Raw genomic sequence first — 123,161 nt, forward strand, 5'->3', positions numbered from 1 at the left:
ATTCAGAGTATTTTCGAAATGGTTGGAATGTAGGCACGGCAGTGGAGGGGTTGCAGTGCAGGGTCACCAGTTTAGCGGGTCAAATGAGGACAGGTTGCATAAACTTGGCTTGTAGTCCCTTGAATATAGGAGATTGAGGGGGTGATCTGATGGATGTGATAAAACTGTTAGAATGATTTGATAGGGTAGATATGAAGAAACCTCAGTTTTCCACCTTGTATTTACCTCGGACTGTTAGAAGCTGTATAAATTTGCTCAAAATCCCCCCACTGTGTCTTTGGAGAAGAGAGCGATATAAACCAAGACCAGGCGTTGCACCACAGACACGCTTCATTTTTCACCAATCTCGGTAGAAAACCCGCATCACGTGAATGATTTTTTGAAGCAGACGCAATAAATAAGTCACGTGTGTAGAACCCAGACCCTTTCACAGAGATTCGGTATTATTTCCACTTGTCTAGCATTAGAGTAAGTCTGACTCTCAGAAAGGACTAAGGCAAACACGTCGCTGCTTAAATATACCAGACTATCGCAACACTATACCTTACTGGTTGCAGTTTATTGACTGCTAATGTTAATAACATAACGCTGGCTTGTGTGGGATTGGCTGGAACTGCTGTGAATTACAGCACCGTTCTCTTATAAACGTCGCCTCTGCTTTATTTTGGCAGCAACATTACAGCAACTGCCAGGCCATCATTATAGTACTGCAGCTTTTTCTGAAAATATAAGGGATACATCTCCTAGCAGCTGGAGTTTTGGTGCATTAATATCAAATAGGACGTTATTTTACGGAAGAAATAATGCGAATTGAGTAAATGTTTCCCACACCGACCGTATTCAGCAGGTGGAAAGAGACAGAGTTCTGTAACTGGTGTGCAATCCGTGTTCAGTATGGCCAGTAGGTACGGTTTAAACTTCTAACCGGTTGCTTAAACTAGTTATTTAACTAAATGATTTATAATAGAATATTTCAAAAGATCCCTCTGTCTAGGTATTTGGTTTTGTGCATAGACAGCCATGTTCAATTTTAGATGGTACTGAAACATAGTTCCTGTTAATAAATGGCACGCGACAATAATATGTTCTCTGTACACTATAGTTCTTAACCATAAATGCTTACAATATAATTGATACAGGTAGTGGAGAGACACCAAATGCATTCTTCATTATAAATGCAAGCACCTGACAACCAATAAAAACAGTTTGACAATGGATATAGGAGGTATACATTACAGACTATATATAGAAACATTGAACCATTTAATGGTTAAATGTTAATCATGTATTGTCTAGATGAATATGTATCTATCAGTTTGTTGATCGTGCCTGTTACTCCCTGGATTTGGGTACAGGATATATTGATCTAATTTTTTACTAACAAGTTTTTTTTTAAAGACCGAAGGATTTATTTGAGTGAAATGTTACAGATATTAAGCAAACAATGAAGAATAAGAAGTATTACTGTTATGTCTAAAGTTTGGAAACACATGACGTAGGGTCCAAGTACGGGAATACTTTTGTATGTGTGCAGCAGAGGGTGAATTCGTTCCATTTGAATTGTGGTGTTAAAATAAGACAGATGAAAAATGACATTATAATGCAAATCCTCACTTCATGGAGATGATGTGGCCAGCTAATGTGTGGGCCAACTTATCCATCCATACATTGCATTACCGATGAGAGTCCTGCCAAAAAGAATTGGTATGAGAATAAGCAGAGATAAAGAAAGACTTGCAGTTCTATAGCACCTTTCACGACCTCACGTCGTCCCAAAGCACTTTACAACCAATTAAGTACTTTTTGAAGTGTAGAAACTGTTGTTCTGTAGGGAATGCAGCAACCAATTTGCGCACAGCAAGCTCCCACAAACAGCAATGTGATAATGACCAGATAATCCGTTTTTTAGTGATGTTCATTGAGAGATAAATGTTGGCCAGGGCACTGGGAATAACTTCCCTGCTCTTCTACAAAATAGTGCCATGGGATTTTTACACCTACCTGAGAGAGCACACGGGGCCTCAGTTTAACATCTAATCTGAAAGACGCCACCTCCGACAGTGCAGAGCAGTATCCATTTATGATTGTACACCCAGAACATACATGCTGACCCCCATCCTTTGATTAATTTCATGCCCGTGCACCAACCATCTTTTACCCTTACTCCTGGGAGTTAACAAAATAAAAACCTATAGCCAACTCAGGAGTCCTCAATTAAAAATTCATGTTCAACATCACATGATTGCTAAGGCAAGACCCAGGAATTCCCAGATCCATGTTTTATTTGTTTATATGCCATTATTGCTTTATTTTCCAGAAATCAAGTAACATCTCCTTTGAAGGACTCCAAGGAATCAGTCTCCACTACCTCCTTAAGAATTCAGTTTACCATTTAGTTTCTGGATAGACAGCCTCATCCCCTGCTTCCTCGGTTTGTATGGGTGCCCCCCTACTTCTGCCTGACCCCATTATCTCAAACACACTTACTATTTTCATAATCATTTTAAATAACAGGATCAGGACATTTCTAAGTCTTCATCTTCCTTTTGTTTTCTTCCTTTCAATATCCCTAGTGAATATAAATGCAAAGAATTAAGTCTATCTGCATAGCTTAATTATCTCAGGCCAGAATCGCCCTTGTTGCCCTTCTCTGTACCCTTTTCAGAGTCACAAAGTCCTTCGTGAGGTGGGGGAAGCAAAACTATACATAATTCTTTAAATAAGTTCTTACCAAAGCCTTATAGAACTCTATTACAGTGGCCCTAGATTTGTAATAATTACTGTTTGCTTTGGCCGTGACCTCCTGACAATGAACATGAAGGGAGTGATAGTGTGGAGATGCCGGTGTTGGACTGGGGTGGACAAATGTAAGAAATCACACAACAGCAGGTTATAGTCCAACAGCTTTATTTGAAATCACTCCGAAAGCTTGTGATTTCAAATAAAGCTGTTGGACTATAACCTGCTGTTGTGTGATTTCTTACATGAAGGGAGTGGTCAGTGATCATGTGAAGGAATAAGCAATATAACCTATTCAGAAAAACACACCATTCTATGAAAGAATTCTGGCCTTTTTAAAACATGACAAACTGGGTCTGGAAATCTAGAAACCTAATGATGAAAAAGCTGTGATAGCATTCTGACTATTAAGAGAAGATAGGTTGTTGACACTGAATCAATAACCTTATTGAAACAGAAGGTTAAAGGCTCCTGAAGTCTGAACCTTTGGGAACAAGGCAATAGTTACCTGGTACAAGGTGCTCTAACTTACACCTCGTAAAGGAGCACATAAAAGTAACAAACATCTGCCTTCATAAAAATGACATCAAGTAAAACATATCTACAGTTACATCATTTTTTATGGTAAACTTAGAACACCTAAAGAGACATGGATCTGTAGTGCTACCAGCTGAGGTGACTAGGAACTGCAGGGGTCAGCAGAAAAATGAAATAGATAATTAGCTTACATCAGCAGGAAACCTTAAAGGAAATACTACTGGGAAAGGGTATAAATATTGAACTCTCAAACAGGATAATAGACTCGCTTAAAGGGGCAAAGCGATTCTTGGTTTCAGAGCTAGCACTGTAAGCCTACAACTCTTTGTGCCTCAGGGATCAAGGTACTGTATTTGATTTTGGTGGATATCCTGAATAAACTTTAAGAACTGTAAAACTGTAGCGAAGGTAAGATTTGAGAGTAAGGATCTCTGATAAGATTGTAAAGCTTTCTCTTTTTGGAACTGTTAATGTTGCGATTGACTCACCAGCTATAAATTATATATCGGTTCTTTAATAAATCTATATATTTTTAGAATTGTCTCACATAATACTTCTGTATCAAACTCGCGAACTCAATATCTGTACACTCTTTGGCGAGGAGTTGCAGAATTCTGGGGGAGTTTTCCGGACCCTCATAATATCCAGAATGTTACAGTCTAGCTAAACTTATTAACAGTGCTATCTGGAGGACAGTAACATTTTCAGGTTGTTCCTTTCCTTTAGGGAGAGATAGTCCGGACCTTTAGACCCAATTAAGCATCTTTAGGATTTGGCTACCTCAAACTTCAGTTAAAAGTGAACGTCTGGGGAATACACCTGATCCAGGGTAGCCTTAAAGGGGCTAGGACTAGTAATTATCTTTTCAGTTGGCACCCAACGTGTGTGTTAACGAGTTGATACAGAACCCTATACTTATATTTATATCTATACCCAAAATGTAGATTGTTAATTATAGAAGGAGTGTTTTACTGACAGTGGTACTAAGACCCAGATTTAAGTCTCTAGAGATGACAAGTCCCTGATCAGGCCTTGCAGAACTTAAATCAGAACGCCCTCAATATACCATTGAGGTCTAAAAATTTCTTATGAAGTTCATATTAAACCCTAACCGAGGTTAGGTCCTGATGAAATGGCAAACCCTCTCAGAATTGGCCAAGTCTTTTTATTAGGAAATTCAAATGATTGCTTTATTAGGGGAAATAATCATATCCCTGTACCTCCACAAGGCCAAGTAATAATTTTTGATGGATCGTCAATGATGATTAAAAAAGGGACATCCCAACAATCCTCAACTGGGATGGGGATAGTAGTAGGGACTTTTCGAGATTCCTATTTCTTTATCCAGAAGAATTACTGTCCACACCCCTTGGCCATAAGACTGCGCAATATGCTGAGGCCGCAGCACTACATTATGCTTTAGAAAAGAGAGACCTTATTAAACCCACACTAATCAGTACAGATAGTGACTATTGTAAAAGAGGATATAACCAAGATCTAGTTTTCTGGGAAGAAACAAACTTTACCAATCATAAGGATAAACCCATAAAACATAAGTCATTGTGGGAAGACATTCTCAGTTCGAGCATGAAGAAACAGAATTGTCAGGTGATTCATGTAAACGGGCATACCACTGGGACAGTACACCCAGCATCGAAGCTCTGACCACGCTCAATCAGCTTCGATGGACGGGTCACATTGTCCACATGCCCAATACGAGACTCCCAAAACAAGCGCTCTACTTGGAGCTCCAGCACGGCAAGAGAGCCCCAGGTGGGCAGAGGAAATGCTTCAAGGACACCCTCAAAGCCTCCATCGACACCTGGGAATCCCTGGCCCAAGACCGCACAAAGTGGAGGAGAAGCATCTGGGAAGTCTCTTCGCCGGGAGCAAGTGGAAGCCAAGCGCAGGCAGTGCAAGGAGTGCACGTCAACTCAAGCACCCCACCTACCCGCCCCTTCAACTACCATCTGCCCCACCTGTGACAGAGACTGTAGGTCCCGCATTGGACTCATCAGTCACCCGAGAACTCATTTATAATGTGGAAGCAAGTCATCCTTGGTTCCGAGGGACTACCTAAGAAGGGAGAAGACACTCAAAAGGAAACAGTCTTGCAGACGAACAAGCGAAATGTTCGGTTGGCATGACACCCCCTCAAGAGGGGCCTGCTAATATTAGTGTAATCACTAGGGCAGAACAGGCAGCTAATCAGGATGAGGAACTGATTCAGCTATTAGACCCAACAAAAGAGAATCCACCAGGATATTCACCAAAGTACTTTTACTCGGAAACCCCTACAGGTATTGTGCTAGTTAAGTTGCCCAAGGGAAACTGAGAAATACCCCCGAGACACAAACGAGAACAGCTTGTAAAAGAAGCTCATGAGGGCATAGGTCAAACACATTGTGGTGCCAGAACAACATTCTGCAAATTGACTCCCTTATATTGGTGGCCAGGCATGGTTAAGGTCTGTAAAACATATGTGGCAAATTGTGAGCCATGCTATTTAACCAATAAGTCATCACTAATTAAGCCATCACCATAGCTCCTGTGAAAGCTGATGAGCCAATGGGAAAATTCTTTATTGACTTTATTGGACCACTTCCCCCATCTTTGGGATACAGACATGTTCTCGTTTGTGTAGATGGATGCACTTCCTTCTGCTGGCTGGTCCCCACAAAAACTGTTACGGAAAACGCACTCGCCAATACTATTACTGACATAATTATTGTAGCTGGTGCACCCAAAATCTTACACTCTGATCAAGGCGGAGCCTCTGTCTCCAAGGTCTTCAAAGACTACTGCGAACAAAGGGGGATTGGGTTAGAGCACAGCACGCCATGTCATCCGCAATCAGCGGGGCTGGTGGAACGTAAAAACCAGGAAGTAAAAAAGCTATTGGTCAAACTGTTGAGAATCAGGGGAAATAAGTGGACCACCATCATTCTGGAGGTGCAGCTATCACTTAATAATGTGCCCGCATCTGCATCAGGGACAGTGTCCCCTCGAACTCCATATTATCTGATGTATGGGGTTGCGATGCATACACCGCTTACCCATGGTTCTTTTATTGCCTCTACACTCTCTGATTCCTTGATCCGACAGCGACAGTTAGATTTTTAAAAAGAAGTAACAAAGGAGATTCATCAAATTGATCAGAGGATAAGGGAGGCAAATAGGCAGAAATAATTGCAAACAAAGCATGGCAACCCCTAGCAGGAGAATGGGTACAGGGAAAGAAGTTCGAGCAAAAACCTGGTTTAAGACAGAAGTGGAAAAAACCTGTTCAAATATATTCTGTTATTAATGAAAGAATAGTTAAAATACATATATTAACCAGCCGAATGGCAAGCATATTCTTAAAGCTGTCTCTATAGACAATCTCAACAGATGTCCTGTGGGATACCAAAATGGAGGAACAATACAAAGTGCAGTCGTACACTGTCTTTCAAGACCCAGCTTGGAGCATGACACAGGAAATGGATGCGATCGAACTACTGATGACGGTCAGCCAGACGGTGTCACCGACTCCGCCACACGATGCTTGGCAACGCCTCAGGAATTCGATTTGCAAAAAGCCACAATCAAAACAAGTACAGATCAACGAGTTATTTCAACAAAGGAGGAAAACATTGTGGATGGAGAAGGAATCAACTGAGCTCCTGGCAAGGCCTTTACGAAAACAAGAATCTGTCCTCACGCTGGATCAATGGAACAGCGTGTCAAGCTTCAGCTAGTTCCAAATGATGTCTCCTTGACACATATGAATAACTCACCTCTACGGAACGTACATAATCCAATTGGACATTCTAAGTACATGTTGTTTCACTAATTGCATGACAATGTACCTATCATCCTTTTAATTTGTGTTCAATTTAAAATAAGGCAAAACATTGTCCTGGGATTATTTTCAAGGAATTTTCATGTAGCACATGATTAGGCTCTTGCGAATCTCATGAAATTAATGTGCTATTGTAACCTTATTAGTAACATTGACCAAACTCTGTCTTGATGCTCCAGTTCATTTTCTGGTCAAGGGGTGTGTGTGAAGGAATAAGCAATATAACCGATTCAGAAAAATACATCATTCTATGAAAGAATTCTGGCCTTATTAAAACAGGACAAACTGGGTCTGGAAATCTAGAAACCCAACGATGAAAAAGCTGTGACAGCATTCTGGCTATAGAGATAAGATAAGTTGTTGACACTGAATCAATAATCTTATTGAAACAGAAGGTTAAAGGCTCCTGAAATCTGAACCTTTGGGAACAAGACAATAGTTACCCGGTACAAGGTGTTCTAATTTACATTCGTAAAGGAGCACATAAAAGTAACAAACATCTGCCTTCATAAAAATGACATCAAGTAAAGCGCACCTGCAGTTACATCATTTTTTATGGTAAACTTAGAACACCTAAAGAGACATGGTTCTGTAGTGCTACCAGCTGAGGTGACTAAGAACTGCAGGGTTCAGCAGAAAAATGACTAGAGATAATTAGCTTACATCAGCAGAAAACCTTAAAGGAAATACTACTGGGAAAGGGTATAAATATTGAACTCTCAAATGGGATAATAGACTCGCTTAAAGGGGCAAAGTGATTCTCAGCTTCAGAGCTAGCTCTGTAAGTCTACAACTCTTTGTGCCTCGGGGATCAAGGTACTGTATTTGATTTTGGTGGATATCCTGAATAAACTTTAAGAACTGTAAAACTGTAGTGAAGTTAAGATTTGAGAGTAAGGATCTCTGATAAGGTTGTAAAGCTTCCTCTTTTTGGCGCTGTTAATTTTGCAATTGACTCACCAACTGTAAAGTATATGTTGGTTCTTTAATAAATCTATATAAAGTTTTAGAATTGTCTCACATAATACTTCTGTATCAAACTCACAAACTCAATCTCTGTACACTCTTTGGTGAGGAGTTGCAGAATTCTGGGGGAGTTTTCCGGACCCTCATAATATCCAGAACATTAGCAGATAGGAGCAGGAGTAGGCCATTTGGCCCCTCGAGCCTGTTCCGCCATTTAATGAGATCATGGCTGATCATCCAAATTCAGTACTCTGTCCCTGCTTTCTCCCCATATCCCTTGATCACTTTAGCCTTAAGAAATATATCTAACTCCTTCTTGAATATATTTAATGAATTGGCCTCAACTGCCTTGTGTGGTAGAGAATTCCACAGGTTCACCACTCTCTGGGTAAAGAAATTCCTCCTCATCTCAGTCCTAAATGGCTTACCCCTTATCCTTAGACTGTGACCCCTAGTTCTGGACTCCTCCACCATTGGGAACATCCTTCCTGCATCTAGTCTGTCTAGTCCTGTTAGAATTTTATAAGTTTCAATGAGATCCCCTCTCATTCTTCTAAACTCTAGTGAATATAAGCCTAATCGACCCAATTTCTCCTCATACGTCATTCCTGCCATCCCAGGTATCAGTCTGGTGAATCTTCGCTGCACTCTCTCCATGGCAAGAACATCCTTCCTCAGATAAAACTGCACACAATACTCAAGGTGTGGTCTCACCAAGGCCCTGTACAACTGCAGCAATACATTACAATCTAGCTAAACTTATTAAAAGTGCTATCTGGAGGATGGTAACATTTTCAGGTTGTTCCTTTCCTTTAGGGAGAGATTAGTCCAGACCTTTAGACCCAATTAAGCGCCTTTAGGATTCGGCTACCTTAAACTTTAGTTGAAAGTGAACGTCTGGGGAATACGCCTGATCCGGGGTAGCCCTAAAGGGGCTAGGACTAGTAATTATCCTTTTAATCACTCCTAGGTCTTTTCCTCTCTTATTTCCCTTTAACTGACACCCACTCGTGTTCAATGCCATTATTAAGTGCAGCTAAGTGCATAACCGCACACATGTCTACATTGAAGGACATTTGCCACTTTCCCAATTTATCCACTTTCATTTTCCATCTATTTGCACACAATTTGGTGTCATCCACAAATGTAGTTACTGTGCTGCTTACGTTGTCCTCCAGATCATTAATTAATTTAAAGAACTGAAGAGGACCCAGCACTAAACCCTGAGATACCCCACTCATCACTGGATCCTAATGGGAACCAACAACATTTAAAACCACCTTTTTACATTGTCCCATTGCCAATTTTTATCCATCTTCACATTTCACCTACCATACTATAAGATACAATTTTCTCACACAATCCCTCATGCTGCACTTTATTGAAAGCATTTTGAAAATCCAATGATATCAATTGGGTCTCCAGTCTAGTTAACTTTTCAAAAACTGGATCAGGTTTGTCAAATATATCCTCTGCTTTCCAAAACTATATACCCTGAGCATTCTAAATGCTCATTTATAGCATCTTTTATGACACTTGCCATTAACTTCCCCACCACAGAGCATAGAACTCATTATATAGTTCCCAGGATTTGACTTTAATTCCATTTTGAATAAGGGTAACACATGTGCTTCCCTCAAATTCTAGATCTATTGGAGGTATCTACCTGATCATCACACAAGACAATCACCATTTCTTTCACCCTCCCTCTCCATGTACATACTCACATCCTCATCTGGCTAACCACCCCTCACACTCACCCTCATTCTAACGCAATCATACCAACTGACAACACACAAGGAGGCCACTTAGCATTGGCACATTTGCATTGGCACCACACGCCCTCATAGCCATCCTCTAAAGATGTACCCACACATTCCTTACACTCATGCCATCACTCTCACTCAAACATCTCTTCTTTCCCTCCTTGCAGGAGAAGAGAGCCAACAATAACAAGGAGAGGGAGAAAACCGGAGGTGGCCCTCCATTCTTCGGCATGTTGACAGCAGCAGAGGAGGTTGCCCTGGTGGTCTCAGGAGTTGCGGAGCGGCTGGTGGAGGGAGATGGAGAGAGGGGGACCTCTCAGCAACCACATGGCATACAGCAGTCACTCATATGGGGACTGATGTCAGCAGCCAGTGAATGTTCATCATGTGCATAATTATATTGTTACTCATTCTTGATATAACATTTCTGAATCATCTCTTTACTCTTCAAGAGCACCCCCCACTGTCCAGGTGGAAGATGATGATGACTCCAAAGAGGAGCCTCCAACCTCTGATGGTGTACCGTCACCAGACCTAAGTGCACCAAGCACCTGCACAGATACGCACACCTCAGTGGGTCCTACCCGAGAGAGAGTAGTGTTGTCACCTGGTGTCACACAAGTCACAAATGAGCAAGAGGAGATGGTGGAGACAGGGACAGCAGTGGAGACTCCTTGCCAGAGGGTGCAGGATGCTCCCAGCTATGCTCAGCTGCATGCAGATGCTTAGCCTTGGGGGTCATCGAGAAAGAGGACAATCCTGGAGGTGCAGGAAGAAGTGCAGGAGGCTCTGACAGGTTTTGCGACCATGATGTCTGTAAATGTGCAGAGAATGGAGGAGTCCATCTCCAACATGAGCACCACTGTGTTGCAGGCAATGGTGACTGTAGGCTCTTCCATGGAAAGGATGGCCACCTGCATGGAGCAGCTAATGCACCACTCACATGAGCACATGCTATCCAATACTATCTATGGACAACAGATGGCTGAGGTTCATAGACCTCCTCTCTAGGAGGGATTTCAACATAGACTTGAGTCCTTATGGCCCCACTGCTGTGCAGCTAGGTGCTCTCCAGCTCCTTGCTAGCAGGAAAGTGCAGGTGGCCCATGAGAGGGATGATGTTGAGAGGGGACATGGAAGTGAGGGCTCCTCTCAAAGCACTCACATTTCTCCCCCGTTGCCTCCCCCTCAGTCAGAGTCACAGATACCTCCTGAGATCGCGATGGCTGAGTCTGCCCTGTACAGTCACAGGAGGAGCAGACTTTGGCAGGGCCATCAGAAGCTCCAAGACCCAAAGGACGTCCGCCAAAAGTGTCTACACAGTCGCAGCAGGGAAGTGAGCAGACTGCCTCTGTAAATTATTGCGAATTCTTACCTCTACCTCTGCTGAAGCCACAGGGGTTGCACCTCACAAAAGGAAGCATAAACGAAAAATCACTCAGAAGTAGATGCACAAGGGTGTTTAAAGAAGTGTTTCTGTTAAGGTTCTTATGTCACATATAAAACGATTTATTTTCACCACTTTCCGATCATACTCATTTTTGTCTGGTACTTTGGAAGTGGCTTTGTGAGTTGGAGTGAATGGTGAGACATAACGTTACCTCCAGCAATGGGGGTCAGTGTGAAAGGAATGGCTCGGTCATTGTAGGGCTGCTTTATGGTGTTGTTGGCAGGGTGGGTGGGTGGAACCTTGCACAGCATGTGGCAGCCATATGGGTGTAATGCAGGAAGTTAAGTAAATCAGGCCATGATGAGACCATCCATAGCCTCTCGGGCAGCAATGTGCTCAGGTGCTGCTGGCATCTGGACCTCAGGTTCCTCCTGCTCCTCCTCCTCCTCTGAAAAGGATGTGTGCCCTGCGCCTTGCTCCTCATGCAGCGCTAATCCTCGTTGCTGCTCTCTGTTGTGCAGTGTGCAGTCGACGACCACGATTCTGGAGACCCTGGCTGGTGTGTACTGAAGGGCTCCTCCAGATCTGTCAAGGCATCTGAAACGCATTTTCAGCATGCCAATTGTTTGCTCTATGACACATCTGATGGTCATGTGGCTTTCATTATATCTCTCCTGGGCTTCAGTACTTGGCCTCCTCAAGGGTGTCATGAGCCACGGCTTCAGTGTATGGCCCTCATCTCCAAGCAGTCAGCTGGTAAGTCTGTTTAGCGGCGCGAAGAGCTAAGGGAGGGTGGACTGGCATAGGATGAAAGAGTCATGACAGCTGGCAGGGAATTTGGTGCACACATGTCTTATGTTTATTAATAAATAGACATTCTTATTATGAACACAGCTAGCTTTTGCTAGACACTTTTATTGAGCACATGTGGACTAGATACAGTATCTGTAGAGGCTTCCATCTTGAATGCTGCCTTGTGGGTAGCCTAGTGCCTCATGGGTAATGTAGTCTTAATATACATACAGCTGGGTAGTGTAGTCTTATACATACAGCTCTACACAGCTCTACGGCTCCACCTAGTGTCCACTATAGAATGACATGTTATTGATCATTACAACATGCATAATCATCTTTTTATGGTTGCAGATGAGCTGCACATTGAGGGAGTGGGAGCTCTTGCAGTTCACAAACACTCTTGGGTGATGATGCAGTATGCTAATGTGACACATGTGTGCAGTCGATGATGCCCTGCACCCATGGGAAGGCAGCCAGAGTGGCAAACTCCAGTGCCCGCTCAGCAGAACTGGCTTCATCAGTGGCAAAGTTGAAATAATTGGCTGACTTGTCAAACATGGCATCTGTGACCTGTGTGATGCATCTGTGAGCGGCCGACTGCAAGATCCCGCAAATGTCTGCTGCAGGTCCCTGGAAGGAGCCTGAGGTGAAGAAGTTGAGGGTGCTGGTGACTTTGACAGCCACTGGTAGGGCATGTCCACCAGGGCCTCTGGGCTGCAGGTCTTGTTCCAGTAAGCTACAAATGTCTGTGACGACCTGGCGCAATAACCTGAGCCTCCTTTGGCATTGCTGCGCTGTGATGTTGAGGAAGCTCATCCTCTGCCTGTATACCCTGTGTTGGGGGTATCACTTACGGCGTGGTGCAGCCCTGCGCTGATGCCCTCTATCCTGTGGAGCACCACATCATTGAGGAGAAGGTTGTTGGTGCTGCTGCTGGTGTTAGGGCTCATCATGGTCTGATTCTAAAGACGAGGGTGAGACAGTATAAATGGCACCCATACTGATGTATTAGATGGCAGGTCAAGTAGAGATCAGAGAAGCAATCAGTCAATGGTGTGATAGCTAGTAGCAATGCAGTGAGAGTGACTTCCGAAGTTACAGAAAAGACTTGCAAACTGTAGACACCTAAATCTGTGCTCAAAATGCACTCAGCAAGAGCCTTTCCCTTAGAAAAATAAGCAGGTGGCAGTAATTACTTTGCTTTCCATGCTCTGCAGTAATGACCTCGATCAATGGCCACTAAACTTCTGCCTCAGTTTGACAGACGTGGTTTCCAAGCTGCGTGATTCCCAAGATCATGCAGTGAAATTCAAATGTCTGGTTAACAACACTGTTAAGGGTCTGACAACAAGGTATTAATGAGGTAAATCAGGTTGCCAGCCTCTGCCGTTCAGGTCCGTTTCTCGCTGGCAAACATGCCCGAGTTAAAGGTGCGAGGAGGCGGGATGATGGCGTGTTCCCGACCCGCTCCCATTTATTGCGAATTTTACTCCTGACCCGCCTCAAATCCTGCACACGCGGCAGCATGAAAAATTTGGCCAATGTTTCACACAAAATATCTGCTATGCCTTTGTCATCATTTATAATCATTCCCATGTCTTCCTGTAATGGTCCTACCTGTTCCCTAACTGACCATTGACTTCCAACATAAGCAAAAAATGCTTTGCCATTGTCCTGACTATTTTCTATTATTCTTCTCTCTAGACTAGCTACTCAAATACTTTCCTTTGATGATGATAACTTTATTTTGTACTTTTCTCTATCCAAATCACTGCTACTCTGTTTATAACTCCTGAAATGCCTCTTCTTGAGTGAAATTTGCCAGCTAACCCTCCCATTTAATGATTGTTGCTTCCTCTCATCATATAGGGCTGGATTTTCCCAGGTCCCAACTGTACGGTGCAGGGGGACCCGGGAGATGGCGGGAAACCCAGAAGTTTGGGTTTCCTAGCACGCTGTGGAGTTTTAACAGCGTGCGTGCAACAGAAAGGGTGGGTTCCACGCCTGGAGGTCAGCCTGATTGACAGGCTGGCTTCCAATCATGCAGGGATCGCAGACCAGGAGTCACAGGGCCAGGTAAGTGCTGGGCCCAGGATAGTTGGGGGGCTCCAAACCCCGGGGAGTCCAATCCCTGACCCCGGAGCGGTGGGGTGTGTACAATCCCTGACCCTCAGGTGGGTGTTGAAATCAATCCTAAAGGGGGTTCTGAAGGGGATGGACAGGGTAGATGCTGAGAGGTTGTTTTCCCTGGCTGGAGTGTCTAGAACTAGGAGGCATAGTCTCAGGATAAGGGGTCGGCCATTTAAGACCGAGATGAGGAGGAATTTCTTCACTCAGAGGGTTGTAAATCTTTGGAATTCTCTGCACCAGAGGGCTGTGAATGCTGAGTCTTTGAGTATATTCAAGGCTGAGAGAGATAGATTTTGTGGACTCTAGGGGAATCAAGGGATATGGAGATCGGATGGGAAAGTGGAGTTAAGGTCGATGATCAGCCATGATCTTACTGAATGGCAGAGCAGGCTCAAGGGGCCGTATGGCCTACTCGTGCTCTTATTTCTTATGTCCTTATGATCCTGGGGAGGAGTCCGATCCCTGACCCCGGGGCCGAGTCGCGATCCCGGGGGCTTGGAGGAGGCGGGGTGTTCCAGGCCCGGGGGGGGTGGTGGGGGGTTGGTCCGATCCTGGAGGGTTCAAACCCTGGCCCCGGGTGTGCGGGCTGATGGAGGGAGGGGGCTTGGGGAGCACGCCTGCTCCTCCCGGCCCAAGAGGATTGTTCCCCAAGGCTGAGGCCACCTCATTGCAGCCATCGGGAATCCCGAGCCCCTTGGACGGGTTGAAGGCAGGTTGGAGTTGGGTTTTACATTTGCGCAACTTTCACTTCCCCCCCACGCTTTAAACCCACCCGTTCTTACCCCTGAAAATTCTGGCCATATTCTTTTCCATTTCATAAGCTCACTAACCAGCTTAACCACTGCTAAGACTCATCATTTCTGAAAATTGAGCCATTTTGAAAAAAAAACAGCAAAAACCTGCTACAAAACCATGCCCTAGAAATTGGGCAGCTTATTGCCACTCATTACTACCAGATTTGGGTGGAAAAATGGCGGCCGCCACTCTTCCATCAGCTGCCTGCAGCATGGCCAGAAGCGCTACCGATATCAGCGATCGATAAAATTATGGAGATGATGCAGAGCGTGTTGTCAGTGAGTGTACAACACTCACTTGACACCCAATCTGCAAGTTTGGAGTTCGCAGTTCAACTTACTGGCATGCCTTAACTGTGACCAGCTGAGCAAGCATTGAAACGTGGAAGGAGGCTCCAGCAGTGATATTTAACGGGATCATCAGCAAGTACTTGCACCTGACATGTTTCTGCAGTGTGACTGTCTCTGTGCAACTTTCTGCAACTCCAGCAGCTTTATAAACTCCTTTCAAGGCTCTAAGGTAACAGGAAGTGTTGGTGCAAGTGGAGAACGCCTTCATTATTATTTCTGCTCACAATACTTGCTCACGGTGCTGGGTTCTCTACTGGCAGTCGACCTTGTGCTCGAGTATTTTTGGGAGAGGAAGGAGAGGCAGTGAAGAAGGGGAGAAGAGGCACGCAGAGGGAGGAGGAGGAGGGTCAGGAGGGCTCTCAATTGGGGGCATTACCCACCTAGGGTCTTCCGACAGCACTTCTCTTATACCCATTTAAGCGAGGAGTAGTGTATTAGGAGGCTATGCTTCACCAAGGAGGTGGTCACAGAACTCTGCTACCTCCAGCAACCAGACCAGCAGCCTGAGAGCAGGGCGACCACGGCTCTCCCGGTGGCAGTCAAGGTCACCGTGGCCCTCAATTTCTTCACCAGCAGATCCTCCCAGTCTGCAGGAGGAGATATAGCGAACATCTCACAGTTCGCTGTCCATCGCTGCATCCAGGAGGTCACTGAGGCTCTCTACACCAGAAGAAGGGACTATGTTGTCTTCTCTCTGAGCAGAGAGAAGCAGGACGAGCATGCATGTGGCTTTGTCAGGATAGTGAGTTTCCCCATGGTGCAGAGTGCCATCGACTGTACCCACGTGGCTTTATGGGCGCCGTATAATAATCCTGAGATCTTCTGTAACCGCAAAGGCTATCACTCACTTAATGTGCAGTTGGTGTGCGATCACACCCAGCGTTTCCTGATGGTCAATGCCCGTTATCCTGGCAGCAGCCATGATGCCTTCATCCTGCATCAGTCCGGTATGCCAGCAATATTCCAGCCATCACAGCAAATTCGAGGGTGGCTGGTTGGAGACAAGGGCTATCCGCTCTCCACCTGGCTAATGACTCCCCTCCTTCTGAAGGCCACCCCATCAAGGTCCTCATCTGAGTCCTGTGCAGCAGAACTCGCCCGCGAATTCACCTTCCGGGGAGCTGGCCCCCGAGCTACCCTTTCCCCCTGGCCTTGCTGCAGCCCAGTCGTGCCTGGTGCCTCACCCTGTGCTGATCTCATTTCTACACTAGCCTCTAAAGTACGCGCAGTGCCAGTTTCTGAGCTGGGGTCTGCGAGTGACAGATGCAATGACACTATGTCTTCTTCTTCTTCTCCCCCCTTGCTCTCATGCATCACCTCGGGGATAGGCTGGTCTGGTGCTTGTTGTTGGTTATCTGAAAGCAGAAAGGCACAAGAGTTGGGTTATGGTGAGGGGAGTGGGGGGGTGGGGGGAAGCAAGATATGCATGCACACAGCATCAGCAGCTTGAAAGTGAGAAGAGATTGTGGATGAGGGGGAAGTGGGATGTGAGAAGAAGGATTAGGAATGAGTATACAGTTGTTGTCCCCAAGGGGTTCAACCTTGCCAGTTGCCACGGCCTCTATGATCTGCCGCCCAATAATGTCCAGCACTCTCTCCTCCAGCTGGCTGGGGTCGTGGATGGCAGTCTGCCTCCCGCCTGTCTGCCGCTGCTCCCTTCGGTTATGTGCAACCTTGGCCTGCAAGAGAAAGAGAAGTGTGTGAGTGAATGTGGTGCAATATGTTTGGGTGATGTGCCTGCCACAGTTGAATAGCTGTCAGTGTGTGTAAGGAGTGAGATGTGGGTGTGAGTGTTGCAGCAATGGTAAGGTTGTGAAGGTGAAGTGAAGCTGATTGTGAGGTGTGAGTGGTGATAGGTAGAGATTGTTGGTAGGTGAGAGCTGGGAGTGTGGTGCATTGAGCAGTGTGTGAGGCTAGTGGTGCAGATGGTGGGATATGGCATTTGCTGAAGCCTTCACTTACCTTGACCTGCCGTGTGAGGTCATTAAACTTCTTTCGGCACTGGATGGCCGTGACATGGGCAGCTATCTCCTGCCAGAGCCTTCACGAGGTGTGTGGCGAAGGCTTCCTATCAGTCTGTGGGAAGAGGACAGCCGCCATTTCTCCACATGCCTCAAGAGTCGCATTGGAAAATCTGCAGGCTCTCTCCCTTTGATGATGCTTTGCCATGGCTTTGCACTACCTTCTTGTTGCAGCTACAGTTCTGAGTGGCTTGACAATGAGGTGCTGTAGCATCAATGAACCTCCCTTTTAAGTACTGAGTAAAACCTGTGGCAAACATGACTGGAAATTAGACTGGATCCAATATTGGCCCACCTGCTGAACAGTTTTAGTGCTGAAATTAAGACTACAATCATGTTAATGAGGATTGAGCATGAATTTTGTGTGCTACCTAGACCATTTTGAGGTGGCGCAGTTTAACATCGTTGGGCCTTAACACTGCCTGTTTTGTGACCATATCCAATTTCTTGGCCCATATTTTTTAATCTTGTAATGAAGTGGTCTACATTTGCTATGTATTTCCCCACCGCCAGGTCACCTAGCAGCTGTCTCATTACTAAATGTTAAATCAAATATATTGTCTTCTATATAGATTTTCTGTATCAACAAGGAAGAACATGCTCAAACAATTTATTGATCTTGCTTGTTATTCTTTTGACTTAAGTGTAGGATACATAATGTGACATGATCAGAAAATTAGGAAAGAACCAAACACGAGAGTGGAAAATTATTGACAGAGAGGATAGAGTGTGCTTTTTGGAAATATATATTAACTTCTTTAAACAGAATTACTTACCAGAATGGAGGTTGTGCTCATCATTGGAAGAATGAATTGTTTTCTGGAGTGCAGTATTACATTCTAACTGCAGAGGATAATTTAATGTTAGAGCTCTGGGAAAGTGAAAGTAATGCGGTCAATGAGAAAGAGAAACAGAAACAGATCCTTGGGGGTACCAGGTGTCACTGGACTAAGAGAGTTCACAGGATTATTGTTCACTTTCTGGCGTTGAGATAGAAACAGAACCAAGTCAGTCGGTGACCATTTAATTTTGTATCAGCAAGTATAGGTAAGAAATAGGCATGAGAAACATTGTAAACATTGCTGAGATTGGTAGCTCACTGTTGGGCGAATCAATGGTGTTATTTGATGTCCCTTACTCCCTGGTGCAGCGTGTTGTGTCTTCAATGTGCTGCTGTGTAAGTATAGAAAAAACATATATATTCAAACACAAAAGAAGTTTCACTGCTGTCTTACTCTATTGAGACACGTTAACAATAATTAGTGGGTTTGAGACTCCTGGGGCTTGCCTAATCACCTGTGAAGGGTTGGAGAAGTATTTTTGACAGAGGACGCCTGAATTGGCTATCCTACCAGCCTTTTTTTTGCCTCTCCTAGGAGATGGGGGCGGTTTGGGGGGTGGGGGGGGGGCCGCTGGGCGGCGAAGAGAGGAAGGACGTGTTGGTATATGGGGATGGAATCAGTCATAGGATGGGGTGAGCACATAGAATCATAGAATGATACAGCACAGAAAGATGCCATGCATATTTGTAGCAGTAAAGAAATTCAAAGACCTTGAAGATTCTGAGACCAAGATATGAGCGACTTCAAGGTCTTTGAATTTCTTTACTGCTATAAATATGCATAGGATTGAACAAAGTCTCTATAGGAAGGCATAAGCATAATACTGGATTGTAAGGGCCTATTTGTGCTCTATAACCATCACGTATTAACCTTTACCAAAGGGCTCTATTTTACAACTGTAAAAACTACAAGCTTCTCTTCATCTTTTATCCCTTTTCACTTACATTGGCTTCACCTTCAAAATGCTCCTGTTTATAATGTGAAAAGTAAAACTGCACTACTGCAACTTGATTCTCTGTTAGGATGATCGTTAAAATTCTCTTCTTGTGCACCGAACACAGAATATTAAAGAAAAGTGAATTCAATATCGCGAGTGTTATGCACAAGTGTGATGCTATTAGATGATTTCAACTGAATTTACAACATGGACATGTAGGCTGTAAAAATACCTAGTATCTTACAGTAATCCTTTCGACTTGAGCTTCATGAAAAGATATATTGGCCAGATTTTTCAATTATTCATGGTCAATAGCCAGAAGATAAGAACAGGAGTAGGTCATTCAGCCTATTCCGCCACTCAATGAGATCATGGCTGATCTGTATCCTAAAAATTCTATACACCCGCCTTGGTTCCATATCCTTTAATACTCTTGGTTAGCAAAAATTTATCTATCACATATTTAAAATTATTAATTGTGCTAGCATCCATTGCTTTTTGTGGAAGAGAGTGCCACACTTTAGCCCATTGCTTCTTAAATGTGAGTCAACTTCTTAAAATGGAGTGGAATCTTAAAATTATTTTTATAGTATAAGATAATGCGAATAAGTTTACTTTAAAAAAAAGAAACCTTTCAGACTAAATTATCCAACTATAAAACTTCTTTCAACTTTACTGTTGTATAAAAAGACAATTGCGATTAACTCATTCCTAATAAAAAAAGGTGTTTAATTTCTACATTTTGGTCAATACAGAGCCTAACAGTTGGAACACTTTCTTAGTAAAGATAGTCAGACGTCATTCCTTTGAGAAGACAGTAAAGAAGAAAAAGCCTTTTCCTTTGTGACCCATGATATCTCACAGACTTTACTGGAGCATGATAAATACTGGGTGAAACTGGCTATTCAGCACTGAAGCAGTACAGTCTGTCCCTTGGTACACAGGAGATGGAAACGCTTTGTTCTGAAACACCATTAGTCCAGCCAGGAGAGGCTCTTCCTCTGTATGAGTAATTGCCAAGTCAGTATAGTAGTAAGAAGTATTTATTGCTTGTAAGTAAATAAAGCTTTTTTTCACCACAGCAGAATTACTGTGGTTTTAGCTTTTCCTAATGGGTTTCATTGGAAATAAATTAATGATCAGACCGTTGATATTTTATAAAATAACTAGTTGTTATAAATTATAATAGAACAGATGTCTTGTCAAAACATTACAACTTTTATTTATATCAAGCACTGATTGTTTCGAATTTCAGAAACCCGTTTGGCTTAAAGTACATTCTTGGACTCTCACATCTCAGAAAAATGCCTTGTTTAATTTGCAAATACTATATTTATGAAAAATTCCAAGATTTGGTTTCAAAATGTCGCAGTTCAGGCAGAGCCAAATTAAGAATTTGTGAAGCCCTGGGCACTGAGACTATTTGGGGCCCCTTCGCATCTCTTGCACAACTCCCACCCTGCCCCATCCCACCCCCCGATCCATTAAAATGCAAACATGTAGCAAAATACACGAAGAAATAATCTCATAGAATGTTTACACACGGCATTAATAATAAAGTAAATCAATATACTACACTTAAATGGAACTGATCTTGTGGTTGTCTGCAGTTTTACTGCCTATGGCGAGTTTTACCGGGGGCCTCGTATTTTGCTGGCACCCCTGAGCATAGGCCTATGCTTTAATCCGCACCTGAGTTCAGGACTGAGGGACCAGGGGAAAAAAACTTAGCCATGGATCCACCAGGAACAATTCGATTCAAGATGGCGACCGAGGCGGTCCGGAGCTAAGCGCTCTCCTGCTTCGGACGGCCCGCACCCCACGCCGCCTGCTCCCGATGCCGGAGCGATGTGTTCGGCAAGTCGGGTGGCAGCAGCAGCAGCCACGAAGACCTGCCTCGGCACGTCACCCGGCAGCTCCTCGTTATGAATTTCTGTTTCAGAAGGAGGGGGGGGGGGGGGGGGGGGGAGCCGGGCATGGCGGTTGGAGGCCGGACGTGAGTGTGAGAGGCAGGCCCCGGGCCATTGCAAATTTGAACCGGCGACAGTGCGGGAAGCTCGCAGTTCGAGGGGAAGAAGGGAGAACCGGGCATGGAGACCTGAGGCCAGATGGTGAGCGTGAGAAAAAGGACACCATATTGTGGAGCCGGCAACAGGGAGGAGGAGTCCGCGGAGACGGAGCGGCTGATGGACATCGCGTTCCCACTGCCATTGGACGCAATTGAATTGACTTCTACTGAACATGGCGCTGTAGAATAGCGACGTGTCTCTGTGAGCTCCCACAGCCTATTGTGGAAGTGATCGGGGAGTAAAAACATTCCATTGTAGTAATACATATGGCAAATAAAATTGATTTGATTTGATTTGATTCATCGTGCTTTGTTTATTGTTTCTTTTATTGAATTTAGCCCTAAACACCCCCAAAATAATGCCTAAAAGAGAGGATTCTAGAGACAGATGTTTATTTAATTAGGTATCTTTTTGATTACCAGAGGTTTCTACAAGGTACCAATCTTCTTGTAATTATCCTATATTTGCAATCCTACTAAAACATTGGTTAGTTTGAGGTTACTAATGGCTACAAATGTGATTCTGTGTCTCTGTCATATTGGGAATTTATTCCTGCCTCCCACTGGCAAAAATCACTGGAAACATTAGAGTGACTCACCCTTTGCCCAGAGGAAAAGGGGAAGGGCACAGTCACATGATCATCTGGTTGGTACTAATATTTTCTTATATCACAAACAGCACAGCTTGATATCTGTTTCTCTAATGAATTAACTGATAAAAGATTTCTCAGTAATAATTACCCAGAAAAGTGAATTTTTCTTATTCAATTATCATTTGCTTACATTCAATAATATTTACTGTTGTGTTATTTAGATCATTAAAATTGTTTACTGGTACTCTTGCTTGATCATAAATGACTATTGTTCCCAGCTGGATACTTAAACTGGATGTCATTTCTCAAACTGAATAGACACCCCATATGTGCTGTGCATAGGGATATTTTATATAACTTTTTAAATGTTAAAATGAAGTACTGTGAAGGATCGTGTACCATTGCAATCAGTTTGTTTGTGTCAGGCTATGAAATGTTAGTCTGCACAGAAATTAAAAGCAGAACACTTTTTTTTGTTTACCATTTTTTCTGCTTCCTTTCTCACTGACAGCACTGCCTCCTTACCAGAATATGGTTCCTCAGGTACTCGGCTCCCTTTGATATCTCACCCAAGTGGCTATTATTCATGTGCGAGCCTTGACAGTGAATGTTGGCAGCCTATCTACTGTTGAGCCTTCACTTGGTATCCACATAAATCCACTTCAAGTAGCGGTTAATAAATAGTGATCAGGAGTGAGGCCCTGGCCAATTATTCCCTCCCTAACCAAAGGGTTCAGGGGCTAATTATTGCACCCTAATTACTGCCCCAGCTGAGATTAGCTAACTCAGCACAAATTCAGAGTTGAATTTGGAATCTTTCTGGTCAATTTGCCTCAGCTCAAGTCATATTATCATTGGGGGAATATAGATCATTTTTTAAAAAGAATTTGTGCTTCTTCTTTAGACATCGTACTTAATTCCAACAATATGTATACAATCAGCAATTGCTGTCAACAACTATCATACCGAACACCCTTGTGGCAGCACCAACACAACAAGGACTGCAGCAGTTTGAGGCCCATCACCACGTTCTCAGGCCAACTAGGAATGGGCAAAAAATATAGACTAGTCAGCATCATCCGCATCCCACAAACAAATAAATGCTAGTTGGAAAAAGCAGATCAATCAAGAAACAAATAATTTTGGTAACATAGAAATTAAGAAGAATACTTCATAACTACATCAACTGTGGGGCCAATTATGCTGTTAAACTTGTGATTCATTCTTAGCTAGGCACCCAAGGACAGTCATGGAGGATGCCCGTTCTTTAATTTTATTCTATGTTTAGTATGAAGCTGTATTTAAGCACAGAGAGATAGTGGCAAAATTGTGAGGACATCTGCATTGAGTTGACTTGTACTGCAGGTAATAGCAGCAAAGCTCGAGAGGAAAAAAGATTAAATTAGAGTAACAGTTCTGATGTTCTGATATAACTATCTACCAGAAAATGTGCAATGGGCAAGATGAGATTGGATGACTTGTCCTCTTTTGTTTCATTTCCAAGGAAGCATCTATACTGAGCTTCCCAGGTACCATAGGAAGTGTTGCTTAAAATCTGCTCAGCGATAAATCCTCCAGTTCAGCTCAGGCTCCAGAATGGTGTGCTTTTCCAATAAATTATCCTCCTAGTACTTGGAGGAATAGCACCAGAACTGCACTGTATCCATGCTTTTTTAGGTTAAGTTTTTGACAGTACCCGAGGAGAGAACACAAAAGATGCTTAAAACCTCACAGAAGCATTTTAGCAAATGACTAATCAAAACTCAATGCTGGGCGCTTTGACATCACCTCCATTCAGCATCTCCATCTAACAGCTTGTCTTACACATGGAACTTACTGTGTAGGTAGCTGATGACTCATCACTCTAATATGGCCATTTAACTGGTCAGAAATTGTTTCATAATGCCTATTAACACAGTGTGTAAAAACATGCTGTTTTCTGCAGCATTTAGTAAGGTAAATATGTTAGGAGTGTTGCAGCATGTAGTGGTTAGTTATCTGAAATTGCAAGATATTTAATTTGAGCATAAGTTAACCACATTAGCTCTACAGTCCCTTGTCTATACCTTATCGATGTTATGTGAAAAGATAATGTTTTTTCCTGCCCTGCTAGTGACTAGGGTTATACTGGAGGGAATATAAAGAGGCTCGGTAATTGTCTGATTATATTCACAAGAGAGACTGATGTATTTCCTCTTTCTGAAATATTGAGATTCAAATCACTGTGCAAAACCCACAGAATAACAAACCACACCCAAGCCACTTAGTTTCATCTGATCTTTAAAAGAGTAAATCCTCTGAAATTTAATTTAATGAATCCTAGATGCAATGTATTGGACCACTAGCGTGGTGCACCATGAACTGGTACACCATGGGTTCATATCCATGATTCTCCAAATGGTAAATTCCTGCTCTCAGCTGAGTTATCTGGAGGGAGGCACAGAAAGGTATAATGTTAAAAACTGAAGGGTCAATCTGTCACAGTTGTGTATACCTGCTGGGCACCTACTGAAATCCATTGACTGAGGCCTGGGAGAAGTCAAAAAATGTTGTGTGGAGAGGAGGGAGGAGAGATAAAGAATTTAACATTGGAGAGAAAAAAACTAGAGATCCCCTTTGGGCTTGGTTTAGTAGCTTTTTTGATAGTAAATTTACTCCATAGTTTACTCCATAATTCTATATTGTGGTCTTTTTGTCAACATTTTTGTTTCTATACATTTAGATAACTTTTTCTGCCTGATAGTTTTATAGCTCATGAGTTACATGAATTACATTTTTAAAAGCACTGAAAAGACCAATAGGGAGACTTCACATCAAATTTGAACACTTTGTTCAACCATTCAAAAATCTCCTGATCAAAGCATTCCTCATCAGACATTATTTATTGAAATGCACTTTTTTAGAAAATCGAAAAGTTAAGCTCTTCTGAGTGTAGAAGTGTGCTCAGTAAGTCAAGGAAGCCATTGGATGCTAATGGGGTAAAATGGTTGAGAAGATATGTACCAGTTTGAGGCTACTTTGACAGAACACCAGATGAAGAGGAAGGTTGATTTATTTCAAATCATGCAGAGCATACACACTTAAAAACAAGTTTACTTGGAAGAATGTGAGGTAAAAAAAATGAAAGGAGAGTATAATATTAAATAATGTAATTTGTTGATCGAATTTCTGATTGTTTAAACAATGTAAAGAAGGATGCATGCAATCAGACATACTCGCTAAAATGAAATCAGCTGTAGTTACATGTCTAGAGTATGTTCTCCCAACAAACATTTAACGGTTCCTTTGACTTGGTTGCTATAAAGCAGCTACTGGGCAATAATCATCAAGAGAAATAGCTTCATTTTTTTTTAATTGCATAAGCACATTTTATAGTGTGCATTCTAAAAACATTATTGACCTGTATTTAATTAAGGACATTAAAGCCTTTGTTGCATCACTGGAGGCAACTGCACTCAATTTTCCTGTGTGGCTTTGGTTGTACATTTTTATACAGACTATTGGTCCAGTTAACCCAAAATATGTTTCACTAAATTGTATTGTGCTTTGCATATACCTCTTGTTTTGTATAGCAGAAGTGATTTTCAGAAGCTAAAAGCTTTCTGTAAGTTTGATAATTTCTGATTTTTTTTTTCACATTGCAAAAAAATCCACATAATTTTGCAAGGAACACCAGTGATTTGTAAGTGGAGCAGAATATGGAATTGATTTATGTTGCAGATTTTATGACTCTGGGACTACAGTGGTTATTAATATTGAAGTGTCATTAAGGGGCGTAGTCCTGCCTTTTACAACTGCATTAATGTTTAGCTACAGAAGCACCCCTTTGATTTTCAAGTTCAAGGAAAATGCACTAAGAACACCAAGACCATTAAAAAGCAATACAGCTGTGAGGCTGTGATAATAGCTCATTTCCTGGCCATTAATCTAGACATCATTTAATCACTCACAGAAATCCATTTTTCTTCACTTCTATTTTGAGCTCGGTGCCCCATTGTCACAGGTGCAGGCGATCTGTGACTCAGTGGTATGAGCCGTTCTTTAAATTAGGACAGTGCTGACATCCCCTTGGACACAACCGGTTTTTCCTCTGAGAATCTGTCATGCAGTTCCAGTACACAAGTATCAGATGAGTTCAGACTCTAAACAAAGAATCTTTCATATAAAGACAGCTGTTACAGAAAGGCAGTGCAAGGAAACAGAGGCGTATGGACCATAGGCAAATGGCTAAGTTCCTGTCTATGCAGCTCCTCATAGACTGGCACCATTCAGTTCATTCCCTTGTTTCCTGTCATTCTTTTGTTTCCTAACTCAGTACAATGAACATCTGACATATTCACACAACAAACTGAATGATAACAGTTGCATGTTTTGGAGGCTCATCTAACTAAAGCTATGTACAATTTTAGTTTTCAAATTTGTGGTGGTCTTTACATTTGTGGGTTTGAAATTATTAATACTGTTCAGAAAGACTTGCGTTTGTGTATTAGTCAAATAATTCGCTCCTCTGTAAATCCACAAAAATTCTGATTCTCTTTCAAAAATCCGATTTCAAAAGGCTGCTTTATACTGTATCATTGTTTTGAATCCTAAAAATAGAAAACTCTGGGAAAGGTGTGGATGTCGAAGCAAAGGTTGCCAAATTTATTTTCTGACACCCCCCTCCCCCCACCAACTTCAGAGATTCAAGTCATATGCGTACCCCTCTCTTCTAAGAAACAGTATTTTTGTATAATTAATGTTACCGTAGATGTAACTGGTAACCCAGGATGCTTCAGCAGTTTTGGCACGTAAGTTGTTCTAGTTCTGCTACCTTACAATTTTGGGTTTTGATATGAAGTCCAATCCGATCATTCGAATTCCCTGGATGGAAAATTCCTCTGATCTGCTCCCGCTTCACGAGTATTACTTCGCTGGAAGAACGGCAGAAACTCTGCTTACACGCATAAACAGGGAATCCGTTGCAAATCCGGCTAAGTAACACTACCAAAATAGGAGCAGATCTGAGGAATTTCCTGGCCGCTATGTTTTGCTTTTTGTTTGTAATGCTTTACTTTCTATTGGATCTCTATCCTGCTCTTCTGGACATGGAATAGCGATGGACACAAAATCCATAATAGCTTTTAAATGGGAAGTGGCTGAATATTTGAAATAGAAAAATGTAAAAGGGTATGTGGAAAGGCCAGGGGAATAGGAGTAATTGGATGGCTGTTTCAAAGTACTGGCACAAGCACGGTGAGCCAAATTGCCTCCTTCTGTGCTATAGAATTCTATGGCCTGGATTTTGCAGTGGGTAATGATGGGAAACTGTCAATGTTTGCCGCCATTACCCCTCTGAAACTGACCACAACTTCAGGATGTAGCACATGCACATCTTAACATGGAAATCCTGAAGTTGCGGTCAGTCATTCACCGCTCTGACACTGGCTGCGTTGTGGAACCTCGCCCATAGCCGGCAATCAGTGTAATCAATGGAACTGATGAAAACCTGGGCATTTTCGCATTAATATCACTGTTAAATACCCCTTCAAATGTTAAGTCTTGTTGGAATAGGTGTAACTGGGGTTTTAACAGCATATTGGCTGCTAAACAACCATTCTGGCCCGCCAAAACTAATTTTTATATTTGTGGAGTGCTAAATTTCTCCAGTATGATAAAAATTACAATTCTTTTGAAAACTTGAAAAAAAAGTAAGTTTCTTCATGATAGTTCAGCTTCTATCTTATCCCCATGTGAAAGTCCCAATCTTTATTTCGCTCTTTGTAAAATTTTTAAAAAGCTGATTTTCATTTCCTGGTTTGCTGTCTGTGAGAATTCTTCAATGTGATTGGCTGCTGAGACAGCTCGTTGCCGTCATTGCACCTCTTCGCTGCAATGACAATATCAAAGACTCATAAGCCCATAATTTGAGGTCAGCGGCGAAGCAAAGGCACTTGCCGCTGGCCTTGAAGAAAGCTGCCCACAGAGATCACGAGATCTCTGTGGGCAGCTTTCTTCAAGGCCAGCGGCAAGCGCCTTTGCGTCGCCGCTGACCTCAAATTATGGGTCTATGAGTCTTTGAGATCTGCAAAATCCTTTTTGTGTGGGTGAAGTCTTAAATCCACTGAACTGTTTTGGTTGCAAATGCTACTTCTTTCACAAGTGAGTCGACAATAATAACTTGCATTTTCTAGCCCCTTTAATGCTGGAAAACATCCCAGGTGGAGCAAAAGGAGGGGGAAGCATAAGAGGCCACAGTTGGAAGAACAGATATTTCTGGTGGGGGGTTGTCATGCTGGAGGAGATAGGGAGGGGCAAGGACAAGGACTTGAAGGATTTAAATACAAGGATGAGAATATTAAATTGGAGGCGTTGGGGGGACCAGGAGCCAATGTAGGTCAGCAAGGACAAGAGTGATGGTTGAGTTGGACTTGGTGCAGGTAGAATACAGGCAGGACTTGGTGCAGGTAGAATACAGGCAGGACTTGGTGCAGGTAGAATACAGGCAGCAGAGATTTGAATGAGCTGATGTTTACAGAGGGTGGAATATGGATGAATGACCAGGAGAGCATTGGTATAGTCAAATCTGGAGGTGACAAAGGCATGGATGAGGGTTTCAGCAGATGGACTGAGGTAGGAATGGCGGTGTCAATGTTAGAGATAGAAGTAGGCTGTGTTTATGATGGAGACAATATCGGATTGGAAACTCAGCTTGGGGGTCAAAAAGAACACCAAGGTTGTGAACAGTCTGGCTCAACCTGAAACAGAGGCTGGAAAGGGGATGAAATTGGTGAGGAGGGTATGGAGTTTATGGTGGGGGCCAAGGACGATGGCTTCAGTTTTCCTAATATTTAACAATGAAATTGTGACTCATCCAAGACTGGATGTTGGATAAGCAATGGAGGGATTGAGTCTGGTGATGCAAACGTCAAGCTGGGTGTTATCAGCGTACATGTGGAAACTGATCCCATGTCTTTGATGGTGTCACCAAGAGTCAGCAGGTAGATGAGGAAGAGGAAGGGGCCAAGATCCTTGCAAGAATCCAGAGGTAACAATGAGCAGACAGGGAAAGAAGCCATTGCTGAGATGCTTTGGCTATGATTGGGTAGGTTAAGAGTGGAACCAAGCAAGGACAGTCTCACTGCATTAATAGGCTATTGAGATTACTTCCAGAACTTGTATTAAAAACAAATTGTAATATGCTGCCAAATTTGTTGCCGGATGCCACACAGGAAATTATTGTTCAAACTGAATATAACAGGCCAGAAGTGTGACCACTGTAATATAGTAGATTTATGGCAGCAGTCAAGATGGAATAGTTCTAATTGCAATATTATCAAAGTGGGATAAATCTTGTATCACACTAAAGTACGATAACATTTATTTTGTTATTTTCTCCCCGACACTCATTTGATCTCCCTGCATCCCACACCATTCATGGCTGAGAGACTTGATAAGAAATTTGCTCACATTCCCTGCCAAGGCTGCTTTGGAACCTATCAAAAGGAGGTGATTAAGGAGTTCCCTGGAATAACTTTCTCTAGGATTGCCCTTCTGGATGCCTGGTTGCTACTCAGGTCTTCCCGGGCAACACAGCTGAGATTGGGAATTCAGTGTTTTGGGGATCACAAACATAAACCTCCATTTTATGGGTCTGTGTAACTGCAATGCTGCCCTGGGATGGCACCAATGTTCCCTCTAAGTTGCGTGGCTGCACAGTAATGGGAAAGGTCCTGCATAGGACGCTCCCCAGCTTTTACATTGTAAATATCATGCAAAATTTAAAGGAACCACGCATTAAAACAGGCCCTGCAGAACAAAGCGCAGCTTACAGGGAACATTGGGTAGCACTATCACATCCAACAAGATTGTTTAAAATACCTTCCATATAATAAAACCATATTAATTTAAATAGAAAAGTATTAAAGTCTTGGATTTGTCCAACGAACTTTGCATAGCTTTCAACTCTTCTAATAGCCTTTAGGTACATTCTAAGATGCCAGCTCGAGATCAAAGAAGATATAAAGACATTCAAGATAGAAAAGGGGGAGGTAATTGATAAACTAATCAAAATTAGAGAGGATAAAACCCCTGGTCCGGATGGATTGCATCCGCACATATTAAAAGTTAAGGAAGGGATAACAGTGGCACTATTACATATATATAACAACTCATTAGAAAAGGTAATAGTGCCAGAGGACTGGCGAACAGCTAATGTGATTCCTATGTTTAAAAAGGGAGATAGAACAAATCCAGGGAACTATAGATCAATTAGCTTAGCATCGATTGTAGGAACTATAAAGGAATCCTTTCTCAAAGATGTAACAGAAAAATATCTAGAAACTGAAAATATGATAAACCATAGTCAGCATGAAGTTTAAAAGGGAAGATCATGCTTGATCAACCTTATTGAATTCTTTGAAGTAGTAACAGAAAGGGTAGACAAGGATAATGCAATAAACATAATATATTTGGATTTTCCAAAGGCCTTCAATAAGGTACCGCTTAGTAGACTCATGACTAAGGTCAGACCATGTTGAGACAGAGGAGTAGTAGAATAGATAGCAAGCTGGCTACAAAACAGAAAAGAGAGAGTACTTAGACTGGTAAAAGGTGGGAAGTGGTGTTCCCCAAGATTGGTGCTGAGAACACTTGCTCAACATTTACATAAACGATTTGGACTCAGGAATCGGAAGTACAATTTCAAAATTTGCAGACAACACCAAATTGTGGGGTATAGTTAATACACAGGAGGACTGTGATGAAATACAGGAAAACATAAATAAACTTGCAGAATGGGTGTATAATTGGCAAATGAAGCTCAATATAGATAAGTGTGAGGTGGTACATTTTGGTAGGAAGAACAAGGAGGCCACATACTCCTTGGAAAATAAGAGTCTAAATGGGGTAGAGGAGTGGTACAGATACACAAATCACTAAAAGCAGTAACGTAGGTTAATAAGACTATAAAGTAAAAAGCAATGCACTGGGGTTCATTGGGTACTGTGAATAGTTCTGGTCTCCATATTATAAAAAGGATATAGAGGCACTGGAGAAGGTGCAAAAAAGATTTACCAGAATGATACCAGAACTAAGAGGTTATACCGATCAGGGAAGATTGAACAGGCTGGGGCTCTTTTCTCTAGAAGAGAAGACTGAGGAGTAATCTGATAGAGATCTTTAAGGTTATGAAAGGGTAGACATAGATAAGATGTTTCCATTTGTGGGGGAGACCAGAACTAGGGGCCATAAATATAAGATAGTCACTAATAAATTCAATACGGAATTCAGGAGAAACCTCTTTACCCAGAGAGGATTGGGAGCAGTTTAGGAGTCAACAAAGGAGGACAAAGGGATTAATTAAGAAAGGGAAAACAGAATATGAGAGTAAGCTAGCAGGGAACATAAAAACTGACTGTAAAAGCTTTTATAGATATGTGAATAGAAAAAGATTAGTGAAGTCAAGCGTAGGTCCCTTACAGTCAGAATCAGGGGAATTTATAATGGGAAACAAGGAAATGGCAGACCAACTAAATACATACTTTGGTTCTGTCTTCACAAAGGAGGATACAAATAACCTCCCAGAGATGCCGGGGAACATAGGGTCTGATGAAAGAGAGGAACTGAAAGAAATCAGTATTTGTAGGAAAATGGTGTTAGGAAAATTGATGGGACTGAAGGCCGATAAATCCCCAGGGCCTGATGGTCTACATCCCAGGGTACTTAAGGAAGTGGCCCTAGAGATAGTAGATGCATTACTGGTCATCTTCCAGAACTCGATAGACTCTGGAACGGTACCCATGGATTGGAGGGTAGCTAATGTTACCCCACTATTCAAAAAAGGTGGTAGAGAAAAAGCGGGGAATTATAGACTGGTAAGCCTGACATCGGTAGTGGGGAAAATGCTAGAGTCTATTATAAAAGATGTAATTCTATTATAAAAGATGTAATAGCAGAGCACTTGGAAAGCAGTGACAGGATCGGACAAAGTCAACATGGATTTACAAAAGGTAAATCATGCTTGACTAATCTACTGGAATTTTTTGAGGATGTAACTGGTAAAATAGATAAGGGAGAACCAGTGGATGTGGTGTATTTGGGCTTTCAGAAGGCTTTCGATAAGGTCCCACACAAGAGATTAGCGTGCAAAATTAAGGCACATGGGATTGGGGGCAAGGTATTGACTTGGATAGAGAACTGGTTGGCAGACAGAAAGCAAAGAGTTGGAATAAATGGGTCGTTTTCCAAGTGGCAGGCAGTGACTAGTGGGGTACCGCAAGGATCGGTCCTAGGACCCCAGCTGTTCACAATATATATTAATGATCTGGACAAGGGAATTGGATGTAATATCTCCAAATTTGCAGACGACACAAAGCTGGGCGGGAGGGTAAGCTGCAAGGAGGATGTTGGGAAACTCCAGTACGATTTGGACAGGTTGGGTGATTGGGCAGAAACATGGCAAATGCACTATAATGTGGATAAATGTGAGGTTATCCACTTTGGTGGCAAAAACAGGAAGGCAAATTATTTGAATGGCAATAGATTGGGAGAAGGGGAAGTGCAAAGAGACCTGGGTGTCCTTGTGCACCAGTCGCTGAAGGTAAGCAGGTGCAGCAGGCGGTTAAGAAGGCAAATGGTATGTTGGCCTTCGTAGCAAGAGGGTTCGAGTACAGGAACAAGGATGTCTTGCTACAGTTGTACAGGGCCTTGGTGAGACTGCACCTTGAGTATTGTGTGCAGTTTTGGTCACCTTACCTGAGGAAGGACGTTCTTGCCATGGAGGGAGTGCAGCGAAGATTCACCAGGCTGATACCTGGGATGGCAGGAATGATGTATGAGGAGAGATTGTGTCGATTGGGCTTATACTCACTGGAGTTTAGAAGATTGAGAGGGGATCTCATCGAAACCTATAAAATTCTGTCAGGTCTGGACAGACTAGATGCAGGATGTTTCTGATGGCCGGGGAGTCCAGAACCAGGGGTCATAGTCTAAGGATAAGGGGTAAGCCATTTAGGACTGAAATGAGGAGGAATTTCTTCACCCAGAGAGTGGTGAACCTGTGGAATTCTCTGCCACAGAGGGCGGTGGATGCTAGTTCATTAAATATATTCAAGAAAGAGTTGGATATATTTCTTGAGGCTAAAGGGATCAAGGGATATGGGGAAAAGGCAGGGACAGGGTACTGAATTTGGATGGTCAGCCATGATCACATTGAATGGCAGAGCAGGCTCGAAGGGCCGAATGGCCTACTCCTGCTCCTATCTTCTATATTTCTATGTAGAATGTGGAACACGCTACCACAGGGAGTCGTTGAGGCGACTAGCATTGATGCATTTAAGGGGAAGCTAGATAAACACATGAGAGAGAAAAGAAGAGAAGGATATGTTGATGGGGTTAGATGAAGAAGGGTGGGAGGAGGCTCGTGTGGAGCATAAACACTGGCAGGACCTGTTGGGCCAAATGGTCTGTTTCTGTGATGTAAATACTATGTAATACTATGTAATATACTTTTCAGAGTGTAGTAGTGGAATTATACAAATCATGAAAGTCCCAGGTTCAATTCCTGGTATGGTGCTGGGTTAGGTAATCTAAACTTCAACAGAAATAGGGGTGCTACAATTTGCCTCAGTGCCTGGGTTAAGGAGGAGAAAAACAAACAAACAGTCAGAGTTCCCTGTGTGTCCAGACAGGAGCAAGCTAGGCTGTGAAATCCCCAGCAGTATAGTAGCCTGTTGACATTCAGACTTAGATTTTCCTCCTAAATACTTCTCAGATTCAGTAGAAAATCACGGCAGGGAGGCCTCCTGACAAATCCCCACCTCACAATGTCTTGCACAATTTTCCTCCATTTCCCTCCCCCCTAAATAAGAAATTTGGACTTCATGGGCATGGAAATGCACGAAATGTGTTATACAAAACCTCAATCTAGATCTAAGATACAATCTCACCATCCATTTTAATTATGACAGGTTTCACATACATAAACGGTACATTCCAAACACCCAAAAGACTGGTTTCATCTACACTTCACCAATTAAAAGAAATCCTTAAACATTACCTATTTTCAAATTATTAATTTAAACTTTTGCAATATTTGTATTACACAGGGAAGAGAGTTAACATAATTGATTTTTTTTAACTTTCTAATGGCACTAAATAGAATTCCTAAACAACTTCAGAAGCCTAAAATTGGAATGTGTTCCAAATTAGTTTATGCAGCTTGGAGATCAGAGAGTAGGGTAGAAAATGGCTGCTGTGATCTCAGTAAAAGCTCGACATTATGCATCAACCACAACAGCAGTGAGGTGTGGTTCAGATTTTGTAGTAAAATGGAAGTAATTAGTAGGGTTGCTAGCTAAACACACCAAAGAATGACCTTGTATCACTCCGGCCAGAATGCAGGAATTAAAATGTACATTGAAACGGATACAGATGCTTTTATAAATTAAGAAAGCTTTTTATGATATGCAATTAAAAGTGCATAAATTATTCTTATCGGTAATTGTTTCCTACATGAGTACACCATATGGATTTTGCTGATAATTTGGGTTTTTATATATTCAAATGCTTTTACTGGTTGTGCAGAAAGCTTTTTACTGCCCTTCCTCTACCTGTGTCACTGGTAATCAGCTACTGCAATTAGAGAGCCTCATCCAAGCTGATTTGTAATGCACCTTCCTAACATCGATACATGACATGAGAATCCAATAGTTTTCTGGGGGGGGGGGGGGGGGGGCGGGGGGAATATTTGCCAATTAATATTGGCGTCAGCCATTTTACTAAAAGAAGTTTTGTGTAGATTGAAACACTCAGTATAAAGTACTTACCCCATTCTGTTCAAAAAGATTACTTTATCTTCCTTAACTTATTTTATAAATGTGAACCTTTTAGAGAAAGGCTGCATTTCACACATTGACTAAATTCTAGAAGAGCAGATGTGCTTAGTTGGTATCAGCTATATAGACATCTGCTACACAGTATAGAGAAAAGTCTAATTTTAGTTCATGGATGTAAATTGGGAGCCAGGATTGCTTTCCTAAACCAGTAAACCTAAGTTTTGTTGCTGGCTAGCTGCAAATACATCAACGTTGTGTGTGTACCTCTTTAGGAAACAAAGACCTAGAAATGCAATTATGCAGTTGTGGCGACACACCACCATTGGACATAATCCGCTCACGGCGGCACGGACAGTTTACGCAGGCGCACTGCCAGCAGCAGCCGCCCCCAGCCGGGGGCCCTTTCCTCCGGCAACTTGTTTCCCACAGGGACAGGCTGCCGGGAGCACTTCCTGTCTGGGGAGTATTTAAGTGGTTGTGGCTCTCTCTTTGCCATGATGTAGATTAAAGCAGTTGTGTTTCACCAACTCTGGTCTCGACTCCCACGTTTGCCGCGGTATCTCAACACTGGTGACCCCGACGCTCAGGACGAATCCTAAGCTAGCATGGCGGATACAAATGCAGTCACGGTTAAACTACTGGACTTTTGGGAGAACCTGGCCGAGGCCTAGTTCGTTCAAGCCGAGTCCAGATTCCAGCTGAGAAGCATTACAGTCGACGCCACGAAGTACGACTACCTCGTCGCCTCTCTCACCTACGCCACAGTCCCCAAGGTTTGGGCAGCGCTGCAGGATCCACCAGTGGAAGGCAAGTACGAACATCTGAAGGCCGCGCTTCTTAAAAAATTTCAGGCGCCCTCTTACCAGCACAACTGCCAACCCTCAACCTCCCAGGCCTTGGTGACGCTTCACCGTCGGACCTGCTTTCCCACATGCTGTCCCTCTTGGACAACAAAAACCCTGGCGCCCTCTTTCGCACGCTTTTCATTCGGCAGCTCCCCGCCAGCATCCATCCGCTCATTGTGGAGTCTGGCTCCACGGACCTGAATGAGATAGCCAAAAATGCCGACCGGCTGCTCTCCACGCAGACCGCCCGCGACGTCGCGCCCGACCTCACGGCAACGACCACGCGGTCTCCCCGGCCCACTAGGCCCGACCGCCCTTCCACTCCGGGTCACTGCTACTACCACACCCGTTTTGGCACTAGGGCCCAACGCTGCATGCCACCGTGCACTTTCAAAACCCCCCCCCGCACCGGCCCCCAAGATGGCCATGGGGCAAAAGGGGCCCCTACTGTATGTCACCGACGACAGCACCAACCGCCGATTTCTGTGCGACACAGGAGCCCAGCACAGCATCACACCCGCCTCCGCAATCCAACGCGGTGCACGAGGTATCACGCTGGCCGCAGCCAATGGCTCTGACATCCGCACATACGGCACCCGCATGGTCACGCTCGACCTCGTAGGCCGCCGCTACCGCTGGGAGTTCCTCACAGCCAAGGTCCTCTGCCCACTCCTCGGCGCCGACTTCCTACGCGCCCACGGCCTCCTTGTCAACATTCCGAGGCACCGCCTCATCGACATCAACACTATGGCCCCCATCCCTGGCGCATTCACCCCGGCCCGTTCAGCCGGCCTGACGACCTACTGCCTCGCCAGAGCCACAGACGACTACTCGGCACTTCTAGCCGAGTTTCCCGCCCTCACTAACCCGACCTTTTCGGCCAAAGCTGCCAAACACTGTGTGGAGCACTATATCCCCACCACCGGCCCCCCGGTCTCTGCCCACGCCCGCAGACTCAACCCGGCCAAGCTGGAAATCGCGCGGGCCAAGTTCACCACCATGGAGCAACTCGGCATCATCCGCCGCTCCAGCAGCCCTTGGGCCTCGCCCCTCCACATCGCCCCCAAGCCCGGCGGAGGCTGGCGCCCCTGCGGGGACTACCGCCGCCTCAATGACGCCACCACCCCCGACCGATACCCGGTGCCGCACATCCAGGACTTCTCGGCCCGACTGGCCGGATGAACCGTCTTTTCCAAGGTCGACCTGGTGCGTGGTTACCACCAAGTCCCCGTACACCCCACGGACATCCCCAAAATGGCCGTCATCACCCCATTCGGCCTGTTCGAGTTCCTGAGAATGCCCTTCGGCCTCAAGAATGCAGCCCAGGCTTTCCAGCGCCTTATGGACTCAGTCCTCCGGGACCTGAACTTCCTATTCGTCTATCTAGACGACATTCTCATGGCCAGCTCCTCCCAACAGGAACACCTCGAACACCTTCGCATCCTGTTCGGGCGCCTAGCCCAACACGGGCTCATCCTCAGCCCGGCGAAGTGCCAATTCGGCCTAGCCGAGATCGATTTTCTCGGCCACCACATCACCCCTGCTGGAGCCGTCCCCCTGCCCAACAAGGTGCAGGCCGTCCAGCAATTCCCCTGCCCCAAAACCATCAAGGGCCTCCAGGAGTTCCTCGGGATGGTGAACTTCTACAACAGGTTCATCCCCAGAGCAGCAGCCCTCATGAAGCCCCTATACGACTCCCTCCGAGGTAAATCCGGCAAGATGGCCGTAGCCTGGTCCACTGACATGTCAGCCGCCTTCGACACCACCAAAAACGCGCTGGCCGACGCCACCCTGCTCGCGCACCCGAGGGCCAATACCCGGGTCGCGCTCACCACCGACGCCTCCGACCACACGGTCGGAGCAGTGTTCGAGCAGTGGGTCAATGGCGCATGGCAGCCACTTGCCTTCTACAGCCGCCAACTGCGCCCCCCGGAGGTCAAATACTCTCGAGGGCGAGCTCCTCGCGCTCCACCTGTCGGTCCGCCATTTCAAGTTCCTCCTGGAGGGCCGTCCCTTTACCGCGTACGTGGACCACAAGGCGCTCACATACGCGATGGCCAAGCATACCAAACCCTGGTCCGCTAGGCAGCAACGCCAGCTCGCGGCCGTGTCCGAGTTTACCACGGACATCCAGCACGTCTCCGGTAGAGACAACGTTGTCGCCGACTGCCTTTCCCGTCCCGCCATCTGCGCGAATCACCTCGCGGTCGACTACGCGCAACTAGCAGCGGCCCAGCTCACGGACCCAGACCTCCTCTCGGCGGCTACCAGCCTGCCAGGACTACGCTTAGCCCAGGTCGCGCATGGGCCCGAAGCCACGGCAGTCACTTGCGACGTCTCACTCGGCCAACCCAGGCCGGTCGTCCCTGCAACCTGGCGCCGCCGCATCTTCGACGTGCTCCACGGGCTCTCCCATCCGGGTTCCCACGCATCCGTCAAACTCCTCTCCCAGCGCTTCGTCTGGCGCGGCCTCAGCAAAGATGTTCAGACTTGGGCCACCTCCTGCCTCGCCTGCCAACGGGCTAAGGTACAGCTGCACACAAAAGCACCCCTGGGAGACTTCGAGGTACCCAGCCGTCGCTTCGACCACGTACACGTCGACATCGTCGGTCCTCTGCCGCCATCGCAAGGCCTAACTTATCTCCTCACGCTGGTCGACCGCTACACACGCTGGCCTGAGGCAGTGCCGCTGACCTCCACCACCACAGCCGACATCGCCAGGGCGTTCGTTAACACCTGGGTCGCGAGGTTCGGCGTACCGGCCGAAATAACCTCCGACAGAGGCGCCCAGTTCACCTCCGAACTGCCACAGCACGCAACCTCGGGGTGACGCTCCACCGAACCACGGCGTACCACCCGCAGGCCAACGGGCTTTGTGAACGCTTCCACAGGTCACTCAAGGCCTCACTCCGCGCCGGCCTGCAGGACAGTACCTGGACTGACCGCCTACCGTGGGTGCTACTAGGCCTACGCACCGTGGTCAAGGAAGACCTCCAGTCCTCAGCAGCGGAGTTAGTCTACGGACAACCACTGCGCGTACCAGGCGAATTCCTCCCGGAGGCTACCACGCCTTGGTCGGCCGAACAGCAGTGGCTCAACTCTTTCTCTTCCGCTCAGCAGTTCGCCCCACTTCCGGTCAACCGACACGGCGAACTCGCACCTCATATCCTGCCAAACTTACAGCAGGCAGGCTTCGTCTTCGTGCGACACGACGCGGACCCCTGCGACCCCCGTACGACGGACCGTACGAGGTACTACAAACCGGGGACAAGGTCTTCAAGCTGCGACTCGGCGACAGGGTCGAAACAGTCTCCACCAACCGGCTCAAACCAGCACACACAGAACCAGGGGAACAGGTCCCCGTGGCCCGACCTCCAACTAGAGGCCATCCCGCCCACAAGCCAGCACAGCCGGCGGCGAACCGCCCGGCCCCACCAACTAGACCGGCGACCACTCAGAGCCGCTCCGGCAGAACCATTAGACCACCGTCACGACTCGTCCACTCCTCCTAAGCGGATTCTGGGGGGGAGCTCTGTGGCGACACGCCACCATTGGACATAATCTGCTCACGGCGGCACGGACAGTTTACGCAGGCACACTGCCGGCAGCAGCCGCCCCCAGCCGGGGGCCCTTTCCTCCGGCAACTTGTTTCCCACAGGGACAGGCTGCCGGGAGCACTTCCTGTCTGGGGAGTATTTAAGTGGTTGCGCGGGCTTTTCAAGCTCTCTCTTTGCCATGATGTCGATTAAAGCAGTTGTGTTTCACCAACTCTGGTCTCGACTCCGTTTGCCATTTTTCAGGTGCTGCAGGACCCAATATGGTGTGTGAATGCTCAGTCTGAACTAGAAATGCACCACATACCATATTGGTTAGGGCGCCTTGTAATCGTCATGGGCAATTGCCCGAAACTGGTCTTAGGCCCATAGAATATGCAAATCAACAGCCTAATGTCGGTTTCTGGCCCCTTTGTAAAACTTGTTTGCCACTGACCATAGCATACGCTCTTTAAGCCCTGCATGCTGTGGTCAGTTTTCTTAGGCGTACAGCAGCAAAACCACCAGTCCTTAAAGGGACCTCTGAAAGCTGCCACCCAAAAGGTAAGTTTCCAAGTTATTTACTTACCAAAATGTTGAGCCAGAAGGAGCAGGAGTGCTCAGCCTGGCTCCACATTAAAACCTTGGCCTGCTGGCAGCCACCACTTGCCCCCAACTCCAGATTCACCCGACAACCATGACCAGTGTCCCAAATGGCCAAATTCACTCCCCCTCTGCACCTAGCGGCCTGACTCTGGGGCAATTCAATAAGCTTTTCCCACTTCATTATTATACTGTATTTGTACTTAAGCCCCTCCATGGATTATTCTGTATCTAGTTTTTTCTCTGGCTCTGTGGGTTTTATTAAGTTAGATTTGGTAATCATCAGGGTTGTAGAGTTCACTCATCAGCCAGTAGCTGCAGGAGGGGTCTCCCCGATGACCAGAATGATTAGACGTTGAGTGTTTAAATTTATCCCATACAGCCCTCCACGTCACACACCATCCTGACTTGGAAGTATATCGCCGTTCCTTCATCATCGCTAGGTCAAAATCCTGGAACTCCCTCCCTAACAGCACTGTGGGAGTAACTTCACCACACGGACTGCAGCGGCGGCTCACCACCATCTTCTCAAGGGCAATTAGGGATGGGCAATAAATGCTGGCCTTGCCCGTGGTGCCCACATCCCATGAACAAATAAAAGAAAAGCACACACTGTGACAAATAAACATGCAACCTATCTAGTTCTTAATATGTCCAATTTTATTTAGTAGTAAATCTAGATCTTCAGCATATTCTTGCAATTCATTTTAGTTTAACAACTTTACAGATTGCAAAATTTATCTGTAAATGTGTGAAAATGAGTGAACCCATTCACATCAATAGCAGCCAACTGCTAATTCAGTCTTGTGATTGGATCAATGCCATACAATGACATCTGGATATTTACCTCAGATGCTGATAAAAGACAATACACTGTCCAACTGAACCTGATCCTCTCCCTTGTTGGATAGTGCTCAGGAGTGGAACACTTGGCTGATTTTTCCCATCTATCCAAAGGCACTGTTGACATTTATACAATAGCCTATGGTGAGCACCAAATCCAATCCCTAGAATATTCCACTGAGTGCAGCTTTTCATGAGAATTACCACCAATTACTTTTAATTCTTACTATATAGTCAATTCATTATTCAATTTACAACATACATCTTTACCCCAAAGGTTTTCATGTTAGCCATTTGTGAGGGATCTTATCCACTATTTTCTGAAAGTCATAACATATGCTAACCATAATATGATCCTCCATTATTACTTTTTTAAAATAAAATTCAGATAGATTTGCTAGATACTACCTACTTTACAGCCAATGAAGGACTTTTGAAATGTAGCCACTATTGTAAGGTTCCACAAACAGCAATGGATAAATGACCAGTGAATCTGTTTTAGTTATAATGTAAACAAAACAGAAAGAACTTGAATTTTTGTAGCACCTTTCATGACCTCAGGACATCCCAAAGCACTTTACAACCAATTAAGTACTTTTGAAGCGGAGTCACTGCTCTAATGTAGGAAACGCAGCAGCCAATTTACGCACACCAAGGTTCCACAAACAACAATTAAATTAATGTTCATATCATCTGTGTTGATCAAGGGATAAATGTTGGCCAGGACACCAGGAGAAATCCCCTGCTGTTTTACGAATAATGTTGTGCAATTTTTTACATCCACCTTCGAGGGCAGATGGGGCCTCGGTTTAACATCTCATCCGAATGACTGCACTTCTGACAGTGCAGCAATCCTTCGATACTGCCCTGAAGTGCCATCCTTGATTATGTGCTCAAGTCTCTAGAAGGGGGTTTAAACCCACAACCTTCTGACTGAGAAGAGGAAATACAGCCACTGAGCCAAGGCTGACACCTAAAACTGAAGGAAACTAGTAATCAATCAGACTTGGATACTTAAATGAATCATAATTGGATCCAAGTTTGATATTTATTTTCAAATTCATCTCTTGAGGACCAAATGCAAAGGTATGAAATAGTATGAACATAAATCTGCTTTAATAGGTTGAGTTATTTTTGGTATTACTACTGTAAGAGATACTTAAAAAAAACAGTTGCACATCAAGGGTTTCCAAGGCACCTTAAACAGATCTTTAGAGGCAACAAGATGTCCAAATGGTCAGGTGATGAGGTTGAATTCCAACTGTGGCAATATTAAAATACCAGCTGCAATCTTGCTAAATATTACTAACTAGGGTCAAGCTATTCTGAATGTTATATACTCCTTCAATATAGTTCCAGTACAGATGATTTCTGAATAACAGATTGAGAAGACTCATCCCACTAGGTTGATACCAATATTGTACACACGAGGCAAGAAAACACAATAAATAAATTTGTGATTCATATTTGTGTGTACACAGTTAAGTAGATTAAAACCTCCTACAATCTCAGCAAACAAAATGTGGTAATGCTTAAGTTGCAATTTTCTTGTTGAGGTCTTCCTGATTCTGCTGTGATATAGCCTTCAGATAACTGATGACAAAAGGTTAGGCTGCAATTAACTTGTAAATGAAGCAGTTGTGCTCTTATTCTGGGCCTACTGTGTGTAAGACAAACATTTTAAGCCATAATTTCTCAAACAAATAATCAAGTCTTAGAGAAAAAATATTTGGTGTTAACACCATCACATTTTATTTACTGATCTTACTCCAGGCAGCTCTGTGCTACCAATGTTTGTCTTTTTATACCAAGGTAAGAGCATGGGAAGCTATCATAGACAGAAGTAAAATCTACAAATGACAACAGTTGAAGGGCTTTAGCAAATTGTTGCAAACTGTAGTGGCACTGTCAATATCTTAAACTGACACATTGATACTTATTGTGTGAATGATGCCCTGAAAATGTCAAACCATTTGCAAATTATTTATGTCACTTTTCCACTATTGTTTCAACACAACACATAAACTGCCTCTCCAGTATAACACTGCCAGCAAAAAAGCTGAACTCAGCTTTTTCCTATAGTTGGGTGCTGAGCAATCTGCACAGGGATGAGCGTACACAGGGCTGTCATTTGTCCAAGACTGTACATGATCTGAAGGTTTTTCACTTTAAACGCCAACCTATGTGGCAGATGATGTATGTGTTTCTTCAGTTCTGTGATTACCAGCTCAGAGCTGTGGTGCAACACTCTTCACCTCATCAGTTCCAAGAGCTGCGCTCCAATGTGGGTGAAGTATTCGCAGCAAGATGGCTTCTGACATTCAGTGAGGAGGTGGCGTTCTGCTGTAATTTCGGTTTATAGATTTTTGAACAAACCTTCTGCTGCTGGCCAACTAAAACAATGTGTCTGCTGGACTATTAGTATCCATACATTATATTTTTGGATTTATCTTTTCAAAAACATCTAACTTTTATAGAAAGCTACTGTCACTGTCTGGAGGTAGCAACAGACACAATTCTTCAAGTGCATAACCCAGTTTGGATTTGTAAGACCAGATAATGAGCAGCAGTTTTTCTCTGTAGTGAATCATTAATCAGAGAAATGATCCTTGCTGGTGTTTAGATGTTTTACTTAATTCCTTACCTCTGGCCTGCTGCCCCACTAGTGCCAAAATTATTATTTCTCACCCAGCAGGTGATAAATAACAACTTCAGCCATGATTAATACTGTGAATTTCTCAACCAGACTAATGTAAAAACCAAAACCTGCAGAACAAGTGGGTGATAATTGTTGTGAGAGCCATGGGAGCTGTGGTCTTGCTTGTAAAAGAAACTGCAGGAAATGAAGCGCACACTAGTAGCTCAGCTGATCCTAAGAGGCATCATTAGAGGCACATCACTAGCAGCCTTCATTTGAACATCCCTTTTCTTTCTTCCTCCAATTGTACATTTGGTCAAAAATCAGTTTGTATTAGGTTTGATCTTTATATCTGGCTCTAGCTCAGTGAAAAGATTCGCAAAATCATCTGGACAAATTCTACATATAAAGTGTTGCACTAACAATAACCATTATCATTTATGCCTTGTTACAGTCATGAACATTGATCAGCAGACAGCTACACGGAGATATCACAGTCCAGCTATCTTTGATATGCAGCTTCTTTCAGGATAACCATTTTATGACCTGAGGAATGAATTGCAATGGATCAAAAAGTTCTGGATGTTTCAAAAAGTTTAAGATACCTTTACATCCTCTGTATTGTTACAACTAATATAGCGACTACCTAAGGTTTTTCATAATCTGCTTGGACTTGACGTTTAGGAGTTTTATTCTTGGTCTTTAGTTAAATTGTGATTCTTGCTTATTGTTGCTCTTTGCAATTGTGGCATGATCTGCAACATTAGATCATTGTAAATGTATTCCAATTCTGGCAGCAATGCAAAATATGCAGCAAAATACATTTTAATACAGAACCAGGCAAATTGTGCTGCATGCAGAATCAATACTTTGTTAAATTTAAAAAATGCTTTTTCTTCCATTATTTTATACCTTTCATAAAGTTTACAGACCACACAGGCTTTTGTTCAACCACTCTGTTCCTGCATTACATTGCACTGCTTTTGTTCTTTTAGCTTTCTCTCTAATCATTCAAAAACCATCTCAATGTCCTGTGGTGGATTTGCAATGGCAATTCAAAACATACCAGTCACATCATTAGCAATTTAAATATCTGCAAACATTGAGATGAAGTGCTGAGGAAGATTTACAGGATTCTGTTTTGTGTTTTGTTTATAAAAGTCAGACTGCAAGCAGTTTCCCATGAAAATATCAGCAAAATACTAATGCTTGAGAATACTCTACTAAATTGCTGGGATGTATAGCGAAACAAGTCTATATTGACCAACCTTTGGACTAACTCCATTCAGACTTTTATGGATAGGCAAGTCTCCAAAATACAGGTTTAGAGATAGATTATTAATTTGTCATTGGGACAGGCTGACGATTACTATATACTGGTGGGTTTTAAACAGACTGCAAGAAAATTACATTTTCCGGTTTTTGGCAGTATCTAAAACTAAGAAACGGAGTATCGTTGCTATAAGATTAGTTTAGTTTTCAAAAATATCTCTGTTCCACACTGAAGCAGAGCTTTAGATTTTGTGTAGAAAACCTAATTTCAACTCATAAAACACAGCTAAAGTGTTTTTACTCTATCATACAATATTAAGACTGCAAAAGCACATAATCCAGTAAGCCCTTTTAAATGTACATACAAAATGTATGCCAAAGATGTTAGCTTATCACACTATTATGCTTATCAAAACAGGCATTTCTTTACACAATAAAAGCAATGTAGCATTAAAGAAAGGAAGGTTTCAGTAAAAATTAGTTAGGGTTCACAGCTCAAAGTGCATGAAATGAGGTGAAGACAGAAGATCATGAATTTTGGAGAACATTCCAAGTTCAGGAAAAAAAAACTAAATGCCACACAAATCCTAACAATAAATCTTCCTCTGAAAATACTAGAGAAAATAAATTACCATCTCAATTTTGTATAACTCTAACTTTGTACTTAGAAGTCGTTAGGTGTCCCAGTAGATAGCTGCCATTATGTTTTCTGTTGAATCTTATATTGTATTTCAATAAAGATATGTTGGTTGCAGTTATACTATATTACTGTTCTGAGACAGCTAGCAGTCCAGTAACATCACTACACTGCATACCCCTATAAAGTGCCCATGACATCCAATGGATCACCTAAGCAGTTTTTAAACCCAGCTTCACACTGGATTGGAGTTACACTCCACCTTGTATGAAACCCAAATAGTACGAGTCAGCTAACCTGGAGGAATCTTGCACTTTACTGGCTTGGAAGTCTGACAGAAATCTGACCCTTATCTGCCACTTTGCTGAGGCAACCTTCAATTGCTCAACGTTTTGCCATACTTTTTAAAATGTACAAATGAATGTGCATAGTGGAAATTGGAAATGTCCCTATTGTGAAAGGGGAAACTATTTTCATCATATTTATTTGGTTAACACCTGAAAATGCATATGAATATGCCAAAAATATTCAGCAAGTTCAGATATTTAAAAGGCAGTAGTGATATCACAATCTGAACTAATCAATAGTCTGCATGCCATAGAATAGCATGATGAGTGGTATGATGTACAACTGCACTTCCAGTAGTTTGACCTTTTCTGGTCTCACGTGACAGATGCATGTCTCAGCTATTTATTTCACAGCACATTTATAAATATAACAGACCAATTCACAAACTATTTGCGCAATCCAGATCTCTAACAATGTCCCTTTTAGTCCAACTGCAACAGTAACACAAACTACTGCTGCTTTTGCGATTCTAGTGTCTTAGTTGAGTGAGCGACCTAAACTACATCTGTAGGTCAATTGATGCCACAACCAAACTGCCTGAAGGAAAATTGCATTACAAAAGATGGGATACATTTTAAACAGCTCACAAAAACTAATATTTTTGTTTATATCATGGGCTTATTCAGATTTTATCCAGGCCAAGCAAACCTAACATGAAATCTGTCATAAACAAAGGGAGATTTTGTCCAAATATAAAGGAACCAGCTAATAGGTAGGACTTTGACTGTTGACCACACTTGGACAAGCAAGCTGCTTCCAAGTGAGCTGACCCTCTGGCTCATTTCTGGAGGGAGCCATCCTTTGAATGCTAATATGAAACAGGGACTAATCACCTTGTAAACACAAGGAACTTCTTTCAGTACATACTTGTTAAATCCCAAAGAGAGCAGATTACCAGTTTAGGGCTGTAACAGCTAACATGCTAATCCTCTACTGTGCAATGCAAATTGTTTGCCCTTTTGTGCTTGTGGGGGATAATCATAAGTCACTGTGTTTACTACATACTTAAAAGCACTAAGATCAAAGAGGACATTTATATTTTCTACATTATTCTTTAATTTATTTAAGTAGATACAAGTCCATCAAATTTATTCATTAAATTTGTATTAAACAGAAAACAAAGCACTGGGTCATCATACCAACAATTAGGGTCTGCGGTTCCATGTAGAGTGATACCCATACAATGTTACAGGAAATTGAACTGTAATTGTGTTAACCACACTAAGCTTGGTAACCAGCTCCTTCTATACTCTTCAGTTATGTTTTTTTGTAACTTGATGCAATATTAATTATTTTGTTTCCAACAATAATTTACTCTTTTTGCTTTGTCCTTTGTTAATTACTTTGTGGAAGAACCTCTTGAGCACCTGGATGCTGAACTCAAAGCACTCTCACGATCATGCTCTTCAAAGTAGTGCTGCTCTATTCTTCTACAAAACTTTATGAGATTTTCATAATTTTTCACTTTTTCACCAAGTGCATCATCGGTCAGCTGAGTTGTAAGGATTGTGAACAGATGACCAAACACCAGTGCATCCAGTTCTGTTGGCCTGCAGCACAAATATTAAAAGGTTAGCTAACCATTATTTTAGGAGGCAACATTGAGGCCTGTAGCAATATTCTGTCACAAAGAACAGGTTAAGGAAAGGTCATTGCAAGGGATATTAACGTAGCACTTCTGTTCCCCAATAAGCTATTGGCATTTCCTAACTAAATTATGCCAATCTCTATAGGTTTCACAGACGCAGACCATCTTAATTTTTATTACTGTAATTTATTATACAGGTACTTCAGTCTTATGAAAAAACCTTCTGTCATTAACAGATTCATTACATTTTTCCCAAATGAACATAAATTAAATATACCAAAATAGTACACTTAAAAATGTATGTAGGATAATGTCTTGTGACCACTGACGATTGCTCTTCATCTCTGTGTGAAAAAAAAGCAGGAGTCTGCCTCCCCTGCAGCTACTGTGCATAACAAAACCATCCTTAAAATAGAATGCTGCACTTCAAATAGCAAATACATTGCTTCTGGGCATTTCATCTGCCAAAGACTCTGACACTGTTAATAAAAGAAACTACACGGTAGTAGCGTTCCTTTGTATTAATGGCTAAACAAATGGAAATAGAGAGGACATGAAAATCAAATGAATACAGCACTGGCCTAAAAAGACCATCTCCGTTCTCCACTATTGTACCTGTAATCATAACAATGTAACTTACTGTCGGGTAAAGAAATAGGGTTGGGTTCCCAGTCTTTGAGAGAGAGCCTGACAGCATCGATCTACATCCTCATGCACCTAATAGTCACCCAGAAGGAGAAAATCAGAAGTTACATAGGTAATAGATGCAATTAAAGCCTGGTATGCAATGCATGTTACATCTCTGGTCGATTGTGGGTCCAATACTGTAAATACAGGTGTGTGTGTGTGTGTGTGTGTGTGTGTGTGTGTGTGTGTGTGTGTGTGTGTGTGTGTGCGTAAGTGGCAAATTTACAGGTAGGGAAGGGAGGGATGTATTCACATATCAAGTCACCACGTCAAATATTGATATGAGCTTTTTGGTAAAGCAGGAAAAAAGGCAGGCACAGCACAGATTTTTCATAATTGTAGTCAGTCATTTCCATAGTGCAGAGGTAATTCCCATTACATAATAAGGTTCCTTCTGGACTTATAATTCCATTAGAACTACAGTAATTTGTGCTATTTTTATTTTAAAAGGAGAAATATATACCTATTATTATATTGTAAGACAATACAATCATAATTGGTGCAATTTTCAGATCTTAACTCATTCATGGTCTAAACTGGATAAACTAGAGTTTCCCATTTTGTACTTTCTACTTCAAATTGGCAATAGGAAAAGAGCACTTTTGAAAATTCCCCATTTCACAAATACATACTAATTGTTAAAGCCGGTCTATTTTTTTGTGGTGAGGATTTCTCTACTTGTGCACTAAACACCTAGCTAAGCTTTTATTTCCTTCTACATTTTTGACTTTTTGTGAAAGCCTTCAGTTTGTTAAGATATACATTTCTAACAGCTTGGCAATTACTTTTGCAGTACCACTTGCAGCTAACAATGTTGCGAGGATGGGAATCTCTTTGGCTGTTCCCATAGTGCTGCATAAATTAGATGAGGAGAATCAATTCATGAGGGCACATCATCTTCAGGTTCACACCTCAGGGGTAGGTTTGCTGCTGTCAATACCAGACGACCCTTGCTTACAGACTACATCACTTGTACCTCAGTATGTCACAGATATACTTGGATATTTTGAATACTAATGGGCTTGAGGGATATGGGGATAGTGCGAGAAGGTGGAGCTGAGGTAGATGATCAGCCATGATCTCATTGAATGGCATAGCAGGCTCGAAAGGCCTACTCCTGCTTCTACTTCTTATATAGATCACTCTTCGGCACCTCCACTTCACTGTGGAAGTGGTGACTGAGCTTTGCTACCTGCTGCATGTGGACTGACAGACAAGTTCAAGGACTAGGTCAGATCTTCCCTGTGAAGGTTGGCAACTATGCAACAGGATATATCCAAGCCACTGCAGGGAGACATCTGCCAATCAAGCCAGTCTGCAGCTCATTTTTCCAAGGGGAAACACCTTTATCACTTTCCATCAATTGGAGGGCACAGAACTTTTAGCATCTGACAGGCTCCCCAAGAGTCTAGAGTGCTATAGGTATATTCATTTGTCCATCAGGTCTGCACACTTCAACTCAAATCTATACATCAACAGGAAGGGATACTAATACATAAATAGTGGTTTCACACCCCACAGAAATTTTATTTTGAATGTTAATTCCCATTATCTAGGGCATATTTGTGATGCTTTCATTATTCAGCCTACATTATTTGACAGTCCCCAGAGAATGAGCAGATGGCTGTTGGGACACCAGAACTACCTCTTGGCTAATGACTCCAATTATAAACCGCCACATTGCAGCAGAGTGCAGATACAATACAGCCTATGCCACCGCCCGAGTTACTGTAATAGACATCATAGGGATGCTGAAGCAACAACTGCTTGGATCACTTGGGTAGGGTACTGCTCTACAGTCTGGCCAAAGTCTCCAAAATCACCATTTTAACATGATGCATTATTTTGCATTCCAAAGAGGAGTAGGCATGCAGCAGATAAGGAGCAGTCTCATGTGGCTTCAGGCGCAAAGTATGAGATTGAGGAGAACAGTGTGACATTGATGGAGATGATGCAGTGAGGAAAACCGATTCAGAGCTCTGATCAAGAACTACAAAATACCTCCAACCACTAAGTAAGTGTTGTCGCAAAAGAATACCTACATATTGTTGTCTCAAGCACATACCAGAGATAACCTCCATTCAGAGTGAACTGCCATCTTTCAGCCTCATCTTACTACTTATTCCCTTTCCATGCCAATACCTAACAAACACGGTCCGTCCAAAGGAGAATTAAAAAGAACTATATTTATATTGTGATATTTACATCTAATTCCTACTCTTATGCTCATCCTTCATGACTCAATAACGTATGCTTGTCCCACATCTTAACCCAAGGTTGCGTCGATGTGCTGCGCGAGTGGGATGAGCAACTGTGATGGCAGGTTGAGGTCAATAACTGCACTTTTACTAAGTCACTAGGAACTAATCGCTCACTTTCAACAATACATTACCCTATATGTAAAATCCCTTTGAAAGCCACAAGTTACAAGCTAAATACAGGTGAGGAAGCATCTTAGCTCATGCATTTAGAAAAACCTACAATCCTTCCATCATAAAATCCTACTGTCTCTTAAATGATTGCAAGGTTTTTCCCCAAGAAGTGCATTCCAGATGTTGACCACTGTGCATGAAGAATTTATTTTTAAGAACTTGCATTTGTATAAGCACAATTCACAACCTCAGGACATCCCAAAGCGCTTTACAGCCAATGCAGTACTTTTGAAGCATAGCCACTGTTGCAATACAAGGAAACGCAGCAGCCAATTTGTGCAAAGCAAGATCCCACAAATAGCAATGAGATAAATGACCAAATAATTTGTTTTAGTGATGTTGGTTGAGGGATAAATATTGGCCAGGTCACTGGGAAAACTCTCATGCTCTTTTTCAAATGGTGTAGTGGTATATTTTACGTCCACCCGAGAGGGGAAAAGGGGCCTCGATTTAACGTCTCATTTGAAAGACAGTACCCTCTAACAGTGCAGCAATCCCTCAGTACTGCACTGAAGTATCAGCTTAGATTATGTGCTCAAGTCTGTGGAGTGGGGCTTGAATCCACAGTCTTCTGATTCAGAGGCAAGTATGCTACCACTGATCAAAAACTGATACCAAGGCTTGAGAGCAGTCTTAAGTATGCCTGTAATCAATTTACCTCCTGTTCCATCAGTTTACCTTTACTTTTTCCATATCATGTACTAGCATACATACTTCAACAAGATTGCCTCAGGTGATTTCCCAAGGTGGCTCATGAGCAAATGTTCCCTGTAAGTTGCGCTTTGTTCTGCGCAGCCTGTTTCTTTTAATGTGCAGTCCCTTTAAATTTCTGCGCATGCGCGGTATTTACTATGTAAAAGCCAGTGAGCAGCCTGCACGGAATCTTGCAGATGACTGCACTACCCGCGCAACTTAGCAGGAACATTGCTGATGAACCCAAATTTCTCCAGTTTTTCCTCATAACTCAATTTTCTGACAGAAGGAATCAACGTTCATGGGAGTTCTCTGCATCAGTTCAGAACTTTAATGGTTCTTCTGTACCTTGGTGGCCAAAACTAAACATTATTATGGGTGCAGTCTGAGTGATGTATTGGAAACTTTCAGCATGACATCCTCCAATTTGTGACATCTCCTATATTATAGTTTCTAATCTACATCTACAAATTGTATTCAGAAACACTGCAAACCGGTCAAAATTACAGATGATATTAAATTGAGGTGGGTGGCAGTTAAGGCTGATGAGGCAGCCAAGTAACTAGAAAATGAGCCAGATAAAATCTAAGTGAGCAGAACACTGGCAGATGAAATGCAATACAGATAAGTATATGGTATTGCACATTTAAAGAAAAAAAATGGATGACATACATACTCCATGAATGGTATTGAACTAGTTAAGGATGGAGTTGGAAGATCTAGGGAATACTTAAATGTCCTGTCACTGTTGAGCAACAATTAACAAACCAAATAAATGCTGTAGTAAATTGCTAAATCAATAGAGCACAAGTTAGAGGATGTCATGTTGAAATTGTACAGTGATGACTAATATTGTGAGGATCATGTTACAGATTTAAGTAATAAATTGTCAGAAGAAGTGTGCAAGGCAATAAATAGCTTCACAGTAGATTAGCTGCCAGGGCCATGGGCTATGGTGTTTAATCAAAGTGCGGGAGCAGTTTATTACTGAGGGAGGGAGCTTAAAATTGTAATGTCCAATCTGCTGAAGTATATTTTTGTTGGTTGAGATATTGTCACGCCCTTGGGTGGTGTTGACCAATAGTAGCATAATGTTGCCTAGTGTGAAACTCCTCTGAATTTTGATTGAATGGTGTATTTATGGAAATTAACAGTCATCGCATAGAAGTGAGTTTACATCAGTCACTTGATGTAGTGCTGGGCTGTGATTAATTTAATCATTTAGTCTAGTATTTTCATTTTCTATGTCCACTGGTCCTACAAATACAGATTTTAAAAATGTGTGGGCAACAGCAATAACTTGCATTTATAGAGAGTCTTTACTATAGAAAAATGTCTCAAAATTTTTTAGAGGCAAAATCCGTCAAATATAGATGCCAAGCCGAAGAAGAGGTATTAAGAGGGGTGACAAAATGCTTGGTCAAAGAGGTGGGTCTTAAAGGAAGAGAGGGAGGTGGAGATGTGAAGGGTTTAGGGAGGGAATTCCATAGTGTGAATTCTAGGGTAAAACTACTTCTGCGACTTTAAAATAAAAAAGCACATTTTCAAAAATATCAATTCTGTCTTGCTTAAAATAATTAATTTTAAAATGGTAAATAGTTTCCTGCAATACTAAATTTTGTATTAGAATCAACATTAGGTTAGAGCTGGAAAACAAGTTATAAATGCAACAGTGGCAACACTAGAAAAATATTAATGACTGACCTGTTTAAGAGTTTTACCAGCCCATCCAATTGCCTTCATCTTGCGTCTTATTTCCCATTGCTTCTGATAGGCCAATATATGGTTTAGAGGCCAAGGATATGGTGAGCCATATCTAGAACGAGTTATCTTAAAACACCAAAAAGTTTGGACCATTAAAAGTTTATAATTTTACACAATCCATGAAATATTATAAAGCTCCAGTTAATCCTTTAATTGGAGTGGTACGCTATTTAAAATAAACAATAATATTAACCAATAGTGACCATTTTGAAATCTACTTATAAATAAATGAGGCAGCACCAACTCAACCAGACCAGTCTTGACCTACCTGACTCTCCCCAAGATTGTGTTACAGTCTCTAATTTGCTATAATTTATGTTTTATTTATCAGTGTAAATTCTACATTCCTAATTACTTGCTGGCCTTAAAGCTGCCTTGTGAATGATGTTAATGAAAGCATATTGTATTATGGTGCAAGCATGTGATATTGATCACATAAGTGAAGGGTTTTAAGTTTCTTGTTAAATGTACTTAACTACTAGCTTGTAAATATTGCAAGAGACTTGTAATCATTTTCTAAATTCTCATTCATAGAAAATGATTATTGAGATGCTGCAACTTTGCACTCCTTGATCCTGACAAAATATATCCATGAATATTTGGAATATTGCATAAAGTTACCCTATATTAGGATATGTGTGAAAGCAGCTGCTTTTAAAATGGAACAAAAGTATGCAATATTTGCTGTGATATTGAAACTAACATCAATGTTGATGCATTTGCAAATTAAAGGCCCATTTCATTAAATTTTACTCGTCACAAATGCTGACGGATTTCTCACCTTTGCTGAAGTGCTGTCATCACACCACTGTATGTAAAGCTGCAGGATAAAACATATTGCCAAAAGTTAGTCAAGAACTAATCACACATATGATTGCAAATTGCAAAAATACATAAAACATGACAGCTTCAGATGCAATCATTAATCACAGAAACAGTAAAAGACCAACTGGGCTGTTTGTCATTGCTTTACAATATTAAGAAAACAAGAATATAATAATCCTTTGAGCAGACATACCTCTGCTGTCAACAGCATATTATTCACCAGTTCAGTGTAGGCTTTCATCTCGGCCTTCTGAATTTCATCCAGTCCATCACTGAGTGAGTGTCCCTAAAGAGACAGTTATGTAAATGCAAGTGCCAACAGTAGAACAACTCATAATGCAATCAAGTGATGATCACTAATACTGTACAGTCACAACTGATTTTCTTTCAATTGATCATATTACCAACCATACACAAATTGTGAAAAAAATGGAATTCAACACTATAATTATTTAATTAAAAAGGTAAGTTCTTTGTTCACAAAATTATCCTTTGAACATAAACTCCAATATTAAATTAAATTGAACATAAAGCTGGAGGATTAGAGTGCCAAAAGTTACCCATGCCTAATTAATTTGGAGATTATTATGGGACAGTATCACACATGCTTGTTACACTGAAGAATCATATGTATAAAATACTCCATTAAATATGGCAATAAATGCAAGCATTTTATCCATTCATAATTTTTACAGATTGATAAATCAACACACATGTCTAAAAGTGACATTTATAGATGCAGTAACAAAGCATACTTAAAGCTGTAATTTTTCTTACCTTGGCTTTTGCAAACTGCACTATAGGGCCAAGTTCTGATACAACATGATTACCGACATGTATAAAGGGAGCCTTGCCTAATGTAAAACAAGATCACTTGGGTTATTACAACAATTTTATAGCGGAAATGGAAACACAGGCCTAGAAATTCAGTGGCCTGCACCACCAGTTTGCGCCCAAAGAGGGCTTTTGCGCCACTGTGCAAACCTACCGCGATATTTAGCGGGGCGCTAATGGCGGCGTTAGCCAGTAGCGCTGCGCCGCCACCGATGACGTCATCGGTGTGCGCAGCGCCCCGCTATCGCCCCGCTGGCCATATTTGGTTTCTGCCACCTCCCTCGCACCGGCCACAAACAGCGACCGGTACACGGGGCCTACCTGTGCCAGTACTGGGGCGAGTTAAGGTGGAGGTGCGGCCGGCCGCTTTTTCGGCGGCCGCCTGCCCGCACCTCCTTCCCCGGCCTCCTACACCACCACCCCCCGCGGCATTGCCGGCTGTTTCCAGAGAGCCCGGCACTTCTCCTTGGTGCCGGGCTCATTTGCCGGCACTCGCGAGCGGGGATCGCACTGTTGCAGGCACCTCCCCCTTAAGAATGAGAGGAAGGCCTGCAGTACCGCAGGCTGCCGTGCCGCAGCGGGTGGCGCTGCGGCACTTTACACGCCGATATTCAGTTTCAGCGCCCCAAGTGGGGCGCCGAAACCCTTGTTTAGCGGCCGGCTTCCACTTGGGGCGCTGAAACTGAATTTCCCGCTGGCGCAAGTGGCTCCGCACGCAGCGGTAATTCCGGCGCCCAGGCGAGCTGGGCGCCCCTAACTGAATTTCTTGGCCACAGTTCTTAAAAACAGATAATAGATTAAGGCTAAGAATATCACTCAAAAAGTCATCAAAATATCATAAGAACAACCACAGAGATACACAAACAGGCTCAATTTCAAAATTTATAATACTATCAGAAATATGCTCTCTGGGGAAAAAAAAGAATGTGGTGCCTCATTTGATTATTTGTTTGCTATTTTTAAAACATGCTTTATGTTATGTATTTGGGCTTATTTGGCACTGCAAGTTTGTACACTTCTTATATCTAGTCAAGTCCACTAGTACACAACTCTAGTGGTGTGAACATTTTCTCGAGGACATGAGATCAGCTCATTCACTATTGATTACAACTTCACCCTTCTTGGTCCATATGGTTCAGTTAGCCACTGAGCTACTGGAAAATCCCTCTAGTGAGAGAACACAAATTGGTTAGAAGGGCTTCCATTTTCTTCCTGTATCCAGAAAGTGTCACATAGGATCCTATAATCTATAATACCAGGCTCACATTTATAAAATTTGTCATTAGGAGTCATCCATCTACCCCCTTTTAAAATAAATATCAGCAATGCTGATTCACTAGCCTAAAGGGGAAGGGAAATATGCCACCATTGGATGAGGTGCTATTCATTATGAGTAAGTGCAGAATTGGGAATCAGTCTAAAAAGAGTTGAGGTGGCATTATTGCATATACATTCCTATTCACAAAATTCAGAAAAGTTGATTAGCAGCATCAGAAAAGCTGACAACTCAAAAATCAATGTATAACTGAAAAACAGCCCCGAATAAAGACCTGTAACCAAGGTCACTGTTACATGATGACTGAATAAGTTAAATTCCTTTTCATTTAATTGAATTTCAGGATTTTTCTGTGTGTTTTGGGATCACATTCCACAAGTCAGTATGTTTTCTGAAACCCAATAGCCTCATGCATGACTTACACAAAAATGCAGTGATGTTGTCTAAAGCTACGACCTGTACACATTGCTTACACGAGCAAAATTGTATCTATTCTTTTACAATTGCTGTTGTAGGCTTCCAAAGCATCTGATACGCATTCCAAGACAACCCGAAGAACCACCTTAAGAACCATTAATTTCAGAGATACTCTACACATACAAAATTTCAGGGCATTCTTGGATAACAGCAAGAAATGCTAAAGGCAGTAAAAGCACTCATTTCCATCAGCAATGATCTGCAGAGAGAGCTTGGGAAACAGTGAATATCAGTGTAAAAGGTTGATGGTTGGCACATATGAATGGCAGCTTGGGTGAGGTCCTAGAGAATGACCAGAGCCTGTGGAACCATATGACAATGGGGTAGCAGCATTATTATGAAGGCGAAAAGATTTGTCAAGAAAAATAGTTGTTCTCCACTTTAAACTGTCAGGGGTGGTTGTAAGTTGAAGATGTGAGGGAATAAAAGCAGAATTAAAATCACAGTTATGAACTAAACCAAGCTCTGAACAGTAAAATATTTTACAAGTATATCAGTAAAAAAAAAATCATTAAAAATGACTCCCAAGAGGATTGTCAACTTGTAGATGATAATCAAAAAATGGTGCAGATATTTAATAAGTACTTTGCATTGGTCTTTACTAAAGAGATGGATATTGGAGAGGTGGTGAATCCTGAAGTGAGTGTGATGAGTGATATTATGAGGCGCTAATATTTTTTTTAGATAAATTAGTTAGGCTAACGGAAGACAAAGCACCAGGGCCCGACGGGGTACATCATAGGATCCCAAGGGACATGAGGGAGGAAATTGCTGAGGCCCCAGAAATTAGACCACATTTCCCCAGGGACTTGTGCCATTATAATAGTGTATCTACATCGTAGGGACCCCTGAATGGTACAAAAGAAAGTGGAAATTACAGAGTAATGACTTACGCCATTAATTACACGGCTCCATATTATCCTGGGATTTATGCGCCGCTCCACCATTAGCTTCACCGAAAACAGTTAGAAGGTCATTATCAGAGCTCCGCCCCGTTAAAATCAATGGCAATCGCAATTTTTCTGCATTCAAGCCAGTTTCCAACACCACTGTCACTTAGACTTAAAAATAACAGTCTAAGTGGCCTGGCAGTGCCATGATTTATTGCACCAAGATCAAGTTTAAACTCCCAGTTGTTAAAAATAGATTACTGTTGCGAAGATTAAACTAGGATCTTTAAGTATCAACTTCCTGCACCTGGGATTTTCAATTTGAATATTGCCACACCATATGTTCGGAGCCCATTCATGACTCTGGATGGTAAATGTGACAATACTTCTGCTCTTAGATCAGCACTGAGCAACTGATTGCCCGCCAAACTCACTGTGGTGTATTCCAATTCGAAACCAAACAAAATTTGCAGCACGTTAGCAACGACGAGATCGGTGCACTAGACTGCAAGGTTTATGGTGTAAGTCAACAATCTCGCTTTTTCTGGGAAATCTGAGCCTATATTTCTGGGCTCTATTGCGTGTGGATGTGTACTGGACTGGATAATGGTCAATGCAGTATCCATCTTTAAAAATGGAGGCCGCGATTTTGCTGACCTCGGCGGGGCCGTGGTGGGCGACGGCGGTGACAGGTTCTGACCCTGCTGCTGGTTCCATCCCGCTCTGTGGAATGAATTTCCCTTGATTGGGCTTGTTAATCAGCCCTTTCCTTAAAGGGACCATGCCCAAATTTATTTTGACATTTGTGCTGTCAAGCGTTCTACAGCTTTGAGGTGCTGCAAACACTGACAATGACTGCACAAAGCTGCATCCAGGCTCTCCCATGACACTCTCCATATGCTTATGGCAGGAGTCACAGCATGCAGGGAGGTCCTCTTCCCTTCCCATCGGTGGAAAAGACCTCCCCAGGAGATCAACACAGCCTGGTTGCACATTGTAGAGGAGGTCACAAGCAGGGATGTGGTCAAGAGGACCTGGGTGCAGTGCCACAAACATTTCAAAGATCTCAGTAGATCACGAAGCGTTAGTACAAAGCTACACTCAACCTCATCCTGCTGTGCCTCTCATCACATCCCCATCACTCTGCCTTCCCCACCCTATTCCTGCACATCCTTACTCACACCAACTTGCCTTGCACCTCCATCCATCCCTCTCTATCTGTATTATTACTTTCCCATCTCACTAGCCACCCCTCACACTTACCCTCATCCTAGTGCAATCAGACCAACTAACAACACACAAGGGTAGGCACTTGGGTGTTTTATGCAATGTTCATGTAAAGTTTCTGTTAATGTGATGTCCAACATTGAAACCTTTATTTTCAACACTTTGCATTCTTGGACAGATTTATGTGCGCCTTTGGAAGTGGCTTAGTGAGTTGCAGTGAATGGGAAAACATAACGGTAACCCCCCCGCAATGGTGATGAGTGTGAATGGCTTGGACATTGTAGGGATGCTTTATGGTGCTGGTGTGGGGTGGTGCCAACCTGGCACATCATGTGGCAGCCAGGGTGTTCAGCGTCAAGTGAAGTAAATCTGGCCATGGTGAGGCCATCCCTGGCAGCAATGTGGGTGGGTGCTAATGCCCTCTGTCCTGTGCAGCATCAGCTGATTGCGGAGAAGGTTGGTGTTGTTGTTGGTGCTACTGGTGTGCCTGGTGCTGCTGGTGTTGGGGCTGATCGTGGGGGGATTCTGAGGACCAAGGTGAGAGAGTGTAAAGGGCACCCATGCTGATGGAATAGATGGCAGGTGAAGTAGAGATAACAGAAGCGATCTGTCAGTGGTGAGAGAGTTAATGAGGTCAGACTGAATGGAGACTTGCGTAAAGACTTGCAGCATTGTGAATCTGTTGTGGAAATGCAGTGAGGAATAGCTTGTGGCTGAGGAAAGATATCTCCAAGGTGGGAGCTTTTACTGTACATTTGAAGCCATCAACTCAATAGCTGATTCAATGGCCACTGAACTCCTGCCTCAGCTTGGCAGGCATGGTCCACAACCAGCATGGACCCCATGGGTGAGCTGTCAAATGCAAACGGTTAGCTGAAAATCATTCTTAAGTGGCTCTAACCAAGCCACTAATTACCTGAATTGGGTTGCCCACTGCTGCCCGTTGGGTCTACTCAGCGCTGACAGACCCGACATCGAGAAAGGTGCATGGGAGCGAGTTGACAGTGGGTGCCTGGCCCGCTGTCAAAAATATCAAATTTTCCACCCGACCCACCACCAATCTCACCCGCTGACCCCCCGGAAAATTCCGTCCAGAGACACAGCTAATCCAAGTAATTACAGCCCAGTTAGTCTAACATCTGCGGTATGGAAAATTTTACAATTTCTATTGAAATTACCTTGTATCTAGATAAAGAGAAAATAGAAGCAGCCAGAGTGGTTTTCTAAAGGGAATATCGTGCTTGACAAGCCTCATCGAATTCTTTGAGGAGGCAACAGACATGGTAGATGGGGGAAATATAGTGGATGTCGTGTACACGGACTTTGGGAAAGCCTTTGACAAGGTACCACACAGGAGATTATCAGAGAAGATGAAGGTGTATGGAATTGGGGAAGGATAGCAAACTGAATTAAAAACTAGTTAGAAAGGAGAAGGGAGAGAGTAGAAAGCAGTCAGAGTGGTTGAAAGTGGGTAGTGGTGTCCCACAGAGTTCATGTTCTGGGAACACTTCTGTTCATTGTGTATATCAAAGATTCGGATATAGGCCTAGATAGAATGGTATCATAATTTGCAGAGGATACCAAAATAGAAGGTATCGATAATTCTTTAGAAGGCCAAAAGGGATAATGATAATGATACAATAAAGGAATGCACTAAAAAGTGGCAGGTGGAATTTTTTGTCAGTAAGTGTGAGGTGATGCATTAGGCTTGATGCTGTGGAACAGCAGAGGGATTTGTGGGTACAGGTTCACTGGCCATTAAAGGCAGAACCTCAGGTTGATAAAGCTGTAAAAAAAAAAGCAAATGGGATTCTAGCTTTTAATCACAAAAACTATAGAATATAAAAGCAAAGAGGTAATGATGAGTCTATAAAAAACCTTTTATGTTGAGTCAGGTGTTAAAACCTGTTATCGTAGTGACAGTACAATAGTAGATGGTACTATCTATGGCTGGTCAGAGTGCCGGGAAGTGCCAACATCAGGTGTATGAACGCCCAAGAGGGTGGTACTGGAGCCCTTGATGGACGAATGCCATCAACAGGTGGATGAGCTAATCCTTGAATTATCCAACGGCATTCACAACCTGCAAGCCATGACTCAGCTTCAGTGCATTGTAAGTTAATAAAAGAGCAACCATAGACAGTTCAAAACACAATATCGTGGTTCAAGTCCCTGCTTTAAAGTGGAGGACCATTACAGGAGCTTTGACAATAGTCAACTGATGATGATGATATAAAACCTTAAGATGACATCAGTTACAGTACTGTGTGCAGTATTGGCTCCACACTATTCAGGTTTTATAAGGTAAAATGCATGTTCACTAGGATGCTGCCTGGTATGAGGAAATACAATGACAAAGAAAGATTTGAAAAGTTCAGGCCTTTTTTGTTAGAAAAATGAAGATTACAGGGAAATACTGTTGAAATGCTTAAAATTATGAAGGGATGAGACAGGGTAGACAGAAGTAGACTATTTCCAGCAGTTGAGTGGTCTAGAATGAGGGGCCATAGATACAAGATTTAATGCGAGGGATAGAGAACAGTGAGCAAGTGAACCGTTACAGCTATGAAGCTGTAGAATTCACTGCCACATTAGTGGTTGAGGCAGAAACTATGGCCTTGCAGTGCCCATTTTTCAGCTGTGAAACAGGTGCATCTACAGCCAATTTTGAGGACCAACGTCCTGTACCCCAAGGATGCCTGAAAAATGCTCGACCTGATATTGGGTAGGGCCATTTTTCAGGTGTCCAGGACAACTGCTTAAAACAGGCATTACATCCTTTACATATGCTAATGAGCGTCTTAACACCTGTTTAACAACTTCTGAGAAATTGAACTGCCCTGAACGGAGCAGACGCTGGGCCTGCTCTGCTCACATTTTCCTGGCATGGATGTGACCTAGCAAGTGGCCACTACCAAAAAGGTTTTTTAAAAAAATCAAATTTTAATGTGGAGTCAGAAGGAGCAGGCGTGCTCCTCCCAGCTCCACAGTACTCCTACAGGCTGCCGTCAGCCAAGATTGCCCCCCCTACCATTGTACACAGCTCCCCCCCACTTCCTGACAATTAGTGGTCCAAAATTCATTTATGCAGAAGAGCGAGCTGCCGGCACCTGCCACGCCTCCACCCTTCAGCTCACTCTTCTAAATGAATAAATACATTAGTTTATGCAGACGAGACCCGAGGCTCAAATTTGGTCCTGCCTCGGGCCTTCCGTTTCAGGCATGCGTTGCTGCTGCATCACCACCTTCGTGCCCATAAAAGGGACCCCGAAAGATTTGCACCCCAATGTCAACAGTCAAGATTAGATTGGATAGGTAGATGAAAGAAAAAGGGATGGATTGATACTAATTGCTCGCATGGGTGGGGGGTGGGTAATGCTGGCACGGAATGGTTGGGCTAACTGGCCTGTTGCCGTGTTACAACTTCTATGTATTTCTATTCCGTATGCGCCAAATTCCAAAGTTGCTGTCAGTTGAAGGTAAGCATGCTGGTGCAGCAGGCGGTTAAGAAGGCAAATGGTATGTTGGCCTTCATAGCGAAAGGATTAGAGTACAGAAGCAAGGATGTCTTGCTGCAGTTGTACAGGGCCTTGGTGAGACGACACCTTGAATAGTGTGTGCAGTTTTGGTCACCTTATCTGAGGAAGGATGTTCTTGCCATGGAGGGAGTGCAGCGAAGATTCACCAGACTGATACCTGGGATGGCAGGAATGACATATGAAGAGAGATTGGGCTTGTACTCGCTGGAGTTTAGAAGAATGAGAGGGGATCTCATTGAAACTTATAAAATTCTAACAGGACTAGACAGGCTAGATGCAGGAAGGATGTTCCCGATGGCGGGGGAGTCCAGAACCAGGGGTCACAGTCTAAGGATAAGGGGTAAGCCATTTAGGACAGAGATGAGGAGGAATTGCTTCATCCAGAGAGTGGTGAACTTGTGGAATTCTCTACCACAGAAGGCTGTTGAGGCTAATTCATTAAATATATTCAAGGAGTTAGATATATTTCTTAAGGCTAAAGGGATCAAGGGATATTGGGAGAAAGCAGGGACAGGGTACCGAATTTGGATGATCAGCCATGATCTCATTAAATGGCGGAGCAGGCTCGAGGGGCCGAACGGCCTACTCCTGCTCCTATCTTCTATGTTTCTATGTTTCTAAGATGGAATAACGGCAAATGCTACCAGTTTGCCATCATCCCGACTGCAAATTCTGGGCCAATGTTTTCATCAAGAGTGTGGCTGACTTTTTATTAAAAAAATAAAATAAAGAGACTTGAGGGGGCGGACTTGGCTTGTTTTTTGGATGGCTGCTGATTATTCTTTCCCCCATTTCCTTTGTGCCTCAAAAAGAACAATTTCAATACAGAAGCAAAACTACAACTAAATCTTACCAATCGCCAAATGCAGGGCCAAGCCAGAGGGAAACCCACAACATTTATGGAAGTGCTTGGCATTCTGTGGATGCGCACAAAAAATTTGGGGGTATTCTGGGAGAATTTGCCTATAACCTGTGTAAAACTGCTTAGGACTCCACACCTGCATTAAACTCTGTGCATGCACACAATAAAGCTGTCAAAACATTCTGGGTGACTCAACTCAGTGCTGGAGGCAATAAATATGTGGATTTTCATCAGCAAATGCTGACACACAAAAGCTCCTCAGAAACGTTTACGGTCAGCGTGAAACGCCGATGGTTGGAATGTATTCAGTTGGGTATTACAGTACACTCTTACAGCAGTGTTGCTGTGTTTTACAGTAGCTTTTCATTGCTGACCTACATTAGCTCCCTATCGCCCAACACCTCCAGTTTAAAATTTGCATCCTCATGTTTAATTCCCTTCATCGCCTCACCTCTCCCTATAGCTGTTAAATGGCCCCAGAATTCTGCATCCCACCAACTTTGGCTTCTTGTGCAGCCCTCTTCCCTTCACTCACCTTTGGTGGCTATGCCTTCAGCTGTTTATGCCCTATGATCTGGAATTCCCTTTCTAAACCCCTTTGTCTCTCTACCTCTCTCTCCTTCTTTAAGATTCTCCTTAAAGCTCATCTTTTGGTCGCCCCTCCCAATACCTTTGCCTTAGCGTCCATTTTTGTCTGATTACACTTCTGTGAAGCATCTTACAGATCGAAATCTAATGAAGCGTCCCGATCCACAACTGCTGCCACTTCATCACCAACTCTGTCACAACATCTTACCTATACAAGGACAAGCACAGAGGCACCCACTCAAGAGGAAATAGAAAGCAAGTCGGAATGGTACAATTTTAAAGAGGGTGCAGGAAGAGAGGGACCTGGAGATTCATGTACACAAATCTTTGATGATGGCAGGATAAGTTGATAAGGCTGTTAAAAAAGCACATGGGTTCTTGTCTTTATAAATAGAGGCATAGAATACAAAAGCAAGAAAGTTATGGTAAACTTTTATAAATCACTGGTTAAGCCTCAACTGGAGTATTGTGTCCAATTCTGGGCACCAGAGGGGATTTACTAGAATGGTACCAGGGATGAGGAACTTTCATTCCATGGAGAGACAGGAGAAGTGGAGATTGTTCTCCTTCGAGCAGAGAAAGTGAAGGGGAGATTTAAATAGAGGTATTCAAAATTATGAGGGGTTTTGACAGAGTAGATAGAGAGAAACAGTTTTCACTGGCAGGAGGGTCAATAAGTCAATAACCAAAGGATACAGATTTAAGATAATTGGCATACAAAAAAAAAACGGTGGGGACTTTTTTTTTTTAAAAACACAGCAGTGGTTATGATCTGAAATGCAGTGTCTGAAAGGGTGGTGGAAGCAGAATGAATAGTAACTTTCAAAAGGGAATTGGATAAATACTTGAAAAGGAAAAATTTCCAGGTTTATAGGGAAAGAGCAGAGGAGCCAGACCAACTGGATAGGTCTTTCAAAGGGCCAGAATAGGCACAAAAAGCCAAATGGCCTCCTTCTGTGCTATATCATTCCATGATTCTACGGGTGTTCAATGGGTGAGGCATTGAGCTGTTCCTCCAGAGGGTGGAGTGTTTGGAGTTTCCAACTCTGGGTTTAATCAGTGAGCTTTTCAGGCACTGCGCTAGTGGTGCAAACAGACATCTAAAAAGCAGAGCGCTCCTGGCTAATGAATGTAACTCAAATTTTCCATTTATGGTTTGCTGAAAGCCCCTTTTCACTCAAAAATGAGTCACACAAGCATACATATGTAGGGGTTGAATTTTCGATTTTTATAACACACTGGGTAACGTATTTACAGAGAATTAGTGTGTGTACTGTTTTGACAGAGTCATTAATCTACAGCAACAAATTGCATCTATATCATTCCTTTAATGGAGAAAAATGTTCCAAAGCTCTTCACAGAGGCATGATCAAAAAATGGACACCGAGCCAAAGAAGGTGATATTAGGAGGAATAACCAAAAGCTTCATTAAAGAAGTATGTTTTCAGGAGGATCTTAAAGGGGGCGAGGGAGGTATAGAGGAGGGGAGGTTTAGGGTGTGGAGCCTAGGCAGCTGATGACACAGATGAAGTTAGTTACAGAAAAGGAGAGTTTGGGTGGGGGGTTGTAAGGCTAGAAGAGGTTACAGGGAGGGCCAAGGCCATGAAAGGATTTAAACATGAGGATGAGAATTTTAAATTTGAGGCGTTGGGGGACCGGGAGCCAATCTAGGTCCACCAAGGCAGGGATGATAGGTGAGCAGGTTAGGATATGGGAAGCAGAGTTTTTCATGAGCTGAAGTTAATGGAGGGTGGAAGATGGGTGGCCAGCCAGGAGAATATTAGAATATTTGAGTCTGGAAGTGACAAAGACATGGATAAGGGTTTCATTTATTTTAATCATTCAGTTATTTCAAACAGCCTATGGAGGAATTTAAAATGCATTTTTAAAAATCTGGCATCTCACTTGAACAATGCTCCAGGAATTCCAGCAACTTTGTTTGACACTTTTTTTTTTTTTTATAAACTTTATCCCTCCATTCTGTTAAGTCCTGACTCCTGCCCCCACCTGTGAACCATACATGCAGTTTCCAGCAGGGATCAATGGATAGTGATCAGAAGTAGGAACCTGGTTGTTTTTGCCCCTCCTTAACCAGTGGTATTACGGCTAATTGTAATATCGCACTGTACCTAGCCGAGATAAGCTAACAACACAAATAGATCTTGGGGTCTTCCTGTTCACTATGACTCAGTAGTACACGAGGCAATGCACACCCAATAAGTAATTCGGGGGGGGGGGGGGGGGGGGGGGGGGGAAAAGAGAGTCATTTTTACTAATTGTATTTCTTTAAGATCTTCCTATAGAGGATGCCATTGCCCAATTGTGAGGATGGGTAGTTAGGCTATGCCAAGGCTTCCGTCAATGATGCGCTTGAACCAGTTAGAAGAGATGCGTGACAGCATCACCTTGTCCTCACATTCTCCTTCAGAGGTTGGGGGAGGGTGCAGCAGAAAGAATTTCTTCTCAGATAACAGCTGGGATTATAACATATTGTTGGGGACCCGATGAGCCATGGAATAGCATGCTATCACAATAATGCATAGTGCCACCCTTTCTTCGAGCATTTATGAAATCTATATTCACATTAATTATTTAGTTTATATCCGAAACCACTGATATCAGTACTCAAGCTAACTTATAGTCATGGAAATAATTGTGGCTTAAAATGTAAACGTGTAGTCAAAATAGATTTAAAAATGATTAACACATTTAATACCAATTGACATACTGCCCAGTCATTTTCAAAGAATAAAAATATCTTTAGTCTAATGTTCCCAATCACCTTTTTAGGGCCTCTTGTACAATGTAGTATTTCCCTGTTGAAGGGGGAGGGCAGCTGATTTGCTCTCAAGATCTCTACCATTGCTACTCAATAACCAACTGCGAGGAGGTGCACGAATGGTTAGGATGACTTCATCCTCCAATTTTCTCTCCCTGTTCCCAACACCTGCTGCTATGGAATTATGGGTGCACTCCAGTAAAATTCTTATTTTCTCTTGACAGCTCTAAGCAGTAAATGTTGTGTCAAATCTTCAGTGTTTTATTTTAATCAAACTTAACAGAACCGTTAGTTAAGCTTTTGCACAAACATACGCAAATTATTTTTTGTTTCATATCTTGAAAAGAAAAAGATATGGAAAAGTGTTTTACCCAAATTCATGAAACCTGCTGTTAAGGCCAGTTCATATACAGTTCACACTAACAGCAGGCTCCGTCATGGTTCTTTTGAATAGATTCATTCTTCATTGCCTTCACAGGCAGCCTTGGGGTAATAGATGAGGTGAAACGTAGGAACAAAAGCCTCATCTGCATCCATACGATAAGTGTATCACAAAAGAATTGCAGGTCTCTTTGAACATCGTGATCGCTGAGCTTTTATTCATATGTGTTCAGGCACAAAGGAAACCCCAATAAAGGCCAAGAGCATCACATAGACATTGCTAAGATCCAAATGTCAGTCTTAGGAATTTTGAGCCTAACCACCATCTAATCTCCTCTTTCCTTACTGGACAGTATAGATTACAACCAGCAGTGAATGCTGCTAAAAAAATACTAATTTTTTAAAATAAAAAAAAGTGTGGTAGGTACGCATAACATTTATGTCCATTTGCTTGAAGAATCATTCACAGTGGAATAATCCATATGTAATATGCTCCTTTACATACAAGGTCATACCATCACAGAACAATCCTAGTTTACACAAATCTCAATGAAAATTCCCAAACAACGGCAACCTTTCCAGTCATTTATTCCTCAAATGAGCAAGACTGAGAATGAAGACTGAGGTAACACAAAAGCATATGAAAAAAATAGCTCATGACCAGAACAGTGCTGTTTATAGGCTACAGGATCAGATATGTTGCCATGGCATCACACAAAACAGCCCCTCCAGGAATTTAAGTCAGCTCTATACTTACCAGATGGGGACATGTACTCTGCATTTGCCCTACAAAGCACCTGGACTGGCAGATTGCACATCCGCAGAAATGCCTGAAATACAGCAATATTTTGTTATGAAACTAACATTTCAAAAATATAGACTCTACCAACTCATGATCACACTTCAGTATAGACAAATAAAAGAGTAAACATATTTGACCAGCAGAGGTGGGACTTATCCAACTGAAAAATGTTCCAAAATATCAAGACAGGATTTCTCCCCTTCCCCACCATAGACATATATAAATAAGTCTTGAAAATACTTCATTTATGAGGGTTGCGTTAAATGCGCACACTTAATTCTTATGGAATTAGTGGCTTAATTCTAAAAATGTAAACCATAAATAGCGTGTTTTTAAATAAACTGAACTGATTAGTCAAAATAATGGAATAATCTCGAAAAAATCTTTGCAGCTACTGTGGGAGTAAGGAAGCTTTGTGGATTTTGTTTGATCTTATTTTTACAATTATAGTACAATACAAATAGCAGCACATATTTCATTAGGTTATCGAGGACAGATTTCACTCAAAATGGTGCTTTGTGTTTAATTAGTTTCACAATCATAGAGGTGGTGCCGATAATATTTTCTATTAAAAACACAGAATCGTGCACAAGTGTTGGGGCTACAAGCGGAACATCATTCCCTCATTAATTCTTCCTGATGCAATTCCAAACTAGTTCAGGTTAGAAAAAGGAAAATCTGACTGTGAAATAACCAGAAATTTGCAGGTTTGACGCACAGCAGATTTATCATTATTTTGTTTGGCATGCATGCTGTGTGTGTCTCCCCAAAGACTTACAGGAGCATAATGTTAGAGACAAACAATTTGCTGGCACTTTGCCTCAGTGTGCAATGCTGCCAACCTTCAACCATGTCTCAATTTTTCCACCAACCATTCTGTGCACTATATGAAAGCAAAATGTATTCAAGGTAACTAGCCTGAGGTAAACTTTAAAACTGTGTCACCAGGTTGCTTGCTGCTGCTACGAGGAGCACTGTTTGAGCTGTGGTATATTTGCGCTGCCAGCTAGCCAGCTGACTGCATTGGCCCGGAGTGGCACACTGAGGATGGGGTCCTGTGCTAAACTGCCGACATGGAATTCTCAGGATATTTATATTATTATAAGATAAATGCATTGTCAATTTGCTGTCTCTAAAGAGTAGGACATAGATTCTTTTGCTTCTACAATGCAGTACTAGAAACTCCTCCTTCATATTTCTTTAAGAGTATTTGTTCACATATCAGCAAGTAAAAACAATAAAGGCTGTGCAACTTTAATTACAATTGTAACTGATACATTTGTTTAATTTCTCATGTTCTGTTCATATAAGCTGGCAGGACAAGATCATTAATAACAAAGTACTGGAACATGCAACAGCATCAGCACTGAGGCCGTGATAATCAATGCTCAGACCTGCTGGGCTAAATGGTTTACAGTTACTGAAGCAGGTGCTTTATGGAGAACTAGTGGATAGCAAAGGTGCTTCAAAGATACACTGAAGGTTCACATGATGCAGTGCAACATGGTCATTGACTCTTGGGAAATACTGACCACCAACAACAGCAATGGTGTGCTTAAGTCAGAGAAGGAGTGAAGAGCTTTGAGCTACAACACCATGCCAGTGTGGAGGCAAGACGAGAGACAGAAGGATGCGCAAAGTCAGAGGAATCAACAGAATTGCCCAGAAAAGTGGTTATGTGACGCTTGTGGTAGACAATGTCTGCCATGTATAGGGCTTCATCGTCATCAACACACCCCTCTACCATGAACCTATGCTCCAGTCTTTATTGGCACTGTCATCCTCGAGTATGAGGGACACACTACTACTATTGCTATTATTATCTACTATTGTACATGCTTCAATTTTTTTTAATTACAAGATAATTTGACAAAACATGCAGAGGTTTCTAACGGAACTAATCTGTTTCACAATCTATTTATAGAGACAGAGCTAATTACTGACCCACCAGGGGTCAGCTAGACAGGAGCTATTATATATTTTGCTTTTTGATCGACAGCTCCATGCCCAGGCAGAGAAATTATTCTGCAGCCCTTGGCCAGCTCACCAGTTCTTCCTGTTCTATCAGCATGAAAATGAACACATGAAGGGTCTGTGGGGTAAACCCAACCTCATAAGTTTGTGTTGCGGGTGCTGGTCCCGGTTCAATGTGATTAGGAGAGTTAGTGAAGCAAAATTACTTTTGTTGTTTTGTGACTGGGAACTGCGAGTATTACGGTGCAAGTTAATGAAATTTGTCGTTCCAATTTCTTGCTGTGTAATTTTTTTACTTTTAATAAACCTGATTCATAAGAGTATAGCCTAAGCCACATGGTCCAGCAGAGTGATTATTCTTCAGTTATTTGAAGACTAAAAAGGACATGAGAGGTCTTGTGCCATTTACAATGACTAAATTACAGTCACATGGTTTCAATGTTTGACCCTGGGCAATTCTACATTTCTGCATATTGGACATATAGGCACCGATACTTACGGGCAGGGAGTGGGGCTGACTTTTAGCGGTCGGGAAATCCTGAAATACAGGGAACACGGAGGTCCTGCCGAATTTAATGGAAGGACCTCATTGGAATTTTTTTCTCCATTTCCCGCCCACCAGCTGGCCAGATTGAGAGGCTGGCTAGCTGTCGGGCGGGAAGGCCTGCGGTAGAGAACCGCAGCCAGGGACCAGAGAGGAGGGAGGAAAAGAGCGTGGTGAAGGAGGGGGAAAACTGGATCGCAGGGGTGGTTGGCATCAGATCAGGGGGGAGGAAGGCAGATCATGGAAGGTTAGCTTGGGGGGCCGGAGGGAAGCACTCCTGCTCCTCCGGGCCCATAAGCAGTGCTGGAAAAGCATTCACCCGATTGATCCGGCAGTTCTAGCCTTCCTTCAGCTGCTGGGTTTCCAGAGGTCTGGGAAACCCAGCCCACAGCCAAATCACTGCTAAAATCTGAGGCATGCAGTCTCATTTAAATATTAGTTACAGTCCCACCTCTTGAGAGCAGGTTACTTGCCCGACCCTCTCCCGCGCCGGTTAAACCAGAAGTAGACACGTTTGCAGCGGGTTGGGGTCAGGTTTCCCATTTTATAGGCTCGAGTTATGAATGGAGCTGAACACTATGGAATTTCCAGTGAACAGCCCCTCTCCTGACATGACAGAGGGAAGGTCACTGATGAAGCAGCTGATGATGACTAGGCCAAGGACAGCATGTTTACTTGTGGGATTGGGGGAAGAGGGGAGGAGGAAGGTAGAAAACTATATACAAAAATCAAAAGAAAGAAAAAAAAGTCATTAGTATTGGTCAGAAAGAATAACATATGCTTAAGGCATATTACTAGTGGCAAATGTAAAATATTAATGAATATGGTTTGCTGTTGTGCAGTGAACTTGTGGTTTCTGTAAATATTTCCATAAACTCAATGAAACACATAGTAAATTATTTCAGAGTATGAGTCATTTCAAAATATATTAGTCCCTAACATAAGATTGAGTGCTTAAATTGCATTAAGTTTTTCTGAACGGTAAATGCAATAGTTCGATTTACGGTTACCGATTTCTTCCCAGACATCGAATGATCTGTACACTTATTTTTTCTTAAAAAAATTATAAAATCACTTTTAAAAGTAAAATTGCACTTTCAGTTAACACAGGTTAAGATATTGTAATTTGTTTTCTAATAAGTCCAATACAGAATTCACAATCATGCCTCGTATTCCATCATCCAACTATATAATTAAAAGCCTTGCCTATAGTGCTGGTCACACATTGAATGTGTTTGGCACTTTAAATTTGCTCATAGCACAAAAAAAATGTCCATCACACTATTTACACTGGCTCAACCATGTTGATTGGCTCAAACTTAGACAGGTAGGAAAAATATCAAATCAGGAACTCACAATCCACAGAAAGCAAGCAAATCACTCAGATTTTTTTTTTTTTTTTTTTTTTTTTTATAAAAAGAGCTACCAAAAATGAACTAATCACCACAATCAATCAATGCCAGAAAGAATTTTCTTCAAGTGCTCCGAGCAGCCATCTTACTTTTCTACAAATCTCCACTTCTCAAAGTTAGTCATGTACGTTAGAATTGCTTCTCTGGAGCCTAGGGCTTCAGTACTACTGCATTTTTTTATTCGTTCATGGGATGTGGGCATTGCTGGCAAGGCCAGCATTTATTGCCCATCCCTAATTGCGCTCGAGAAGGTGGTGGTGAGCCGCCTTCTTCGACCTCTGCTGTCCGTGTGGTGAAGGTATTCCCACAGTGCTGTTAGGCAGGGAGTTCCTGGATTTTGACCCAGCGATAATGAAGGAACAGAGATATATTTCCCAAGTCAGGATGGTGTGTAACTTGGAGGTGATGGTGTTCCCATGCGCCTGCTACTCTTGTCCTTCTAGGTGGAAGAGGTCGCAGGTTTGGGAGTTGCTATCGAAGAAGCCTTGGCGAGTTGCTGCAGTACATCGTGTAGATGGCACACACTGCAGCCACGGTGTGCCAGTAGTGGAGGGAGTGAATGTCAATCAAGTGAATTGCTATGTCCTGGATGGTGTCGAGCTTCATGAGTGTTGTTGGAGCTGCACTCATCCAAGCAAGTGGAAAGTATTCCATCACACTCCTGACTTGTGCCTTGTAGATGATGGAAAGGCTTTGGGGAGTCAGGAGGTGAGACACTCGCCGCAGATTACCCAGCCTCTGACCTGCTCTTGCAACCGCAGTATTTATGCGGCTGGTCTAGTTAAGTTTCTGGTCAATGGTGACCCCCAGAATGTTGATGGTGGGGGATTCCTTGAGGGTAATGCTATTGAATGTCAAGGGGTAGTGGTTAGAGACTCTCGTGTTGGAGATAGTCATTGCCTGGCACTTGTGTGGCGCAAATGTTACTTGCCACTTATCAGTCCAAGCCTGAATGTCGTCCAGGTTTTGCTGCATGCGAGCACAGACTGCTTCATTATCTGAGGAATTGCGAATGGAACTGAACACACTGCAATCATCAGCAAACATCCCCACTTCTGACCTCATGATGGAGGGAAGGTCATTGATGATGCAGCTGAAGATGGTTGGGCCTAGGATACTGCCCTGAGGAACTCCTGCAACAATGTTCTGGGGCAGAGATGATTCACCTCCAACAACCACAACCATCTTCCTTTGTGCTAGGTATGACTCAAGCCAGTAGAGAGATCCCCCTCCCGCCAATTCCCATTGACTTCAATTTTACTGGGTCTCTTTGATGCCACACTCGGTCAAATGTTGCCTTGATGTCAAGGGCTGACACGCTCACCTCACACCTCTGGAATTCAGCTCTTTTGTCCATGTTTGGACCAAGGCTGTAATGAGGTTTGGAGCAGAGTGGTCCTGGTGGAACCCAAACGAAGCATCGATGAGCAGGTTATCGGTGAGTAAGTGCCGCTTGATAGCACTGTCTACAACACCTTCCATCACTTTGCTGATGATTGAGAGTAGACTGATGGGGCGGTTATTTGCCGGATTGGATTTGTCCTGCTTTTTGTGGACAGGACAGTTTTCCACATTATCTGATAGATGCCAGTGTTATAGCTGTACTGGAACAGCTTGGCTAGAGGCACGGCTAATTCTGGAGCAGAAGTCTTCAGTATTGTGCGCCTGGGCCTTGCCTGAATGGAGAGGTTCAGCCACATAGTAAACTCTCACAATTTACTTGCTGTGCATGTCACTCTGATGGTCAACAACCTCAGCGCTAGGCTGATACTTTCTACTGAGTCTAGTATTGGATAAGCTCATTAACAGGAAGTGTGCCACACTCCAGGCCAGTTTTGATGCCAGTCTTTAAAATAACTCTAGCTGTAAAGAAACCCAGTTTTCCAACTAGACAAGCAAAAACAGTTCTCTCAAATCAACACAAAAAAAATTCTTACAACAGCTGACATCACAGTTTATCTTATTGCTGCTTATGGAATATTGTACAGTGTAAAATCTGTCTACATAAAAATAGTCACTGCATTCAAAGCAGTTCATTGTGGGTGAAGTGCTTTGAGACATTGCTCAGGTGCATGATGAAATGCTATATAAATGTGTTTTTTTTCCCCCCTTAACAAGCTGTATCTAGCCTACTAACATGGGTCCTACTTTGTTGGGGTGAGAGGGGACCATTGCAGCATTCTGAGTAGTAATTGTAATGGAGATTGTGTGCAACTGGACTGAATAAATCTTTTTTTTTTTTTTTTACTGTCCTGGTGAGTTACCGGGGCCTATTTTTGAAGTTAATAGTTGCCAGAAGGCAAATCATAGCAATCCCCCATCTTCTCGCAAGGTCTAATAGTTTTAATTTTAGAATACCAGACCTCACTCCGACGTTTTCCTTCTTCATGCACAAGTTACCACCGCTGCCACTTCTCCCTCATTCAGAACAGTCCTGTACTAAACATCTAAGCATGCCATAAACAAATTCTTTATACAGCATCCGTTGGCCATAAACAAATGCTTTATACAGCATCCGCTGGGAAAAAAATGTGAAGCATGGAGGAAATGTTGGCCATATCTGTGGGGGCAATGCATTATGATTGGCAAACCAATAAAAAACACTTTAAAACACCGAACTGTGTGAGCATATCTCGGAGAAAAAAACTTTTCCAGCTACATTCCATTATTTACCCGTAAAAATAAATTTCACAACATAATAAACACACACAAATTTAAAATTTAGCAGTAAACGTTACAATATTTTCATCGGTTGTGGCTTCACAGGCCTCTCCTTCAGAAGCCTTGGACCTCCTTTCTGATCCATTCCCCGAGCTATTAGGCTTGTTCTTGGCATTAACTCTTATGCTAACCCTGTGGTCCTCAATCTTACGTTAAGTTGCCCACCCTGCCTTTCAGGCCTCTCTACTCTCTGTTTTTTCTACTCTCTGCACGTAGAACCTTTGGCGTTAGCTGTGGCTCAGGGACAGCCAAATTGTGGCTAAAATATTCAACTTGGACTGGTGAAAAAGGTAGGGATTTCAGCATTGTACCATTTTATGTTATTAGGAAATAATTTGAATAATGAGAAATCTGCAGCCAGCTTCATTAATTGGGAGAATGCTCGAGCTGGAAAATAGAGCCAATCCTGTGCAAAATCAGTGCAGTTAGTGCTGGTGGATGCTGACAACAATGTGCCGGGACAGAGGCTTCATCAACCTAAAAATGATTTGGGGCCAAATAGTCCCAAGGCAAGAACTTGCTACATTAACTTTTAGCACAGCATGTGGGGCGGTAATTCACCCACAGAATGCCACATAGTATATGTAACGAGGAGTCTGGGTAGTGTGAGCTGGCAAGAACTGTCAGAAGTTTAGCATACTGACTACACGAGAGGTCACGTGGGGGCAGGTGAACAACACTGACCTTGCTTTGCAGTCTGAGCTCAGAGGGTCATTTCATCCTAAGAATTAGTTATCAGTTCATCGGGGTGCCTGGTATGGCACAATATGAATCAACATCACTTCAAGGTAGCCTTCTGTGTCTTACATGTTAAAGGGAAAGATATAGTGGTCACATAAACAGCACATTAGCTGGGAGCAGAGTGAGCATAAGGAACTTGCGAAGTTTTCAGCCTGTCACATGCAAACCTGGCTATGTGAGGGCATTTGTGCAAAGGACAAACATAGGCAATGCAATCAAGCAACACTAATGGCCTTTGCCGCACAGTGTACAAAAGTGCGATGTGCTGGAGATGATAGTTACAGTGGGAATGCATCTCATCAAAAAGAACTCTACACCTCCCATGGAAAGAATTGTCAGCATTATTCTGTGTCGTTTAGCTGTGCCAAACAAGCTACCGGAGCCACGTCAGTAGCACCAGTGAGTAACATTCCTCCGGGGGTGGGGGAAGAGGTGTATGATGGAAGTGGAGTCCCATCTTGTTTGAAACCATATATCTGTTTCATATAAAATAGATTACAAATTTAGAATGAAATTCTGTTATTTGTTTTCTGAAAGGAATTCTTTTGTTGTGAAACAATATGCAATTCTATCTAGAAATAGCTATTAGCTTCGGGGGGCAATAGTCCCCCGGGAGTGAAGTCATCACACTAGTTTTATTAGAAATCCAATTCTGTCTTTGAAACAGACATTTACATAATAAAGAAAAAAAAATAATAGTTCCTAAATGTGGATCTCAGGGCCAAATTATTTGATATACAAGTCAGGTGTTATAAAATAATCTAAGCCATCCGTACACGAGAAATGTGCCTGCAAGCTAAACTTGATTAAAGACACTTCTGCATGTCAAATGTGAAAGGGCTTTGATTTGGCACAGCAAAAGCCTGCCGATAGAAGTATAAGTGCTGCTGGCTTTCTCTATGCAATACCTTTGCTTCAACCAATTGTTTCTACATTGAATAGGTAAGGTGGAACTCCATAGCTGGAAGTGCACTCACATTATGATTTTCAAAGACTCTGTTGAAACATTCTAAAAAGGACTAAAATTTCAGACATGTTATTATTTTGGTTTTAGAAGTAGTTTAAAGAATGCAAGTCAAATATTTACTTTTGAATTATCAGCTGCATGTCTTTTATCTCGGTGTATTAAAATATTTAAAAAATAAATTTGATTAATTTCAGCCTGAACGACAGTCTGACAGCGTGGTATTTTCTTCCTTTCGGAAAGCATGGGAGTGCCTGTTGGGCAGCCTGTGTAACCTCTGACATGAAATATCTCAGTGAAAGATAATCGTTAATCTTGTGGCACACTACTCCCATTCATGGCATGCATAAAGGTGTGAGTTTGCGATAATAAAGGACATAGATTTCTCTATGGAAACTGCATTCTGCTGTGAACATGAATAAAGAAAATTGGGAGAAAGCCTGAATTGTCACATTGAGATGTGCGCCTCATCTTTTTTGGGGTGGGGGGGGGTCAAGCAAACTTGTAATTTTTCTCATCCATTGTTAGTGAAAAACAGTGTTTACAATGTTGAATACTCAGATGAGCTTATTTCCAAAAGTACTTTTTTAATATAAAAGTACTATTTACATTTATGTTTTCCTTTATTTTATACTAACATCGACACCACCAAAATATCTTGTAGATTCTTTTATTTTACATCTTTCTAAGTTGCTTTTTTGTTCCCTTGTCTTTAAATTTAAAATCTGTGGTTCATGCTTTCTCTAATAATTTTCAGTAAAATTAATATACAGCAGTTTATTCTTCCTCCTTTCTAACTGCACAACTACAACCAATGTTGACAGTGCAAGCTATGGAATGGGACATTTAGTTAGCATTGTAGAACAATTGCAAAATAAAGGCAAGGAACAATTAGAAAAACTATGCTCAGACTCATCGAACAATGCTACAGGCGGTCCACTGGCAAATAATAATAATAATACATTTGATAAAGTCAGAAACTCCACAAGGAGACATGAACTCAGAAGCTCAAAAGAGTAACAGTGAACAGGAAGTTTAGATTTCATTACTTTACAGAGTTGGTGAATGTGTGAAATGCACTGCCCTGGGAGACAGTGCAGCCTGATTGTGTTGGTGAATGTGTGAAATGCACTGCCCTGGGAGACAGTGCAGCCTGGTTGTGTTGGTGAATGTGTGAAATGCACTGCCCTGGGAGACAGTGGAGCCTGATTGTGTTGGTGAATGTGTGAAATGCACTGCCCTGGGAGACAGTGCAGCCTGATTGTGTTGGTGAATTCAAGATGAAGCTGGATGCCTGTTCAGCAAGGAAATCGGTCAACTGAAATGACAAATGGACTGCTGTACAATATTTTTCAGACTTTGAGATCAGCCTGATGGACCATTAGGGTCTTTTCTGATGCTGTACATTCCTAAACTTGCAATCATTGGATTGACTGAAGAATTTGGCAATAGAAATACACAGCTTAATTAAAATTTCAACAGGTCCAAAAGTATCCTTGTCAAAATCATTACATATCTTTTATATGTTATAAGGAATAGTGGCCACCTGAAGGAAACAGTTCAAGTGGTATATTTGAAAATCCATTTGAAAACTTGCTACACTGTATTGCCCTTCACTTATATCTTCATCGAAACCTAATTTGGGGTGCTTGATGCTGGCACTGATTGAGGTGTAAGAAAATCTTCCATTCATCAGCAAAGATGTTTCTTATTTTGCTGAGTGCAGAATATTTAAATTTTCTCCTTCCACTTTTTCACTCTTATTTCAGATCTTTGTTCAGTGGCAGCAGTCCTCCTCCCAGTTCTCAGGCAATACCATTCTCAAGTTAGCTATTAGGTATGTGTGTGAAAAAAATCAAGGGGTACTCCAACTTTTCAACATTCCTGTGAGAAAGCAACTGGACTTCACTTACTATGCTTAGCCAAGTGCATGACCAAAATGAGGAACACCTATAGGAACTATACATCCCATCATTCTGTAGCATAGCAGAATGCAGTAATATTAAAATGCTGCCTCCATTTACCCAGCATCACTGTGGGATTTCTCCATACACTTTTGTCTTGTGCTAACAGCAAAGAGTTAGGCGCAAGCAGAAGCAGAAGTAGAAGCAGGCAAAGTCTCCTATGAACTGAAGCCTGTATCATTAAAAGAGCAATGGGAGGCCTTCAAAGAGGAGGTACTTCGGTGACAGACTCGATACATTCCCATGAGGGGGAAAAGAAGGGCATCCAAAGCTAGATCTCCCTGGATTACTAAAGATAAAAACAGAAAAAGGAAGCTTATGATAAATGTCGGGATCATAATTCAGTGGAGAACCAAGCTGAATACAAAAAGTACAGGGCAGAACTGAAAAGGGAATAAGAGGGGCAAAGAGAGAGTGTATGAGACTTGATTAGCAGGTAACAAATAGAAAAAGGGTAGTCAAAGGAAGGGTGGGGCTGATTAGGGATCACAAAGGAGATCTACTTCTGGAAGTAGAGGACATGGCGGAGGTACTAAATGAGTACTTTGCATCTGCCTTGACTAAAGAAGAGGATGCTGCCAATGTCACTGTAAAGGAGGTGGCAGTAGAGACATTGTATAGGATAAAAGTAAATTAAAAGGTTGGCAGCACTCAAGGTAGAAAAGTCACCCAGTCCAGGTGGGATGCATCCTAGGTTGCTGAGGGAAGCAAGGGTGGAATTTGCAGAGGCTCTGGCCACAATCTACCAATCCTCCTTTGATATGGGAGTGGTGCTGGAGGATTGCAAATGTTATACCCCTGTTCAAACAAAGGGGAGGGGGATAAACCCGGCAATTACAGGCCAATCAACTTAATGTCAGTGGTGGGGAAATTGAGAGAGACATTAATTCGGGACAAAATCGTTACTTGGAAAAATATGGGTTAATAAATGAAAGCCATTATGGATTTGTTAAAGGCAAATCATGTTTGACTAACTTGATAGAGTTCTTTGATGAAGTAAGAGAGAGGGAGGATGAGGGTGGTGCAGTTGATGTGTGTATGGGCTTTCAAAAGGCATTTGGTAAAGTACCACATAATAAACTTGTTAGCAAAATTGAAGCCGATGGTATTAAAGGGGTAGTGACTGCATGCATACAAAATTGGTTAAGGGACAGAAAGCAGAGGGTAGTGGTGAATGGATGATTTTCAGACTGGAGAGAAGTTTGCAGTGGTGTTCCCCAGGGGTCGACGTTGGGACCACTGCTCCTTTTGATATATATTAATGACCTGGACTTGGGTATACAGGGCATAATTTCAAAGTTTGCAGTTGACACGAAACTCAGAAATGTAGCAAACAATGAGGAGGATAGTAACAGACTTCAGGAAGACCTAGGCAGACTGGTGAAATGGGCAGAGACATGGCAGATGAAATTTAACGCAGAAGTGTGAACTGATTTATTTTGGTAGGACGAATGAGGTGAGGCAATATAAATTAAATGGTACAATTATAAAGGGGGTGCAGGAACAGAGGCGCCTAGAGATGTACGTACACGTCTTTGAAGGTGGCAGGACAAGTTGAGAAGTCTGTTAAAAAGGCATAGGGGCAGAGTACAAATGCTAAACCTTTATAAAACACTGGTTCGGCCCAAGCTGGAATTGTGACCAATTCTGGGCACCACACTATAGAAAGGATGTCAAAGCCTTAGAGAAGGTGCAGGGGAGATTTACTGGAATGGTACCAGGGATGAAAAACTTCAGCTATGTGGAGAGACGAGAGAAACTGGGGTTGGTCTCCTTAAGGTAGAGAAGGTTAAGGAGAGATTTGATGTAGGGATTGTGGATGCATTGGTAATAATTTTCCAAAACTCACTGGACTCAGCAAAGGTCCCGGCAGATTGGAAAACTGCTAATGTAACACCCTTATTTAAAAAGGGTAGTAGGCAGAAGGCTGGAAACTATAGACCTGTTAGCCTAACATCTGTGGTTGGTAAAATGTTGGAGTCCATTATTAAGGAGACAGTAACAGGACATTTGGATAAACATAATTTAATAGGACAAACTCAGCATGGTTTCATGAAGGGGAAGTCATGTTTGACAAATTTGCTGGAGTTTTTTGAGGAAGTAACATACAGGGTGGATAAAGGGGAACCAGTGGACGTAGTGTATTTAGGCTTCCAAAAGGCATTTGACAAGGTGCCACACAAAAGATTATTGCTCAAGATAAAAAATCACGGGATTGGGGGTAATATTCTGGCGTGGGTGGAGGATTGGCTCTCTAACAGAAAGCAGAGAGTTGGGATAAATGGTTCGTTCTCAGATTGGCAACCAGTAACTAGTGGTGTTCCGCAGGGGTCAGTGCTGGGTCCCCAACTCTTTACAATCTATATTAACGATTTGGAGGAGGGGACCGAGTGTAACATATCAAAGTTTGCAGATGATACAAAGATGGGACGGAAAGTAGTGAGTGAGGAGGACATAAAAAGCCTGCAAAGGGACATAGACAGGCTAAGTAAGTGGGCAGAGATTTGGCAGATGGAATACAATACTGGAAAGTGTGAGGTTATGCACTTTAGCAGGAAAAATCATCGAGCAAGTTATTATCTTAATGGCAAGAAACTGGAAAGTACTGTAGTACAAAGGGATCTGGGGGTCCTGGTGCACGAAACTCAAAAAGTTAGTATGCAGGTGCAGCAAGTGATCAAGAAGGCCAATGGAATGTTGGCTTTTATTGCTAGGGGGATGGAATATAAAAACAGGGAGGTATTGCTGCAGTTGTACAAGGTATTGGTGAGACCGCACCTGGAATACTGCATACAGTTTTGGTGTCCATACTTAAGAAAAGACATACTTGCTCTCGAGTCAGTACAAAGAAGGTTCACTCGGTTAATCCCGGGGATGAGGGGGTGGTCATATGAGGAGAGGTTGAGTAGATTGGGACTCTACTCATTGGAGTTCAGAAGAATGAGAGGCGATCTTTATTGAAACATATAAGATTGTGAAGGGGCTTGATCGGGTGGATGTAGTGAGGATGTTCCCAATGATGGGTGAAACTAGAACTAGGGGGCATAATCTTAAAATAAGGGGCTGCTCTTTCAAAACTGAGATGAGGAGAAACTTCTTCACTCAGAGGGTGGTAGGTTTGTGGAATTTGCTGCCCCAGAAAGCTGTGGAAGCTACATCATTAAATAATTTTAAAACAGAAATAGATAGTTTCCTAGAAGTAAAGGGAATTAAGGGTTACGGGGAGCGGGCAGGAAATTGGACATGAGTCTAGGTTCGGAATGGTCATGGCCCTGTGGGTAGTGGAGTGGGCCCAGGGGCCGTGTAGCCTGGTTCTGCTCCTACTGTGTTCTAATTCTGTGTTAGATTTCAGGAGATGGTTTTATTCCTGTTCCTGGCTGGGGTGGAGATCACCTTTACAGAAGGTAAGTACTGTAGAAAATATAGGGACAGAGTGATCTCCTGGAAGAATTTCGATCGCCTAGATGGGTCGGAGAGGAATTTCCCAGATTTTTTTCTCCCAAATTGGCCATTGGGTCTTTATCTGGTTTTTCGCCTCTCCCGGGAGATTACATGGGTTCGGGTGGATGCAGAGTGATAGAAGATTTGAGGTTAGGATCAGATCAGCCATGATCTTATTGAATGGTGGAGCAGGCTCGAGGGGCCGATTGGCCTACTCCTGCTCCTATTTCTTATGTTCTTATGTGTTCAAAGTCTTGAAGGGTGTTGATAGAGTAAATGAGAAATTGTTTCTAATGGCCGAAGGATCAGTAACAAGAGCACACAGATTTAAGGTAATTGGCAAAAGAACCAGAGGTGACATGAGGGGGAAAAAAATTGTGATCATCCAAAAACACTATCAGTTTCCACATGGACGCTGAAGACACTCAGCTCTACCTCACCACCAACTCCCTCGACCCCCCTGCTGTCTCCAAATTGTCACGCTGCTCATCCGACATCCAGTACTGGGTGAGCAGAAATTTCCTGCAACTAAATAGTGGGAAAACTGAAGCCATTGTCTTCAGTCTCGCCTTAAACTGCGTTCCCTAGCCACCGACTCCATCCCTCTCCCTGGCAACTGTCTGAGGCTGAACCAGATGGTTCGCAACCTTGGTGTCATATTTGACCCCGAAATGAGCTTCCGACCACATATCTGCGCCATCACTAAGACGGCTATTTCTACCTCCGTAACGTCGCCCGATTCCACCCCTGCCTCAGCTTATCTGCTGCTGAAACCCTCATCCATGTCTTTGTTACCTCTAGACTGGACTATTCCAACGCACTACTGGCTGGCCTCCTACCTTCCACTCGCCATAAACTTGAGGTCATCCAAAACTCTGCTGCCCATGTCCTTACTCGCACCAAGTCCCGTTCACCCATCACCCCTGTGCTCGCTGACCTACACTGGTTCCCAGTTAAGCAACACCTCGATTTTAAAATTCCATTGTTTTCAAATCCTTCCATGGCATCGGCCCTCCCTATCTCTGTAATCTCCTCCAGCCCTACAACCCTCCGAGATATCTGCGCTCCTCTAATTCTGGCCTCTTGAGCATCCCCGGCTTTAATCACTCCAGTATTGCCTTCAGCTGCCAAGGCCCCAAGCTCTGGTATTCCCTCCCTAAATCTCTTCACTTCTCTACCTCGATTTGCTCCTTTAAGACGCTCCTTGAAACCTACCTCTGACCAAGCTCGCATTGTTCGAGCGAGGCTAGATTTACTTAAAGCTACTTAAGCTTCACTAAAAACTAGCCTGCACCTCTTAAAGGTAGTCTGCACCTCTTAAAGGTGAGCTGCCTTCTGCTGATCAAAAATGGTAAAAGTGCTTCAGCACTAACACAAATGGCTCAATAGGCCAGGGAAAAGGCACCCAGGGTCTCGGACGCAGCACTCAAGCTTTGTGCAGGGGTCAACACTAGAAGAGAGGTCCTCTACCCACTGGGGGCTAGGAGGCCCTCCAAAAAGGATGTGGGACCAGATCGCCGAGGCGGTCACGGCCAGCAGTGTCGATCCCAGTACCTGGCTCCAGTACCCAAAAAAGACTCATGACCTCAGACGAGTGGCAAGGTCAGTGAATGCATCTCCTACCAACTGCACAACTAGCCTCACACACTGCTCAATGCACGACCCCGCTACCTCTCCCCCCGCATCACTCACCTACCACAATCTCTACCAAACACCTACCACAATCGCTACCAAACATGAGGCACATCTCACAATCCTAGCGTCACCTCACCCCCTTGGAGGAGACGGTGCTGGCCATTCTTGGCAGGGGCACGGCTGAACCCTTGGCCAGTGGCGGGCCTGAAAGAATACAAGTTGCTGGCAGCCTCAAACACTTTCCTCCTGCTCACATCCCACTTCCCTCTCATCCCACAATATCTTGTGATTTACAAGTTGCACATGGTGTAAGCATGCACCTCTTGCTTTACCACCCTCCCCTTACCACAACCCTACCCTTGTGCCTTCCTCATTTCAGGCACCCAAGAAATCCAGCCTGGCCAGCCAGTGGGTCAACAGGAAGAGGGAGAGGAGAATGAAGAAGAAACAACAGTCACTCGATTTGACGGTCCCAGCCACCAGCTCCTCGAGATCATCCTGCAAGGCCATCTGCAATGCCCCCACTGAAAGTCAGCAGCCTGCCACCAGCCATGCTGCAGCCACTGGGATAGCAGTGCATAAGAGCACTGCAAGGCACACGCAAGACACTCACTAAAGGAATGCACAAGGGTGATTAGTTGATTTTTTGATGTAATATTGGTTGCATATATGGATAAAGTTGGATTGGAAAGCTTGCTTTGTGGTGGCTTTTATTTCTGCATTGGGGCCAAGGGGATGCTATGATAGTCTGTAACAGAGGGAAGGGAAGATGCAAGACAAATGTTGAAAGGGATATTGGGGTTGTGTTCACTGGTACCGCAGGCAGCTGATTCGATCCCAGATATCCCAACCAGAAAGGGGTTGTCTGGGTTGCCTCCTTCCTTCCACTTCCTCCTCTGCCGCTTCCTCCTCCCTCTGCAAACAGCTTGTCCCCTTTGCTGCCTCTACTCCATCTCCATTTCATGCTGCAGCCCAAGGGGAACTGCAACTAGAGCCCCAGGACTGGGACTAAGTGGTTTTCTCAGAGGCCTTCCTTTAAGAGCCAAAGCCTTGCAAACGTCCAGCAGCACTCCCTGCACACTTTACACAACTTTTAAGTGTATTACACCCAGCTACTACTCCAATAAAATGTAAAGAAAGCAGTACAAAAGCACAAATCTAAACTTAGCTGAAAGTTGCGCATGTCCCTTTAAGTGAGTCTGTCGTTCTGCCGTGCATGCTTTGGAGAGTAGTTATTAGGAGTGGCAACGTCCAAAATACTAAATCGTGCGTCAATTCAGCGTTACACACCAATTGACTTCACGATCTGGCTCATCTAAATATCTGGATCGAGCACAGGCAACGGCAACGCTGCCAACCTGCCCAGAACAGCGGCCACGGCATGCCACATTGGAAGTGGGCAGAAGGCAGCTGCCATTTTTCTTCCAAACTAGCCTTAATGGCAGGCGCAAACGGGTCCAATTTCCCAGCCTGCTTCTATTTTAACTATAGTTATTTCAAAAATGTATGACATAAAATTTAGAAATTTTCCAAATTTGACTCAGGATAAAAACTCTGATTTTGTCATGATTACTCCAAATTAATTAAAAGAAAATGGGAAAAAAATGACACCTTGGAAAATAATAATTTTTATGATGAGGAATTAGAACCTTTCTCTATTCCCATGCAACTACAACTCATTTGACCTGTGAAATTACCAAAGATGTTCTCCGCACAGCAATCATCATAAGTCACAATTTAGTTTCACAATCCGGCAATGTAGTTGCTGTCACCAGTTGGAGACCTCTTGGACACTGTTAAGGTCACGTGAGGAGCATACTGAATTTCCAAAGTTCCATCTCCAGGTCAATGATATTTTCACTATTTTCTACAATCACACACAAGTTTAATATAATGACAGCAGAAGGAAAGGTACTTTACTGAAAAAAATGGCAATTCTCTTAAAACGTTAGCACTGCTCAGCATAACAGAAAATTGAGTATTTAAAAGTATTAGAAATTACAAAAGGAAGTTAGACTGAGTGTCACAGCGTAAAATTGGCAGGTATTCATAGTTTAGACTGATTATAACGTTTCCTCTGCAACAGTAATTAGGGGCATATGTACAGAATCTATTTTAGCTAGTGACCTGCTTCAGATAAAATAAATTCTCAGTTTATGCTAGCATCAAAATTGCTATCAACAATGAAGTAAACTTCTTGAAGGTCAGTCAGAAGTGTGCACTTTAATTTGTTTAATTAATTTCCAATGTTAGAGTCATTTGTTTACTTTATTCATTTTTTTCCCCAAATGCATTGAAAAGAAAATATTGAACATTCTAAATATTAAAATAGAACTTCAACTACCTGTGGGTCTAGCACTTTGAGATCGACCACTTTATAAAAACGTGCATGCTGGCTATAGCAAAAACATGAAAAATATCCACTAGGGGCTGCACTGTAGCACTAAAATTTGGAGGCCCAACAAGTGGCCTCAATGAGTAGTACGACACCAGTACGATGCCATGCTTTAATGAGCTTCCGACCTCACCTGTGCTGTTGTCGAAGTCCAGGCAGCATTCTCCATTTGGAGGAGGGGAGGGGCATGGAGGAGCATGAAAGATTACCAGATTGAAATGTTCACTGGGTAGGGGGGTAAGAAAACGATGCCTGGGAGCCCTCAGAGCCCACTTGGATGCAGGCAGTGGGGTGGGGGGGGGGGGGGGGGGGGTGTTAATGAAATGGGACAAAGTAAGCTAATAAAATCTAGAGGAAACTCAAAGATGTATGCCCCAAAACAAATTCAAACACAGAGGTCAATTTCATATCATTTTGTACTGTAACTGGTCTATACTGTGGGATGGAAAAATTAATATTTCACATTATGTTCATCTCCTGCAAGTTTAATTTAGGCACAAATATAAAGGTTAATCAAACTCAATAAAATAAAAGGGTTTTCTAAAATATTTTCCTTTGCAGCTTACCAAAACTAAAGTGTAGTTTACTGCTCTCCAAGCTTATTTCAGATTTTACACTTACAGTTCATAACTGAACTAATATGTCTGCAGTTACAAATGAAAACCACATTGCACCATTCTTCATTCCTGAGTCAGAATAAATTCCTAATCTGGTTAGTCTAATGGCTCTATTTGCAGTTTAACACAAATTAAGATGCTAATTATATTAAATACTATTTTAAACAATGTAACAAATTTCCTCAATCCTGTGAATGTAATTTACCATCTAGCTACAATCATTTTCAAAATCAATCTATTTTACACTGCTATGAACTGTACAAATGGTGTAACGTAATCTTATTGTTGTTCCGCATTAGCACAAATGAGGTCTACAAATGATAAATGAAGACACTGTACACTCACCAGTAAATTTAGGATTGTTATATTTGTTTTCTCATCACTCGTAGTACAAATTTACAGACTATGGCTTCTTAAGCATAAACACTCTGAATTAGTCAAAGCGGATTTTTTAATTCAATTTAATTTCTGCATATAACACTGCAGGGAATGCAGCATGCTAGAAGTAGATTCTGTCCTTCTGAGGATGCAATGGGGAAATCATCTAATGTACACAATTTAACACTAAAGTTTACATTTTGTTTCCTTCTGTCTATGCCACCTTAATGTCGGTAAAACAGGAGGCATCCTCTTTCGACTCTGACCAGCATCTGCGTGCCTCTGGCCTTGACTCCACAGCTGCCATCTCAAGCTAAATCTGAAGGGGTAGAATTTTGACAGTGCTTAATCCAAAACTTGAGCTTCCTTTCTCCAGTTTGTGTTACCAAGTGCTTTCTTGCACTTCCACCCTTCCCTCCACTCTGCTGAAACCTAATACACACCTTTTATCACTTCAAAGTGCACTTCTCTAATGCTGTCGCAGCTGGAACTCCACCCTGCCCCACCCCTTCGCCACAAATTATAATTTATTCAGAATAACCACAGCCACATTCCCAGACACACAAAGTGACGCACTCCCATCACCCCCCCACCCTGGCTCCCTTGTCCCAGTGAACTAACTAAATTTCGACCTCATCCATGACCTCATCTCACCGTATCTTGGCAATCTCCATCTCTAAGTGCTGCACACAGCCTCCACTCCTGACACCAGATTATACCTGGTATTCCATTCTTTCCACTTCACTTTTGCTGACTGCTCTTTATGTCTCTGCCTTCAAACTCCCCCCTTTAATCCCTCCAGCTTGCTACATCCTTCCTTTCAAAATCCTTATCTTTGAATGTGCATTAATTCTCCAACAGTTCTGTTTTTTCCTCCTTTTCAGCATTCACTATTTTCCCATTTCATAAAGTACGTTGAGATGTTGAGAAACACGAGTCATTATATGCATAAAGAATCCAATCATAAAGCATGTAGTTATTGATTTATTTCAAACAGACTTGGTTGCTTTCAGCTCTCTTACAAGCAGAGTTTTTTTTGTTGGTCATTCTGGATATATGTTTAGGACTAAAAGTAGGGAGAGAGGTGGTAACATCCTCCTTCCATCAGGTTTACCTCCTAGTAAAATCATTTTGTCAAGCCAGTGAACGTAATAGCACCATCATATTAGTGCATTTCTATCAGCTAAAAAGAAAGAGCGTGCAGTTATGTAGTGCCTTTCACAATCTCAGGATATCCCAAAGAGCTTTACAGCAATGAAGTACTTTTGAAGTGTAGTCTGTTGTTACTGTTCTAATGTAGTTATTACTCCACAACAAAAGCAGAATACTGCGGATGCTAGAAATCTGAAATAAAAACAGAAAATGCTGGAATTATTCAGCAGGTCAGGCAGCATCTGTGGAGAGAGAAAGAGAGTTAACGTTTCAGGTCGATGACCCTTCGTCAGAACTGGAAAAAGCTGGAGATGGAACAGGTTTTTAAGCAAGTGTAGGGGCGGGGGGGGGGGGGAGGGGAGGAAAGAACAAAAGCGAAGGTCTGTGATAGGATAGAAGGCAGGAGAGATTAAGAGACAAAAGGGATGATGGTGCAAGGCAAAAGGAGATGGTAATGGTACAAGTTAATAAACAAAAGATGGCTCTAGATGAAGTGTAAATGGCCATGGTAGAATGAAAGACAGCTGCCATGTGAGAGAGAAAAGAAAATGGAAAAAAAAGATAGGGGCAGAGGTTATGGTCTGAAATTGTTGAACTCGATGTAGAGTCCAGAAGGCTGTAAAGTGCCTAATCGAAAGATGAGGTGCTGTTCCTCGAGCTTATGTTGAGCTTCATTGGAACAGTGTAAGAGGCCGAGGACGGTGAGGACAGAGTGCGAGTGGAATGGAGAATTAAAGTGACAGGCGACCAGAAGCTCGGGGTCACCCTTACGGACTGAATGGAGGTGTTCTGCAAAGTGGTCAACCAATCTGCATTTGGTCTCCCCAATGTAGAGGAGACCACATCGTGAGCAGCGAATACAGTATACTAAATTGCAAAAAGTACAAGTAAATCGCTGTTTCACCTGGAAGGGGTGTTTGGGGCCCTGGACAGTGGGAAGGGAGGAGGTAAAAGGGCATGTGTTGCATCTCCTGTGCTTGCACGGGAAGGTGCCGGGCGAAGGGGAAGGGGTGTTGGGGGTGATGGAGGAGTGGACCAGGGTGTCGCGGAGGGAGCAGTCCCTTCGAAATGCTGAAAGGCAGGTGAGGGGAAGATGTGTTTGGTAGTGGGATCACGCTGGAGGTGGCGGAAATGGCAGAGGATGATCTGTTGAATGTGGAGGCTGGTGGGGTGAAAGGTGAGGACAAGGGGAACCCTATCGTGGTTCTGGGAGGGATAGGAAGAGGTGAGAGCAGAAGTGTGGGAAATAGAACGGACACGGTCAAGGGCCACGTCAACCACAGTAGAGGGGAATCCTCGATTGAGGAAAAAGGAAGACATGTCGGAAGCACTAGTATGGAAGGTGGCATCGTCAGAGCAGATGCGGCGGAGACGGAGAAACTGGGAGAATGGAATAGAATCCTTACAGGAAGTGGGGTGGGAGGAAGTGTAGTCCAGGTAGTTGTGGGAGTCAGTGGGTTTGTAGTGAATGTTTGTCAATAGCCTATCCCCAGAGATGGAGACAGAGAAGTCAAGGAAGGGAAGGGAAGAGTCGGATGTCAAGGTAGCAAATCATAAACCAAAAAGGGCAACTCAGTAACTGAAATTTGTAAACTGACAACTGGGTATGGACCATGTGAAGGTGCAGGAAGGGTGGAAATTGGAAGCAAAGTGAATGAAATTTTCTAGTTCAGGGCGAGAACAGGAAACGGCACCGATAGTCATCAATGTACCAAAAAAGGTGAGGGAGGGGACCGGAGTAGGACTGGAACAAACAATGTTCCACATATCCCACGAAAAGGCAGGCATAGCTAGGACCCATGCGGGTTCCCATGGCAACACCTTTAATTTGGAGGAAATCAGTGGAATCAAAGGAGAAGTTATTAGTCTACTCCACTTTCAGCACCATGATATTTAAGTGACAACTTTTCCTCACAACTTTGGTCCAAGCTGCTGCTACTGATTTAAAATCAGAAATTGGTCAGCAGGATGAATCCAGGAAAGGAGTTTTAAAATCAACAGCAAGAGCCTGGAGTGAAGTCAAAAGTGGCTGTTGGCATTTAAATATAACAGTGGAGGACGAGAGCAACAGCTGATATTATGATGTTGGTTGAAATGGGAATTGGTAGTGAGGAATCCGTGAGAAAATGGATTTCTGGATTCCAGCAACATGAAGATGAGAATCTTGGTAGGCAGCTAGTTTGAATGTCAACCCTCGTCTCATATAAGAGTTATTGTCCCAGATATTTAAGGGGGGGCGGGGAGCGAGCAGGGGAACGCGGTAGCAGGGGGAATCCTGGGGACGCAGAGGTCCTGCACACGTTGCAACCCGCCACTGCAAACAATGGTGGCAGGTGCATACGCGGAGGGCTTGCGTTGTGTTTTGCGTTTTTATTTAACCCCCGACCCTCTCCCGCCTGCCGTGGGGGGGGGGAGGGAGGGCAGGCAGTTAATGTTTATTGGATGGAACTTTGAAAGAGAGAAGAGGTAATCTTATACACAGGTACAGATGATACTTACAAACTAAGACTACAATTTTAGATTTTAAATAATATTTAATTTTTCCGTATCTTACACAAAATTCACTTTAATTCTATGGGAACAATGTGAATCACACGCCACATCATAGGTTGTATTTATACACCATTGCTGGTATTTTGTGACAAATTAAATTGCCTTTGAGTGATTACTGTAGGAAAATGACAAAGGCATCAGGAATCTACCCTTTTAAAACTTGTTTCAAAAGGACTAAGGGTTTTGCTGTAGGCTACATATACATTTCATACTGCCTTAACAAAAAATTGATTTTTTTTAAAATAAAAAGCTACTGCATGCAGTATCTTTCCATATAGTAAACATCAACTCAAAAGTTAATAGTTAAGCATATAGATAATATAGTACTATGTAGAATAGGGCAAGGTGGTGCATTTTGGTAGGAGGCCACTTATTCCTTGGAAAATAAGAATCTAAATGGGGTAGAGGAGCAAAGTGATCTCAGGGTACAGATTCACAAATCATCAAAAATAGCAAAGCAGATTAACAAAGCCATTAAAAATGCAAACAAAGCACTGGGGTTCATTTCTAGAGGAATAAAATTCAAAAATAGAAGTTATGTTAACCACACTTACGAGTCCTGTGCTCAATTCTGGTCTCCATATTACAAAAAGGATAGAGGCACTGGAGGCAGTGCAAAAAAGATTTACAAGATGATACCAGAACTGAGAAATTAAAACCATCAGGAAAGACTGAACAGGCAGGGGCTCTTTTCTCCAGTGACCTCAGAGGTTTTAAAATTATGAAGGGGTTCAATAAGGTAGATGCAGATAAGATGTTTCCACTTGTGGAGTCCAAAAGTAGGGGATATAAATAAAATATAGTCACTAATAAATACAATAAGGAATTCAGGAGAAACTTATTTAATCACAGAGTGGTTAGAATGTGGAGTAGTTGAGGCGAATAATATAGATACATTTATGGGGAAGCTAAATAAGTGAGGAAGAAAGAATAGAAAGATATGTTGATAGGGCGAGATGAAGCAAGGTGGGAGAAGGCTCGTGTGGAGCATAAACACAGGCGTAGGTAGACCTGTTGGGTCGAATGCCCTGTTTCAGTGCTGTAAATACTATGTAGTAGTTACAACTCACTATACTTTATGTGCAGTCTGAGAAGCAAATCAACATTTCAGATTAATGTGTAGCTTGTTATACCTTCTAGCTGCTTTTATATTGTTCTTTGTTTTTTTTACTCCCCTCCCCTTCTCCACAATATAGGGTTTTAGTTTGTATTAAGAGATCCCTAGTGAAGAACCAGTACCATCTCAAATTCATGGGCACTTTTGAGTTTTTCACAAGCACATAAATAAAACAAGCTGTAGCTCTTAAAGAATATCTGTAAAAAATGGAAGGTTTTTGCTGAAGCCCAGAATACACTGAACAAGTTAATATATTTGTTTAATTAAAGGAATGCTAAAGGTGTAATTTGTAGTCAGATGTTACAACATCCTACTGATGGAGTAGTTTCTGAGGATCTTTTAGTTTGGGGGTCCTTTAACTTAGTTTAGATTTTCATTGTAAAATTGCAACCTTGTGAAAATGTCATATACTTAAGGAATAAGAGTGCTTCTTGCCCAAGTCCAGGCTATTAGAAAAATATGCAACAACAATTCATATACAGTAAACTCTTTCTTATCCGGCACCTATGGGACCAGGATAGTGCCGGTTGATGAAAAATTCTGGATAAGAGAGGTATATCTACCAAGGCAATTTTTAACACAAACAAAAATAAAAAATCAAGAAATGTACTGTATAATTGGGTACTCACCTACAGAATGTTCCGTTAAATGTATGGTAGAATCAGCAAGATTATCTGTTATTGAGGTGTTGTTTTGGATTGAGATATATCTATTTTGCCGGTTATTAAAGTATTCCAGATGATAGTGCCTTTTAAACAACAGTTTACTGTATTTGAAATGTATGAATTAAAAAATCATGTCATTTATAGAAGGAAAACAAATTTAGAGGAAAGTGCTATGGCTGAACTTAAGCAGAAACCCCAACAACAAAAACATAAGCAATTGTATAGATAATTGGACAATGCAAATTGTATAAATAAGCAACTGTAAGAGTTGCAAAATACAGTGGTATACTTAGAATCATACAGCACAGGAGGCGGCTATTTGGCCCATTGTATCTGTGCCGGCCCTTTGAAAGAGCTACCCACAGTTAGTTGACTCCCCTGCTCTTTCCCCATAGCCCTGTAAATGTTTCCTTTTCAAGTATATACCAAATTCCCTTTTGAAAGTTACTGCTAAATCAGCTTCCACTGCACTTTCAGGCAGTGAATTCCAGATCATCATAACTCACTACGTAAAAAGAAAATCTCATCTTCCCTCTGGTTCATTTAATTTCCTATATGGAAAAAAATGGCAAAGTTGCCAAAAATATTAAATTATATGTCAGACCTGCCAAACAAATAACCTATCCCAAAAGATTCAGCACAATTGTGCCACAATTAGATACCCCACAACATTTTGTTAAAAATTACACCACTGTCATCTAGCACTGTCAATACCATATGAACCTTCCTTCCTATAAATGAAAAGTTATGCCACAACTTTTTAGGGACCAACAATATTTAATGAACAAAAAATAGCTGCGATATACTCTACAATGTTCAAATTTGAGATCATCTTTCTTTCCAATTGATCCCCAGGTCGTCACTTACTGCCGTGCATTCATTTTCTCAGACATTCCTCTGAAAATTGAACAAATTTTTCAATGCAAACAAGCTTTAATGAGTTTCATGTAAGTTATCATACTAGGTATTATTTTAACAATGCATTTGAGTCTCTTTCAAACTGATAAAAGATTTTGCATCAAATCTGGTTAGTTGACCTTTAATACCAAGAACACCACGCTTATATTCCTACCTGAACAGCAAGACACGAAGCATTGTCTGACAGCAAAATCTGTTCCCCTGCATAATGAGAGGACAAGAGTCATTTGGAAGGTAATTTTATCACCTGACTAAGACCATTAGTACACCACTATCGTTTTGCATTGCTTACTTCAAGTAAGAAAAGTCTCCAATATTGTTCTAAAAAGCGGTTTGAAGCTAATATTATAAAACATTTCAGTCTGTCAGAGGAAAGAAAGATGACAAGTTCACTGCAATAAAAATTCCTTGGTTTAGAGGACTGGGGCAGCAACCCATTAGTCTTCATTACTTTGCAGTCTTCTGACAACTGGAGCAGGCTGCTGTGCCCCAAATGGGGGCCATAACATGAGCTGATGATATATGAAGAGCTGCTAAAGGAAATCTGAACTGTCTCTGCCAATGTGAAGCATTTTAAGTTCTTTTTTTAATGAGAGCCTTGTTTGCCATAATATTTAAATATCTGATAGATCTACAAATCATTTCCCAACTGTTGGTAAACCTATCAATAGGGTCTCCAAGCACATCATTTTACACCTAGCTGCTTATACCAGCTGATATAATGGCTCAATAATAAATCATGTAGGTTAGATTTCATGAATGTCTTGTTTATGTTGACAGACAGATGTCAGTAAAACCTCTTAATATGAAATAGCACCAAACATTAAAACTTTCCACATGTTTTTATTAAATACAGTTAATTGCAAAAAAAAAGTGGCAGTCATTTACTGTGCTTGTATTGCAATGCAAATTATTATACGATTTAATTCCAAAATGCAATGCCTACCCTTCAATGGCTGATAGAGTGTTGCATTTTCTGGCCAAGGTTCTGTAGCTGTGAAAACAGAACACACTAAATAAATACATTAAATGAAACATACAGGCATAGAGACCAATTTCTGAATTTAAACCAGTCGAGCTAATTTCTGGGGACAATTGTCTCCATCTGTTTGATGCAATAGCATGCCACAAGCTGCATCTACTTTGCTCCCGAATCCCAATTTCACACTATATTGCATGACTACAGTCACTGAAAAGGTCATCTGATAAGGCTAAATGATGATTTCCTAAATATAGTAACAATGATTTTATTTTTGTCCTAGTACCTCCTATTTGATGTTTTCTAGCAATTAGCTTACTCGTTTGACATAACACTAACAGGTTCATATCAACTATGAAAAAAGTTAACCCATTCACTCGACATTGCTATTGCAATATCTCTCTAGATCCTTAATCTATTCTGCACAGCTACAAAGTGAAACAATCAGCCATATCCTGAGATGAGAATTATTAGTTGGTGGAAAAAAATCAAGAGGGGCCTTGAATAATGAACAGGTTCAACAATTTTAATGTAATATTTGAGTTATAAATGATTTAGATGAAGGAACAGAGAGCTGTATATCTAAGTTTGCTGACGACACTAAGCTAGATGGCACAGTAAATAGTGTAGATAGGAGCAGAAAGTTGCAAAGGGACATTGATAGATAAAGTGAGTGGGCAAAACTGTGGCAGATGGATTTCAATGTGGGAAAGTGTGACTTTGGACTTAAGAAAGATAGATCAGAGTATTTTCTAAATGGCGAAAAGCTCAGAGCTGCGGATGAGCAGAGATTTAGGGGGCCAAGTACAGAAGACACTACGCTAGTGGACAGGTACAAATAATAATTTAAAAGGCTAATGGAATGTTGGATTTTATCTCAAGAGGACTGAAAAAAGGGGTGAAAGTTTATGTTCCAGCTGTAGAGAGCTCTGGCGAGACCCCATCTGGAGTACTGCATTCAGTCTAGACACTGAACCTCAGTCAAATATATTGGCCTTGGCGGGGGTGCAGCACATATTCACCAGAATGATACCAAGGCTAAAAGGGTTAAATTATGAGGACAGGTTGAACAGACTAGGCTTGTATTCCCTTGAATATAGAGAGATTAAGGAGTGATCTAATTGAGGTGTTTAAGATGATTAAAAGATTTCATAGGGTAGATAGAGAGAAACTATTTCCTCTGGTGGAACAGTCCAGAACAAGGGAACATAACCTTAAAATTCGAGCTAGACCGTTCAGGGGCGATGTCTGAACCTGCTTCTTCACACAAAAAGTAGTGGAAATCTGGATCTCGCTCCCAAAAAAGCTCGAGGCTAGGTCAACTGAAAATTTTAAAACTGAGACAGTTAGAATTTTGTTAGACAAGGGTATTAAGGGTTACGGAACCAAAGCAGGTAGATGGAGTTAAGATACGGATCAGATGCTCTAACTGAATGGTGGAACAGGATCGAGGGGCTGAATGGCCTACTCCTATGTAAGCAGATCGCCCATGGCATTGCTCATGATATATTGAATGCTATCATGTTTTGTAATGGCAGGAGTATTATACCTTGCAATATTCAATGTATTATTTTTCTATTCAGGTTAAGCTGTGTTTAAGCTGGCTGTCTATTGAAAGCAAGAAAGTTTGGCTGTAAGTAAATATTCAAAGTTAGATGTTTGGTCAAGGCACTTTGGAGATTGTAATGTGATCAGTTTTGGGTTAGAGTAGCAAAGCTTCCAGAATTTTTAAATTGTTTTTAAAGTGCAACGCCTGGCGTGTGATGTTTGTGCATGCTAATGCCCCATTTTTAATAAATTAGCAGACCTCCCACGTTTTGCATCTATAACAATGTGACACCTTCAGCAACCAACTTGCACTGATAAATTACAGCACAATTGAATGTCATACAGCTCTCTTACTATTGAAAAGATGCTTTATAGATTGGATAAATTAAAATAAAAACTGAGGGGGAAGAATAGCTAGAATGTATTTAATGTGCAGAGCCAAAAAGCAGCTGAACAGAAAAGTTTTCAGTAGGCCTTTGAAAGCAGGAAAAGACAAGGTGAAAAGATTTTGGAAGAGAATTTGAGAGTAGAGACAAGATGGGTAAAACAGCGGCAGGCAGCGGTGGAGCAAAGAGAACGGGGAACAAAAAGTAGACCAATGTCAGAAAAGCAGAGGATACCAAAACAGTGTTAGAGGAGCATAGGGTGGAAGGCTAAAGCGGGTCACTAAGATAGAGAAGGGCAAGGCCTTGGAGACATGAAAAGGGAGAATAAAGATCTTGAAATTGATTCAGTGGAGCACAGGGAGCTAATGGGCCCTGATGTGCACCAAGATAATGGAAATACAAGGCCTTAAGCAGCAAGAACATGAGCAGTGGCGTTCTGGAACTGCAACTTGTGGAGGGTGGAAGACACGAGACCTGCCAGGAGAGCATTTGAGTAATCAAGCCGTGAGTTATTAGAGATATGAATAAAAGTCTCAGTGACAATAGGAATAAGTAGACATAGAGACTTGCAAAGTAACAATGGCTATATGTGTAAATGTACTGTTATTATAATGACAGCGTGGCTCTGTGGTAGCGACAGAGTACATTAGACTCATACAATATTCGAACAGTTTCATAACAAGAAGCCATCCGAAATCCAAGGGCGTTCTCCTGGCGAACATTTGTCCCTCAACTAATACCATAAACAGTTTGCCTGGTCATTTATCTGAATGCTATTTGTGGGACCTTGCTGTGTGCAAATTGACTGCTGCATTACAGCAGTGACTACAGTTCAAAAGTAATTCATTGGCTGAGAAGTGCTTTTGGACGTCCTGAGGTCACGAAAGATGCTATATAATTAAACATTACTCTTTTCTTTCTTTTTATAATTATTTTCACAAGCTTCTGACTGAATCTCTGATGAATGTTAAGTGGAGACATTCATGTCCTTGCATGAAGCCCATTAGCCTCTCATATGGTTCAGGTAGTGAAGCAGGGAATGGGAACCACGTTGTTCCTCAATAATGTGGCTTCTTTTAATTTGCTGTTAAAGCAAATTTATTTGATGGTCAAACGATCTCTTCTCAATGGTCAAGCAATTAAGATATTAAGTATTTTTAACACTTCGGATGTGAACTGCAGTTCCCTGGCTTTCTAATTGTCTGTTTTTGTCCTTCAACCAATAATTTGATTAGCTGGGTCCAAAGGCTACAAGGAATGAGATCCAGATTCAATCTTTTTGCTACAGATACAAGTTTCCCTGGTGATACCACTGGCTGAAGCCAATTTTTAAAAACACATTTCCCCTGTTTGTCTAAAGTCATAAAAATTAACGAATTTCCAAAATCATTACAGGACAGAAAACCTCTACTTGCTGTATTTATCATATTTGCAATTTGCTTTTCCAAATCTGAAGAAAAACACCTACATTTAAAATTTACTTTGTACAAATAAAAATTCATGTCAAAAAAGTTCTGACATATTCAACATAATAAAACACAAATACATGTCACAATATCGCTCAACTATTATGGATTATCTGATAACCCACCCCCACCCTTACAACAGTGAACAATAAAAAGTGGGGAAATACTTTCCAAGGTTAGAATTCAGAATTTAGTACAATAATGGCCTTGTACAATTTTGCAATTAGCAATGTAAAAAATTACTGTAAGACACAAGTGATAAATATTGTTTGTGCTCCTACATTTCAAGGCACATAAGCAAAATTAGGACTACTAAACTTTCATTACGCACTCCTTCAACAGCAATGGAAAATGAGAAACAGTAAAAACAAAATATATCTTATCTGGGAAATGTTGGATTAATGCTAAATTTAATTCAGTAATCCAAACGACAGTGATCTGTTAGACTCAAAAACTATTTGAAAATCAGTATGGGTTACATTTTAATGACCACTACACAATGCTATTTATATTACCTTTCAGGTAAAGAATAATGCAAAACCATGCCTCTATTTACTGTAATACCTTTAGCTGTTATATTTGCAGAAGAACTTCAAATACAGATTTTGTAAAACATAAAAGTAAAGATTTAATACAAAAAGAGTTCCAAGTTTTTATCAGCCAGCAGTCTTCTGCTGTATTTGAACCTTCTGTCTGACAGACTGTTCAGGGCCAATAAATAATAGAACAGTAAATATCGCAGTTGACAGCTACAGCTGTGGTTTTCAGGCTAAAATAACAGTCTTATACAGAACATACATTTTAAAAATACTGAACACGATGCAAAATTTCTTACATCACCAAACACTAAAATTACATGTAGCTTAACCACACAAGCCTGTTTTCTTCTATCACAGTGATTTATGATACAAAAATCTCCACTAAAATCAAACCTAGTTTATCCTTGGGCTACACATTTCCGTAGCATATGGATTAGTTTGTAGCTCACCACATCTACCATCAGAGCATAAAAAGAGATTTCCCTAAGGTCTTCTGCTCACCAACAGAGGTCTCTATAACATTTCAAGATCTGATTTTGTAATGTATAATTTAAGTCTTTGCTTTTGCCCACTATAGCATTAAAAAAAGTTAATTTCCCTTACAGTCTCCCATTCTGTACAGAAAGCACTTTCCCAGGTATAGTTCTACACAGGCAGAGGCAGCCCTCCACTACCTCACCAAAGTGCCTATTCTTCATATATGAGCCCAGACAGTGAATTTCAGCAGGCTATTCAGCTGCATAGAGCATCACAGCCAAGACAGATATCCACACATGCCCATTTCCAGTAGGGCTCACTGGATAGCGACTAAGGGCCTGGATGATTTGCTAGGTTTTTATAAACAAACATTTAACATGGCCACTCACACATGTACATACATGCACTGAATTATGCAAGACTCCTGGTAATCTGTTCCCGTAGCAATTTGATTAATATAATAGGAAGCTAAATAACTAATCGAAGTAATAATGCCAATAGCCAGAACATCTTACAAGGCCCATAATTCCTTTTGGGTACAACTTTGTATTCTTTGTAACTTCCTCAGTGGGTAAGCACACTGACTGGTGTGTGCCATCATAGAAAGTTACAGCACGGAAGGAGGCCATTTCAGCCCATTGTGTCCGCACCGGCCAACAAAGAGCTATCCAGCTTAATCCCATTTCCCAGCTCTTGGTCCGTAGCCCTGCAGGTTAGAGCATCCCAAGTGCACAGCCAAGTACTTTTTAAAATGTGGTTAGGGTTCCTGCCTCTACCACCCTTTCAGGCAGTGAGTTCCAGACCCACACAACCCTCTGGGTGAAGAAATTTTCCCTCAAATCCCCTCTAAACCTTCCAATTACTTTAAATCTGTGCCCTCTGCTAAGGGAAATAGGTCCTTTCTATCCACTTTATCTATGCCCCTCATAATTTTATACATCTCAATAAGGTCTCCCCTCAGCCTCCTCTGTTCCAAGGAAAACAGACCCGGCCTATCCAGTCTTTCCTCATAGCCAAGATTCTCTACACCCAGCAACATCCTTGTAAATCGGCTCTGTACCCTCTCTAGTGCAATCACATCTTTCCTGTAATGTGGTGACCAGAACTGCACGCAGTACTCTAGCGGAGGCCTAACTAGTGTTTTATACAGTTGAAGCATAACCCCCCTGCTCTTGTATTCTATGCCATGGCTAATAAAGGCAAGGATTCCGTACGCCTTCTTAACCACCTTATCTACCTGGCCTGCTACCTTCAGGGATCTGTGGACATGCACTCCAAGGTCCCTTTGTTCCTCTACACTACTCAGTGTCCTACCATTTAATGTGAATTCCCTTTCCTTGTTAGCCCTCCCCAAATGCATTATCTCACACTTCTCCGGATTGAATTCCATTTGCCACGGTTCTGCCCACCTGACCAATTTATTGATATCTTCCTGTAGTCTACAGCTTCCTTCTTCAGTATCAACCACACAGCCAATTTTAGTATCATCTGCAAACTTCTTAATCATACCACCTATATTCAAGTCAAGATCGTTTATATATACAGGTAGACTACCCTTTATCCGGACTTCCGAAAACCGAAACCCTCTAAAAACCGAAGGTTTTTTCGTTCAGCGTAAGTCGTGCGTACGACTTACGCTGAACGAAAAAACCGAAGGTTTTTAGAGGGTTCCGGTTGCGGAAGTTCGGATAAAGGGTAAGTCGTGCGCACGACCCCCCGCCGACCCCGCAAGCCCCGACAACCGCCGACCCCCCCGCGGACCCCGCTGGCCCCGACAACCGCCGACCCCGCCAGCCCCGACAACCGCCGACCCCTGCAGCCCCGACAACCGCCAACCCCCCCGCGGACCCCGCCAGCCCCGACAACCGCCGACCCAGCCAGCCCCGACAACCGCCGAACCCCCCGCGGACCCCGCCAGCCCCGACAACCCCCCCCCCCGCGTACCCCGCCGGCCCCGACCCCGACTGACTTACGCTGAGCGTCAGCGTAAGTCGCGCGCACGACCCCCCGCCGACCCCCGCCGACCCACCTTCCGAAATCCAAAATTCTCCTTTATCCGAAACTCGGCTGGTCCCGAGGTTTTCGGATAAAGGATAGTCTACCTGTACCACAAAAAGCAAGGGACCTAGTACTGAGCCCTGCGGGACCCCACTGGAAACAGCCTTCCAGTCACAAAAACACCCATCAACCATTATCCTCTGCTTCCTGTCTCCGAGCCAGTTTTGAATCCAACTTGACACTTTGCCCTGGATTCCATGGGCTTTTAACTTAGTGACCAATCTGCCATGTAGAACCTTATCAAAAGCCTTGCTAAAGTCCATATACACTGCATCAAACGCACTACCCTCCTTGTTACCTCCCCAAAAAATTCAATCAAGTTTGTCATACATGACCTTCCCTTAACAAATTTGTGCTGACTATCCTTGATTAATCAGCGTCTTTCTAAATGACGATTTATCCTGTCCTTCAGAATTCTTTCCAATAATTTTCCCACCACCGAGGTTAGGCTGACTGGCCTGTACAAACTCGGTCTATCCTTTTCTCCCTTTTTAAACAAGGGTACCACATTAGCAGTCCTCCAGCAACACACCTGAAGCCAGAGATAGAAAAATGATAGTCAGGGCCTCTGCTATTTTCTCTTTTGCTTCGCTTAACAGCCTGGGATACAATTCATCCGGGCCTGGGAATTTATCCACTTTTAAAGCTGCTAAACCCCTTAATACTTCCTCGCTCACTATGTTTATTGCATCTAATATTTCACACTCCACCAGCCCCCACCACCCCCCCCAATGATAGCAATGTCTGCTTCGCCCCTCTCCTTTGTGAAAACAGATGTAAATATTCATGAAGAACCCTACCGATGTCTCCCGCCTCCACACACACATTACCCTAATGATCTCTAATCATTGCTCTGTGCCTAGGGTTGGCAATCTCAGTTCAGGGGGCAAGTGGAACCTATTTGTACCATATGAGCATTGCTGCTTTCACGTGAGTAGCCACTGTTGGAGAAATGAAAATAAAAAGATACATTTACAAAAAAAAACACTAATCTGGCCTAGCCTGTTAATCCAACGGGCAGCTGAGGTATATAGAGCAGCAAGGTCCCAGATTTTATCTCCAATCTTTGCTGAAATGGAGTGATAGTAGGGGTACTACAACTCATCTAGCACCCTAGATTAGGGAGGGAAGGAAAAATAAACTCACACCAGTGTTCCTGCTCAATATGCAGCAACCATTGCAGGAAGTGTACGCGTATGGACATTGGGCAAGAACAGGAATGGTTGGGGTAATTCCCCCGGTGGTTGACACTCACTGTCTAGATTCAGACATGTAGAGCGGCAACTTGGTTGTGGTACCAGAGGGTAACATGGAGCTGTATATGGGCAAGAATTGATACCTTCATGGGAAAAGGAAGGGTAGAGATTTTTAAAAAGTTTGAAAAAAAAGGGAAAATGCTAAAGTAAACTATTTCATAAGATTTATCTTTTCTAGCAACATATTTTATGCACAGACAACAACTTAAAATCACTGATGCTATGTGAAGCTTTGTAACTTTCAGCAATCCCAGATTACATTAACAGCCCTTGAAACCTCAGGGAGGTCAATAAACAAAAACTGTTGGAACTCATCCGTTCTCTGGTCACAGAAGCTGGAGTTACTCAAGATATCAGATAGTGCAGTGGGTCAACACACTTGTTCATTCTCAAACTAAGTTTGAATCCATCTCAAAATCCCAGTTCAGTGGGATGAAAATCTCCTGTAAGATACCCAAGTAAAATATGAGTTTAGGGAGCTACAACCTAGTTCCTAGTAGGGTTGCGAAGGGGTGGAAAGTTTCAGGTAAATTTCCGGAAATTTTCCACGGGAAGTTTAGCTTGGGAATTTTGCCCAAAAAAGCACATGCTAGCATAATATTGTTTTTTTTTGTATTTCTTTCATTTTTTTTCCCACAGGTCCTCTCAAAATTACTAACAGAGATGGAATCTTAATTATTAAGGAATTTCTTAATCAATATATGTGTTTATCTTCTTACTTGGCTTGTTTTAATAATTACAAGTTGTGTGTGTGACTGGAACAAATGTGTCCTGATTGGTTGGATGAGTGGATGAGCGATTCGCTCCCTCTATTGGTGATGTAGTGTCGTGCGTGCACAGGTCATGCTTCCATCACATGGAGCATCAGGAAAAATGTACTCACCCTGTTGCAATCGTGCTGATCGACCGCAGTTCGACACAGATGAATGCCCTTTATTTCTCTGCATAGAACAATGCCACGTTTACCATCGGATGTGTGGAAGCATTTTACCCCAGGCATTAAAGATGGAAAGACTGTGTACATGTGCAAACACTATACAAAGCCATATGTAAAGAATGCCACAAAGATGCAGCAGCATTTATCCAAATGCAACTTCACTTAAAGCTCACAGCAGTCAGCCCAGAGTTCCTCTGCTTCCATTCAAGAAGATGATGGTTCACATTCAACATCAGGCTCCTTATCATCAGCAACTCTTGGCCCACTTGGAAAGTTCTTTGATACAATAGATAACCATAGCCAGAAGAATGCAGATGAGTGCATTGCTCGAGCTGTATATGCGACAGGCTCACCCCTCATGCTCACAGCCAATGTGTACTGTTGAGATTTTTCAATGTTATTCGCCCTGCATACTGTCCTCCCATCAGACATGCTTTGTCTACTTATTTGCTGGAGGCTGAGTATAACAGAGTCCAAGGAAAGCTCAACGAAACGATAGAGATGGCAGACTGTGTTGTAGTTATCTCAGATGGGTGGTCAAATGTACGAGGGGAGGGCATCATAAACTACATCATCTCCACTCCTCTCCCAGTGTTCTTCAAGAGCACAGGCACGAAGGACAACAGACACACAGGCACATACATTGCTGATGAGCTGAGAGCGGTCATCAACGATCTTGGATCACAAAAGGTCTTTGCCGTAGTTACGGACAATGCTGCGAATAAGAAGGCTGCTTGGGTTCAAGTGGAGGAGGCCTACCCTCATATTATGTCGATTGGGTGCGCAGCTCATGGGCTCAACCTGCTCCTCAAGGACATCATGGGTTTGAGAACCATGGAAACACTATACAAGAGAGCCAAGCAAGTTGTTAAGTACGTCAGGGGAAAACAGGTAGTTGCAGCAACCTACAACTCGAAGCAAACGACAAAGAACAAGAACACCACACTGAAGCTACCCAGCAACACTAGATGGGGTGGCATTGTCATAATGTCAGCCTTCTGGAGGGTAAGGAGTCGCTGCAAGAAATGGCAATATCCCAGTCTGGGGATATGGAAACCACCATCAAGAAAATACTGCTGGATGATGTGTTTTGGGAGAGAGTGGTTAGCAGCCTTAAACTCTCACCAGTAGCATCTGCAATTGCTCAGATTGAAGGAGATGACGCTGTCTTGTCAGATGTTCTCAGGCTTTTTACTGATTTAAAAGAACAAATCAGCATTGCCCTACCCGCATCCCTGCTGCGCAAAGCAGAGGAGAAGGCAATTGTTCAATTCATACAGACGCGTCAAGAATTTTGTGTCAAGCCGATTCATGCTGCAGCATACATGCTGGGCCCAAAGCATGTTGGGAGACCAATACTTTCTGGAGAACAGATCAACAGCGCTTAGTGTGATTTCTACCCTCCCACGCCACCTCAATCTGGACGTGGGCAAAGTTCTGGGAAGTCTGGCAAAGTTCTCTACCAAGCAAGGTCTTTGGAATGGGACAGCTTATGGGAATCATGCAAGCATATCAGTGCACATACCTGGTGGAAGGGACTTTGTGCATCTGAGGCCGTGTCATCCATTGCATCGGTGATACTCCAAATCCCACCTTCATCAGCGGCCTCTGAACAAAACTGGTCACTTTTTGGGAATACGCATACAAAGGTGCGCAACAGGCTGACTAACGAGAGTGGAGAAACTGGTGGCTATCCAGGCGAACCTACAACTTATTGAGCCAGATACAGAAGTGTCCATCACACAGCTAGACAGTGACACAGAGGAGGAAATGGACACGTCAGAGCCAGAGTCAGAGAATCAGGAGGAGCAATGATGAGTAGAAGACTCAAAAGGGACAAAATAAAGACAAATTACAGGCTAAATAAGCTGACGCTCTTTTTATTTTATTTTAGATGGGTCTTTTTTGTGGGGGTTCAATAAAGTTCAAAATTATAACCTAAATAAAGTTTTGAAAGCCTGTTTTTATTTGTATGGAACAGTATGTCTGTTTTGATGACAAAGATAATATAAGGGTCAGAGACAAAAACCATCAGTGTGCAAAAAAACTCTAAATTCCCAAAAATTCCCATGGAAAGTTTGCTCTTTTAAAAATTCCTGGAATTTTGCAACCCTAGTTCCTAGTATCCATATTTCATAGCATAAAACTATCCATAGTTTGGCATAATTTGGTAATTATTTGGCATTTTACTGCCTTAAGGATGGCTGGTGTGAGAAATGGAAATAATTTTTTTTTCCACGGTTGGGACAAATTACAGGGAGCTTCATTCTACATCTGGCGAAGTTGTATTAATCTGGGAATGCTTGATGTTGACAGTGGATCCCCAAATGGAAAAATGTTCCATTCCCCACCTTAATTAGATGGAATACACAGTAACTAGCACAACCTGATTTATGGTGCCATTCACTACACTTTTGGTGCTAGTAAATTTTATTGTGCCGGCCATTTCAACTGCTTGCTAGCACAAGACAAACTGTCTTCCAGAGCGCACCTCATACTGCTTTTACTTTGCACTGGCCACAGGTCCAAGTGTGGCCAACCTTTCATAATAAAAACAATGTTGTCTTACAGGAAGCTGCTTTTCTATTTTCTAATTGAGAACACTGACAGAACAGTCAACTCTTTTCACGCAATAGAAAATTCAATAGTGACTACAGACTGGATATATACTTGAAAAGGAAAGATTTTCAGGATTATGTGGAAAGAGCAGGGGAGTGGGACTAATTGGATAGTTCTTTCAAAGAGCTGGTACAGGCACGATGGGCAGAATGGCCTCCTGCTGTGCTGCAAGATTCGATAGGCGATTGATAATTACATTCTGTGCATGGGCAACAAGTGGGTTGTATAACCTCATGCATTGCACAGAAATGCTGCTATCACTGAGTTGGCACTGCCAATAGATTACAGCAGTGAATTGTGATGAAGTGTTTCTTTTAAGGCACTGAAGTGATTATTTTACATGCAGCCCAGGAGAATGAAAGGTACAATCCATGGCTTCAGTACCCTTGGGTTCCACTCTGCCACTGTAACTTTGCCAGCAGAAACCTTATTTACACACGGAGTGTGACCAGCTGCAAGGAAATTCTTGGACAAAGACAGAAAGAAATCGTCTCTCACCTCTACTCAGCAATCCCTGCAGGAACTATGCTTGTGTTGACATCAAGTGACAACAAAACCAGACTGGGCTGCAATCCCTACCTCCTTCAGTCAAATAGCCTGCTGATAATCATTGTTCAGGCTTACACAAGATTGGTTCCTGGGCGAACATACTAGAAGGTGACTGGCACCTATGGAATGGAGGCCAACTTCTATATTATCCCTCACTTCCCCTACATTCTGCAGGTTCTACCCATATTGTTCCCTAGTTGTCTGCTATGAAGCTGACCACCTATCCCTTTGATTCCCTCTTGATGCAGCTCCTAATTATTCAACTGCTTCTTGGGCCTATACTTGGTGTGATGGAAGCAGAGCTTTCATTCTGTGTCAATTATATATATATTTTTAATCTGATTTTACATGTGCATGGTAAAGGCTTTAAAAATAATGAGTTCAATTGGAAGATGTCTTTCTTACTAAACTTCAACATGGATAGAAATGGCAGACTAATAAAATACATACTTTGGTTTTGTCTTCACAAAGGAGGACACAAATAACCTCCCAGAGATGTCGGGGAACATAGGGTCTAATGAGAGGGAGGAACTGAAAGAAATCAGTATTTGTAGGGAAATGGTGATAGGGAAATTGACGGGATTGAAGGCCGATAAATCCCCAGGGCCTGATAATCTACATCCTAGTGTACTTAAGGAAGTGGCCCTAGAAATAGTAGATGCATTGCTGGTCATCTTCCAAAATGCTATAGATTCTGGAACAGTTCCCATGGATTGGACGGTAGCTAATGTTACCCCACTATTCAAAAAAGGTGGTAAAGAAAAAACGGTGAATTATAGACCGGTAGCCTGACATCGGTAGTGGGGAAAATGCTAGAGTCCATTATAAAAGATGTAATAGCAGGGCACTTGGAAAACAGTGACAGGATCGGACAAAGTCAACATAGATTTACAAAAGGTAAATCGTGCTCGACTAATCATCTGGAATTTTTTTGAGGATGTAACTGGTAAAATAGATAACGGAGAACCAGTGGATGTGGTGTATTTGGACTTTCAGAAGTCTTTCGATAAGGTCCCGCATAAGAAATTAGCGTGTAAAGTTAAGGCACATGGGATTGGGGGCAAGGTATTGACTTGCATAGAGAACTGGTTGGCAGACAGGAAGCAAAGAGTTGGAATAAACGGGTCTTTTTCCGAGTGGCAGGCAGTGACTAGTGGGGTACCGCAGGGATCGGTCCTAGGACCCAAGCTATTCACAATATATATTAATGATCTAGACGAGGGAACTAGATGCAATATCTCCAAATTTGCAGACGACACAAAGCTAGGTGGGCGTGTGTGCTGTGAGGAGGATGCTGAGAAACTACAGGATGATTTGGGCAGGTTGGGTGATTGGGCAGATGCAGTATAATGTGGATAAATGCGAGATTATCCACTTTGGCGGCAAAAAAACAGGAAGGCAGATTATTCTCTGAACGGCAATAGATTGGGAGAAGGGGAAGTGCAACGAGGCCTGGGTGTCCTTGTGCACCAGTCGCTGAAGGTAAGCCTGCAGGTGCAGCAGGCGGTTAAGAAGGCAAATGGTATGTTGGCCTTCATAGCGAGAGGATTCGAGTACAGGAGCAAGGATGTCTTGCTGCAGTAGTGCAGGGCCATGGTGAGACCACACCTGGAGTATTGTGTGCAGTTTTGGTCGCCTTATCTGAGGAAGGATGTTCTTGCCATGGAGAGAGCACAGCGAAGATTCAGCAGACTGTTACCTGGGATGGTAGGAATGACGTACGAGGAGAGATTGGGTCGATTAGGCTTATATTCGCTAGAGTTTAGAAGAATGAGAGGGGATCTCATTGAAACTTATAAAATTCTAACAGGACTAGTCAGGCTAGATGCAGGAAGGATGTTCCCGATGGCGGGGGAGTCCAGAACCAGGGGTCACAGTCTAAGGATAAGGGGTAAGCCATTTAGGACAGAGATGAGGAATTTCTTCACCCAGAGAGTCATAAACCTGTGGAATTCTCTACCACAGAAGGCAGTGCAGGCCAATTCATTAAATATATTCAAGAAGGAGTTAGATATATTTCTTAAAGCTAAAGGGATCAAGGGATATGGGGAGAAGGCAGGGACAGGGTACTGAATTTGGATGATCAGCCATGATCTCATTGAATGGCAGAGCAGGCTCGAGGGGCCGAATGGCCTACTCCTGCTCCTATCTTCTATGTTTCTATGTCTACACCTGTAAGGCTGGCTGCAGGAAAACTGGTCAGAATGACTGATCTGGCAAATAAGTAAATGAGAGGGCATTCTATTAAGAATTCATGTTCAATCACGTGTAAGTCTCGGCAAGTGCGAGACCCAGAAATTGTGTGCCAAAAGGGTCAAGAGTATGCCATGCAAGTTCTTTGCATAACAGTTGTGGTTTTTTTCTCTAATGTTTATTTCAGTTTCAAGCGAGTCTAACATGACTCTCAGGATGCGGGTGTTGCTGGTAAGGCCGGCATTTATTACCCATCCCTAGTCGCTGCAATTGTAGCAGTTTGATATAACAGAGTGATTTGCTCGGTAAGGACGGAAGGCTTCCGTCCCTAAAATGACATCACTGAACCAGCTGGATTTTTTTTTACGACAATCAGACAGCTTCATGGTCACTTTTACTGATACCAGCTTTTTATTGCCAGAATATTTTATTTATTTATTTTTAAACTGAATTCAAATTTTCAAATTGCCACGGTGGGACTTGAACTCACATTCTCTGATTAGTCCAGGCTTCTAATTATTGGACTGTGTGACAATTACATTCTAAAGAAGCTATTTTAAATTCTTCTAATTTACCATCAGTGCCTTGTGTTTTTCTGCTTCAATACAACTATCTTTCCTGTAAATAAATGTGATTGAGTTTAAGCCTGAGCCAAACAATCTCACAGTACGATAATTACCTGTTGGAGTAAAAAGGGAAGTGTGGTGAACACAATGAACAGATCCAGCCACTTACGTACCCTTTTATTGGTTGCCATGGCTTGTTGCGATAGTCAGATACAAAATGATTAGCTCTCATACACTTATTTTAACAAAGCATACTAACTGTGTATTCAGTTAGTTTGACTCCAGCCTACAGGTTGAAAGGCTGTTTGAACCCACCATGCAACACGTGTATCAAAATAAACTTGCCACAGGAATCTGAACTGCAGTCAGTTTCTTTTTAAACTGCTTTTATGTAGCCACTAGATTAAAAAGGAACAGCCACCAACAGAAATAGAAAAAAATTACATGATTTTTCACACATTACTCTCTCCTACTGAACATGATAACGTGAGCACTGTCAAAGCATTGCTTGTGAGGATTGAAACTGCAATTATTCCTGATGTGACAGCATGCTGGCCTTCCCATTTTGGAAACCAAAATGACATAAATAACCATATTGTATCCTTGTAGGACAATGTTTCAGCACAACAGAGGCGTGTTTTTGTCATGAGTCAACCGTAAAGGGATCATGGTCAGAACATCCTATAAATGCAGTTTGATACAAGTATGATTGTAGCATCTGCAGCACCCAAACATAAACAATCTTTGTCAATTAGAATATAATCCATTTCTCATGATAATAGCTTACAACTTGGATAAATGACCAGTTGCTCTTCCCCAAGGTTATGTATTTGACTCAGTACAGCACCATTGCCTCTATCTGATTCATCAGTATGGGCTGTGAAGGTACAAGAATGATCAGGACAAGCTAGAATGGGGTTTGCACACAGGGCATTTTTCAGGTCTTTCCAAAGCAAGTTATGCCTCGACAGACAAGATCACCTGATTTGGCTCTTCCTTTCGGATTAAGTAATTTAATACCGTGGCTATAATTGTGATAATAGCTGGACAACCTGAATTATGCCCATTGTTGTTTCTTGGCAATGGCATGGACCGAATGTGCAACAACAACTTGCATTTATATAAGCGCATGTAACGTAGTAAAACATCCTAAGGCACTTCACACGAGTGTTATCAAAAAATGTTTGACGTCGAATTGTGAAGGAATAAGGCATAAAACCTATTCAGAAAAATACACCATTCTATGAAAGAATTCTGGCCTTATTAAAACAGGAAAAACTGGGTCTGGGAATCGAGAAACCTAACAATGGAGAAGCTGTATTGTTAACAGCATTCAGTCTATGGGGATGGGATGGTTGTTGACACTGAATCAATAACCTTATTGAAACAGAAGGTTGGAGGCTCCTGACGGTCTGAATCTTTGGAAAGAAGACAATGGTGCATCCTGGTTAAGGTGTTCTAAGTTATACTTCATAAACAGGCACATAAAATTAAGAAACATATGCTTTCGTAAAAATGACATCAAGTAAAAGAAACACCTGCCGTCACACCGTTTTTATGGTAAGCTTAAGACACCTACACGAGACATAATTCTTAGTGCTACCAGCTGATCTGACTGTAAAAATTGCAGAAATCAGCAGAAAAATGACTAGAGATAATTGGCTTACATCAGCAGAAAACCTTAAAGGGATACCACTGGAAAAGGGTATAAATATTGAGCTCTCAAATAGGATACTAGATTGGCTGTAAAGGGGCAAAGCGATTCTCGGGCTTCAGAGGCGGCTCTGTAAGTCTACAACTCTTTGTATCTCGGGGATCAAGGTACTGTATTTGATTTTGGTGGATATCCTGAATAAACTTTAAGAACTGTAAAACTATAGCGAAGTTAAGATTTGAGAATAAGGATCTCTGATAAGATTGTAAAGCTTTCTCTTTTTGGAACTGTTAATGTTGCGATTGAATCACCAACTGTAAAATACATGTCGGTTCTTTAATAAATCTATATATTTTTAGAATTGTCTCACATAATACTTCTGTATCAAACTCGCAAACTCAATCTCTGTACACTCTTTGGTGAGGAGTTGCAGAATTCTGGGGGAGTTTTCCGGACCCTCATAATATCCAGAATGTTACACTCTAGTTAAACTTATTAAAAGTGCTATCTGGAGGATGGTAACATTTTCAGGTTGTTCCTTTCCTTTTGGGAGAGATACTCCAGACCTTTAGACACAATTAAGCATCTTTAGGATTCGGCTACCTCAAACTTTAGTTGAAAGTGAACGTCTGAGGAATACGCCTGATCCGGGGTGGCCCTAAAGGGGCTAGGACTAGTAATAATCCCTTCAGATTCACATAAGGAGATATTAGGACAGATGATCAAAAGCTTGGTCAAAGAGGTAGGTTTTAAGGAGCGTCTTAAAAGGAGAGGTAGAGAGACGGAGCAGTCAACGGTGACATAGTTGGGCCTCAGTTTCCCACAATCCAGCTAATGGCCCAAATAAAAAACCTCATTCATACTAATATTACATTTTTCAGCCTTAAATATCAATGTTGCTTGGTTTAACTTGTTAGGTTATGCTTGACATGTTCCTTCCATGTCTGATTATAAATAACTTGTTGGAACATGGTGGATGCATTTTTCATTCCTAAAAGTATGACTGTAAACTCATACAGCCCTGACAATGTAACAAACGTGGAGTGCAACTGAGCCGCTGTGCTAAGTGACAATAACCATTGGTCAAGGTCTAGAGTTGTCAGATTTTTAGTGCTCCCTAGCTTCTCTAACATCTCCTCTGTGCAAGGCCTCAGGTATAGAAACATAGAAGATAGGAGCAGGAGTAGGCCATTCGGCCCCTCGAGCCCGCTCCGCCATTTAATGAGATCATGGCTGATCATCCAAATTTAGTACCCGGTCCCTGCATTCTCCCCATATTACTTGATCCCTTTAGCCTCAAGAAATATTCCCAACTCCTTCTTGAATATATTTAATGAATTGGCCTCAACTGCCCTGTGTGGCAGAGAATTCCACAGGTTCACCACTCTCTGGGTGAAGAAATTCCTCCTCATCTCTGTCCTAAATGGCTTACCCCTTATCCTTAGACTGTGACTTCACCAATCTTTTTCTCTTCACATATCTATAAAAGCTTTTAGTCAGTTTTTATGTTCCCTGCAAGCTTACTCTCATATTCTATTTTCCCTTTCTTAATTAATCCCTTTGTCGAATCCTAAACTGCTCCCAATCCTCTGGATTACTGCTTTTTCTGGCCAATTTATATGTCCTCTCCTTGGATCTTATGCTATCCCTAATTTCCCTCGTTAGCCACGGTTGAGTCACCCTTTTTGTTTTATTTTTATGCCAAACTGGGATGAACAAATTCTGTAGTTCATCCATGCGGTCTTTGAATGTTTGCCATTGCCTATCCACCGTCAACCCTTTGAGTGACATTTCCCAATCAATCCTACCCAACTCGCGCCTCAGGCCATTGTAGTTTCCTTTATTTAAATTCAGAACCCTAGTCTCCGAGTCAACTACTTCATTCTCCATCTTAATGAAGAATTTGATCATATTATGATCGCTCCGACCCAAGGGGCCTCGTACAACAAGATTGCTAATAAATCCTCTCTCGTTACATAATACCCAGTCTAAGATGGCCTGATCTCTGGTTGGTTCCTCGACATATTGGTCCAGGAAACCATCCCGTAAACACTCCACGAATTCCTCCTCCACAGTATTGTTACCAATTTGGTTAGCCCAATCTATATGTAGATTAGTCACCCATGATGACTACTGTGCCCTTATTGCACGCTTCTCTAATTTCCCTTTTAATGCCATTCCCAACCTCCCCATTACTGTTTGGAGGTCTATATACCACTCCCACTAACATTTTCTGCCCCTTAGTATTTCTCAGTTCTACCCATACAGATTCCACATCAGAGCTAATATCCTTCCTTACAATTGTGTTAATCCCTTCTTTAACCAGCAATGCTACCCCACCTCCCTTTCCTTTTTGCCTATCTTTCCTGAATATTGAATACCCCTGGATGTTGAGTTCCCAGCCTTGGCCACCCTGTAGCCATGTTTCCGTAATCCCAATCAAATCATATTCGTTTACCTCTATTTGCGCAGCTAATTCATCCACCTTATTACAAATGCTCCTCGCATTAAGACACAAAGCCTTCAGGCTTGATTTTTTAATGCTCTTAGACCTATTAGAATTATTATTTACTGTGGCCATGTTTGATTTAAACTGTTGATTTCTCTGACTGCCACTTTTGTTTTTCTCCTTCCTATCTTTTGCTTTTATCCTTGTTTCCCTTTCCTCTGTCCCCCTGCTCAGGTTCCCAACCCCCTGCCATTTTAGTTTAAACCCTCCCCAACAGCACTAGCAAACACTCCCCCTAGGGCATCGGTCCCGGCCCTGCCCAGGTGCAAACCGTCCAGTTTGAACTGGTCCCACCTCCCCCAGAACTGGTTCCAATGTCCCAGGAATTTGAATCCCTCCCCCTGGCACCATTCCTCTAGCCACGTATTCATCTGAAATATCCTTCTATTTCTACTCTGACTCGCACGTGGCACTGGTAGCAATCCTGAGATTACTACCTTTGAGGTACTATTTTTTTAATTTACCTCCTAACTCCCTATATTCAGCTTTTAGGACCTCATTCCATTTTTTACCTATATCGTTAGTACCTATATGCACCACGACAACTGGCTGTTCACCCTCCCCTTCCAAGATGTTCTGCAGCCGCTCCGAGACATCCTTGACCCTTGCACCAGGGAGGCAACACACCATCCTGGAGTGTCGTTTGCGGCCGCAGAAACGCCCATCTATTCCCCTTACAATAGAATCCCCTATTGCTATAGCTCTACCCCTCTTTTTCCTCCCGTCCTGAGCAGCAGAGCCACCCCTGGTGCCAGGAAGTTGGCTGCTGCTGCCTTCCTCTGATAAGCCATCCCCCCCAACAGTACTCATCCCCCCCAACAGTACTCAAAGTGGTGTATCTGTTTGAGAGGGGGAGGTCCACAGGGGACCCCTGCACTACCTGCCTGTGCCTAGTACTCTGTCTGTTGGTCACCCTTTCCTTTTCTGCCTGTCCAACTTTTGCCTGCGGTGTGACCAACTGATCAAACGTGATATCCACGACATCCTCAGCCTCGCGAATGGTCCAGTATGTATTCAATCGCAGCTCCAGCACCGCAATGCGGTCTGCCAGTAGCTGCAGCTGGACACACTTCCTGCACACGTAGTTGTCAGAGACACAGGTGTCCCTGAGTTCCCACATAGCGCAGGAGGAGCATACCACGGCACCGGGCTGTCCTGCCATGACTTACCCTTTAATTAATTGCAATTAAATTAAATCAAATCAAATCAATCCCACCAATTACACTACAGTTAAATGGTATATTTAAGGGTCCTGGTTTACAAACAGTCCCCGCTACACCAATGAGACTTTAGAAACTATAAACCACAGACTTAAAGTTTAAAAAAAGAGAGAAATACTCACCAACCAATCACTTACCTGCTTTCTGGTGACGTCACACTTCAATTACTTTTTACTTCTCCCCTTCCCTCTGAGTTCGGAGATTGGAGCAACTGGTGCACAAGGACGCCCAGGTCTCATTGCACTTTCCCTTTTCCCAATCTATTGCCGTTCAGATAATAATCTGTCTTCCTGTATTTGCCGCCGAAGTGGATAACCTTGCATTTATCCACATTATACTGCATTTGCCATGCATCTGCCCAATCACCCAAACTGTCCAAATCATAGAGTTTCTCTGCATCCTCCTCACAGCCCACCCAGCTTTGTGTCGTCTGCAAACTTGGAGATATTACATCTAGTTCCCTTGTCTAGATCATTTATATATATTGCGAATAGCTGGGTCCTAGCACCGATCCCTGCGGTACCCCACTAGTCACTGCCTGCCACTCAGAAAAAGACCCGTTTATTCCAACTCTTTGCTTCCTGTCTGCCAACCAGTTCTCTATCCAAGACAGTACCTTACCCCCAATCCCATGTGCCTTAACTTTACACGCTAATCTCTTATGCGGGACCTTATCGAAAGCCTTCTGAAAGTCCAAATACACCACATCCACTGGTTCTCCCTTATCTATTCTACCAGTTACATCCTCAAAAAATTCCAGTAGATTAGTCAAGCATGATTTACCTTTTGTAAATCCATGTTGACTTTGTCCGATCCTGTCACTGTTTTCCAAGTGCTCTGCTATTACATCTTTTATAATGGACTCTAGCATTTTCCCCACTACCGATGTCAGGCTTACCGGTCTCCATTATAGGTCAGTCTCCATCAACTAATTTAGCTCATCATAATAATCTGCACAAAATTGCATGATCTTGTCCATCTTAGGGACAAATACCACCAGCATTGCCCAAAGGCTCTGGGATAGCCACATTACCCCCCATGCCCAGCATCTTCTATACCTTCCTAGTTATCCATTATCTCACGTTGTGCAGCATGGGGTATACACATTGGCATATTGCTTTTGAACTGCCTGTGCTTACCTCATGAACAAGTTGCTTAGTATAGCCTAGTTGACCAAGAACATGGAGCAAAAACCTAGCAACAGTTCCTGGCTTGCTTTTTCTTTGTGGGAGATAAGAGCTAAGTGATTTCATCTGTGAGAAACCAGATTTACTCTCGGATAAGAGATCTATAATCTCACTTACTGTCCCTCCTGGGGGACAATATAGCAACAATCTCAAGAGAACACTAGAGCTTAACAGATTCATGTGGTAGACCTTGCATTCACTATTATTCCCTCCAAGCTGGTCTTGAAACTGAGGGAGCTAGGCCTGGGCACCCCCATCTGCAATTGGATTCTGGATTTCCTGACTGGTAGGCCTCAAGTGGTGAAAATAGGAAACACCTCAACAACTCTGGTCCTCAACACCAGATCGCCACAAGGCTGCTGCCTCAGTCCTTGGCTGTACTCTCTGTTTACACATGACTGTACAGCCATACACAGCAACAACCAGATTATCAAGTTTGCCAACGACACCACAGTAATTGGCCTGATAAGCAACGATGACGAGACGGAGTACAGAGATGAGATAGTCCAGCTGATGAGATGGTGCAATGACAACCTTGTCCTGAACGTTGGCAAGACTAAGGAGCTCATCGTGGACTTCAGAAGCCACCGAGGGAACCATCGCCCCATCAGCATAGACGGGACACCAGTGGAAGTCGTCAGTTGCTTCCGATTCCTGGGACTGCAGATCTCTGATGACCTGGTCTGGAACCATAATACTGAGGCTATGCTGAAGGCGGCACACCAGCGCCTCTACCCTCTACGGTGCCTGAGGAAATGCGGCATAAGCACACAGTGGCTTGTGAACTTTTACCGCGGCATCATAGAGAGTGTCCTGACGAGTGGTGTCAATGTGTGGTATGGTAACACCACTGCACAGAACAAGAAAGCCATCCAGAGAGTTGTGAATATGGCAGAAAAGATCAGGTGTGCACTTCCATCCATCGAGGAGATCTTCCAGACCAGGTGCCGGAACAAGGCCCGCTCCATCATCCAGGACCCCAATCACCCTGGGCACAAACTGTTCTCCCTCCTGCGGTCCGGACGTCGGTACCGCAGCATCCGAACCAGGACCAGCAGGATTAAGAACAGTTTCTATCCACAGGCAGTGCGCTTACTGAACTGCTAGCCGCACTGCCCCATATATTATAGTTATATGTTTATGTAAATATATATATTATACTTATATTACCATATATTTATCATATTACATTACTATTATTTCCAGTGGTAATTGAGGCTTTTTTGCACTATTCATCATATCCTGCAACTTGGACTGTTATTGCTATACTTTCTGCTTATTTGCTTATTGTTTTTATTTATACTTGTTTTTATTTTTTGCTTTTATATTTATATGCTTGTATTGTGGGAGTGAGTGGGGAGTAAGCATTCCATTGTACTAGTTACATATGGCAATAAAATGATCTTGAATCTTGGAATCTTGAATCATGGTTGGTGGGTAGTCAACCACATAATCTATCTCATTTCTACCAGCCTGTAATGTGTCACACTTCACAAGTGGCAGCACCAACATGCTCTGACTTACCAGATACACTCTGTGCCTAGCACTGTAGCTGTACCAGTTTTTGTGGTGGCCTTGCATATATTTTAAGTTCTCTTGTGAAAGTTCACCCAACCTACAATGTCGTCTCTTAATTTAAGTACATATTTGACTATATTTCTGTAGTTTTCCCTACTACATCTCTCCGATTAGATCTCTCCGGAAAGAAATAGCAGAGGCTTTGACCATCATTTTCCAATCATCTCTGGCTACAGGTGTGGTGCTGGAGGACTGGAAGACTGCTAACATTGTACCGTCGTTTAAAAAGGGAGAAAGGGATAGAACGAGTAATTACAGGCTAGTCAGCCTACCCTCAGTGGTGTGCAAACTGTTGGAAAAAATTCTGAGGGACAGTATTAATCGTCATTTAGAAAGGCACGGATTAATCAAGCACAGTCAGCATGGATTTATTAAGGGAAAGTTGTGTCTGACTAGCCTGATTGAATTTTAAGGAGGTAACAAGGAGGGTTGATGAGGGTAGTCGTTTGATGTAGTCTACATGGATTTTAGCAAGGCTTTTGACAAGGTCCCACTGGCAGACTGGTCAAAAAGTAAAAGCCCATGGGATCCAAGGGAAAGTGGCAAGTTGGATCCAAAATTGACTCCGTGGCAGGAAATAAAGGATAATGGTCGACGGGTGTTTTTCGTAACTGGAAAGCGGTTTCCAGTGGGGTTCCGCAGGGCTCAGTACTAGGTCCCTTGCTTTTTATGGTATATATCAATGATTTAGACTTCAATGTAGAGGGCATGATTAAGAAGTTTGCAGATGATACCAAAATCAGCCACGTGGTTGATAGTGAGGAAGAAAGCTATAGACTGCAGGAAGATATCAATGGTTAGGTGGGCAGAAAAGTGGCAAATGGAATTCAATCCGGAGAGGTGTGAGGTAATGCATTTGGAGAGGGCTAACAAGGCAAGGGAATACACAATAAATGGTATAATACCGAGAAGTGTAGAGGAACAGAGAGACCTTGGAGTGTATGTCTACAGATTCCTGAAGGTAGCAGGACAGGTAGATAAGGTGGTCAAGAAGGCATACAGGATACTTCCCTTTATTAGCCGAGCCATAGAATATAAGAGCAGGGAGGTTATGCTTGAACTGCATAAAACACTAGTAAGGCCACAGCTAGAATACTGCATACAGTTCTGCTCACCACATTACTTGAAAGATGTGATTGCACTAGAAAGGGTACAGAGGAGATTTACGAAGATGTTGGCAGGACTGGAGAATGAGGAAAGATTGGATAGACTTGGGTTGTTTTCTTTGGAACAGAGGAAGCCAAGGAGAGACTTGATTGAGGTGTATAAAATCATGAGGAGCCTGGATAGAATGGGTAGGAAGGATCTATTTCCCTTAGCAGAGAGGTCAATAACCAGGGGGCATAGATTTAAATTAATTGGTGGAAGGATTAGAGGGGAACTTTTTTCACCCAGAGGGTGGCGGGGGTCTGAAACTCACTGCCTGAAAGCGTGGCAGAGGCAGAAACACTCTTCACATTTAAAAAGTACTTGGATATGCACTTGAAATGCCATAACCTACAAGGCTACGGACTGAGAGCTGGAAAGTGGGATTAGGCTGGATAGCTCTTTTTCTGCCGGCACAGACACAATGGGTCGAATGGCCATAAATTTCTATGTTTCTATGATTCTATAGTGTTAGTGGGCCATGCGCTTAGTGCCCGCATGGAAATTCAAATGGCAAGACCAGATAGGTTCTTGATATACCTTCCTGTAAGCAAACATGCCGACATTTTATCCCAGTCCTTGGTGTGCTATTTGGCATATAAGTGCAGCATACAAGCCAGTGAGTCATCGCTACCATCCCATTCATCTGAAGATAATGTAATTTAATTTTGCATAACTAAGTGAGGCACAAAATTAGCCCCTTGATCAGACAAAATCTCCTTCGGTAACCCAACTAGAGTGAACATTTCTAGCAATGCTTTAGCCACAATGGCTGCTTCCATGGATACGAGAGCTACTGCGTTAGTTATTATAGAATCATAGAAATTTACAGTGTGGCAGACCACCATTCGGCCCATCGTGTCTGTGCCAGCCGGAAAAGCTATCCGGCTTAACCCACTTTCCAGCTCTTGGTCCGTAGTCCTGTAGGTTACAGCACTTCAAGTTCGTAGCGAAGTACTTTTTAAATGCAATGAGGGTTTCTGCCTCTACCACCCTTTCAGGCAGTGAGTTCCAGACCCCCACCACCCTCTGGGTGAAAAAAATTCTCAACTCCCCTCTAATCCTTCTACCAATTACTTTAAATCTATGCCCCCCTGGTTATTGACCTCTCTGCTAAGGGAAATAAGTCCTTCCTATCCACTCTATCTAGGCCCCTCGTAATTTTATACACTTCAATCGTTGGCAGGGATTCAGGTCGACAAAAGGCCCACTTTATTGCAGAGATCAGTTTATTACTGTATGGCTTTTGCCACATTTCATTTGTGTGAAAATAAATAGCATACAAATTTGACAGCTAGGGCCAAACACAATAACCTTGTCAAAATATCAACACCTCCAATTTTCACAAATATAGATGAATAATGAAACTTTAATTGCTTTTTTTTTATAAAAAGAACTTAGATTACAACTACAATTTCATGTATTAAAATGTGATTTAAAAACACTTTCTATAACTCTGATGAAAGGTCATCGACCTGAAATGTTAACTCCTCTCCACAAATGCTGCCTGACCTGCTGAGTGTTTCCAGCATTTTCTGTTTTTATTTCAAATTTCCAGAATCTGCAGTATTTTGCTTTTGTTCTATAATTCTGCATCTTAAATCAATACATTAATCTCAGATCATAACAATGCTGTACATTCACAAGATCATAAGCTATTTGTGCATGTAAAAGGAAACAGTAGCCAGAAAAGCAGCTACTGCACAGAAAATCCAGAAATGTATGGAGCAGCTGTGTATTCTATTCCTGATAATTTAAAGTAATTTTTGCACTAAAGAAAAATTAGTTATCCATTAATTTAAATTACACAACACTGAAAATTGGGGATTTAAAGTATTAAAGTTCAGGTAATTTGAATCATGTGACTGAGTTAAGCAGGGTAAATTCGTGTTCACATGTGTTGCTGCAAAATAACTTTAATTTGCATTGCTGTAACATTAAAGTCACTACAGCCCAAGTAGGATTAGTTCAGTATTTTGATTTGGGTGAGAGATCACTGGGAAGAAGTATTCTCACGCCTGTTTAACCTTCAAATTGGTTGCAGTACAACTAGAGTCAATGCAGCACCAATTTTTTTTAAACATTCAAATCCAAATTTACCAAGAATCTAGGTGCCTTGCTGAATCGCCTTTAAATGTTTAATTTGGAAAACAGCCACTTCTCGGCAATCTTCAAACAATAGAAATGTCACTGGCAGTCGGAGATCGATGACCGAAATACTGTACACATTGATAATATAAATACATATAAAGCTGTGCTTTTGTTGAACATAGCATATATGCGTAGACTACAGAACCCAATGCTAGTGTGTAAAAGAAAGTAGTTGCGCTAACTGACCCAAATTAAGATTCTGGCAAACTCACATAGTCCTTAAAAGGCAGCACAAATTGAGAACCTTAGTTTACAGCGGCTTCCAGCTGCACTCGGGAGAGCTGCTGCCCTCCCGTTTACCTGTTGCTCGCTCGATCTGGGCCCAAGCTAAGCTGACCCGCTGACTCTCCGGAGTCTCTGTTTGGGACAGCACTGAGCGGCTCTGGAGTCATTACCTGCCATCTGGCAAACAAACACGTCTGCTGCGAGTGACATGGCGCAACGCTGCTGTAGCCTGACCGTCCCAACTGTGCTTCCGACACAATGTCAACCCAGCAGCAAGGCACTTCCGCCAGCGAACGCGTCACTTCCGCGCAGGCGCGGGCTACAAGTGCCGCGCGTGCGCAGTGTCTGCGGTACTTTTGTTGGCTGTTGTGGAGGTTCACTCACTTTAAAAAGGACCAAGGAAAGAATTGCATTCTGTAGCGCCATTCACGACCCCCAGACGTCTCAAAGCACTTTACAGCCAATTAAGTACTTTTTGAAGTGTTGTCACTGTTGTAATGTAGGAAATGCAGCAGCCAATCTGCACACAGCAAGCTCCCATAAACAGCAATGTGGTAATGACCAGATAATCTGTTCGAGTGATGTTGATTGAGGAATAAATGTTGGATAGAACACCAGAGAATAAGGGTCCCAGACCTGAAACGTTAACTCTGTTTCTCTCCCCACGGATGCTGCCTGGCCTGCTGAGTATTTCCAGCATTTTCTGTTGTTATACCAGAGAATACTCCCCTGCTCTTCTTCCAAATAGTGCTATGGATCTTTTATGTCTACCTGACAAAGCAAACGGGGCCCCAGTTTAACATCCCATCCTCCTGACAGTGCAGCACTCCCTCAGTACTACACTGGAGTGTCAGCCTAGATTTCTGTGCTCAAGTCTCTGGAGTGGGCCTTGAACTCATAACCTTCTGACTCAGAGGCCAAGTAGCTATCAACTGAGCCACAGCTGACATTAGCAGGTGGTGCAGATGGAAGTTAAATTCTGTGGTGATAAACATCTGTCATAACATTGCCTTCCAGCTAATTTAGACGATAAGGTGTGTTCCGTAGAGTGTCTCATCAGAAGTTAGAACAACTTGCATTTACATAGCGCCTTTAACGTTCCAAGGAAAACATCCCAAGATGCTTCACAGCAGCATAATCCTGAGCCAAAGAACATTAGGATGGGTAACTAAAAGCTTGGTCAAAGTGGTAGGTTTTTAAGGAGGAGAGGGAGAATTTTCAGGAGGGAATTCCAGAGCTGAGGGCCAATACAGCTGAAGGCATGACCACCAGTGATGGAGCAAAGGAAATGGGGGAAGCGCAAGAGACCAGAATTGGAGGAACACAATTCTTGAAGCGTTTTAGGGGGAGGAGCTTACAGAAGTAGGGAAGGGCAAAGACATGAAGGGATTTCAACACGAAGATGAGAATTTTAAAATCGGGGCATTGGTGAGCTAATGTAGGTTAGTGAACACTAGGGTAATGTGTGAGCGGGATTTGATGCGAGTTAGAATACGGACAGCAGTGTTTTGGATGAGCTTAAGTTTATGGAGGGTGGAAGATGGGACGCTGAACAGAAGAGCATTGGAATAGTCGAGTCTGGAGGTAACAAAAGCATTGATAAGGGATTCAGCAGCAGATGGGCTGAGGCAGCCGTGGAAATGGGCAATGTTATGTTACGGATGTGGAAGTATGCGGTCTTTGTCAACAGACTTTAAATGCTAAGACTTTAAATGAAGAGGGACCTCGGTATACAGGTATATAGGTCTTAAATGTGACAGTTCAAGTAGATAATGTGTCAACCTACAAAACCAAAATAGCTACAAAAACACTAGCAACTCAAAAATCTACATACAACTGAACAACAGCCCCGAATTAAGGCCCATGAGCAAAGCCACTGATAGAAGGCAATTGAATTTTACTGTACTTGATTTCAGAATATTTGTCAGTGTTTTGGGATCCCCTACAGCAATTCAGTTTTCTTTCTGTTAAAAGTAAATCCTCATTTTCACCCTATGATGCGTGAAAAGTAGCTGCATTATAGGGAATAAAACAAAAGTCCACAAAAGTGCATTTTTGACAGTTGTGGATTTAGACATTTCTGAAGTGGGAATGTGAGAACTAACAGGAAATAACTTCTGCACCAGGGTGTCTGGGGGCACAGTTCCCCACGAAATTTTGATATTTTTCCTACATTTTCTAACATTTTGGTGTCTACTGTAATTTTACTTTTGAAACAAAAAATGATAGATGGTGAGTGCATTTGATCACCAGGTGCTCCTGTGCCGAAAAAGCACATTCAGATTTAATAAGCCAGATGGGCTCGCTCTTTGTTGTAAATTGCAAAGCTTCCTCTCAATTTGTTTGCCAAATCACCCAAAGTATGATTTTGCTGCATAAACATTACAAATTAAGAGAATTCAGAATACAGATTTACAATGGGTGTTTGTTTAAGGTATTCAACATTTTGTCAGTGTCGTTCCCAATTCAATTCGATATTGGTAGTCCTGTGCAAATCTTTGTCAGCAAATTCACATGCCTACCATCAGCCTTTGATTCAAGCCCAAACTGCACGTGGTTTCAACTAGATTTGCCTCTTAATGGTAAAATGTAAAAAACGTAAAATAAAATATGTAGATGTTAGCCCAATTGTTAATTTGCCTGACAGATAAAAACTTTAGGGCTTATAAAGTGGCTGGGAAGTAATAGTTATACTCAGGTGGAAATTGTAGTACAAATAGTAGTTCAAAAACAAAAAGGGAAGAGAGTAGAGTAACAAGCAGAGATAGTTTTAGGCACTACTTGTAAAGGGAAAACTAAAAGATGTAATGGGATTAAACCAGGAGAGAGAAATAAGAAACAAGTGAGTAAAACATTAGAACTGAAGGACAGGCGAGAGTATGTGGCTCAAAGAAGCATTGTTTATACAAACGCATGGAGTATAAGGAATAAATTGAATGAACTGCAGGTGCAAATTCAAATTGGAGGCTATGACATGGTAGCCATTACTAAGACATGGCTGCAAGATGGTCAGGACTGGGAACTAAATATACCAGATTATAAGGTCTACAGGAAAGATAGGGAAAATGGCAGAGGGGAAGGAGTAGCCTTAGTGATTAAGGATGAACTCACTTCCATGATTAGAGAGGATATAAAAAGAGGTAAGCAGACAGGGGTAGAATTAAGAAATAGGAAAGGATTTAATTATTTACAGAAGAGGAAAAGAAAAGCATGTCAGAAATCCCAAGGAAACTAATATTAAATCAGGGACAGGGATGCAATAAAATTAATGTAAGTAAAATAACAGTAATGAAGAAGATAATGGCACTAAAGAGTGAAAAATCCCCAGGGCCAGATGGTTTCCATCCCATGGTTTTAAAGGAAGTAGGTGAGCACATTGCAGATGCCTTAACTATAATCTTCCAAAGTTATCTCGATTCAGCAACCGTTCCTTTAGATTGGAAAATTGTGCATTTCACTCCACTATTTAAAAATGGTGAAAGAGGGGAACCAGAGAATTATAGACCAATTTACAGGCCAGTGTCGGGAACGGTGAGAGCGGAGATTCAGTGAGTATTTAAACTCACTTTCGCGAGCTTTTTTTCCACAGACCATTGTCGGGAGCGGAGTTTCAGTGAGTATTTAAACTCACTTTCACGGGCTTTCTTTCAGAGGCTTACCAATCTCACAGACCGGCGGCAGCGTTCCAGAGCCACATCATGATTCAAAACACGGGCAGGGGGAAGCAGCTGATTGGGTGAGTACGGCCAGGTGAATATTTATACTACTCAAGATTCAAG

At 42.5% G+C, this 123,161-nt stretch overlaps 1 protein-coding gene across 2 annotated transcripts; it reads right to left on the reverse strand.

Moving 5' to 3' along the window:
• Nucleotides 1-46,336: 46,336 nt before the first annotated feature.
• mtx2 (metaxin 2) lies at nt 46,337-119,689 on the reverse strand. Of its 2 annotated transcripts, XM_085986097.1 has the most exons (11): nt 119,370-119,457; nt 93,086-93,133; nt 92,294-92,340; nt 85,958-86,053; nt 66,904-66,976; nt 54,071-54,147; nt 53,487-53,579; nt 53,250-53,288; nt 52,409-52,534; nt 47,533-47,609; nt 46,337-46,854 (listed from the first exon to the last, which is right to left on the reverse strand). In XM_085986097.1, the coding sequence occupies exons 4-11, from the start codon at nt 86,039-86,041 to the stop codon at nt 46,644-46,646; spliced, it is 780 nt and encodes a 259-aa protein (XP_085842223.1). In that variant the 5' UTR covers nt 86,042-86,053; nt 92,294-92,340; nt 93,086-93,133; nt 119,370-119,457; the 3' UTR covers nt 46,337-46,643. The 2 variants fall into 2 exon arrangements, with proteins under 2 accessions (XP_085842223.1, XP_085842222.1); XM_085986096.1 differs by lacking the exons at nt 85,958-86,053; nt 119,370-119,457 and adding an exon at nt 119,553-119,689.
• Between the last annotated feature and the right edge of the window lie 3,472 nt (nt 119,690-123,161).

Source organism: Somniosus microcephalus, chromosome 4 (assembly GCF_052327205.1).
Source record: "Somniosus microcephalus isolate GS21.2 chromosome 4, FLI_Smic_1.0, whole genome shotgun sequence".
In the NCBI taxonomy this organism is placed as follows: Eukaryota; Metazoa; Chordata; class Chondrichthyes; order Squaliformes; family Somniosidae; genus Somniosus; species Somniosus microcephalus.

Coding starts and splice junctions, on each gene's coding strand:
- mtx2 (XM_085986096.1), bottom strand. CDS start 119,592: ATGTCACTCGCAGCAGACGTGTTTGTTTGCCAGATGGCAG. Junction 66,977..92,293: donor CTTCGTGTCTTGCTGTTCAG/GTAGGAATATAA, acceptor GCTGTATTTCAG/GCATTTCTGCGGATGTGCAA. Junction 54,148..66,903: donor AGAGTACATGTCCCCATCTG/GTAAGTATAGAG, acceptor GTTTTACATTAG/GCAAGGCTCCCTTTATACAT.